The sequence below is a fragment of the Thermobia domestica genome, chromosome 5, assembly GCF_964235325.1.
Source record: "Thermobia domestica chromosome 5, izTheDome1.hap1.1, whole genome shotgun sequence".
Taxonomy (NCBI): Eukaryota; Metazoa; Arthropoda; class Insecta; order Zygentoma; family Lepismatidae; genus Thermobia; species Thermobia domestica.
Genome location: NC_137458.1, coordinates 265,627,573 through 265,771,751, shown reverse-complemented (window position 1 = coordinate 265,771,751; position 144,179 = coordinate 265,627,573). Strand labels below are relative to the sequence as shown.

Here is a 144,179-nt window from a genome sequence, read left to right as displayed (position 1 = left end):
AATGCGGTGTTGCCAGCTTGGTTACTCGTGGCTTGCTGTGCGCTGCGCAGTAAACGGTTTCAACTTTTCTCTTTTCCTTCCCATCTTATACACAGTGTTGAAAAAATTCAGATTCGACTGCTTAGTTTGGCACAGGGGCGGATCCAGGACCGACTTCTGGGGGGGGGGGGTTGTCATACTGCTACTTTTAAGGGCTCCAAACTTTGGGATGGCTTGTATTTATATATATAAAATAAGAAAGTTACCTCTCCTGGGGGGAGGGGGGGGGCGATCGCCCCGATCGCCCCCCCTCCTGGATCCGCCCCTGGTTTGGCATAATTACATTTGAAAGAGTACTCAACTTTTAATTATTGGTTCTTACTACAAATGTAACAAACAAGAAGAGAACAAAAATTAAAACACACACACACACATTATATCACGTCACCCTTATACGCACCACCGGAAACAAGCAGACATTGACACTTGAGAGTTGAGTTGACATTGTATGCGAAAATAGAAACTGAATGATCTTCCGATGAGTAATTTTGGCAAATCTCAAGGATAATGATTGGCTATCCTCTTACCACACCCCCAGTGACGAGCAGGTCCAAACACGGGAAGCCAACGACGTTATCCATCGACAACGACGACGAAGCCATCTTCTGGACTTTAATAAAACTTTTATCAAAATATATTGCTCGTTAAGCTATTTAAGTAAGTCTCGTATTAAGAGATTATAATATTGTCATCAATTTTATCAGTAGTATTACAAACAATTCAAATCCTTGACCTCTAAAGCATCAAACTTGCATTCATTTAATAATGTATTTATCTCTATTTCACCTAATTGATACTATTAATAAAATAAATATTATTCTTTCTAGCCAATAAAGTATCGACCAAGTAATACACTTTTAACTGAGTGATGTATCGAGTTTCAACCTCAATATTTCTCGATTTCTTGACATATAGCCTGGTATTTCTTAATACAAGTAATTCTTCAATTGTCAGCACCGATTAATCACAAGATTTCGTCGAGAATTAGGTTAGGAGCAACGCAACCTACTCAATTCAAATGAGTTGAGTTGAGTTGATTTTAGTTTAGCGTCCCTTTCAACAGCGAGGCTATGAGACGTGGACCTACTGATTAACGTGGAATCCGAACCACATGAGCTCCCGCCGGGAAATGAAAATTAAATGAAAATTTTCAGTTTAATATCCCACGATTATTCTCTAGGCTAAGGGAGACAGATGATTAAGGCAAGGGAATGATAATGGAAGAATACCCCGAGAAAACACACGGACACGATGTTGTCCACCACAAGCTTATTTAGCCGGGAATCGAACCTGGGACCCCACGCATCAGAGGCAAGTGCTCTACCACTGACCCACCGTGCCCCCCCCCCTGCTTAATTAATATCACATAAATGCAGTATGCCGATAAGTTGCAGATGCTATTTATGGTAAGTATTGCTCATGCAATCTCTAAATGAGTGGCTGCCTATCTGGAAGCCGCGGTTCCCTAGGGAGACATGAAAAGCGAGCACGGAGGTACTTGCTACTGACAGAAATAAACTACACTTGTAATTACAAATATTATGAATGAAGTTAAACACAGTAATTAAATTAAATAAAGTATAAACACAGAATAGTAACTACAGTGAGAAAAAAATTATATGTGGCGTACGTAAAATCGTATGTTACATTTGTAAATCTTGTGGTTTTTTGGACTTAACGTACAACAAATGTATAACTGAAAGCACATGTTTTACAATACTTTCTGCATAAGTGTTCCATCTGTACGTACTTTCCGTATGAAACAATACTGGGGTCAGGATCTCACATACAAATGGACCTATAAAACATATAACTGACGAAGGTGACATACATATATGTATGTAATATAAAGAAGACTGTTAGATATCAGACATCTTGCAACAGCATGATGCAACATCTAAGGGCAGTGCGTATGTAGCATATGGATAACTTATGCTGTGTACTGATTTCTGTAGCAAGCAAGAGGATCCCGCATATTTGTACAATATACGCTGTTCGGATAACGGATTTTTCTCAGTGAATTGAGTAAAACTGTGGCAGGGCCGGCGCTAGCAGTTTTGCCACCCCGGGTGGTAGTTTTACATGCCGCCCCTTTAATCCGTAAATTTTACTTTGATAGAAGACGTTCAAGTGTCACGAAAAAGTAAGATGTCTCATTTTAAAAACATGTATGAAATGAGATGGAAGTAAACAAAAAGATTGCTTCGTAATATTTAAACGACTCCATACATGACACAATATTCAGTATGCTCAATTTCGCTGTATATCTGTGATATACAGCAGCGCATACAAAAAAAAAAATGCTTTAGTCATGATTAAGGACTTTAATTTTTAAGTTTATTTTATTTTATATTATAAGGTGTTTCCAACAGAGTATGGAGCATCAAGATAATATAAGGGGCCGCGGTGGCTCAGTGGTAGAGCGTTCACCTCTGGTGCTTGGGTCCCGGGTTCGATCCCAGCCCCCGCCAAGTGAACTTTGTGGTGGACAAACACCTTGTGCATGGGTTTTCTCGGGGTTCTCCCGTTTCCTCCCACTTTCTTCATTCCACCATTTCATTCATTACTCATCATCACCGTCTCCTTTAGCCTAACCGGCACAACCGTGGGACGTAAAACTCAAATATTTCATTTCATTTCAAGATAATATAGTGAATCAGATATTGTGGCAAAACTAAGTGATTAGCCTAAGCCTTATAATGTATCAAAACATAATAGAGATACGTAAATTTAACATACCTTAATTGAAAGAATGTCGTGCTGAAATGTCGGTTTTTCGGATTTCAGTTTTTCTAGAAATCGGTTTCCATTTTTATAAAAACTGGTTTTGCCCATCCTTAGTTTGAATATAGTCTGAAACTGGGCCCAAAGTACAGAATCTTACAGTAGAGACATTTTCTTTCTTTCCGATAAGTACAAGAGTTAATGTGAAAACAAACTAAAATCCCACTACGGGAAGAAGAACTAAAACGTAAGATGTTTTCACAGTGTTATCGTAGAGCGTCCAGACTTGTTCCATCTGCTTTCATTTAACAATTGCTTTCAAACGATACGCTATTTGATCTCTCTTGCCATTTGAAAATTTTGAGTAGGACCCCGTCTGGGACTCTGTGGAGGACCCTGGGACAAATATTTTTACTTTCAATCATTGTACTTTTGAAGTGATGACACCCGTGTTTTCCTGTTTTGTCATCTGTCTCACCGTTTCAGATTTATGGGGGTGGCCATAGACTTTGCAATGACGTTTTGCTGACATTTTAACCGGCTGGTATTTTGCACAGGGAAATTTTAGAGAGTCGAGACTTTATCCGCCTTCTTTCATTTCCCAACGATATGCTATTTGACCCCCGTTACCACTTGCAATTTTTGAGTTGGACCCCGCCTGGAACCCTGCAGGTGGCCCTGGGACAATACTTTTTGCTTCGATACGTTGTAATTTTAAAATGACCGAACGCGTCTTTTCCTGTTTTGGCATGTGTCCTACCGTTTGGGATTTCTAAGGTTGACAAAGGAATTTCTGAACACCCTGTATATTTATATAACTCGCACAGTATATGCATTCTTAAAACTTTTATTACAGTTTCGTAATAAGTGTCATTACTGCTTTTGATTGGTGTATAAACCGTCTTCCACTTCGATATATAATCTCCCTATCTTCCCTTGTTAGCCTAACGAGCATAAATCTGGGATGTAAAACTGAAAGATTTCGTACATAATTGTTTTGTTCAGCTCGATGAGATATATCGATTGATATATGTCTTATTTTATTTCGTTAAACGCTCTTAAGAGGCCTCATCCCGGCGAAATTAAAATACCACTAATTTTACAGTAATTATGTGATATCTTCAAATAGATAAAAGATAATCGAAATGTGGAAGAAGAGCGCCCTAGACAATATCATTTTACATGAGATACCGTTATCACGACTCACTTATCTGCTTTCGATTTCGAGCCATTTTGAAATTCGGCATTTATTTTCGGGTTTCTAAACGGCTGAAAACGGAAAGCCACTAGGTGACTTGTGATAACGGTATCTCGCGCAAAATAATATTGTCTAGAGCGCTTTTGTTTCACATTTCAATTATCTTTTATCTATTTGAAGATATCACATAATTATTGTAAAATTAATTGGTATTTTAATTTCGCCGGGATGAGGCTTCTTAAGATTGTAGAATTTTATCTTGCAAATCAAATCTCACAAATAATGGAGCATTATACAAGTGCTGGGAGAGTGTACAAATATTACAGTCACACAATAGAATGCGTAGAAAGTATCTTAAGCTTCAATCGCACAATGAGTGAACGGAATCAGTTGAGTCTGGATAATCAGTCTATGTCGAAAGCTCTGGGACTGCAAGTTGATAATGATTTTCAACTTTCCAATCCAATTGCTTATATCAAAATTATATAAAATGAAATCACGAATAACAAGAAGTACCTGTACTTAATCCAGTAGTAGACAATTGTAAAAACAATTACAATATTAAAGCTCTTGGTATTGTACGTAGGAAACACAAATATCTAATGTTTTACTGTTGTTAGTAGCACTTTCATTTTGTCTAATGGTGTAGTAACAATATTATACTCGACCATATGTTCGAGTATAAGAAGCTTTCAGGAGGAAGAAAAGTTTATTTTGTGGGCCCTTGATAAAGAGTTGAGAAAGAAACTCACAAAATACTTCGTGTGGACAAAAATGATTAAAAATGACTGGAAGCTTTCGAAATGTAGGTGTGGAGATGAATCAAGAGAATTAGTTTGGTCGAGCGGAAAACGAATGAGAGATTGTTAGAAATGGTAGAGGAGAAAAGAACAATTTTAGATATTAATAAGAAGAGAAAGATAAACTAGTTGGGACATTGGCTAAGAAGGAACTGTATCATGAGGAGCAGGAAAGAGAGGGAGGCGGCAAAGAAGACTATAGTTGATGGACGATATCAAAACAGAAAAATCGTACGTGGAGACGAAGGGATTAGCAGAAGACCGTGGAGCATGGGAGTTTCTCAATTGCGGCAAGTAACTGATAATAATGGAAGAATACATATGATGATGATGATGATATGTTCGAGATACATTACAATGTCAGAGTGTAATTAATAATATACCATGCAACGATTTCTTAGAATGTTTCCAACAGGATGATTACAATGTGAGAATAAGCGCTGGCTTTATGAATGATATGTAGAGAAAACCAAGTATTGTTTGAGATACTGTTGCATGCAATATTTGGAACAAATAGAAAATGTTTGAAAAGCTATGGGCCTTTGTTCTTATTGCCGTTATTTAAGTAAACTTCTTTATTAAAGAACCCTTCTGCAATGGTATTTTGTTAGTAATTTCTACCAACTGGGTCACCTTTGTATATTCTTCGTACTCTCCATACAATCATATACATATGTATAATTCTAAGTATTTGGTTAATTGCTTGCTTATATGGTAATGTATTGCCATAAATCAAGTTCTTGAAATCATAAGTTTCCACTGGTAATGGATTCAGTAGCAAGTTTTATGAATTGGAATCTTGGTTATTTGTGGTTTCTTCCAAATGTCATTGAGATGTCCATTGCCTTCTTCCTATAGCATGAAGACCTACGCTCAAAGACAAACACCTGATCTACCCACAGGATATTTACCAATGAAACCTCCGAGGTCGAAAAGGAGCCAAATTTATTCAGCCAAAAAACTGTAGGAACATCGAATACGTAATTGCTTCTGGAAGTTGTCCAAATTCTTCAGATTGTCTTCCTTAGGTTAAGGTTTCTGTGTTTAATTCTTAGTTTTTTATTTTTTCGCTTTCAGAGCAAGGACAATTGGTTTTGCAAATGACCTCTTCCTTTTATAGGAACCAATCAACATTGTTTTCAATAATTCCATCACTGTTAGGAATACTACTTCAAAGAAAACAACACACAATGTTTCCCTTCCCTTATTTTTTTCTATACCCTTCAGCACCAATTAGCATCGCTGTCTTGGCTCATTTATTTATCCATGGGCTCACGGCAAAATAGCCAAATTCACTGGTCGACTTTGATGAACTTCTATCGGCTTAAAGATGTGCGTAACACAAGGAACAGGACACTAGTTGCTGATTGGATAACGTCGCCAATGCTGGGTGATGACATTCCTTATATCGAAGGCTACACGAAAATTGGTTCTTCGGCATTGGCTTATTTTGAATACATAATGATGCAATGATGAATGTGGACAGATAATGGGTTTTAATATTGAAAGTATTTATTAGTACACAAAAGACCAAATAAAAACTATGTAGGCTATAATATTATACATGGAACAAGTGGTTTATTTCAATCACTTCCAAAACTTCGCCAATAGAAGTTGTGTTAATACCAAGCACGAGCCAAAATTATAAAAAATCTAGTCCTTTTATTGGCTACTGATCAAGGACGTTCTTAATTAGGAAATTGTCATACTTTATTTCTGGTTTGAAAAAGAAGTTTCTTGTCTTCTTGTAATTTTCATTTAAAATATCTGCCAAATTTAATTAACGTAAAGAGATATTAGTAAAGTTATATGCTACAGGTTACTAATTCCTTAATCCTTTCGGACCCAAGTCATTTTTGGCGTTTATCTACATTTTCAGTTAGTGACTAATTGCTCAAAAACTATTTACCGATTGATATGGTTAAGGCCTTGTTTTTTTTTTAGAAGAGGGATGTGACTATTTTTGGTGTAAGTTACATTGCAATGTTGCCAACGGAAGATAAATTATTGAAGGAAATATAGTTGTAAAATTTACAAAAAATCTTTATCCGAATTTCAAAATTTGTATAGCTGGCATCACTGTTGCCATATGCGTAAAAGTCACCTGATAATTCTCTGGTGTGTTGACAAGGTACAGTGAAAACCTGAAGTCGCTGGCTGCTATACAAAGAAAGAAAGAAAAAAATCTCTGTCATCATACACATACAATTTTGACATTTTTTACGCTTTAGAAGCAAAAATCAACAGATATGCCGGGGATACACCTTCCCTAAATATCTTATTGAAACTTTTTATGGTGCGTTCTGTAGGCCAAAGAAGAGGCTTTCAGACAGTGGTACGTTTGTTCCAATGTAGCGAGCAAGAGGGAAAAAAAGGAAATTTTTCTAATTTTTTTTCACCTAAAATCGAGAATTATTTTGACTGGAAATACTGCCACCAGACAGACGCAAACTATCTGAAAATAAACCTTGGTACCCCATTAATATATCCTACTAGTATCATGGCGATATCTAACAAAATAAGCATGAAATTAAAAAGAATCTCATTCTAGCTCAGAAATTCGCCATTTTCTTACTATTTGCAGAACGTGGTTTATTATAAACCTCAACTGTACTTCCTCTAATTATCCTACAGAACTTTTTATAGTGCATTGTGTGGGCTAAGAACGAGTCTTTCAGACGGTGGTATGTTTGTTTGAATGTAGCCAACAAGAGGATAATAATAGAGACAAAAAGGGAATTTCTCAAAATTTCCCCCTAAAATCAGGAATTAAAATTCTGTAACTGGCAACACTGCTACCAGGCACACGCAAACTATCTTAAAATGAACCTTGATACCCCACCAATTTACACTACAAGTATCATGGCGATATCAGACAAACTAAGCTAGAAATTTAGGAAAATATCTCATTCTACCTAAAAAATTTACCATTTTCTTACCACTTACCACTTACAGAACAAGGTCTACTCTAAACTTCAACGGTACCTCTTCTAATTATCCAAGTGAAACTTTTTATGGTGCGTTGTGTAGGCCAAAGAGAAGTCTTTCAGATTGTGGTGAGTTTGTTCGAACAGAAGGGAAGTAATAGAGACAAAGCAGGGATTTTTCCAAAATTTCCCCTAAAATCGGGAATTAAAAATTTCTGTAATTGGCAACACTGCTACGAGACAGACGCAAACTATCTTAAAATAAATATTGTTACACCACTAATATATCCCACAAGTATGATGGCGATATTTAAGAAACAAAGTTTCTAATTACAAGAAATAGATTACGGTAAACAGAAAAGTAGGGAAAACTAGAAAAATAAAGGATTAGAATCTAAATACGAATTTTTCATGCGCGCCCTAATTATCCTATTGTAACGATCTGTACGTGCTTTTGTTCAGTAAGGACCAATGTTCGACTGGCGTAAATTGACTTGCGCTCGGAAATATAGATACGAATTTATAAACAAAAATTTCGAATTGTTTGACCAAATTTAGGGAAATTTTAATTTCCCTAGTTAGTAACACTGCGCACGGGCCTGTCCAATTGACATCAGCAATTAGGTATTCATTCTTCGTATCTACCTGACAAGTCTTAAGGAGATTTCTCTACAACGAAGGAAGCTACAGGAAACCAAAGAAGATAATTCGAAATTTGAAAATTCTCGAATTTTTTAGTTTGAGCTGAATTTGAGAAGGAAACTCGACACTCAGAAGGAAAAGAAACCAATATGATAAACTATGGTACAAATATATTTGGCCAAAATAAAATATCCCGATATCTTAATTAGTACCCACACAGGAGCGGATTAAAAAAGTGACACATCCGTGTGTGCCACTTCGTCCAACTGGGTCCGAAAGGGTTAATCGACTTTCTGTATTGCCGAGCAATATGATGTATTATACTATCGGTAATTTATAGCTTCATAGTTACCAAAAGCTTACTAGTTATTTAATAACCATTAATTCAACTTTAATAACCTTTAATATAACCATTGCAAGAATTCCAACCAAAGTAATCAACTTTCAATTAATCATAAACGTATTCCTTAACATGAAAAGAAAAAAAGTGTAAATGTATTTGGGAACGTTCTACACAATACATTTTAGAAGATAAGACAGTGTCAGAGTTTTCTTTGGTTATTCAACCTATTCTTCGAAAATTTGATGTATAGGTGATGTACGGTCTGTGAATATGTTTTTGAAACGAAATCTTTGAGTTTCACGTCCTACGATTATGCCGGATAGGCTAAAGGAGAGGTGATGATGAAAAATTAATGAAATGGTGGAATGAAGAAAGTGGGAGGAAACCACTGAGTTAGAACCCCCGAAATTCCGGCTTTCTATAAATTTAATAAAATTTTAGGAGGAATTTTACAAATTATAATGTATCATCGTGTTGGATTTGGGTCCCTCAAAAGCTTTAGACAACTCCCGAAATAAATTCCTAGATACGTGCCTGCGCACCCGCAGTTAATATGAACATCTTTTTTAATGCTAGCTTTGGAAAGGCCCTAGAAGTTGAGATGCTATCAAACAATTAAGAGATCGATATTGTGTCTTATAAACTAAACTCCATTGTTCATCGTGTGTTTCAATGTGGTGTAAAAATTGACTTTTTTGTTGCGCCGGAGCAGCGAAGAGCGGAGTTCAATTAACGATATCTTTGGTTTTGTTGAATTCATATATCCGTTTATCCATTTTATTCATCTTTTCCACTTTCTCTAAATGCCATGCGAGCCCAAATGGCCAACGTTGAGCTACTCCACAATCTTTTTTGTCGTATTCTGCTAATTTGATTTAGTAATTGGCTTCAAACCCATATTTTCAAAAGCAGAAACGATGTCCGTGATCTTCCTGTCCCATGTGGCTGAAGTTTCCACAATGGAATTTTAGAATTTTGCATTCACTGCCTTCACCACAATGTCGTCAATGTTTCGAGCGCTTTTGCTGGTCTGCAAATGAGTTTAACTCCTAGTCTTAGAAATAGGCTAGGCAAACCTATATTCTCATGTTTGAAGCTAGTTTCAATACCCTATTTCCTAGTGTATACAAAGCCAGGAAAAACATAGCACAAGCTTTTATGTTTTGCAATGTATGTATCAATTTATATATCGTTTATAATTTAAAAGCTGTATATATAATTTAAAAGCTGATCAATTTCCGGTAACATCTGTGAATCATGGAAATAATTTTTCCACCTGTAACATAAGGGGGATCTAGAAGGTGAAAACTGGGGGATCAGCCAGAATCCAGACTATGATAGTTATATCATGAGTTTACTATAAACTTTAAAAAATATAAATAATATATTATTTTGTCAATTCGGAAACTTGGGGGTACTAGTCCCACCCGACCCCGGGTTAGAACCGCCACTGCTGTAACAGTTTTCAAAGTTGCTACTCCCATTATTTAGAGAAATAATAAAGGGAGAACTAAAAGTTTCCTCTGGTACAGAACATTTTAAACTCTATTCAAAGTTCTAGCAAACGTAGTTGCGTTCGATAAATGGTTTGCAAATTTCTAACAGGAGCGTCATTTTAGACTTCGCTTGGGGGGAGGAGGAGTCAAGAGCACCACGGACGTAAGACTTTTACGTTTTGTACCAGTATATTAGTAGACAATCAATTAAAGTATAGGCCCATGTATCCCTCAAACCCTTGGGGGGCTATTGCCCCCTCCTAGCCTTCCTAAATGACGCCCTTGCTTTCTAATCATATCTTATATTCAAATTTAGAAGTAAAATGTAGTTGCTCTAGTTCACTGACTTACTTCCTTCTCTATGTCTTCTATGTATCAATCTCTGCTTTACTAAAGAAAACCTCTCACACTAATAAGATATTCTCGTTTTCTGTTAGTTTTTACATTTTCAGTATTTTTAACCCTCTCATAGCGATATTGATAATCTACTTGACTGTCAATCCTTGTGAAATCGAATGTCTTTACGCAGTACTTGGATGGAGATAGTTTTGGAACTATTCACGACACCCACTATTTACGTTTTAAAAAAGTCACTGAACTCTGAGATATTCCAAACTCCTTTTCAGTAACAAAATAAACATGACTAAATATGATAATTTATCACTTGACGAACATTCAGTTAATCGTTTCGTAGATTTATGGTGACTACTGCGAAAATGCCTAGTGTAAGATTTTGTTTTCGTTTTAAATTTTGTAAGGTGAGGGGTAGGCCTGCCAATTAAAATAACCGTACATTATTATAAAATTCAGGGAACCAAAACAACACAATTTCAGCTGATCTATAATACACTGGCTGGTTCACTTCTGTGCAAATGAAATTTCCGAATTCATGAATCTGGTACATTTGCCACTCACCTCTCCCGTTCTCATTCTATTTACACAAATTTATTTAGCAGTGTAGAAATTTAAGCATTCCCGATTTTTGTTAATTTTAAAAGGAGGCGATACAATATCATATACAACGTTATACAAAAGGATGAAGAAATTCCATTATTTCTTAGCAAATTAAAATTACATAAACAAACTAATGTGTATGATGCGCTAAATTCCACTAAGCCCAGTACACTGGTAGGAACAGGACAAACGCACAGCTTGCTCTGTTTCGTCACTATGTTCGTGCCTGCTCGGTTTCTCGGAAGAAAATATCTCTCTCACCACCGACAGCAATTGAATGTTAGCTTGAATGGCGTTGGATCCTTGTAGAGCAGACAACATGAAGCTTGCTTGCAGTAAGGGAGCGCATGGACCTTTTCCCTTCAAAAATGCAGCTTTAGAATATTTTAAATCTTACTTAGAGGGACACAAAAGGAAGGCAATAGGCCGTTCCATCCGATCCATGAGAAGTAGGGTCTTCGTAAAACCATCAATGTTGTTGTAGTTTGCCTGTCACAACTGTCTTTATCAATGTCAAATACGTCGATTGCTTCTTATTCTTTCTACGTGGTTTACTAAGAATAGGTGCAGCAGGTGTCAGAGAATATATATACCCTATAATCATGTTCTATGACCACATTCATGTATCAAAATAAAGGTACTCTAAATTAATTTTCCAATCATAATATTTCTATATAATTTCACGAAAAATTTCAGCTAGACCTATGATTTTCAACTCAAGGTTTTTCAAGAACTGACTTTTCAATGTTTCTGAAGCTTCCATCTCTAAAAGAATATTTTTTTCTCATGTTTATTAAATATTGAAATGTTATTCATGTTCATTTGAAAATTTTCAACATGGGCCACTTACAAGAATTGTCCAATATATTCTGAGCCTCATCCAGAAGGAGAAACACTGTGACCAAATATCTAGCTTTCTTCTCAACATACTGTTTCTTTAGGTAGCCTGCTGCGTGACTACATCGTTAATACAACAAGACTTGAGTTGAAACCATATAAGAACTAATGTGATTTGAATTCTACGTTTACGTTTTATATAGCCTTAGTCCTGACAAAAAATGTTTAAGTCCAACCAAACCAAGTATAAATATTTTGGCCAGTGCTCCTATAATGCTCTGATCCTATTGCCATGGATGTTTTTCATGCTTGCCAAAAGACTAATCGTCGTGGGCAAAATTCTCAATTTTTTACAGTGAGAAACAGAATATTTCTACAATGCAAGATCGTGCTGATGTTCCAGCGATTTGAAACCTCATTCGTGGATGGCAACCATTCAACTAGCTCTACCAATTAGCGTAAATTTCATTTTTGGACATTTTATTTTTGTACTGTGCTAATAATATAATTTTTTTTATTTATTCATTTTTAAGTTTTTCGTCTCACGATTCTGTACTTTAGGATAGAGATGATGATGAGAACTGAATGGTGAGAGAAAGGTTTTAACGATCATGTCCTGTGTGGTATAGAGCCGCTGATAACTCAATGCTACACAACTCTTACTATGCTAACCTCTTTGAATTTTGCAAGAAATAAAACAATATTTAATTTATATATTTTCTTCTACAGAACTATTTTTTTTTGAATTGTAAACTTCCTTTCTTTTTTCCGAAAAAAGGAAAAGAGATCTAAATGAGGCATTTACAAATTGCTCAAGCATTTTTGTCAATTCTTATAACAGCAGAAAACAAGTTTATTATGACCAAAATTTGCTTTCAAAAGAAAAAGAAATGAGTTTGTTCAGTCAATAACCCACAAATTGCTCCAAGACAATCCATTTAGAAGGGAAATAACTAAACATTATCTGTTATCATCCACAAACAATCAGCAATCATACATTTATGAACTCTGAATTCCAATTCAAAATAACATCATCATAAGAGAAGCCTTATAGCATTATGTGAATGAAGACATAGCAATGGAAGAAGCTATCCAATGGCGATGCTAATGTGATTCGCACAAGAAGATAACCTTCATTTGAATTTCCAATTGATTGGAAATGAGCAACCTCTGACAGCAGAGAACTTCCAAAATCAATCGAGGTGAATCGAACGTCACTCGCGCTAACCGATAGACTTGTTGTTCCAAACCAATTCAGACAGACAGACAATTTGATGTTACGGTAGGCGTCAAGAAAAAAAAAAAAGATTTTTTGTCCTTCGTAATATAATAAGTAGCCGAAGAAAATTAGTTTTACACTAATTTACTCCATAAACGTCCAAAGTGGCAATTAATATAGATAAATGTCCTTGATAAAACAACAAGCTGCCATGTTCGAACATGACGTTGGTGCTAATCCTCTTGTTGTCCTCAATACACAATCTCTTTGTAAAAACTTTGTGTGAAATATTTTTTTTTGCGAAGGTCATAGACATCAAACAACAAGAAGGCCGCTCTACCAAGAGATTTTTTTAAAAAATTTGCTTGCGGCCATATTGTTCCTCAAGTCGATCTAGTATTTCAGCATGATTATAGCAATATGCCTCTTCTATGAATCATTCGTCCTCTGTGATATATATAATTGGTTTTCAAAATACACCCTTGAAGTGAACTAAATGTTTAGAAGAAAAAAAAAGAAACACGATTATTTTGATTGGTTGATGTTATTAATTTTTGAAAAAAAAAATGTATCGTTGAGCAATTAGTTCTTCAGCCATTGATCAGGAAGGCAACAAAATGGCTGCCGGTAGGTGTGTGACAACGTTCTTTGTAGAACAATTTGGATCAACCTTTTTTTGATTTATGTATCCTTTCTTCTCTTCATATATTGGTCGGTGGTTGTTGTTTGGCATTGTTTGTAGTCACAAGGTATACACAAAAGTTGTCTTGGGCATGAAACAAGTTAGCCATCAATGTCGATTATAACCTCCGGTGGAGGGTAATTGATGTTAATTGTTAGCGCTCTGTCAAGATATACAAACACATATTCACCTGCATCATTATAAATTAAAAGGAAGTTATTCTCTGGTAAAGAAGGGGAGGGAAGAAGAAGAATGCCTTTTAATGAACTTGTAACATATGCTGCCACTTGTGTAAGCTTCACTGGTTTCTTCTACGTACAGTGAAATGACAAGTAGAATTTACAGTAATTAATTCATTGACGGGAATTTATAACATTTTCCTTTCTAAAGTGTACTTGGAATTCAATTGCAACAAAAGTGGTAAACTTGAAAACAAAAAGGGAAAAAATGGAGTTAAAAATTTTTTCATTGTTTAAAAAAGGCGTAAACATTGAAGGGGAACAAGTTTAAGAAATCAGGAAAAAGAATTTACTTTGACTGATTGAACACAGGCTCACTGATGCCCGGTGGGCAAAATCCCACGTTGACAATGATTTCTTGAAATAGGATAAAGGGAATTTTCGTATAAAAAAAAAAAGGCAGGATTAATGGGATTTTTGCATATATCTATCCCACTTTGACACCAACAAAATTGTCAATGGGCGAGAAATGGACAAATGAATCTTCAACAAACTTGAAATTAAGGCTAATTGTCAAATTTTGTTAGTGTAAAATGCATGTTAGCGTTAAAGTGAACTAAATAGTGATTTGTGAATAAAAAAGTAAAATAAAACAAGTGCCAAGGAAAGTTAATTGTGCTCTAGTATTAAGAAAAGAGAGAAATAAAAGAAAGAACAATTAACGGAAGAAAATAAAACGAGAAAAGTCCAACTTCCAAATCGTTCCATTTGTAATGACTTAAGTTTATCTACCTTTATTGCGTTCAATAGAAGATTATGGCACATAATGCGTGATGGAAATACTACACTCACAACAAAATGTAAGCCTGCTTATTTTCATCAAGATTTTCAATTGTTTCTTTCAATTAATGAAAAATACTTATTCATAAACTATTTGATAAATGTAGATGATCTGAATTTTCGAATAATTCACTTATATATTGAAGAAAATGATTGATGACTGATATACACTAATTTTTCACTGTTCACATTTCTTTTAAGATTAGAAAAAAATTTGTTATTAGTATCGCGTGGGAAATTCAAGATCAAAATGGGAATTTTTACCTCTCAAGATGGAATTTTATAATTTTTCAGGGTGGTATCACAGGCTTTCAAACAATTGATGAACTGGGACCCACTTTCCAAATTATTAGTCTTGTAATACTAATGTAAAATTTTTCAAAATAAAATATTTTACAATTATACCTGAATTTTTGAATAATTCACTCATATATTGAAGAAAATGACTGATGATTGATATACACTAATTTTTCACTGTTCACGTTTCTTTTAAGATTAGAAAACTTTTGTTATTAGTATAGCGTGGGAAATTCAAGATCAAAATGGGAATTTTTACCTCTCAAGATGGAATTTTATATTTTTTCAGGTTAGCATCACAGTTTTTCAAACAATTAATGAACTGGAACCCACTTTTGAAAACTATTAATCTTGCAATACTAATGTAAAACTTTTCAAAATAAAATATTTTACAATTATACCTATATACTATAAAAATGTAACAGATTAAAGGCATCATCGTTCGTATTATAACTTCTAATATTATTTTACTATTTCTGTTTTAAGATATTCTCCGATTTGTAAAAAACATATTACAACAATAGTTGTTTTGAAAAATAGGCCCCTGATCTATCTTTTGCGATATATATGATAGAGAAAATTCTAGATTAAACCAAATTTTTTAAAAAATAATTTCAACTATGATATTTAAATCATAAATTAGCGACTTTTGGAAAAATTAAATTCGTTCTGACTAGTACGGTAAAATGACACATTGTGACAGTTAGTAAATTTGCAAATGTCTTTTCTTTAATGGAAAAGTGACATAACTTAAAATAATCAACTGTTCAGACGAGGGGAATTGAAGATTGACATTGCTCCAAGTTAACATGGGCACACAAAATGACACATTTGCTTACTAAAGAGGAGGGGGAGAATTTATGTAACTTCACCTGCAATGTATTTTACACAAAACTCTTTTAACCTTTAGGACCATTTCAACATCATATGAAGTGTTTGAAGCGAGAATGAACTTTTTCTTTTGTGCTACGGAAGATTTACCTTTATGGAAACAGTGACAACTGGACACGAATTCCTCTCAATGAAAAGTGACTGATGTGTCAATTTTTATACTTACATTGTTAGTTTGTTGCAGCGTAGGATTCGGTGTAAAATACACGCAACTCGTTATTTCATGCTTAAACTCAGAAATTGGCGAAAATTTTATTAGTGCAATATATATTAGCCTATATAAAATATTATTATTTATTTATTTATATTTTGCAGGAGTTCGTGTCAAGTTGTCACTATTTCCATAAGGGCCAGGGGCGGATCCAGGAAAGACTTCTGGGGAGGGCGGTGGGTTTTAATACTGCTACTTAGAGCTATTTTTAAGAGCTGACTAACATTGGGATGTGTTTTATTTATATATAAAAATAAGAAAGTTTTCTCTTCTGGGGAGGGGGCAATTGCCCCGATGGCCTCCCGCTGGATTCGCCACTGATAAGGGTTAATTTCTTTCAGCATGAAATGTAGTTTTTGTCATGTCTTGAATTAGAAAATGTTCGGTCTGGCTTCAGACAGCTAATATATCAACAAGGGTCATTTTAAAATCAATTTATTGGGTATCACTGTGCATTATAATAAAAGTGGGGAAAGTTTTCGAGGCAATTTGAAGTTTGTTCAAAAATTTCTGTATCAGAGCCATATTCTCCAAAAATTTCTGTATCAGAGCCATATTCTCCAAAAATTTCTGTATCAGAGCCATATTCTCCAAAAATAAACATGCACCAAAGAACGTTGCTTGCATAAAATACGAAATTATAAAGGTACTAAGAGTCACTTTTATCGAAAAGAATGGTTGTATGTAATGTAATGTTCATTCTCTATTGGTAAACCTGTGTTAAAAAATCTGAACCCCACTCGTTCATACGACAAAAGCTTACATCGATCTTGAAAATCAAAGAACAAAACAAATGAGTGAACTCATTTTCCAACATGGCTTCAAGAGTACGCCTCTAATAATCATGAACAAAGCCAAGCAAACTGTTGACATTCCTAGGTGAAAAGTTCTAAAGTAAAACAACCTCAATAAATTTTCTCATTACATCCATTAATAATCTTGTACATTCTTTGGTTAACATTTTTACCAAAGATAATGAAACCTTCAGTTAATTACTTGGTGTCAACTGCTAATTCTATTTTTCTGTCTTCCTGACTTTTTCTCTTTTTCGGCTGGCAGGGCGGAAGAAAAAGCCCAAAAAAACAACCAAGTGAACGTGCTGGTGTCCAAAATCAAAGGAATATACGGCACGAAAAAAAAGAAAAAGAAAGAAAGAAAGAAACGTCAGCAACTACCATGCGTTTTAATTACCACTTTAATTACGTAAAGTTAGTAGTTATCATGTCTTTAATTAGAAAAAGGAAACTGTTATGTGTTACATCTTTATGAACTGAGCTTCTTTCGTCGCCGACTAATTTTGTTCATTATTGTAGTGCTAGGGAGCCAAATGTAGCTCTGTATACCTAGTAATATGCTGACCCCTCTTTTTACCTTTTACCAAAAAGGCGGGCACCAACAAATCATTTTTCGAAAGCTTCTATAATAACCGACCTTTATTGGGTTTTCAGTTTAGTTTTTTTCCTCTTCTTTTTATAAAAAAAAAAATCTTTTACGAAACATAGTTAATTCATTTTTATTAGCGAGAGGATAGCAATTTCGTAATTAGCTTAAGCTATTGTTTGAGATTGTGATTAGAAGGTAATCGACCTCTGTTCGTTTCTGAAATAGAATTGGAATTTTCGTCCACGCTTTAGTATTGTTTTGGCAATAACTTTTTTTTTTTTTTTTTTTTTTTTTTTTTTTTTTGCAAAGGTGAAATAAAAGCTTAACCTAATAGGCTAATCTATTTTATGGCTACTTTTCTTCTCATATAAACTTCCACGAGTCATGAATTATGTTTACACCAAGTTTAAAAGGGCGACCAGACAATTAAGAAAGGAACTTCAACCTTTACTAAATCTCACCTTTACTCTGTAAAAGTATGAGGCGCATTCAAATTATAACACTTCCAATTTTTTTTTCTCAGAACTGGTAACAAAGTTGCTGTTTGTTTTAAAACATGCGAGCACTCGTTGTCACTTGTTGTCAATGACAAAGATGGCAAAACATTACGATGGCACACAGAACTCCAGCAGGAGCGATGAGAGTGATGACTGCTTTTGATACTTAACGATACTCGTAAAGTGGCGACGTTTTCATTACAAGAACATCGTAGAATCATTCATTTTCTCCATTGTCGTGGTGTGACATTGCTTCAAATTCATCGCCAGTTGAGTGAGACATGTGATGATGGTGTCATGAATGAGTCATGGATGTGGCAGTATTCACAGATCCCACGGAAATACCAGTTTTGGAGGCGATGTGTTCCACACTCATTCGGTGATCCCCCCCAAACAACTTTCTCCACTTGTTCGATCATGTCGTCAGACCGGCTTGTGCGAGACTGGGATTATCTTGGTTCGTTGTCACACGATGTTCTGTCTTCTTTGAACTGTCACACCCATGAACCGCACATTAGACACATCCATGACACCATCATCACATGTCTCACTCAACTGGCGATGAATTTTAAGCGGTGTCACATCACAGAAATGAAGAAAACAACGAGTATCGTAAGTATCAAAAGCAGTCGTCACTTTCACTGCTGCAGCTAGAGTTCTGTGTGCTGTACGGCGTTGTCATTTCTATCACGCATTGACGAGTGCTCGTGTATTTTATAACAAACAACACATTTTTATATGTTTGCAGTCCTGAGAAACAAAATGGAGGTGCATGTGCAAACTTGAATGCAAGTTCGTGTCGCATCATTTCGCCTAACCAATTATCTCACACATTTGTGGCAGATGAATGATAAGATTTGTGTCATCAATTTTAGAGAAAATAAGGATGTCTCTTTAGCCTAATTCTTATTACGCCTAAAACAGGGAATGATTAAACAAAATGGAGACAAAACTGGAAAATTACAAGAGAAAATTCCCTATTAAGTACGTGAAATAAATGGAAATAATAAAGCTATTAAGTTGCATTTTTGTTCCCAAAATGCAGTACCATGCAGTGGAAAATTAGCGTCCGGGGCGACAATATACGACGGCGCCCCTGTACATACGAGTGAGTTTCACAGTCAAGCTGCGAAGCGCCACCATGGTTAGCGTAACAACATTTTCAAAAATAAACTCTGCTTTTCCTTGATTTTGTATACTTCTTATTATTTTTTCCCTTCTATTTTATATATGTGCACATGCATTTTCCTAACATGAGTAACATTATAGAAAAATATTGCTGTTGGTCTAAAATATTCCAAGTAATTTTTCCTCTCTCTTTTTTCTATCCTTCCCTTCTGTTTTCCTCCCGAATTTTGCGCCCTCGTACAGCACGGCACTGGCAAAATGCAGCCTATTTTTTATATCTCAGAACAATTATCTATAAACATTAACACAATTAATATTTCAAAATGATAATTTTAATATTGTAGATCCTCTTATCTATCTATCTACCTAGGAAACATTCTTTCTGATTGGACAAAAAGGGAATTAAAAATTATCTTTCCCATAAAACATGGGATAAACATAATTAAGAACTGCTCACTTCTGATTGTCTGAAAGGCCAATTAAAATTAAGCTTTGAGAATAAACAAAAATATAATTTGCAGAAACTTGTAATTTTTCCCAATTTCTGCCACTTGTTTTTTTTAATTACATATCTGCAATATTACACAGCATGAAGATTATGCAGAACAAGAATAGCTAGCCTATTTCGCCTAAAATGGGGAACACAAATCTTCTATTATTGATTATCAATGAAGATTATCTTTTACAAAAATGTATGAGATAATTGGTTAGGCGAAACTAGGATTGTGACAAACGATGCAAGATTGTTTAAATTCTTTTGACTTCACGTTGAAGAGCTCTTAATCAACACAACCATAACTACATCTCCAGCATGTTTTTTTTCTTTTAGTAAAATTACACTGAATTACTACTAAATATACTCCCATTTCATCATTATTAAATTATAGCGGTTGCTAATACGAAATATGTAGTTAACAATTAAATTATCACAATATTAACCAATTATTTTTTTTTTTAATTTCACTATCAACCATATTTGTCTCAGGTTTCAAAGCATCGATATGACACAATGATTGCGTTTATGAGATGTCCAAGCTATCTTCCAGGATGTGACGTCGGAATATCTCCGCAAAATATTTGTCAGGACAGAGTATAACGCATAATTCACTTGTGCTACCATAATGATGGCCTCCATACCGATGTCCTGGTCAAGTGAACTACCAGGTACGTACATATCACTACGACAACAACAGACACTGTAATATCGGAAACAATGGAGGATACAATAAACTTAAATGAATTATACATTATTTTATCTTATTTGCCTCTAGTATTCGACTGGTTAGTATATTTACCAGCCTTGTCAACCATACGATACTTTATCGTGATATACGATAATTTAAGCCTTAATGTTATTTACGATAATATCTTTGCAATAATAGGTGAATATATGATAATTTTAGAAGGTACACATTTTTGCAATTTTTGAATTGCAAGTAAATTGTAGATGTGCATTAAATATATAAAACGCACACACTGAGGCTTTTAACAGTTATTCTCGCTAAGATCAATCAATAGCGATTTGAGAATTGGGAAATGGCAACCCTGCACCTATTCTTTTAATTCAATTATGTTTATGAGGGGGTGGAAACTTGTTATTATTCAGAGCAATGTTAATAAGGATTTTAAAAAATGGTGAAGACAATGGAGTTCGAAACTGAAGATTACTAGATAAATTTATTATATATAATTACTATTATTAGTAGTATTATACTAGTTTCTACAATTATCACGTGCATAACGAACATACAATAATTATTTGTAATATACGATAATTTTAAAGACGAAAATCGATAATTTTGTTCTCTGAGGTTGGCAATTCTGCCTTTCACGGCCAGAGTTGTCTACGAGACAAGAATTGAGACTGTCTCGTTTCGAAAATTTGTCGTGAAAGTGATGTCTCGTCTCGGAAAGTGAATCTGCTTTCATTGAAAGAATTCTGAACGTCTCGTTCAAAATTTTATTGATGAGAATGTTTCTGAATCTGATCCTGATTAAATTTTCTTCATTTGCGTTTATGAAAGAAGATCCGATAAAAGACTTCAAGTGTATATTACTTGGAAACAATCACCTCTCCACAATTGGGTACGCATAATAATTGAAAGCATACGGCTTGATTTCTGGTATCTTGTCTTCTACTAACTTATATAAGCAGCTAGATACTGCCAACGTCATCTCACCTCCAGTGGAAACAAAAAATTTACAACTGCGCCGCCTTGTGTCGTTACTATAGATGTGACCATAACTGAAGAATATTTTGTCAATAATTTACTTATTTAATTGTTACCAGCATTGCAACTTAATATCTATAAAGTTTCGTATTAGTATTTCAACAACTGGGTGAGTTGAAAGGAGTTTAACAATATTAAATTAGTGATAATACTAGTTATTTTGCAGTTCATATTTTGTTCAGTGTTGCAAAGCTTTGAGCGTTTATCGTGTTATAATTGAATGAGTTGAACAAACTTTTCGAATTCTACAATGACGTTTGAATAATACATATTCATCATTCAAGTTAGAATTGATTACATATTTGAATGAGGATATGCAGTTTTGCATTCAATGAAGAATTCTATTTTTTAGAGAATCGCGGGCATTACTGGTTACTGGAGGAAACTGAAAGACGTTGGGGTTGTGCACAGAGAAAATTAATGTAAAGTTAACCCAAAACTATTTAATAGAATCTGTTGATAGCATTGAATATTTATGCCAAAATTTTAAAATTAGCATTCTGGTTTGGAGATTTTTAACGTTAAAATATTGATTATATATTTCCCTTTCTCTTAAGTTGGCAACAGTGATACCAGTGTCCGGTGTCGTGCTACTGAAAATTGTTAACACTAGAGATGTGATATGGCGCTTATTATTTTTTGACTTGTGTATGTGTGGTACTGAAAAAACTAGACAAAAAGAAAAAGAAGGCAAAAAGAAAGAAAGAGAACAGACACTATAATAATTTATCATAATACCGACATTATGACTTCCAGTACAGCACTTTTGTTTTTGCACCGGCCTTTGTTTATAGCCAAATTATTCGACTGCATGTCAATAAAAATACTCCTCGTAGCTACATACTTTTTTATTTCTTAAGATATTATAACTCTCTATTGTTCATATAGTAGAGCGACGAATGAAACATATTTTACCAGTCTATAGTACGCCATTGTGACCACGTGAAAGTTAAATATTTTATTCGTGTGCACTTGTAGTTATTTTAAAATAGAATGTGCATTGGAATTTGAAAGTAAAGTGGCGATAACAAAGAAAAAATATGGCTGCTTGCAAACAAGGTAAAGTTATTTAAGTATTCCAAGGATAATGTCTGCAAAATGTGCTCTTTTTGTTCTGTAGTCTACGATGCTTCTGATTCTTATAACGTATGAAACAGAGATAGATCATATAAACATGAGTTATGTTCAAATTATTTTGGATAATTGGTCATATTTGCGAGTAATGGTTTTAATGTGTATATAAAGTTGTATGTTGGTTCTCCGTAAGGTAGTGGTATAAAGTTTAGTACAAGTACTTTAACCTGGTGTAAGGAAATGCGGCTTTCACCCATTTTATAACCCATAAACCATTTCTACTGTTGAATATTTAGAAATCATGAGATAATAATACTAAGCTATTTTGTAAATATTTAATCTTAAGTGGGAAGAATACAATCTTTGAAATAATTTCGAAAAAAATGGTTATTCACAGGTTATACGGTACCAGTTAGAGGCTCCAAACATATACAGTACATAAACGTCTATACCGGTAAAACTACAAACTTATTCAAAAAGATCTCTATGTCAGTATATTTGTGAATTGTTTTTTCTTATTTGTTCAAAATATATTTGCGATGAGACAATACAAATTATGTCGTATCTGAAGGATTGAAATGCGCAGGTATTTTTATACATTCCTTCCTTGATTTTATAGGTCTCAATTTAACGGCCTTCAGAAGTAACGGAGAAAATCTGGAGCAGCTGACTCAGTTTGAGATTTCTAATTTTAAGCTAAAAATGTTCAATTTATTGTATTTACAGTGTACCAGATACTGTATACTGTGAGGTTAAATAGTGTGCTGTATATTAAAAATACAGTACTGTATTTTTCCTTGTTCTTTCGTCATGTACAAAGGATGTTCAATAAGTTTTGCATAGATGGGTATAATATTGTTATTACTTGCATTCAATATGATGATGACATTTTAGGTGTACACGCTTTGATTCTTTGGCTTCAAAATGGTAATCATTTTGGTTCTTTTTATTCCAAGGTAAACCACAATGGACACGGAAGTAGACATCAGAAACAGACAACGGTCGATAATGGAATTCCTGTTCAAAAAGGTGAATCAGCTTATAAGAAGTTGCTTCCGATTTATGAGGATCACACATTGGACCACGGCAGTAACCAACGTTGATTGTAACGGTTTTTAAAAAAATAGACTTTCAGGATCATGTCAGAAAATTATGGCCTCCTTTTTTTGGGATCAGTGTAGTGTCATTTTCATAGAGTACTTGGAGTGACATGGCTCCACAATTAACAAGGAGCGTTATTGTTTAACAGTAGATAAGATACGACGTACTCTCCAGAATACAAGACCGGAGCTGCAAGGTTAGGTCATCAGACTTCATCATGACAATGCAAATTCTTACACGGTCATGATGAAAATGGAATCATGAAAATGACATTGGAACTCGTTCCTCAGCCTCTCCATAGTCCGGACTTAGCTCCTTCGGATTTCTTTCTATTTGGTCGTCTGAAGGCCCACCTGCGACATTGACAAAGCCCTCATATCTTGTGTGAAATAATGGTGTAAAAGTCAACCACCTGAATTTTACCAAAGCGAATTCCAGGCATGGAAAGAACGTTGGACGATTGCATCACAGCGAATGGAGGCTGCATTGAGTGACATAGTCTTGTATCCAAAGGATCCAAATATTTTACCTAAAATTTCATCATCATATTGCAACTAATAATAATATTATAACCATTTATGCAAAACTTATCGAACGCCCTTTCTAATAATAAATATTAGGCATTGCAGACATAGAAATACATATTATAGATAATCGACAACATTGGACAGCAGTTAAACCATTTTTAGTTCGTTAAAACGACAAAACATGTACACATTTTCTAACAATAGTTTTTCTCTTGCTGTTTTCGGATCGTTATGAATGAACTGATGAAATATTTTTGTAAATAAATTGTAATATTGATTTCTCTATATATATATAAAAAAAGTGATCAAGTTTCTTTTCACGCAATACTAGTTACGCTACTGCCTGACACTCATAGAAAGGATCTACTATTACCGTGTGTGATGCCTTAAATCAACACACAATATTTCACGATGATGATCCCATATATTGTTAACAAGATAATATGTTCCATTAGCTTGGTTAAAAAGAAAAATAACCACAGACTCCAACAATAATGCGACGGAGAACACGTACACGTGTATGTCTGGAGTGCCGTTACGCGTAATACCATTACCAATATCATTACTCGCTATGTCTATCTGACCATCTGTCTACTTTCTCCATTTGTTACTTAGATTCTTCCTAATTTAATTGCCATACAATATTCTGTTTTATCATAGTGTAAATTCAAGATTGCTGTCATGATACATGAAAGAAGGCTATTTTCTAGTTATTTCCAAACGAACTTATGACAACATTATATTTAGCTAGTTTAAATTGCATTAAGCTCATTTTATTTTATCTAATCAAGATCGTAATTAACAAGGAGCCAAAGAAAATTACGATGGAGTTGCTGATATTGTATACATAAAGATTCCAATAGGCAAGCAGGCAGGAGAAGTAAGGAAATATAGCCTTAGTGACAAGTTCTCTCAACACTTCTACTAATTTAGGAGGTGACCGGAAACGCATTTCAGAGAACGGAGAAATAACACCTTACGTATTCATATTACATGTGTACAACAAGAAAAAAAAAAGAACTTGCTTCATTTAGCTCTGCAAGGACCTAATTGGTTCTATGTAACGTTCGCAAAATTTGCAATGAAAAGTGGTAGGAACCCGCTGAGATTTTTAAGTGTTAAGACCTAGTTTTTTTCTTTCTTTTCTGGATCACATTATCCACCTTTCATTTTTCTTTCCTTCATTTGATACAGAGACTAGTTTGAAGAATCATAAAATATTAATATCCATTTCATAAACTAGGCAATGTATTATGTATGTGTCTTTTATTACAGGGTATAAATCAACCAGTGACTTGTTTATTTATATCTATCTCAAACTCTGGCAAGTTTTTTTTTTTTTTAACCATTTTTGCGCGGGCAGTATGGAAACGTTGTTATCCGCATGGTGCCTAGTTTCAGTTTTCACACTACGATCCTATTTAGTGATTGGTTACAGAGGTTTATAACGTAACTAGTATGATGGGTTAATAATAGAGTTGCTACTCTCTGCTTGCATGTCATTTTGACTTTTTTAAAATTATTGTTTTCTTTCTTTGAAACAATTATTCTAATCAAGGTGGCAATTTGCAGTTTCTCTGATACCTTAATGAGTATAATTATTAAGAATCAGTAGGTTTTTCAACACGATGTTACAATAGATTATTTCCATATATATATACAACAAAGAAAATTAATGTTCTTGTTCTACTAAGATAAACTGCAATTACATTTTTAGTTATCATCCCATGATTGTTGTCTTAGGCTAAAGGAAATGGGAGACAGATGCAAATGATTGACGATAAGAGGCTGTGAAATGATGAGGAAGTATTGATTCTCGAGAAACACAATGTTCTACTACAAGCTCATATAACTTGTGATCAAACCAACGTTCCTTTAAGACCTGAGTAAAGGCTCTGCTATCACCAAAGGCCAGTGCCGGATCCACGGGAAGGGTTGTTGGGACGACCGATTTTCCAAAGGCTACCATTTTTCTTCAAAACTAATTTTTTTTTATATATATACAGTGAGTCACATATCCCCGTCCCTACTAATACTAGTTTAATAGGATTCCCTGCAAGTAGGACGGGCATTACAGTCTTTGTAAGACTTTAAACTGACTAGTAATGCACTACTTTGCTTTGTTTTGATGTAAAATTCTGTATTTCGAGCTTACATTTATCTTCTAGGAGGTGATCCGTCCCTTCCAAACAGCCCCTCTGGATGTGCTAGTGCCAACAGATAGGAGTATATATCTCAAATATCTTTTCAATGAATTTTGTAGGATGCAACAATATTCACAATAACTGAATACATTTTACGACATGAATATTTTTTGCAAATTTTGCCCTAAAACAAATTGAATCAACAGTTCAAAAAATAGTTCGTGCACTTTATTTTGATTCTTTTGTTTCAATCTCTATACAGAGCACTTAATTTCATAATCCAGAAACATGCTTGTAATAATGAAATTTTCTCAGCAATGAAAGAAACAAATTTCAGGGGAATATAAAGTTAATTACTTCAGTTTGCTTTTGGATAATGCTTGAATGAATATTTCATCTCTTAAAGGTGATTGAATTAGTTGTTGTCAAACTCTGCCAAAATTCATTGAAAAGATAAGGGATACGTACTGCCATCTGTTGGTACCCAACCGTTATCTGTTGGTGATAATTGAGCATTTACATTCATCTTAAACAGATATGCAATAAATGATACAACGCCGTATCAACGTTTCTTCATTTATTCGTTGTATAATCCTATCTGCACTGTTGGTTGTCCCAACGTAGTCTAATGATGAGCATGGTTTGTAATTGCAAATAGTTGAAGAATACGTTGGCCCAATGCAGTTTAAAGTGTAGACTGCGTTGGCCAACTAACAATTTGCGGTCATCTGTCGAACAGTTTTCGACCTTTCACTTAGTCGTGGATCTAGCTTGGGGCAGGGGATCTAGGCCTCCCAGTTTTTGAGTGACAAAAGTAATTGTTTATATATTTTTGAAAGTTTATAGTAAACTTTGTCTTTTATTCTTTACTGGAAATGTTTGAAATATTATATATAGTGTCAGTTGCAGTTTTTTTTTTTTATTGAAACATTAGATATAGTGTAACTATTAAACGCTGGATTCTGGCTGTCCCTCCAGTATTCACCTTCTAGATCCTCCACTGTTCCGGTTTAAGTACAAAACCTCGAGGCGACAACCTCGCGGACCAAAACCTCGCCACCCAAAACCTTGCGGCCCAAAATCTCGCCTGGTCAAAACCTCGCGGGACAAAATCTCGTCATACCCAAAATCTCGCCTGGTCAAAACTTCGTGGTCCTGATCTCGCAACACAGAATCTCGCCTGGTTTAAACTACGCGGGACATAATCTCGCCAGGGAAGAAATGTCAGTATAAAACCTCATCACGACGATTTCTTCGATGTAGAATGTTCTATATATTGTTATCTGTTTATATTTAGTAATAACACATAGTTGAATTAAAATGATGAGAAGAAAAATCTAACGCGTGCTTTGAAAATCTATATATACAAGGGGCATTGCAACTATTTTTCTCGAAAATAGGAAGGCATAAAAAAAATCTGACATATGCAAATGGAAGGTTAGTTCATGTGTAAACATTACATGTAGGGAGATGGATTAGCACACACGCAACATCATAAAGATATAGCATGAGAAAAAAGAGGAAAAAATTTGTCGTTTCAAACGTGTTTTACTGTAAAATGCAACGGTACACAATAGTACCTTACAAAATACGTGCATTCCATGGCATCAGGAGTCTCCCCAAGAGGTTTGGGTACAAAACCTCGCGGCCAGAACCTCGCGGCGACAACCTCGCGGACCAAAACCTCGCCTGGTCAAAACCTCGCATCCCAAAACCTCGCGGCCCAAAATCTCGCCAGGCCGAAACCTCGCCTGGCCAAAACCTCGCCGCCCAAAACCTCGCGGGCCAAAATCTCGCCGGGCCAAAACCCCGCCTGGCCAAAACCTCGCCGCCCAAAACGTCGCGGGCCAAAATCTCGCGGGGCGAAAACCTCGCCTGGCCAAAACCTCGCCACCCAAAACCTCGCGGGCCAAAATCTCGCCGGGCCAAAACCTCGCGCCCCAAAATATCGCCATACCCAAAATCTCGCCTGACCAAAATGTAAATGTTCCAACAGATGATAAGAATGACGGTATAAAAGACGCTGTTTCAGAAGAAGTATCACGGGTATTTGACCAAGTCCCGCGATACCATGTGAAAATTCTATTTCTGTATTAGAGGATTTCAATGTGAAGGTAGGGCGACAGGATATTTTTAAACTGGTTATAGGGAAAGGAAGTCTGCATAAGGAAAGTAATGACAACTAACGAGGTTAGTTTCGTGAACTTTGGAACATCCAAAAACTTAAAATTTCAACAAAAATCTAATAATATTTATGAAAATATGAAACAATATATGAGTTTTTACGACGTCCCTTGATTATGTCCTATAGGTTAAATGAGACGTAGATGACCAGGATGAAGGAAATGATCGAATAAAGAAAGTGGGAGGAAACGGGAATAACCCGAGAAAGCCCACGCACACGATGTTTTGTATATTATTATTATTATTATTATTATTATTATTATTATTATTATTATTATTATTATTATTATTATTATTTGTAACGTGGAATTGCATATTAGGAAACACATTGGGTAAATTTTAAAGAAAAGTTTCATTCGCGGCGAGGTTTTGGCACGGCGAGATTTTGGGCGGCGAGGTTTTGGCCCGGCGAGATTTTGTCCCGCGAGGTTTTGGGCGGCGAGGTTTTGGCTCGGCGAGATTTTGTCCCGCGAGGTTTTGGGCGGCGAGGTTTTGGCCACGCGAGGTTTTGGCCCGGCGAGATTTTGTCCCGCGAGGTTTTGGCCGGCGAGATTTTGGGCGGCGATGTTTCGGCCGCGAGATTTTGTCCGTATACCCCCCAAGAATCCACAAGATGGCAGGGGCTTTAAGATGTCACAGATATGTGTTCCTGCCCTGTACTATTGTGTACTGTGCAATTGACAGTAAAACACGTTTGAAACGACAGATTTTTTTTTCGCCTTTTTTCTCATGCTATATCTTTATTATGGTTTGTATGTTTATCCATTTCCCTACATGTAATGTTTACATATGAACTAACCTTCCATTTGCATATTTCAGATTTTTAAAAAATTCATTACCATTTTCGAGAAAAAATAGTTGTCATGACTTTTGCAATGCCCTCGTATAAACATGAAAATGACTATGTTTGCGACATATCTCTTGAGCCACCCGACCGATCTTGATCAAATTTTCAACAAAGATGAAGTTCGAACCTAGGATGTCACTTATAATTTCACATTGACGGTACAACTAAGGGAAGGGATATATATATAAATATCACTTTTGAACCACGAGAAGTATCTCGATCAACTTTGTCACACAGATCAGGTTAGGGCCTTAGATGTTTTTTTTTTTTTTATCATTTCACTTTAATATTCTAACTTAGGGGAGGGAAAAGGGGAGACATAGAGAAATACATAAAAATGAAAGTGGCTGCGTTTGTGACTTACTAACCCTTGAACCACCCGACTGATCTCGATCAAATTTCCGGGTTTTGAGCCTGTGATGGTTTGTTATTATTATTATTTGTAATATGGAATTGCATATTAAGATACTCATTGGGTAAATTTTAAGAAAAGGTTTCATTTTGCAAGGTTTTGGCCAAACGAGATTTTGGTCCGCGGGGTTTTGGTCAGGCGAGATTTTGGCCTGCGAAGCTTAGGACGGCGAGGTTTTGGCCACACGAGATTTTGGCGGCGAGATTTTGGGCGGTGAGATTTTGGCTACGCGAGGTTTTGGGTGGCGATGTTTTGGCCGCGCGATTTTGTTCGTATCCCCACTGTTCCCACTCCCAATCATAATTCTACTCCTTTCTACTCAATATCTCTCCAGTGAAACGACAAATGCTTAAATATAATGGGCCTTATGCAGAGACGTTTTGACGTATGATTAGCATCATACTAAAGGCCCGACTACTGCAGGAGACATATGTTAGTCGAACTATTTAGTATGACACTAATCATGCGTCAGAACGACTCTACATAAGGCCGAATGTGTTTTACTGTTTGTATTAAAACTATTGCTATGTGCTTAGCTTTAGATTAATATTACTCGATGTTCTATAATATCGCCTGCTTCCCTTACCTTCAGTTAACTCAATACCCAGTATATTGTGGAGTAGATAGACCAATGTGACGTGGCTGAAGCAGTATTGGCAGGCACACAGGAATTTCAATATTCAATTTCAATGTATTGCAAGTACACAATTCATAGACTCATAACTGCTTAAACATTTCGAACACTTCTTAAAGCTTACTAACCATTTTCCCCGCTTCCATCCCTGACCTTTACTGACTCGCCATGTGCTTGCTCAGAGCGAACTCATATATTGGGTAGTTGGAAGTACCTGCCTTACACAATCTAATTACATATAAAAAACGGAACATACCTTCTGCCAAACTTGATAGACCATATTTTGTATGATGGTCTTCAGAGCTAATGTTTGCACTGACGAGTATCTAAACTGACGAGCTCGTCTCGCAGACTCAATAAACGAGCACAAGTCCCTGGGAGACCGTTCTATAAGCGAAAGGAAGCCAGAGCTCGAGCCCAATGAGGCTAATGAACGCCAAATTAACTACCACGAGTGTCATTGAAAATAGCGCTCTCAAATTTGAGTGAGTGCGAGCCTTAGATAATGCGAGCCTCATTGAGACTAGTGAAAGCGATTCTCATTGAGAATAGTGAGCCTGAACCCAAGTGAACCCCGGTTATAAAATGGCCATCTCTATTCTGAAAATCTTGGAAGAGTAATAAGATTTTGGATACTCTTTATTGGGTCTTTCCGTTCATTAACACGAAAGAGGAAGCAGTTATGGCTTTCAGGCTCAAATAGCAAATAGATATTCATCGAACTATCGTACTAAATACCAAACATCAATGGATATAAAACTTTGAATTATTACATGTAACTAACAGAAGTCCTCCTTCTGCGCACGGGAAGATTAAGTTGTAATAAGTATAAAACTAGAATTAAAATATTGGAGAAATTGAATATCTTTCCCCCTTTTGAAGCGAAATTTCTAAAAACGATGAAACACAAGTTTGATAATTTTTTTAATGGACAGATTGTGTACAAAATTCCATATCTCCAACTTAAGTAAATCCCCACATCGACACTTTCTGAAGAAAGGAAGGGAAATTTGGATATTATAGAAACCTTTCTCTCTATGAGTAGAATATTTAAAAACGCTGAAACACATATTTCCATATTTGTCATGATCTCTATAGGCCGAATTTCCATCTCTCTAACTACAGGGTCTCGTGACATACTTCTCCCGGCGGGAGCTTCGGATTTCACGTGAATCAGTAGGTCCTGTCTCATATAGCATCGCTGCTGAAAGGGACGTTAAACTCAAAATCAACTCAGCTCAACTCGTGACATACTTAACTTTTGACAGAAGATTTAACCTCTTTCTACTGTTCTTGGAATTCGAGTTTCAAAACACTCCTTTCTTATCTCTTGCTTCCGTGACAAAATGAGTATTTTTTTCCAAAATTTACGTTTCCGCATACAGTAGTATGGCATGGAAAATGATGAGTGAGCCGTTTCTACTATTTTTAACCGACTTTAAAAAAAGTTCTCAGTTTGACCTGTATGTATAGTTATATGTCTGTATGTTTGTTTGTAGGGTTGCACTTGATTATAATGAGAACCGTTAGTCATATTTCGATGATTTTTTCATTATTCAAATAGATTATTTCCAAGGAAGGTTTCTAGGGATAAATTATTTGGAAAACAAAATAATTAATTATTTTGAAAAATCAAATAATTTCTGCGACGATTAAGAAAAATGTATCCTAAAATATGCTTCAACCAGAAATTTAAAGAACCAAAGGGGGTTGCATATAGCCAAGGGGTTCAAAACAATTTTTCTCCAAATGGTTTAACATTGTTTGTTGATGAATATTTAGGTCACTGGCGATTCCATGACTGTTTACATGTCACTCCATCATCCAATTTTTCTGAACATTTGCCAGATTATCAGTCACTTTTTCTGCGATTGGTCGTCCACTGCGAGGAGCATCTTGGACATCGAATAAATCATCTTCGGACTTTTGATTTGATAACGTATCTTGCTCATAAACACTACAAATTTCTTCACGGACTTGAACAACATTATGCGTTTATACCAACAAAATTGTAAAATGTAGCTCAATTTTGCGGAAAGTTTCACTCATCTTTACGACGCAATATCTTATGTCTGATTCTGAGAGTTCCAACCCTTTTTGCCCATCTATTTCTCTCAGCTATCAGCTGTGAAATGACGTTAGAACAAACCCTCTGCGACTGATATAACCCGTGATTTGGTACACTAACGCCACCTAGTGCGCAAGAAGCTTACTATTTCTTAGACTAAGTGATATTTTGATGTGGTTTTGACTATTGTAATGAGCTACTCTCAAAAAAGGTTCTTATCCACAATAATAAAAAAATCAATAATTTTCATAACAAATCATTAGGCATTTTTTTTACACATGTTTTGTAGGAAGACCTACCGTAAAACGGGGCTACTTTGACAGGTTTTGGACTAGTTTAGATGTGTACACGGGACACTTTCTGCAACCAATGAATGATACTATTCTCATCATAACAATAAGTATCTAGACTATCACATCCACTACTAAACCTAAGTTTCTACAAGTAAGTTTTGGCGGGAATAAATTAAGAAATACCGGTCAAAGTAGCCCCGGGAATGGGGCTACTTTGACATCTTATGTATTTGCTGCATAAGGTCAAAGTTACTCAACGTATGGAGTTATTTTGACATGGAATTTATGTAAAGTGTATAAAACACTGTTTTGGTCATGTGTAAAGTACGGTATGCTGTATACTTGATAAGCACGAAATCTATATTTTGTTGTGGTACATCATTATACACCACTATACAAGTTTTTCTAAAGCTTTACTTTTAACATCTTTTACTTTGAACATACACGGTGCTTTACCTTACATTGTTACTTTATTTTTTACTCTACTCTATTTTTTTTACTTTACTTTACTTTTAACATAATTACATATGTATCGGTATGTTATCTTTACATGTAACAATGGAAAGAAAAACCTTAGTCGTCAACATCACAGTCGTAACAAGCATGTTGAGGATTTTTTTATCCACCGTTACAAAACCCATACACCCATTTTTTTTTCCCCACAGGACACATTGAATCCACTCTCTATATCGTCAGAGTGCGAATTAGATTATTCATTTTGGGGAGGAATAAACAGTGGCGGATCTACAAGTCCTTATATTATATATTGGGGGACAGGAAGGATATTGAGAGGGGGTAGAAATACAATGGGAGAAATCCCCTCCGGCAATTCGCACCGTGGACACCATATCAGCCTTTATCTATGAAAGTATATGCAACAATTCTCTCAGGAAGCACGAATTGCTCATCTGTCAAAGTAGCCCCACTCTATGTCAAAGTAACCCTAAACGTCAAAGTAGCCCCGTTTTACGGTATTTTATAGGAAGCTAGTGTCCTAGCTTTAGTTTAGACATCTAATTAAACTACTAGGATAATGGAAGAATGATAAAATTAGAAAACTTAAACAGAAATATAACTTACTTCAAAAACACATTAAAAATAAAATAAATAAATACAATAAAATAAAATCTTTGTAAAATTGAACCGACTTCAAAAATGTTCCAAAAAGCAGAAAATAATAAAAGCGCTAAAAGCAGACAATAATCAAAACGATTAAAAGCAGAAAATATTTTTTATTATTGTCTGCTTTTAGCAGTTTTATTATTCCTCGTTTTGAAAACGGTTCATATTTTCTTTAAAACTTTTTTATACAACATAATACTGTATAAAATATATGTACATTGGGCACAAGACACAATTGTGGAATTACTTTTAATATGTGGAACATCTAAGAAGGATTATAATAAATCAATTTAGGTTGATCAGACTGCTAGTTTCACTCGTTGTTTCGATCACTGCTAAAACAGTATCTTATTTGCCATCATACTCTGTCGGTAGGATAAAAGAGTATTATTTCAATACAGATTTATTGTAAGAAAGCAATCGACAAGCTTAGTGTGCTCAAACTACACAAAGTAATAAGAAAATTTGTGCCTCTGGCTCCAATTGTAAAAAACACAATGGAACAAACACAGAACTTTCTATTCTCTTCCCTTTTGTTACAGTTCCTCATATCTTCACTCACAAACATGAAAGATACGCGAAACGTAAACAGGGTTGAAAAGAGTTCTATAATAATTGTTCCTCATTAAAAAAAATATATATACAGATCGCATTGGCATCTTTCTTTCTCTCTCCTTGTTAAGAGAACGTGTGTCTTGCGAGATGTGGACGGAGATAAACGTTTGAGATGCAGGAGACGAGTTGTGTAACAAGTTGGCTACTTACGAACGGGTTTTCTTTTCAATGGATGCTGGATTATGACTTCCAGCATTCAATCAGAGACAACTGACGGAAGACGTTTTTACTTTCTCAAATAGGTCTACTTGCAATGCCAATTCAACTGTATGATCAATTACGACTTAAAAAAGCAATTCAAAACTGTATGCTTGAACTAAAATGTTGATTTATTCGGTTGTACATTTAGATGAATGTTCCACAATTATCCCCTCTGAGCTAATGGAGACTAAATTACAACCTGGAATTGAACCTGTACGGAAGGCAAATATGTAGACTATTTGACAACTAATGAGATTTAGACAAATATTAGCATAGAACAAATTTGATATTGCACTTTGGAGTTCAATTAGATAATGCATTAGCCTTCTGTTAATTTATAAAAGTCAATATCGAAATCGCGACAGTATACAGCATTTTAAGAGGGATCAACAAAAAATGCAAGAATGTTTGACTTTTCCTCTGTGTCAAAAGAGCTTTAGATAACACTCACCTTGACTCTAAATGTGGATATTTCTAAAAAGAGATAAGTTGTCCTCGATTTGATTGTTCCAGTTGTTGGAGAACATTGTCAAGAAGTTTCCACCTAAAATGGAAAAAGATTAAAATTTGATTATGCACTGAAATGAATTTGAATATTACTTACTGATATAATATCATGATTGAATTATATGATAAACAGACTCATTAGAAACAAAACAATGAATAATATTAGAAAAAATATTTTATTCTTTTATTTAGATACTGCAGAAAAAAAATTCATGTATTTTAAAAATATTATGCTTATTTGTTATTAGCTAAATTTACGTGGTTGCATATTCTATACAATTACTTATTGTAAAACATTGTTCTTTCAAAACAGGCTACTTGAGATCCTATTATGGTATTATCGGCAGGACAGAGCTGGATTCATTTTCTTTCAAAATACATGTATGAATAGTACTTTTAAAAAAAATCTATGGGTAACATCGCAGTGTGCAATAAAATCCATTGAGTGTGGTTATTTTTTACAATGTTTTTATTAACTTACCTTTCTGTTTCAATAAAATTTTGGTACTTAAATTTCACGCACTTTTATATTTTCTAGATCTCGAAAACTTTGTTCAAACGTGAACTCGATGACAATATAACATTTTCATATAACTATTGCTTGCAGAAATTACTGGTGTATATCGAAGAAATACCTGGTGCGTATAAATGAATATTGCAGTTTGATTTCTTTATATTATCAATTAGATGAGGTGTACAATTTTGTTTTAGGTTCAAATTAAAGAGCAAGAAAGACAGTTGTAGTTGACGCATGCACACAGATAGCTTTTCACGATTTCTCAACAGAAGGCATGTTGTGCTTTAGAGTTTGCTAGTTGTAATTTCGTTATTATAGTTCAACTTGAGTTTCGTATGGAGTTTAATCGTGATCTCCCAAATGCCAAGATTCGTCAATGACATAACCAGTTTGAAATGATTGGCAGTTTGTGGAAGGGTAAAAGTACGGGACGACCAAGAATGTCTGAGGAGAACTTGAGCACATTAGAGAGTCTTTCTTACGAAGTTCTAAAAAGTCTGTTAGGAAGGCCAGCCGTAAACCTGCAATGCCAGTGATGGCAGATAGAAGGTCTTAAGAAGATACTTACATATGCCCCTCAACCTCTTTAAATCCTACTGACTATGTTGTATGCTGCAACTTCGTGTTGCAGCAGGAAAATAATGTTCTTGATCGTGTTGTGTTCAGTAATGGATCAACATTTAACTTTACTGGTAAGGTCAACACACACAATGTCAAATACTGGGGATCTGAAAATTTCCATGAACTCTTACAATGCGAACGAGACTTCTGAATAATTAATGTGTTCTGTGCTGCTTCCTGATGAAAAATTTATAGGCCGTTCTTTTTTGCTGAATATACTGTAACTGGAATGACTTAATTAAATACGTTCCGAGAATGGCTTTTTCCTCAACTGCAAGATGAAGCAAATAACTTTCTTCGGCAACAAGATGAAGTACCTGCACATTGACATCACTGTGTACACGATTGGTTGAATGATGTTTTCACTGATCGCTAGATTGGTTTCCATGGATCACATGACGGTTCTTATCTTCGGTGGCCTCCAGGATCATCGGATCTCACCCCATACGATTTTTGTCTTTAGAGTTTTGTAAAGGACCGAGTCTACGTGCCTCCAGTACTTCCTGTTTGAGTTGAGGGACAGGATTTGAGGAGCTGTTGCTGCCATCACTCTAAATATGCTGACTGAAGTATGAAGTAGCCTACAGGTTAGATGGGTGTCGTGTGACAAGTGGTGCTGACATTGAACACTTATAAGGTAAACTAGAGAGTTACTCTTTTATTTCACATGAGTTTTGTTATTGTTAGTTATTAAAGTGTAATTAAACATCTTTAAAACTGCCATATTCACTTATGTACAACTTGTAAATCATTACGGCTTACACTATTAAAATAAAGCAATAATTTAATCATTACACATTTATTTTTTGAACAATTAGAAACTTTCACATTATTCAAATTCTTTTTATGAAATTTACAATCATTAAACTAATTCTAACCTAAATTAACCTAAATTTGTAATCATAATCTTGGTTTTTAATTTCTATTAAATATGTTTATAAAGTACTCTGCTTCGTACTTTGAAATACATAGCATGTGAAATGAATATGAATGATATAAACATAAAATCAAACTTTTTACACGGTTTTATTCAACTTATAGTTTCATTCCGTAGGACACGTCACATTCAGCAGGACACCAAGCTTAGGTGAGGATCACCGAACACTGAGAATCATTATAAAGAATTGTTGAGCTAATGGAACACAACGTACTGTTGGAATTAGGTGAATGATGTGTCGATAGAACCATCTTAATATCGAATTGATATTGGAATATTGCGTCACGGGAATTTTAATATAATGGACCATACACCAAAGGCGCATCTCCGGGAGGAGGTGCATTGGGTTCGGATTCCCTTAAACTTCGTAATTTGACAGATATTTCTTCACTTTCTTAAGAAAATTATGGTTGTTGTAGAAGAGAAATGGTTGATGTACACTTATGTCCAAAATTATTGTCACATGTCTAGAAATACGTTGTTGTAGAAATATAATTTGATAACGAATTCGCCCGGTATTTCTTATAATGTTAGTGTGTGTATAATCGGCAAAGATATGTATGTGGCGAATTTCATGTCAAAAGAGCAGTAAACAAGAACAATAAAACGAAAATAAAACTCTCTTGTCCATTTCGCAATATTTTGTTTTACTCATTCTAATTTTCGTATTTATAATTCTTTTCTTATGAAATTTACCACAAATATAAATTTCCCGATTATACACATAATATTAGTATTAAAAGTACCCTGCAAAATCATTATCAAACTATATTCTTACAAGAAGACAGTTATAGATATGAAACAATCATTTTGGACATGAGTGTACCTTTAAAAAATTGATCTTACACCACATTTGTACTCTTTTTCTTATAAAAATAATTTAGTTCTATTATTTTTACTGAGAATAAAGGTAGTAGTATCTTAAAATTACTCATCGTCTCATCGAGTGTAGAATAATATCAATTCAATACTACCTAGACATAGTGCCTACTACTGGTGCTTCCCGCACAAACTTCGGACACCTCCCCAACATAAATTTCTGGGTGCGTGCCTGCCATACACATATTATTAATACGTTAAAAAATACTATTTCGTTATCGTATAAAAAGAAAACGCTCTAAGATGAGATATACGTTATATCAAACGATAGGTGTCCTCGAACTAACCATAAAGAATATAGGTGGGTGTAAATGATCATGAGTACTGGTAGCTTTTGACAACATTGAGAAATCTGAATTTTCTTTATATGAACCTAAATAAGTGATGTTGTACAATAACCACTTCACCTCACCGATTTCCCTGGTGAACCACTTACTATATAACTAATGGAAATTAATGTCTTCCCCCACAATGCAACGAAAGTGATTCTGCGACACTACCGGCTAGAGTTGTAACTAACTGCATCGTCTGCTACTGGCAGTAGCTAAGTGTATCATTGGCTAACTCAGGCGCTCTGAATGATTTGATTCGTTCTTGCTTTTAGTAGTCCGTGGTACCCAACTTCCTTGAGTGGTGGCGCCACGGTCTCCACAGTTTCAGCGGGAAGAGCAGATGAAACCTCTTATACTACATAATTACTAGCTTCACGTTTTGAGATAACGCTATTATAACGCTAGCAAGACGGCAGAGCGCAGTATATAGTTAACGAGATATAATACCAAATTATTATTAACTCTTATCACTATAATGTTGTCCACAAATGACAAATATATCAATCGACATCGAATTAAACAAACATACTTGAGGGTAAAATTTCATGCGTAATTTTCGAGAAAATCGGGGAAAGGAATTTATTTATTTATTTATCAACACAACAGGCATTACTGCCCATACAGTGTCTACATGTGATACCTGCATACATAATGTTAAATGATGATAATTCTAATACTTGAATACAATATATTAAATTATAATGATGCTAATACTTGTATATATAGTATTAAATAACAATAATACAATAATATAATAGGATAATACATTTAAATCCTCATATTAACAGTGGATCTGACAGTGGACAGTACGTCCCGTGGCCGCCCGCAGGGAGAAAGAAGGAAACTGCTGTCTTCTGGATTTTTGAAAGGGTTCAGTTCTTTCATTACGATTAGGATTAGAAATTAAATTGCTAGACTTTCGGTATCTATGGCCATGTTAGCCCATCACATGTGAGGAATCACTTCCCTCGGGAATCACACTATCCAAGAAAAGGGAAGGAAGAAAGGATTGCGGAGGGAAGGAAGAGGCTTGGGACCTGTATGTTAGGTTAAGAAAACCCAGCAAAACTTCACTTAGGATGGCTAGCCTGAAAAAGCTTTTAACTTTTTCGACCGAGTGTCCTCACCGAGAATTGAACCCGAGACCTCTTACACTTCAGTTCTTTGAAATACATGTCAAAATAAATTTGCTTAGTAACACATTATAGTTTTAAATATATTTACTGTAGTTAATAAAGTTATGCAGAGTGCACAAATAAATTTTTGCTTCATATGAAGTTCGAAGTATAAAGTATTAAATATATACAACATCTTCTGAATATTCGAGAGGTCCTTAGTGTGTCGGTCCTTGCCCTATCTTTCTGATTAAAAAAAAAAAATCCTACGAACGTTCCTGGCTGTCCCGTCCTTGATAACCACGATATTGACACAAAGACACAAAGCAAAACTCACAAATTTTATATTAATATAAAAGTTAAAAATTGACCAACCTGACTTCTGAATGGAATAGCCAAAATTAAAATTTCAAAATTCATATTAGTAAGCAAAAAAAGGAGGGGTTATTTTATGTGTAAATAAAAAATCAATCACAAACTGAAAAGCAAACTTGAGAAGCGAAAATTAAATTATTTTTTTAAATTTATTTTTTCTACATCCCCGCCTTTTTTTATTTTTTTAAAATATCTTTTTAATATTTTTATCGTCTACGTTAAGTTCGCGAAGAGAATACCGTACATCCAAAGCTGGCCTAATTCACGGTTTCACTAAACGGCGTTTTTAATTTGTGACTACAGATGTCTGTAGTGTTGCTCACGTCGGACCAGTTTCGAAGGCTATGATTTATGTATTAAGCTTCTTATTCTCTGTGGTTATACATATATTAAAAAGAAAAAAAAGAGGAATGAAGATGAGAGAGGGTGGGGTACATGAAGAGCTTGGATAAACTGGAAGTTGCTTTAAAAGTGAGGTCTACAGGGATCCCCAGCTTCAAATGTCTAACGCACTTGCCCACCACATCATTTTCGAAAACAAGACTTAGCACGCACACACGCAACGTAAAAGTGCGTGTAAGAGAGAAGTGTGTTTGGCAGCACGCATTTAATACTCGAGAAGTTCTTCAACTGTCATGTGTGAATAACATATTCAAATACCAGCTTCCTCTTTCTTCACATACTGATGTTGATTACTTTAAATAAAAAAAAAATCCTTTAGGATTTTTCCTCGAATCTCTTGCTTAATAACTTCGCTGAAAGCTACAGGAAAAAACCAAGTAGTTAATTCCAGTCGGCATTAGCAAAATGGAAAACGGCCAGAACTGATTATTAGGTGCTTCCGTTAACCTAAAACACTATGTTTAAATCCTAATAAAAATTACTTACACTATAGCAGGTGTAAGTAAGCGTCGAGATTCTCCAGGGATATAGTCAATGCTGATAATTTCATGGCATTTCATATAGATCTTTCCCTCGCTCCGGATCCGGAGTAACGTCACTGTTCGTGCTCAATACGGGCTACTATAAATAGAATATTTACATTACTATTGGTCACCCGCTCCCTCTGAATTGAAAGTTCCCACCGAGGAAAATCAACACTGGGTGGAAAACTCTGATTTCTTCAAAACAAGTTGTATCACCCCCGCCTCCGCTCCAGATGTTGCCAAACTCAAACTTGATATCTTGATAATGCTCGCATTTCAGCCAACAATAGAGTAAGAGCCAGTGCCGTATTTACGATTTTGTTTCGGGAGGGGCTTTGCTAACTTTCGGGGGGGGGGGGGGCTTTGCCTGAAAATGTGAAAATTCTGCAAGATATTTCATATACTTTACTCTAATAAGTAAGATTTCGGGGGGGCTTCTTAAGCCCGGAAGCCCGCCCTAAATACGCCACTGGTAAGAGCATAAAAAGTTTTAGGAACAATGAAAAGAAACATGAGGAGATAATTTTGCAAAACTATACAACGTTCAAAAAAGTTTCGAATTCTTGCTTGAAAAATATGGGACTTAGATAAATGATGTGAAAAACTTTAGCCGAGCAACTACAAGCTCTAACTAAATATCCAGCGTGGGAATCATACTACACAACTTTAGAAGACTATATTAAATACATGCTGAAAATTCTTCTGATAGTCTAACGCCATATCGCACTTTCGCAAAAATGTATACAGGGCGTTTCAAACAGGGTGTATACACAGACAACGTTTGGCAGGTAATTTCTGAAACCAAGCATAAGAGAAAAAGTATGTACCAACCTGGATGTACAAATGCTTCCTTTCGGGGTTATAGGCTGTCGGAAACATGAAAAAGTGAACTTTAAAGATCTATAGCTCCAAAACTATGGGGCTTACCATAGTCGGGTCAAGACTTTACTTAGGAACTAGCATGTGCCCTATCCAAATATCCATGTTTCAAAATCCTGCGGTACTTCCGCAACAATTTTTAATGATATAGTTGTTGAGTACTTCAAATTATATGCTCGTAGCCAATCTCCCTCTACAAAAATTGCTGCATGAGTACCTTAAGAATCTGAAACATGTATGTTTAGATAGCACACATATTAGTTCCTAAGTGAAGTCTTGACCCGACTACGGTAGGTACCATAATTTTGGAGCTATGGACCATTAAAGTTCATTTTTCATGTTTTCGACAGCCTATAACTCCGAAAGGAAGCATTTGTGCACCCAGGTTGGTCTATACTTTTAGTTCTATCTTGGTGTCAGGAATCACCTCCCAAACGTTGTCGATGTTGTTTTGAAACACCCTGTATATTTACATCGATCTTCTTTAAACCATATAAACAAGTTTCAAAAACGGGCACTTCAGAAGTTATTTCCAGCACCTTCTAGCACTAAAAGATAGCATTTCAGATCGGTATTTATAAGAATTCTTTTATAACACAAAAATTTCCCATGCTAGAAAGCCACGGAAAAAAACTTAGAAAAGACCTTTTCCGTGTCCTTACGTCTCTTTTTTAGTGGATTAAATTGGCTTTAAGGAAGAAGAGAGAAAGTAAAATTTTCTAAAACTGATGAGAAAACTTAAAAACCAAAAACAGATTTTTTTCTAAGAATCAACAACTAAAGCAAAAATAATTGAAACTTGGGGGTCCAATTTCCATTTGAAAAGTTGTTTCCTTGTGTTGGTGGTGACAGATATAATTAAAATAATATCAAGAAAACTCAAATTAACATAGGAGAAATAATCAAACAAAATTCGACTAAATTGAAAATTTGGTGAGAACTATGGAATTAGGTAATATCTGTTTATCTTTTCTTATTTCTATTTTCAGCTCGTGTCTTTTCAGGTCTTTGCTAAACTGTTTCCTACTAATGTGTGTATTTTAATTTTGTAATTATATATATAAATGAAATATGTAATAATATAATGTAATAACATATACAGTATATAAATGAAAGTGGCTATGTTTGTGACTTAATAATAACTCTTGAACTACCCGACCGCTTTCGATCAAATTTTCAACATAGATGAGGTACGGGCCTGGGAGTGTTTTTATCATTTTACTTTAACGGTGCAGCCAAGGGAAAGGGAAGGAGAGGAAATGTATAAAAATGATCGAAAATGACCAATATTAAGGCAGAATCAATAATTTTCAGGATCCCTGAGGTGAACAGTGACACTTCCGATGCCGTTTTAATCCACATTCAGCCCCGCAATTTAGGGGAGGGGATATATATATATATATATATATATATATATATATATATATATATATATGACCGAAAATGACCGATATTAGTGTCGAATTTCATAGTTTTCGGGGTCACTGAGACGATCAATGACACTTCTGATGCCGTTTAAATCGAAATTCACCCCTTTATATACAAGATGAAATGTATTCTCCCCGTGTGAAGAACAAGTATCCTGCTAGTAGAAGTATCATACATAAAACAGTAAGAAAAATAAAACAAGAAAGAAAAGGCAAAATTTAAAATATTTTAAGTATAATGCCAATAAAAACGTATGGCTTCCCCCACCCTAACTAAGGCTAATGATCCAAAAAATAGGAAAGAAAATCATATGAACTTTTCTCTAAAAGTTGTACAGAGATTATTTCTTGTAAGAAGCAGTGTGTCTGCCGTCTAATAATATATGAAATAGCAAAGGCAAGGGGAAGGGAAGCAGAAACAAAAAAGTTTCCGTTAGTTATAGCGACCATGAGTGCCGATCTTTTGGAATCGAATGTACTTGGCCTATAAAAATTGCTTTGGCCCCGTATGTTTATTAATATCCTCACAGATAACTTGTAGATATATTTACTAAGGAGCACATATCTGAATCCTCCCTGACCCGAAATCGGTGCCACTGATAACGGCCAATGTTTCGTAAATAGTGACCAAAACTTTCTGCTTGCCTCACAGAAGCAGGGTTTTACGGAGAATTAAAATATTAGTCCGGACCTGTTATCTTTTATGTAGGGCATTTGAGTTCGATTTCTCTCTTTATTACAAGACTATTTACTCCTACCATTCCTCAAGAATAGAAAAAAAAATCAATTTCCCTTGTATTCTAACCTCCTGCTTACTGTTTTACTGTTTATCTAGGTAATTACTACAAAGGTTTTTGTTCAAGTGTGAACACGTGTCACACTATTGGCCATTACGTTTTCAAAATTACATAGAACGTGGCGATAAAATGGACGATTAAGCTCAGTAACGATAAGTCATTAATATTTTTTAAAAGCTCTATTTTCATGATTATTATTGCGTTTGATATAGTTAACCGGAGGTCATATGAAGCACGTATTGCTTAATTTCGGCAAAACCTCTACAAATGGATGTAAACCAGTTTTCGTGCTTGAACGAACGATTACTGAATCATTGTCCTTGTTAATGTTCTGCGAGACTTGTAGTCTCATTTTAAATGGGAATTACGATAGCTAAGCTGCAATTAAACACACATATATAAAGGGGAAAAAACTTCGTAGTTTCTTGCCTCTATTTCCGCACGTACGATTCGCTCTTTTGGCGTCCATCAAAGTTAGAAGTATCAAAAGGTCGATTTGACTCATTTCTTGACAATTCACTCTGACTAGTAAGTAAATCAAGGAAAGTAAAGTCATGTATTGTAAGCTGTAATTCATTTTTTTTAGAAGTCATGGAGGATTAATCAGTCAGTTACCTACTTCTTTTCAGTTGCACCGTACGTTACTGAATTTTTCATTTTAAAAAAAGAAAATTACACAAGTTGTTTAAGTTCTTTGCATATTTATATAAATGTAAAGGTATCTGATATTACAAGGACATTACTACATATGTCTAATTTAAAAAAAAAATTCCAAGAGAATTGTATGCCCTACAAAAATTGTATTCTGAGCTCATAAAGAATTAAACAATCGAATGTTCTTGATTCAGGTCACCTTCAAGTGAAGCTTACACACCGCAATGGTCGACCTCACTAGTGTTACGAGACGAGACTTCAGTTTGTCTCGTCTCGTCTCGTGCAAGGCATGTCTCGTCTGGTGTCTCATCTCGTTTATGAGACGAGACGAGACACGAGAAATGTCTTGTCTTGTGGTAACACTAAAGCGGCTGAGGCCCACAAAAAAGATATGTTATAGCAAGTGGTTAAAATTACAATTTTTTAACCAAGTTTGGTTTGGTTAACAGAGCTCAACACACAACACGACTACGATCTTCCAACAACGACTGCTTAGTTTCGATTGAACCAGTAATGAACTACTACGGCAGGAATATTTGTCAATACCGTCGGTACAGTCAAAAGGAAGCCTTCTACACTTATTCTGAAATCCTTTTCTCAAAACCTCTGGCGCCGCTTCAACAAATAAGGAAGTCTATCCGATTTCTAAAATGGCTTAGGTTCGAATAACATAATAAAACAATTAATAAAACTAAATTTTATTGTCAAACCAGCATCCTTTCAAAACTCAGTACCGAAAAAGGCTGACACGTTTCTGTCTTTGTTCGGAACGAGAGAGACCATGAAACAAGGGTTAGTTACTGATAAAACTGCCATTAAGAGAACTTATACTTCTATAACAGGATTTTTATACATATATGTATCCCCACAGCTCCCAGAATGAAATCTTCGGAAACACTGATCTCGATGAATGCTGCTTTGACATTGTGCTTGAATCTGGAATACTATCACACAATCATAGACATAATCGATTGAAAAATGGAAATGAAAGCTGTTTGTAAGAATCATTTAAAAATGACATTTGATATTCCGTTTTTTGTAGAATAGTTTTCATATGAAATAATAAACGCTGGTATACATTTCGAAGGCAAACAATTTATCCCTAGTTAATAATTTTTTAAACAAATTCAGAAACTGTGTTTGCATTATCGAGACACGAAACGAAAGGAGCCATTGCACGAGACGTCTCGTCTGGTCTCGTGTATCGTCTAGCAAACGAGACGAGACAAGTAGTCTGTCTCGTCTCATGTCTTGTCTCAAAGGGTTCTGTCTCGTCTCGTTTACGAGACGAGACGAGTCAAGACACAACAAATGGCTGGTCTCGTGCAACACTAGACCTCACATATTTAATACAAAGCATGTCGGTTTATAATTATTATTTCTTTATTTTATTTTACAGTATTATACTCCACTGTTACACTGTTTAGGCTGAAGGAGATAACGATAAATAAGAGGTGATAGTGAAATTAAATAGGAAAGGACAACATACAGTATAATATGGGAGTTGGAGTCAAATCCCTCTGAGCGGTATTAGAACCCCCGCCAGACAAGTCTTGGCATTGTGAGCCTGATGCTCTGCTACAACGGTCAGCTCACGTTGTGCAAGTTTGAAATGGACAACACAACGAGAATAACATATAAAAAGAAATTCAACACTGAATATTAAGTTCCCTCGTGCCTATGTGGTTAGAGTACGCGCCTTTGACGCGGGAGACCCGAGTTCGATTATTAGTGGAAGCTTATGTGGTTCGAATTTCACATTAAGCAGTAGGTCCATGTCTCATATAGCCTCAATTCTGAAAGGCGTGTCATACACCAATTCAAACAAACAACTAATTGATTTTGGTATGCATTGTATCTAAACTTCAACCAGTATTCAAATGTTGCTATTTTTAAAACCAAACCAGAAAATATACAAAACTACAGTCAGAGATGGAGTGGGTCAGTGGGTCATGGTTAAGACTTGTGAGTGTTTCAGTGGGTCATGAGCCAACAGGACATGATCCACTGTGACCCACCACTCACCATGTCCCACCATGACCCAGTCCCACCCACTAACCAATCGACCCACTACGACCCACCGACCCACTCTGCTCAGTGCATTGTAAACAGCAACTTCTTTAAACTGGTGAATTTATCTACGTTTTACTTTCCAGACCTCCATTTTTGCTCTTTTTCATAAATTTCTATTTACTTACCAAAGAACTTGAGGCACTTTTGTATATTGATATTTGTAATTGTAATAATAGCAATAGACACAGTCGAATCTTACACCTTTTTCCTTTATATTGACCTACATTACCTTGATTTGAGACTTCCTCTTTTCTACTGAAAAGTATCTGTAATTCAACAAGGAAATAATCATATATGATAATTAAATTGAAATTCATTGTAACGTGGCCCATGACAAACTTTACTATTGTATATCGCAAAGGTCAGATCCACCGGTATTCTAACAGAACGGTGCTTGAGTGATTGTCCGTAGAAATTCAAACTTCGATTAGTGATAATTTTACAGCCTTGTTTTATTATTACAAATGAAAACTCTTTAGTCAGAGAAGAAGAGGGCGTATATCATGGGTCAGAGTTAATGACGATGGGTTTTTGGTGAGTGGTGGGTCAGAGTATGCCATGGTGGATCAGAGTGGATCACTGTTGGTCGTGGATCCAGTAAGTCGTGGGTCAAATTTTTATTGACCACACCATCTCTGATTACCGTAATATTCGAGCAATTTTTCGGTGTGGAGAGGCTCTATTTTTAACAGAAAACGTAGAACATGGCATAACGGAACGAAAATAGCCTCGAAGTTCACGGTAGAACGAAACGAAATAGACACCAACTATGTATCTACAACGACGTCAAATCCATCCAGGAAAATCTCAAGAGGTTAAATCTTCAATACACAATAAGACATCAAACTATTCAGGAAACCTCAAAGAACTAAATCTGGAATAATCTACAAAACCCACTTCATCATATGCCTCTTCCTATTGACAAAAATTAATTTTCAAACATTCAACAGGCTGCTGCCTTCCTACATTTATCTAATAAAACACACACGTATATTAATCTCTGTTAGAAAAGCACAGGTCTTTTACTGTGACTAAACCATTTTGCAGCTAAACGTCAATTTTAAACTTATATAACTAGGTAGATAGGATGATGATAAAGGACAAGATGATGGTTCTAGGGGATCTTTTTATTCTTTCCCTTTTTCTCATTTCACCAATTGTTTTATTATTGACTTTCATTAATCAACCAATATTTTTAGTCTGAACTCCCTGGCGCTTCAGTCCGCCAAAGATTATAATCTTGAAGTTGGTTGATGTTGAAGGAATAGGGAAAACAAATGACATAGTGTTTTTTAGGATCTCTAAATGGTTTATTAATTATCGATTAACCTAATATTGTGACAGAAAATGATACAATATAATAATAATATATAATACAATAATAAATATAATAATAATACAATATATTATTATTATTATTATTATTATTATTATTATTATTATTATTATTATTATTATTATTATTATTATTATTATTATTATTATTATTGCTACATCCAGTGAAGTTTTGACCCAGAGTTTCGATAAAATTCCTTGAAAAATTCACACATGTATATACTTTACGTTTTGCATACAAAAATGGTCTAATTACAAAGTCGCGTGATCATACTGGTAGCAGGCAGCTGTAGATGATTTTGTGGAGCGCTAAACAACTACAGAAAGTAGGTGAAAAATAATTAATTTTGTTCAGATGGAAAAAGGGAGAAGATGATTTTGGGATAGTCTCTAAAAGAAATTAGCACCTTTAGACACTGTTTTATAATATATGAGTGATAATACATAAAGATATATCAAAAGGTTTTTAATGTATGAATATGCTCGTATATTGCAGAAGGTGTTCTCAATTAAACTGTGGCTTTAAAAAGATGAAAAAAGTCCAAACTGGTTAACCCACAAAATGAACTTAACAAATAATAAGCAATTTGCATGCTTCACGAATAATAAATGAACAAACAACATAATTACTGTGTGAATACCAGAATCTCATGTTCATACATAACGTTGTGGTTTTTCGTGGTACACTGAGAAAAATCCATTATCCGGACAGCGGTATATTGTACAAATACAAGGATTCGTTATGTTTACTAAGGAAATCTGTACGGAGCGTACTTTATCCATATACTACATAGGTACTGCCTTTTACCCGCTTAGATATTACATCATGTCTCTGCAGGATGTCTGATATCTAACAATCTTCTGTATTTTACATACGTATACGTATGTTAAATACTTCAGCTATACGTTATATACGTCCATCTGTGTGTAAGATCCAGACCGCCTATAGACACTCTTTCTTTCGCCATGGCTGACGTCATTGAACTACCGTCTTTTGCTTGCGAAACGAGGTTGTTTACAAACGGAACAGAAGAGAGGAAGGAAACCTGGGAAGCCTGGGTAAGTACAATAGTTAACTATTACTTTAGTTAAATATTCCCATTAATTATATATTCTTTTAGTGTAACTTGCTTTAATATAGTACTAAGTAAGTAATGTAGTTTATGACTACAATTCTTACTATTGTAACTCGTAAATGATTGAGGAGAATGGAATGGGTGAATCTGAATTTTGAAAAAAACTTTGAATATTAATGTTTTGAAACATATTATGTTTCAAGGTAGCAAAATGAATGTTATGTGTTTATTCATTCCATTTTATATGTGACGATTTATTACTTGGTGCAGATTTACTACAGGACTGCTTAACATAATTGCTAATAAACCGTTTTCAGCGCGGAAATTTCCTTGTGTAGTGAAGATTTAGGATTTAGATTTCTGGGCTTTCGGCATCAATGGCCTTGTTACCCCATATGAGGGATGACTTTTCTCGGCGAGTACACTATCCGAGGAAAGGAAGGGAAGAAAGGATTGGGGAAGGAAGAAAACGGCCTGGGACCTATATGTTAGGTACCACTCCGGCATTTGCCTGCTGTGAATGAGGAAAACCCAAGGAAACCTCATTCAGGATGGCTGGACTTAAAATCTTTTGATACTTTTTCGACCGAGTTCTCCCCCGGGATCGAACCCGGAACCGTTCGCACCGAAGGCGAGAGCGCTACCGACTACCCTACGCGGGGCCACTTGTGTAGTCTAGAAAACTCATTTTTACTAGGATATTTGCAATTTTTTTTTTTTTTTTTTTTTTTTGCTTTTAGTTTAACGCCCCATGATTGTACATCAATGTAAGAGAGAAGGTGACAATGAGATACATGATAATGGTGGAATCAAGAAAATGTAAGGAAACTGGAAAGTCTTAAGAATAACCACACCTACAGTGTTCACCAAAAGGCTATTTGTCGGGAGCAGGAATCGAACCAGGGACCTAACGCGTCAGAGGTAAGCGCTCTACTACAAAGCTTTCTTTTGTTTAAAGAACTTGTTTACATTGAAATATATATATTTTACGAAGATACTAACATATTATACAGCCTCACTGAAATTAAAAAAAAAAAAGTAGTCAGGGAGAGTTTACTTGTCAGATTTTTATTTTCTAATTGAATTTATTTTTATTTTTATTTATTTTTGCTTTGTTATGTTCCCTAGTTAATTAATGTTTGGGTTACTGAAAATTAAAACCTTTTTAGTATTATTGTTATGTCATCACTTTGGAACCAAAAAAGTTAGATTTTTTTTCTTGTGTTTTCATATAGGAAGTTGGTAAGTTTGTGCCTTAGCATTGGTTTGGTTTCTAGAACGTAATTGAAGGTCATGTTGAGTTGAGTCTTGGCGGGTTTAGAGTTCGTGAAGTGTCAGGCACTGCTTGTGCCCCTGTCTTCTGTCTGTGATGTTTCCTGGCTTTGGGCTGTGAGGTATTTATGTTGAGGAGTACCAACGCAGGCCGCGTGATATACAGGTAGCTTCAACAGCTACGAGTGCCAGATGTTCATCTTTCGTTACGGCGTGACTAATGCAGTATAGTACTAGGTTCAAATTCTATGGGTGGTAAAAATGGTCGTGGTGTGGTAAGAAATACAACGTAATTGTTATTAGTTTATTAGTGTTTCTTCATAGTATAGTTTCACTATTTCTAGAAGGAATTAAGTATTAACGAAGTAATAAATAAGCAAAAGCACACTTTGATTGGCGTTAACTATTTCTCATACTCCATTGAGAATGTTTTGATCCTCAGTTGCGCAAACATCCAGTGTGCGTTTTTTTGTTTGCTTACACTGCCTTATAGATGAGCTCCCTCGTGGCTAAGTGGTTAGTGAACACGCCTTTGGCGTGGGACACCCGGGTTCGATTCCCGGCCGGGGGCCGCGGTGGCTCAGTGGTAGAAGGTTCACCTCTGGTGCTTGGGGTCCCGGGTTCGATCCCAGCCCCGCCAAGTGAACCTTGTGGTGGACAAACACCGTGTGCGTGGGTTTTCTCGGGGTTCTCCCGTTTCCTCCCACTTTCTTCATTCCACTATTTAATTCATTACTCATCACCGTCTCCATTAGCCTAACCATCATAACCGTAGGACATAAAACTCAAAGATTTCATTTCATTTTTTCGATTCCCGGCCGGAGCTTATGTGGTTCGGAGTCCACGTTAATCTGTAGGTCCACGTCTCATACAGCCTTGCTGCTGAAAGGAACGTTAAAATCAAATCAGCACTGTTTTACAGATGCAATTGTTCGATTCCGAGTTCGAATGAAGCTTTTTACGGGCAGGGGGCGACTTTTATATATACAATCCAAGGATTTTAGTTATTAGTCAGTGATGCAATATATAGACCTATATATATTACAAAATTGAAAGTGACTATGTTTGTGACTCTTAATCTCTTAAGAGCTGCGGTGGCTCAGTGGTAGAGCGTTCACCTCCGGTACTTGGGGTCCCGGGTTCGATCCCAGCCCCCGTCAAATGAACTTTGTGATGGACAAACACCTTGTGCGTGGGTTTCCTCGGGGTTCTCCCGTTTCCTTCCACTTTCTTCATTCCACCTTTCATTCATTGCTTATCATCAGCGTCTCCTTTAGCCTAACCGGCATAACTGTGGGACGTAAAACTCAAAGGTTTCATTTCATTTTTTCTTAATCTCTTTGGAATCTTGTACTTAGGTTCACAGCGGAAGCGACGAAATAACTCGACTCATCCATTGTAGCTCTCTTCGCAACCAGTTTCCAAAATGTTGGCAATAAGTTTGCGAAACGGGATATGACGACTCCAATTTTGGGTGAAAAGTCGCTATAAAAAATAATAGAGAAATTCATTGTCTATAAGCATTGTTTTAAAGTTGTAGATGTAAACTAAACAATATGTTCTACTCACTGGCGCAAATCCGTGGGGGGGGGGGATGACGGATACATGTCCCCTCCAATCTTGGAACTGAGGGGGACTTCTCCCCAATAATCCGATTTGAAATGTGTTTTTTGGGAGAAATTTGATTATTTTTGTCCGATTGCTACAAAGGAACGTGAGATAAAATAGATGTCCCCCAGAATAAGCCTCAAATCTGCAGCCTCCCAACGCTGAAAACAACTCTGATCCTCCACAACATTGTTTTTCAACTTCATAAGTATTTTGGACATCGTCAAAAAAAAGTATGGTAACGGTCTTACCCCCCCCCCTCCCAATGTTGAAGACAGATTTGCGCCGCTGGTTCTACTCACATCTTTGTAAATAGGGCGCAACCAATCCTTTAATTCAGGGATCATTTTTTTGTAAAAGAAAAAGTGCAGAATAATTAAAAGACCCCAAAGGACAAATATAACAAACATCTTCTTCGCCTTTATTCACGCAATCTATAGCTAATCTTGTTGCTATCGGTAATGATGTATTACGTGTGTTTCTCAACGGAAACTCTGCGAACTAAAGGACATCAAGTTTGTAGTTGTTCTTCGTTAGAGGGCAAGGGTAACATAACAATGCAGGATTGTGGGGCAGTGAGTATGCTGTATTTCCAAACTCTTCATCAGTTGCGCTGATTAAAACAAACAAACAGAAAAAAAGAACGTAAAAACTGTTTTGAACTAATAATGCTTCTCTACAGATGAACATTTTGTTTGGAGCAGAAAGTCGCTAAATGTGTAAGTAGGTAAATCGTCATTTAAAAATCACCCAAAAAAGTCTCCAATCGGAAAAAAATATTTTTGTCGCTATCGTAGGGCGACCATACGTCCCGTTTTGACCGGGACAGTCCCGTTTTAGTGGCGTGTCCCGGCCGTCCCGTCAGTAGATGGAAAAAGTAGTATTCGTCCCGTTCTATGTAAATGAAAGAAGTAAATAACAAACCCAGTATCTTTACTCCTTTTAAAAGTATTAATAATTAATAATAACAAAGAGGCAAAAATTGAACTGAAATTCCCTATATTAAACATACTCTATAGTTCGCAGTACTGCTCGAAAGGCAGCAGAGGTTTTAGCAGTTGGTTGTGTGTTGAACAAATTTCAACGTGTCTTTCCTTTTTCATAAGTACCCGTTCCGTAACAAAGAGAGAGAGGAGGAAATCTGATATCAAGGCACTGATAAGAACAAAGGTAGATCTAAAAGTCTAGGGTTGCAAGAACCTGTCCCGTTTTTAACTGAAAATTTTATGGTCAACCTACGCTATCGTTGAGGTCGAATTCCCCTTATTTAGCGACTTTACCCAAAATTGGCAACATTGACCCCCACCGAACAACCAGGGTTGAATTCAGGGGGTAGCCCGGGGGGAATCTCCCCCCCGAAGAAAATTCATTCCCCCCCGGAGAAACTCCCAAAATTTCAGTCACAAAATGTAGAAATTACTTCACCCAATTATTTGCTTTTCTGTCCGTGTACGTGCAGACGAAATCCGATCTCTCAATATACATATAAATGACGCAGACCCATTCTATATAAATGTTAACATGTAACATCTAAGATAGAATACCAAATAGTGAATAAAACTTGTATTTCTTAACGCTATGACTGAGTTTGGCAGAACATGAAATTGTTAACTGTTGAAGAAAGGTTTGTATTTTAGTAGGTACTATACTCTCGCCCTATATTATATATTAGTAGGTAGCACTAGCACAGGTTGAGATACGAAAGGAAAGATAGGGAAGATCTTTCGATCATTCCATATAATCTCTCATGTCAGCAGACTTCAGTTCTTGAAAATATACAGTTCCTACATTATTTGAAATAGGGCGCCTAAATCCCATTTCTCGCATCGGAAGTAACAGACGTAAATGTGTTTTACGATTGTTAAAGTAAACACATCTTTCTTTAATTAAAAATAATTCAGTTAAAGGGTGAGATTCAGTGGGCGTCATTTAGAGGGATCAGGGAGGAACAGTTATCCCTCCTTGATTAGAGACTTAAATAGAATTTATCAATATGATAATAGTATATAAGTGAAAGATTGCTATTGAAGGTGGCCAAGATCCTGCTCAGTGCCGTTCCATGGGGGAGGGGCAAGCGGGGCGACGGCCCCGGGCGCCGAAGTAAGGGGTGAAAAATTCGGGAGGGAAAAAGAAAAAAGAAGGAAAGAAAAACAGAGGAATGAAATACATGTGGACATATATAAAATGAAAGGAAAAAAGTAATGAAAAGTGCTCAAAATCAAGGAAAAGCAGGGTTTACTTTTTAAAATTTTCCCACCTTTGGCGGCTGGTCTGTCGACCTCACTCATATATACGGGGATGCCGTCGTATACTCTCGCGCCAAGCGCTGATTTTCCACGACACGGCACTAATCCTACTGAAGATTTCGTCAACTAAACTATTGATGTATATGCAGTGAAGAAACCAAGGCTAATATGTTTGATTTAGAATCAGAAGTGTGAGAAAGAATGATAACTTTTTATTAAGATATTCCTAAGTATGTTTGTTTTAGGAGAAAAAATATTTCAGTTAATTTAAATCTTTTTAAAAATTTTTACATTAGTAACAAACAGTAATTACTGAATATAGGAAATAATAAAAATAGTTACTGTAAATAGCAGTTAAAGTTTAGTCTAAACTATTTTTGCCAGTCTTTATTTAATGTTTTAGATGAAATCAAACGATTGTTTTCTTAAAATTATAATCTCATTGAATATTTATCAGCAATTAGTCTCAATATTAGGTAAGATGTGTATGTGAATGGAATTGTTAAATATGCTGCTTTCTTGAAAAAAATACAGAAAAATAACCCTCCCCCGAGCAGTTGACATTCCCCCCCGGGTGTAAATGTCTGAATTCAACACTGCGAACAACACCCCGTTATCTTTAGCCTAGCCAGCATAATAGTGGGACGTAAAACTTAAAGATTTCATTTCGAACAACACTCCCAGAAACCTATTGTTATACCATTCCCAAAACACCCTTTTGTACAGTTCTCCCTATTCGAAAAAAAAATTGTAAATAGCAGTGTTCATATATAAATATGGAACTCAATTTCCCTGAATTTTCCAGGTTTTCCAGGTATTAATTTTTCAATTTCCAGGTCTAGTGGAAGAAACTAATAGTACGAGAACACATAAATTTTAAGAATACTATATTTATATATTTGAGAATGGCCACCCTTCTCCCCAATGAACGATTGCAATTAAATATTGAGTCACAAGAAAATAAATAATTAAAATAAATAAAATTTAAGTTGAAAAATATGAAGTTGAGAAACCTACTAAGGGAATTATATAATACTTTTGTTCCATACTTGAATACATTCAAAATATACAAAAATATTGGCTTGGGGAAGAAAAAAGGGCCCGCGAGATTTTAACTGATTCTTATAGTACTCGACAACAGAAATAAATTACTGAAAGAATTTTCAAAATCGGCGCAGGTAAACATGCAGAAAATCGCATTTTCATGTACCGGTTCAAAATGGGGAAGAAAAGACGACCGCGAGATTTTAATTGATTCTTGTAGTACTCGTCGAGAGAAATCGATTAGTGAAGGAATTTTCAAAATCGGCGCAGGCAAACATAGAGAAAATCTCATTTTCATTTTCCGGTTCAAAGTGGGGAAGAAAAAAGGGCCGCAAGATTTTAACTGATTCTTGTAATACTCGACGAGAGAAATCGATTAGTGAAGGAATTTTCAAAATCGGCGCAGGCAAACATGGAGAAAATGGCATTTTCATGTACCCGTTCAAAATGGGGAAGGAAAAAGGTTCCGCGAGATTTTAACTGATTCTTGTAGTACTCGTCGAGAGAAATCGATTAGTGAAGGAATTTTCAAAATCGGCGCAGGCAAACATAAAGAAAATCTCATTTTCATTTTCCGGTTCAAAGTGGGGAAGAAAAAAGGGCCGCAAGATTTTAACTGATTCTTGTAATACTCGACGAGAGAAATCGACTAGTGAAGGAATTGTCAAAATCGGCGCAGGCAAGCATGAAGAAAATGGCATTTTCATGTATCAGTTCAAAATGGGGAAGAAAAAAGGGCCCGCGAGATTTTAACTGATTCTTGTAGTACTCGTCGAGAGAAATCGATTAGTGAAGGAATTTTCAAAATCGGCGCAGGCAAACATAGAGAAAATCTCATTTTCATTTTCCGGTTCAAAGTGGGGAAGAAAAAAGGGCCGCAAGATTTTAACTGATTCTTGTAATACTCGACGAGAGAAATCGACTAGTGAAGGAATTGTCAAAATCGGCGCAGGCAAGCATGAAGAAAATGGCATTTTCATGTATCAGTTCAAAATGGGGAAGAAAAAAGGGCCCGCGAGATTTTAACTGTTTCTTGTAGTACTCGACGAGAGAAATCGATTAGTGAAGGAATTTTCAAAATCGGCGCAGGCAAACATGGAGAAAATGGCATTTTCATGTACCGGTTCAAAATGGGGAAGGAAAAAGGTTCCGCGAGTTTGAACCGCTACGATGTATGTTCACGAATGTCCCCGTCTTCTCAAATTTAGTTAATTACTGTGACACTGAAACATGTGACACAGAGTCACATTGTGGATGACTGCAATCGGCAACCACTGCACATATACTCCTCCCGCCCCACAGTTTGATTATTTCGATCCATTTCTCACGTGCTAACGGCATGGTTCAACATCTGCAAGAAAGAGGTAAATGTAACGTTCAATTGGCAATAGCTTTTCACCAAATTAAGCTGCATGAAATCTGATTGCATATTTGACATACTGAGAAAATTCTAGTCCGTGGCCATATGTATCACATATCCCATCAATTCATAAAAATTTTGAACACAAAATTACGGTCGTCCGTGTGACGTACTCCCAAAAGGCCTAATGTGTATCACCCACCTCACATTCAATGAAACCACATCCGTGTAGAATTTAGAAAGGAACTTCTTATGATGTATACAGGATGTCTCAAACGTTCCCTGACATAGGATAACTCTGTTATTATCAGAGTTACAACAAAATGTAAGAGGAAAAACATCTCGAAATATGACGTTTTCAATCTAAAGTGAACACTTTTTAAAAAAAATCGGACGAGATGTTTGTGCTGTATACTCTTTATGCACCCAATTTTAAATGAAAATGCAACGTTGTCATTTACCTGGACCCACAACATAAGTGAATGAAGTTACTGTTTGAAACGGGGGCTGGCCATCGACATGTTAGCGTAAAAGACAGTAACTTCACTCACTTACGTTGTGGGTCCAGGTAAATGGCAATGTTGCATTTTCATTTCACATTGGACGCATAGCGAGTGTACAGCGCAAACGGGTCATCCGATTTTAAAAATTCCTTCACTTTAGAATGAAAACATTATATTTGGAGACGCTTTCCAAAGTAGTATAATTTAGTTTGTTTAAATTTACAATTTAATACAAGTAGATTCGGATTTATATGCGTAGGATTTTGTATGCATCTAACTAATGAATTCTTTATTTTCATGCTTAACTTAGTGACTTGGCTTTGGACTGCAACTGATTATTGTAACCCATTATTGCTTGAGAAGAAACAAGATATCCGAATCTTCATTTGGAGAAATCAAACGTCTATTGGAAAGCTGGGGATTACAATCATTAATTTCTACATTTCAAGGTGCGTAAATTATATATTCTGTGTTTGTTGTTAAATTACTATTACTATTATTGGGTTTAGAATCAATCAAGCACTTCATGATATTTTATGGGGATCAAGATGGGTGCCGGATAGATAAGTATTTGAGCGTCAGGCTCTTATTTCTTTTCAATTTAATATTTAATCAATGATTATTTTTCTCCCTCATTATTCCACCAAATCGTATTCCAAGATCATATATCCATTTTTGATCGATATATCCATATTTTTGATCTCTTTCATATTTCTATATTTTCGATTTTTGATATTGTTTATATTTCGATATTGCTGTATTTTTCGATATTTCGAACAAGTTTCGATAGTTTGTCAATATCGATTATCTATATCTAAATTCGGATATCCCAAAGCCCTATCGAACCCCCTCCGAAATGAAGTTTTTGGCTATGGACCTGATTAGGGATGCGCACGAGACAAGACGAGACAGAATTTTTGTTACGAAATTCGAGACGAGATAGAGCTCTTCCAATAGAAACGGATCCAGTTTTCGAGACGAGACATAACTTTCGCGGCACCTTTTCGAGAGGAGACAATCTCAAATCTTTTCTCTTGCGCATCCCTACACTTGATCATGAGGTATCAAAAAAAAAAAAAAAAAAAGTTAATGAGAAATACCGGTAACATGTAAATACAATATAGGTAGCTAAAACATTTTTGTTTTCATTCTTCAGTAATGCATTATTATTAATCTCAGGGGGGCGCGGTGGCTCAGTGGTAGAGTGTTAACCTCCGGTGTTTGGGGTCCCTGGTTCGATCCCAACTCGCGCCGTGTGGACTTTGTAGTGGACAAACACCGTGCTCGTGGGTTTTCTCGGGGTTCTCCCGTTTCCTCCCACTTTCTTCATTCCACCATTTCACTCATTTCTCATTATCTCCGTCTCCTGTAGCCTAACCGGCATAATCGTGGGACGTTAAACTTAAAGATTTCATTTTTTATTAATCTCTGTATTTTATAGTGTATTCTCAAGCTTAAGGTGATGTATAATTAAATTTTGAATTCAGTTAACTTATTTTGTTTCTCAGATTGTTTTTAAAATGTATGTACAAACGTTTATTTTCATTCTTGAGAGTTTAAAGTGACGTATAGTTATTAAACATAGTATTTAATATTGTACTCTTAACGTGGAAGTGATATACAGTTAACTTTTGAATTCAGTTAACATTTTTCTCTCTGAAATTGCTTTAAAAAGTATGTAAAAACGTTTTTATTTTATTTCTTGAGTGCTAAAAGTGATGCAAAGTTATTAAGCTTACTACTTTATATTGTATTCTTAACCCTAAACTGATACACAGTGCGTTTTTGAATAAATTATGTCAAGTTATTTGAGTGACGAACACTGGTAGAAAATCCTGACTACTACTGGAACATTTTGATTTTAAGGTGACGACTACTGGTGCAAGGATTTTAAAATATTGTTTTACCTCCAACGGCTACTCCTTTTTTAATTCTAACTACATGGTCATTATAGGAAGGATCAGTGAGTCTTTCCAACTATGGTACAGCTCCGACAGATTCACGATGCTCAGAGAAGAGACAAAATAGTATGTTTTCAACCTTAAAGTGAGAACCACTGGCGTTTTTACCCTGCTATGCAAAAGTAAGTGAGTACTCCAATGGAGTTCCAATGCGGTACTTAATTTCTGCGTTTTAGATATATGGAAATACATGTCTCTAAAATGTAAAGAACTGATTTTTTTTTTTTTTTACTGAAAACTGCAACTCGGTAAGCCTTATGGATACCGAGGTATGGGAAAATAAACTATAGGTATGTGGGGCTTGCATACTTGACGCTACAATTCGGAAATTGAATTAAAATATGACTAACGGCTATCAAGATGTTGTCAAATAAAGGGAGGACCAACACAGTTAAGGGGTTTTCGTGTTAGATGCTAAAATTTCCGAAATCGGTCATGGAAAGTTAATAAACACCAGTAGCAATTTCATCTTAAAGTAATTAGATATCTTCATGGGGTGTTAGAACATCATGGAGTCTACCAAAATTAAATTTTAAAAGCTTTTGAAAATATAATCTGACATTTGTAAACAGTATTTGAAATATGTATTTACCCAAAACTTCCAGCTAGTACATCTAACATCTGGAGAAACACTGTGAAATAAAAGCTTGAAATTTCGGAAACAATTATTGGTCGCAACAAAATTAAATAAGATGGTACTTCTATGGGTTAAATCAGTACCTCAGTACAATTTCGATCGAAAGATTAGTTCAGTCCTAGGTTTTCTTCAGGCAATTCCAAGGGTTCATCGAGCTGTGCAAAAGAATGAAAATTCGCTGTCAATATCTAAGATAGTAAATAAGATATAAGGAATTATATATTTTATGACGTGAAAATAGAGATCTTTATGGATTTGTACTTTTGGGTCTTTCCTAAAAGAAAAAAATTCAGAAAACTACTGTATATACCTTAATAGACAATTCAGTGGGCGGGGACACAGTAGCTTAGTGGTAGGGTATTTAACTAATCTTTTTTTTTTTTTTTTTTTGCAGAAACTATTGGAGTATTCACTTAACCCATAGAAATACGATCATACTTAACTCCCTATTTAATTTTAAAATTAAATAAAAGGAAATATTTCAGTGTAGCGACCCACGATTATGCATTTTAGTCTCAGGGAGATTATGATTAAAGCAAGTGAATGTTGTTGACAGAATTGATGGAATGCAAAGGTGGGAGGAGAGTACCCCGAGAAAACCCACGAATACGATGTCCACTACAAACTGACTTGGCCGTGGATCGAACCAAGAACCCAATACACCAGAGGTAAGCACTCTACCACTAAGCCACTGTGCCCCCGCCCATTTAATTGTCTATTAAGGTATATACGGTTGTTTTCTGAAATTTCTTCTTCTTACAGCAAATACTCAAAAGTACAAATCCATGTGGGTCTCTATTTTTACGACGTCATAAAATACATAATTCCTTATATCTCGCTTGCTATATTAGATATTGACAAAAAATGTTCACTTTATTTCAGAGCCCGATGAACGCTTGGAATTGTCCAAAGAAAATTTAGAGCTGAATTAATCTTTCGATCGAAATTGTACTGACGAGTCTGAGGTTCTCACTTAACCCATATAAGTACCATCTTATTTAACTTTTGTTAGGATCAATAATTGTTTTCTGAAATTTCAAGATCTAATACGCTTTTATTGCATGGTGTCTCTCTAGCTGCTAGATGTACTAGCTGGAACTTTTAGGTAAATACATATTTCTAATACTCTTTACAAATGTCAAAATATATTTTACAAAACTTTTAAAATTTAATCTTGGTAGACCCCATGATGTTCTTAAACTCCATGGAAATACCTAATTATTTTAAGATGAAATTGCTACTGATGCTTATTAACTTTACATGACCGGTTTCGGAAATTTTACCACCTAACACGAAAACCCCATAACTATATGGATCCTCCCTTTATTTGACAATATCTTGATAGTCATATTTTAATTAATTTTCTAAATTGTACTGTCTAATATGCAAGCTCCACGTACCTATGGTGTCGCTTCTTATTTCACCATATTTCGGTAACTGTTAGGCGTACCGACTTGCGGTTTCGGTAAACACACACCTCTAACGTTCTTTAAAACGTTATTAAGACATATTTTAGAATATTTAGAAATGAGAGTTCTGGGAATATCATGGTACCCGAAAACCCCCATCAGGGCGTGTGTGTAGTGTATTTAATTGAAACTACTTTTGAGGTTGTTGTAAGCCCTCGTAATTACGTTTCCGAAACTGCACCATCTAGTACGCAAACTCCACAGTTCTGTAGTGTCGCTCTTTATTTTCCCATATCTCGATATCCATAAGGCTTACCGAGTTGAGGTTTTCGGTAAACAGATGTCAGTTCCTTACATTTTAGAGACATATATTTTCATATATCTAAAAAATACAGACATTAGGTACCCCATGGTAGCCCGAACACCATTGAGGTACCCACTTACTTTTGAATGGTAATACATTTTGAGTTGTTGTTCAGCATCAATAAACACTTCATAGTTTTTCTACGTGCAACCCAAAAGTCCATACCTGACCTAACAGATTTTGTCCATTTAATCTCAAAAATGTTAAGATACTTTGTATTGTTAAGTACAACCAAATTAAGCACACTGAATATAACATTTTAAATATTTTCTGATTTTTGTTGCAGGTATTTCGTGCATCAAACCAGGATTCTGCTTGAAAGACAGTCAAAAGAAGCAGTGTAGGTTGTGGCTAAAAGTACGCCCTTTCTGAAGACAGACTCAGTTGTACTTACATTATTTTGTACGAATATATAACCCTAATAAAGATACTGTACTACAAATTATTTCTTTCTTCCATAAATTATAATAAAATATTATCTCTGTTTAAAGAAAATGATTGTTAATGTTAAGTCATTTTAATTCTTTTTCTCTGTAATAAGAACATTATCCCTAGCAATATTTTTTATCTTTGTGCTATTGCGATTGGATGAAGTAAAATTCTATACGAAGCACTATTATTTCAGACATGCATTAATAACTAATGTATTGTTCTGTATGTAAGACAATGTGTATACTGAACATGTCTAGCGAAGGTGTTGTTTTAATACAGAATCTATAACTCAGCTTTTCAGTAGTCAACTTTATTGGGAATCCGAAGAAAGAAGTTAAAAAAAAAAAATGTTGGACTTACCAGCGTGTGTGTGTTCGAATTCTGGACTAATCCAAATTATCCAGAGAAATCATTATATATTTCTTTGTTGCTATTTCAGATGTATCCTTTATCCAAGTCGTATGAAACGGAGACTTCATACATCGCTATACTTTGTATGAACTATGTTCCGTATTTACTTAATCACTTTGTAACTTTCTCTAGTGTTGACAAGGCCGCAGGTGTCAATCGAATAGTTTAGTGTTTCACTCATGTCACCTTGTGACTAAGGTACGTCCTGTCGGTATATATATGGTACTGGGTTCAATTAGCGATAAAATACATTTTTAGCGTTAAACAAATGCAAAAATCTATACGAAATGAGATACCGTGATCTCTGACTTACGGATAACACCAAGCAACTAATGGTACTGAGTGTGATTGAGTTTACTAATTACTATTTGGCTAAAATCAGTGTTCCTTTATCTATAGTTCTTTTCGTGCTTTGAATTGCAAAGTTTGAAATAACCGTTTTAAATTATTGTGTATATATATCTTCCGAGTAATTCTGAGAATCATTGCTCTTTCTTTAAGCAATGTATGAGACTGTTAAATTGCTCTTTCCTTAAAATGTTGCACTAAGAAGGATGCATCCAGGAAAGTCCAAATTTGCAGAATGTCTATAGCAGGGAAGAATAAATATGTTTAGTCGATGGCTGCACAACGCCTCCGCTGTCACCACGTTGTCACACAGCGAATACAGCGAACGTTTAAGAGTATTCTGCACTTACTATTAGGTATCGGCCTGGGAACTTTGGCGCATCTACCCAGTCTCCTTCTTGGTGTTTCATTTTTAATGGCGAGTACTGAGTAGGAATAATATTGTAAGCGAATGCGTTTCCGGCTGACACCACACTTTTAATTATTGCGACATTTAAAAAAAAAAAAAAACCTGTTAATTAAAATGTACAGAGAAGTTATTTCTGGAAAATTCTATTCAGGCCTCTTGTGGTAACAACTGCACTTTAGTAGAAGATACTATTAAGGAAAAGAATGAGGTAAAATAATCTTTATATCGTACAAGCAATGGATGATAACAGCTTAATAAATGATTGTACGTAAATCTTGTTTGAGTTTGAATATAGGATTGTATAAGGCTGTGCATTTTGCATTATTATTGAGGTGCTGCAACTAACTAACTGCAAACCATATGATAAATTCTTACAGTAATATATCACATATTGATTTACTCTGTATGGAAACGAAAATAGTTTAATACATGGTTAACCTCCTTTGTGCCAGGGGCGGATCCAGAGGGGGGCGATCGGGGCGATCGCCCCCCCCCCACAAGAGGAAACTTTCTTATTTTATATATAAATAAACCCATCCATAACAAGTTTGGAGCTCTTAAAAGTAGCAGTATTACCGCCGACCGCCCCCCCCCAGAAGTCCGTCCTGGATCCGCCCCTGCTTTGTGCCCATAATTTTAAAATTAACGCTTGTGTCACTTTTCAACACTTGACTTTGCAGTAGCTTTCCAACGAATTAGCAGGAAGCCCTAACTTATAGGACACCCTGCAGGTAAATACATTTCTTTGGACAGTTTCACTGCTCCAAACTAAGATTTGAAAAGTGTAGTATTGTTAATTTTATTATTATTGGCACAAAGGAGATCAACCATATTTTAAGCTATTTTTGTTTTCATACAGAGTAAAACAATATTTGACAACATTACAGTAAGAATGTATCATGCACTTTGCAGTATGTTGCAGCACTTTAATAATGGTGCACTATACGTACACTCTAGATCCTGCATATGTCCGATCCATACATTACAAGAAGGCAATACGTATTCGATACAGGTAAAATCTGTATATTTCATATGGACAACCTATTAGCTATATACATCCAATCTATACATTACATATGGCCAACCTGTACGCGACATACGTATAATCTATATGCTGCATGCAGACAGTCTGTAAGCTACATATATGCACTCTGTATGGTGCATACGGATACTCTGTATGCTGTATCTGGACAAGCTGTGTGCGACATAAGGAAAATCTGTATAATACATACGTACAATACGTATACTGTATCTAGTCGTACGTATGGGGCACAAGTACAATATAGATGCTGTCTCGGGGTTGAACGCAAGAAACATACGTACAGAACGTATATTGCATACTTCTTGAAATCATGCTCCGTCCTGATAGTCAGTGTATGTCGTCATTATTAACCCACATGCTACATACGACCCTGACGTCACAAAGCTAGATATTACCTCCGTATATACTTGTTACTGCAGATAACGTCACACGAATGACGTCATTGCACTTGTGCAGACAGTACGTATAATACATACTTTTTCAGCTATACGTTTGCTGCAGGATGTTATATACGGTTGTACGTTAAGTCCAGAAACTACAGGAATTACGAATGTAACCTACGTTTTTAAGTATGCCACCTACATTTTTTTTTCTCAGTGTAGCTTGTTGAAAAGGGTTAGAAAAAGAAGTCCTTAACAGGAAAACACAATATATTATTTACTAATCTTTTTGATTTTTCATTTTCATTGAGAAATAAAAAAAATGTATCATTAATATGCCAATGATAACTAAGATGTAGGGAATAATATTATTATATTTCGTGTATTATGGCAATTTATCTTCGGGTATTAGGAAACAACTTATATAATCATATGCCTATGAAAATGGAGGTTATGGTACTGCTAAGATGGAAGTCCAAAAGAAGTCTCCGTCTATATAATGAACTCACGTACGTTAAAGAAGAGATTATTAGGTCTACACGAAATTACAAATTGAGTTTTGCTTCTGGACACAAGAGATATATAATAAATATTCATTAGACGGTCTCACTGGTCCGTGTGCTATACAAAGTAGATATACATGGAGGAATCACCATTTACTATACTCAGAATGTGCGATGATGACTGTAGGGTGTTAAGTTATAATAGTTGCCGGTTTCCCTTAACGAACATAAAATTAAAATGAGATATTCTTGATTTTTTTCGAATAGTCTAGTATAAATTTTCATATGATTTACACTTATTTGTAACTACACTATAAGTACTTGCAAAGTATAGTTATGAAATACATACAAAGCACAGTATTATGGTCCACTAAATAAAGATAACTACGAAAGGATATTAGAATTTAGACAGTAGTTTCGAAACTGCATTGTAATACAATAATAATAGGGATGAAATAGATGCAGTGCAAAAGAAATATTGGAGCAAAATTATTCATAGAATTATTTAAACGTTTTACTTTCCTCCGCTATTTGTCTCCTTTCTTAGTTATAATATGTTAGACTGCCTTATATAAGAAGAATACTAATTGATATTCGCAAGTGAATATTTTAGTCATCGGAGGAAACGGATTTACCAAGCATTGTTAGGTACTTTTCTCCAGATATAGTACCGTCAAAAGGGATATGCATCTACTGCACGGGGATGGTTTCTTTGCCCGACGGCCATTACGTTTATTCCGTTGACAACCATATATTGCCCGTACCGTTTGTGGTGATGGCAAGAACGTCAGGATGAACAGAGGAGAAGTGTGGGTGCTAACTCTTCTCGAATGAGAGAGATTAGGTCTGAGTAGTTATTCTGGACGTACACTCATCTGATGAGAGGTGGGAACATGCAATGAACCGAGAAACATTGTCAAGCGTAATGACTTGGCACCGTCTGACTACCACTTGTTCCTGCATCTGAAGCGCGAGCTCGGTAGTAGGCACTTGTAGGTAGCTCGGTAGTAAATAATGTGACGACAACGAAAAAAAGTTGTGGAGTTATGGTTGTCTTCACTGGCAGGATATTTCTTCGAGGCAGGTTTGGAGAAGTTGGTCACCCGCTCTGACAAATGTTTGAACATTGGTGGAAACTGTTGAAAAATAGTTTAAAGTGAGCTCTTGCAAGTAAAAGTAAATTTGGCTTAAACAAACCTGTTTTAGTATATTTTTTTTCAAAATGGTACTTACTTTCCGGACACGCCTCGCATATTACTGGTGTGCAAAACTTAAGGATGAAAGTAAGTTTCGCATGCTGTGTCACTCTCAAGTGCCATAGATTAGTGAAACTTGAACCATATTTAGAAAATAGTGCTACAGTATGATATGGAAACAACAGAAACACGCGATTGGAAGAACAAAAGCGACACTTTTATGGAGAGGTAAAACGTGCAACGAAAGCACTACGACTTATGATGATTCCTCCTGACATTAAAGGAGTGAAATTGTCCTTAAAAGGGTGTATGATAACCACGGATATTTGTCCAAGCTTTGCAATGTGTTCCTATGCTGCTCAGGAACTCGGTAATGAGTTGTGGTATGGAGTTCCATTCCTCCATCAGCGATGTTGACAATTACTGGATAGTTCTTAGTGCATCTAGACGTGATGCAACACGTTTCGTCATAGCATCCTAAACGTGATCGATGAGATCCAAGTCAGGGGAACAATCAGATCAGTTCATTCACCAAATATCCTTCAGTTCCAAGAGCTCCGCAACCTGTGTTGTTGGATGGGGTCGCACATTATCGTGTATAAATAAGCTAGGACCGACTGCACCTCTGAAAAGACGCACGTGGAGAAAGCTTGTAGTGTAACAATAACGTTTACGGTGACTGCACCGCTTTCAAAAACTGGGTGGTCATTATGCCCATGTACCATTATGCCTCCCCACACATGAACATTGGACCACCAAAATCATTATGTTTGACAATGTTCATAGGTTCATTGCATGTTCTCACCTCTCGCCAGATGAGTGTACTCCAGAATGACTACTTAGATTGGAACATTCTCATTGGAGAAGAGTTCGAGATCCCACTCCTCCTCTGTGCTATCTTGAGTCCTTGGCATCACCACAAACGGTCCGCCAATACAATCAATGACCATCAGTCAAAGAAAACACCCCCATGCAGTCGATGCTACTGTAGAGTGTGAGGTTGTGCGACTTGTAGTCCTAGATATGTTTGGAATTGTACTCGCTGTTGAACGTCTGTCCGTTCTTGAATGTTTTAGAATGTAGACGTCGTCCTCTACTGTAGTTCCTCGCGCAGTGTTGCTTATAGTTCAGAATGCTCCTGATGTACGTGAAACAATGCTTTTGGCAAATACCAAACTCCTGGGCCGCACTAATCACACCTCATCCTTCTTCCAGTTTGCCGATGATTCTTCCCAGTTTGAAGTCACCCAAATCTTATCTCCGGTCTATGTTGTTATACATCACAACTCTGCTCTCAATACTATCAATATACTTTTTGATGGCTGTAGTTCTCTCTTTCTATCAAGTACCTACTTTACTTGTTATCATAGTTTCCTAATCTTTTCACTTCTAGCATTTATTAATCCACTTCTTTCATGCACTTTTATAAACGGGAATATTGGGCACGTCCCCAGGGGCAGAATGTCCATGCAAGACAAAAAATGCAGGAGGACGAGGAGAAAATGAGGAAATGTCTTTGATCTACAAAAATTTAAAAAAAAAAATTAAAAGAATAAATAAAGTTACAATGGACGATAAATATGAAAGATTCCGAGTCGCGCCCCTTATTCATGAATTACATTTGTCTGTGTGGGGAAGGAGAGATAGTTCCTATTAGGCCCCTACGGGTGATCATATTTAAGTTCCTAATTACCATAAAGTACTATGAACCGTAAAGTCAAAACAGGAATTGCGACCGATATCAAAGGACATATCTGTAACCTTTTGCAACTTACAACGATTAATTAATCATTTTGCAAAGCAAACTGTGCGTGCACCGGGAACTAAAAAAAAAGTAAGCTTTACTACACTTATCGCAAATACTATAATAATCAATAAGATGTTTGTTTGAAAACAACGGAAAAGATTTGTAAAGAGTAAAATCTATACTACTTCAGTGTACTTAAGAAGTGCTTCTGGGCACACTCATTTTGTCGGGGGTAATGTTTCGATAAAAATTCTTTCAAAACGAAGGCACTGTGATTAGGCAGACCCAAGACTGTAATTTTTTTCTCAATATGATATCCTTTAAATCTACCCTAGTTCATTACCTGTTCTGTCCAAGCTTACTAGTTTTTTTGTTCGCATGCTTTGTTGAACTAAAATCAACTTAATAGCTACGTTTCAACCTACTGATTAGATTGTTTAAGCAATAATCGAAAAAAGTAAATTAATATTATTGACAGGCTATTGCTGTGTGATCAAGAGGAAGGTATTCAGCTGACATTGGAACACTTGTTGTTGAGAGGAAGACAGACCATGTTACAAAAATCTTTTTAGCAATTTAATGTTAGGTTTTAGGTAAGCATTTATGGATCATAAATCCTAAAACTCAATACAACAAAATTGCTGGAAAAGCATACGAATTGCGCTTTATGGCGCAGTGACAGAAGTTCTTTCTTATTAATTAGGGATAGAATTAAGGAATCGTAGTGTTGGAACGTAACTATGAAGAACTTTTGATTTTTAAGAAACTTGGGGCATGTTCTCAGCTTCACCCATGCGATGTTTCCATTGCCTTTTCTATTATGTGTCATAACAATAATTAGGTTCAAAATAATCTGAAATAATAACAGAGGCTGTTTAGTATGAGTTGAAGGATAATAAGAAGACACCGCCATTGTCATCTTGAATAACTAGACTCTTGTTTATCACGTTTCCGTTCTAAATTAAGTATAAGAGCTCAAGGTTAGTCACAGGAATTTCTGAAATTTCTTACGGAGTTAAAAAATGGAGTCTTCTGTTTGATCTATATGTAAGTATGTATGTATGTAAGGTTATTTGGATTTTTATCGAGAACCATCGACCACATTTTGATGCAGTTTTCACTGGTCTAATGAGCTATTTCCAAAGAAGGTTCTTACCTATAAAAAAAATATTTCAATAATTTTGATAATTAATTATAACAGACTTTAAAACGGAGGAGGTTTTCAATTCGACCGTGTTTTGCGTGTATGTTCATCATGCACAACTTCGACATAAATGCGCCTATTTTGATTATTATTTTCATTTTATTCTTCTCTCTCTTTTTTGTACACATGTTGAATACAATTATTTTATTCGAATCATCAATTCGGATGAAATTTGAAGAATGTTAAACCAAGACAAAATTATACTTGATTTTTGGACAGCATTTGACAAATCTATTTGGTCGATAAGATTGAAATGTCCAGTAGGAAACCACCTTCTGTAACGCAACCAATGGATGACTGATTTTACGTGTACGATGACACTAACTCTGAATGTTCAGAAAACAGAATGGGGTGCCAAACCAGTCAGAACAAGGTCGTTGAATAAGATCGTGTGAAAGTAGACTGTGGAGAGCACACGGCTGCGAAGCCATCAACATATAGCTGCGAAGAAATCAACAGTGCGTTTAAGCCAAGAGTAGTGAGGATGCACTATATGACGTTGGTTTGTAAAATTTCATGTCGGTAGTATAACATTTACATCAAAACCGAGCCCCGTGGTTAATGATCAACAACATATTCTGATCAGCTCTTCAGGAACACCGTAGAAGCGTATTCTTAGAAACGTGCCCATCCAATTACAGAGAAGTTATGCAAACATTATACTAGTGTCATTCGGCGTAGAACATTACACTCCAAATCAACCACTACGAGTACTAGGCTTTTTCTATACTGACTGACATGATATTCTTCCTTTAATAATATTTTTTGTTTGTTGAAGTTTAACGTCCACTTTAGCACTGAGACTATATGAGACGTGGACCCACAGTTTAAGTTTGAAAACGAACAATCATGATGAGTTCATATTTTAACTCTCTCCCACAGAAAATCGAATCCGGGAACAATGTGTCAAGGGCGTACGGTAACTCTCCAGTTGTTTTAAAATTCACCCCAATCGGGACACTTCCCTATTTTAATTAATCTGATTCCATATTCTACTTAATCCACTACAACAGAGGTTTGGACTCCCAATGGGTTTCGCCTCACGATCGTCAACCTAAGGCTTCTTTTATGCACAGGTTTGCGGTAGCGTTTGCTCAATCGTCGAGTTTTCCAACAACATTAATTCAAATGACCCTTTTTATACACAGCGGCGCGGATCTCCAACCGCCGCGGAGGTAGTTGGGCGATTTCTATTTAGATTGTATCATATGGAACTTTTCATTCACAATGATTCTGTTCACCGACCGCCCTCAGCACTATCTACCCTCACGGTTACAGCCACATTTTCAGTTATTTATTGTTTGAAGTGGACCAGTCTGAACAATAATGTCTGACTTCAATACAGAACGTGTCATTGATGAAATCAAAACAGCAATATCGTGCATTTGGAATACGACTTCGGAGAGTTACAAAAAATGGGCAATTGAAGATGCAACAGTACATAGAGGTGTGCAATGTTCCTATTTTGTCCAAATTTTGATGATTTATCACGACACGAAAGACAGAAATAAGTAAATACTTCTAAAATTTTCTTGACGTTTGTTTTAATTTTGGTTAAAAAAACAACAACACAACGAAAAAAAACTAGAACTGTAATTTACGTATTGTCCCCCATCTTACTACAGCCAATAATGTGTCCAGACACAACCTAGAGGTCTGTACGGGCCGTAAATTTTCAAATATAAAACCATATTTCTCGGGCCTTTTTGGGCCTAACTTTATAAATATACTGTACAGAGATATTTATTAAACGGTTCTTTCTGGAGAACTTTCAAAGCACAATTGTAAAATTAAACCTCTAATTGCTGTAAATAAAAATACAATTTTGCATTAATTATTAAGTTTCTATAGTTCGGGCTTATTTCGGGCTTATTTGATCATTACACGAGCTCGGGCCGGGCTCGGGCCTAAATGCTAAATCATATTTTGAACTTGGGTCGAGCCTCACACTATAAATTCACGGGCCGGACCGGGCTCAGGCTAAAAAAAATTCGGCCCGTGCAGACCTCTAACACAACCGTAATTGAAAAGGGACTAGCTGATTCGCGGTGGTCCGACATCATATGCTATTATGCAACCGCAACCGCAACCACCTGCATAAAAGAGGCCTGATGCTTCAGAGCGCTAGACTATACCATCTATACCATATCGACAGCTACTAGGCTAGTGAGCAAAGCAATAATAATAATAATAATAATAATAATAATAATAATAATAATAATAATAATAATAATAATAATAATAATAATAATAATAATAATGTACAGCTAAGTTTGAATTTCATTAAACTATATGTGATATCATAAGGATCATACCGTAATCGAAGTTTTGAGTTTACAAACAACGAAGGTAGAAAGATATATCAAAACGGATCATTTTAAATTACCATTTCTTTTCCTTTTGCCCTAGTTTGCAATGCAAAACTGAAGGTTATCACAAACTGAACCCATTGCATTTAAGTAGCGCGGTTCTTTGCAGTGTAAAATGCATTATCCAAGAAGGCCCATGTAAAAGTGAATTTAAAAATAGAAGGACTGAAATACAGTCGTCGTGAAATCTAAACATATAATTTAGTCTACAACCTAGTAATTTTCTTTCTGCTCGGTGCTTGGCACACACGTTCGCCTTCTGTCCGCTCTGTGTGACCAGAGGGAGAGAGCAAGCAAGCAGCCTGAACTGGAGCTAAAAAATTAATGGTACTTTCGCAGGTCGTGACTGTATCATTGTTAAAAACCTTTTAGAGTTTCCTTCAACTAGTATTGCCAGTTGTCAATCGCTTCTATTTTGCCTTCCAGTTAAAGAAGGCATTCTTTTTAATAGTGGAGCTTTGACTCGCAAAGTCACAAAGGCGGTCGTTCTCCAGATTAGAATCTCAATAATATACAGACTGAAAACCAAAGGCTACGACACCAATATAGAATTATTTTCATAACAAGAGTTGCCATCTTTACAAAATAAAAAGTCGGATTTGAGTACTGCGTTTTACGTCCTTAAGCCACATAAAGGTTGTGAAGGATGGGTCCTACCATTAATGTGGGATCCGAACCACGGACTGCGGCTTGGATCCAGTGTAGTTAGCTTATGCACAGACCATCATACAAGGTCAGCCATCACTATTAAGTCGTTCCCCACTAAACTGTTCCGCCTCCGAGGAAGATGAATGACAGGCGCCTGCGGAGGGAAGACTTTTACAACAAATGTGTCAGAAATTGAAGAGAATCTTTCAGATTAACATCCCGTGATTATGCCCTTTAGGCTAATGGAGACGATGATTAAAAGCAAGTGGTTGATAATGGAAGAATTGGTGGAATGAGAAAGTACGAGGAAAAGGGAATACCCCGAGAAAACTTACGAACACGATGTTGTCCACTACAATTTATTTGGTCGGGGATGGGACCAGGAATAGGAATGTGCACGAGACGAGTCGAGACAGGATTTTCCTGATAAAATTCGAGTCGAGACAGGATTTTCCTGATAAAATTCGAGTCGAGACACGGCTCTTACAATAGAAAAATATATGTTTTTCGAGTCGAGACATCACTTTTACGGCACATTTTCGAGACGAGACAGGCAAAAATCTTGTCTCCTGCGCATCCCTAACCAGGAACCCCACGCACCAAAGGAAAAGTGAATTTTTTTAGTTTTACGTTCCACGATTATGCTAAAGGAGACGGTGATGATGAGAGATGAAATGAAATGGTGGAATGAAGAAAATGGGGGAAACGGAAGAACCCCAAGAAGACCCACGCACACGATGTCCACCACAAAGTTCATTGGCGGGAGCGGGGTTTGAACCCGGGACCACAAACACCAGAGGTGAACGCTCTACCACTGAGCCACCGTGCCCTCCCGAAACTGAAGAAGAGATGGAAGAAGTGTTGCGAATTCAGGTAAAGCTTTATTATTGGACCAAGCGCAGACAGAAATAGTTTTAGTGATATGTGTCAGACAATTTTGTTAGAACTGGCTCCCGAAGTTTGAAAGTGCATTACCGGTATTATTATTATTATATTCTCTAACGCCATTTCCGCATTCTGCAACTCCAACCTCAGACTAAGGCACTTTGGAGTCAGTGGCGGATCTAGCCCGGGACCGGGGGCCTAAGTCCCCAGATTTTTGGGTGACAAAAATAATTTTATCTATTATTATATATTTTTGAAAGTTTATAGTAAACTTATGATATACTTATCGTACCATAGTCTGGGTTCTGGTTGATCCCCCAGTTTTGACCTTCTAGATCAACCACCACTTGTATCCTACTTTCATTTCAACTCATGGTTGTTAAATTATATACTTCTTCATAATAGCTTAATTCGATTTTTTTAAAAAATCTTTCTTTTTGTTTTCATTTTAAATACATTTTTTTAAAATTCTATAACATTAACATTCTATAACTATTAAAATAAAAGTTACTCGATTGCTAGCAGGGTTACTGATCTTTTTACCTCGCTTGTGACACCCACACCTCGACAAAATCAGATCAAGACGCAGAACTTTTTTTTCTTGGATTAGAAAGAACAAAAGACGGGTGGTAACCCCACTGATCTGATAACCCATAATGAAGAGTAAAAATTCAATAAGCAACCCACAGATAATCTTAACAAATATACCAATCATCTTATCATTCTGTGATCATCGTTTTTTCTTCTCTCTTTCTCCATATTTATTTTATGGAAGATGCTATGGAATCAAGCAGCCCCTCCTATTGTAGTGAATAAGTCAAACAGATTAATCAGAAAATTTTAGTAATTGAGAAGATGTCAAGCTATCAAAATGATATAATCTCTTTCTCATGAACTGTTATTTGTTAAAACAAATCTTTAACCTTATTGATCCTATACCACGCATGAATGACTGGTTTTTCTTTCTATTGCCGTCGTCGTAACATCGATCTCAGCTTGTCTTTTTTTTTTTTTTTGTCACTCCATGTCGTTAAAAGCGCAATTAACTTCCCTTTTTTGTTATATTATTAGTTATATCTGCCTACGTGACTTGATCGCTATGTCAACATATTTCACAAGCTATAATTTTTTTGTCAATTTACTTACCTTAAAATTTTATAAGTAGTATATGTGTAACAGTTGGAAATATGTGTATCACTATTGGGAGTATGTATGTATGTCACTGTTACAAAAATCAAATAACAAGAGATACAACTTTCTACGAGGACAATTCGGAAAGAAACCTCCGTTTGCGCATGTGCGAAAAATGGCCAGGAAGAGCGACGTTAGTCCTGTGGCGCTGTGTGTAGTAGTTCAGTAGACAGTGAGCAGTGGTAGGATAAGATTGTGTTGCAGTTCCCTCGTCCCTTATAACAATTGAAAATTAACGCTTTAATCAAGGATGTTATAAAGTATAGGATCTGCTCATACAACAAAATAGTGAAGCCATACGTCACAGCTTCGCCACACCTACTCCGCGCCAGTAACATCGCAATGTTTCGAGCCAACAATCATAACGGAAACGATAGTAGCCAATCAGACGAGCAGGCTCGGACGATGCTCGGTTGTTTCTTGGCTTCATTGAGTTCATATGATGAAGATATGTATGGGCAGATCATCTATTTTATAACATCCTTGGCTTTAATAGAAGAACCCGCCAAATGTGAAGTGTGTGCGTTAATACGACTTCTAAGTACGAAAAAACTTTCGGCAGCTGCGATTCATCGCGAATTGTGTGGTGTTTACGGACCAAACATAATGACTGAAGGTGTCGTACCTGAATGGTGTCACATATATATAAAATGGACAAACTGACGTGCGTCAGGTGGGAAGAAGTGGGCTCCCGTCTGTCAACTCGGCTGCAACTCTTCGGGCACATAAAACAGTGGCTTGCGTTACATCGTTTCTACAATGACAATGCGCTTTGCAATGTTGTTAGCGGGTGACTTCATTCCCAGGCTGGAAATGTTTATACAGAAGATATTTCAAAGCTTGTAAAACGTTGTGACAAGTACCTCAATTTGAATGGTGAATATGTTGAAAAGTAACGTAATGTTGTTCTTTTCTAATATGTAAAATAAAAGTTTTGTATCTATGAGTGTATGTCATTGGTAACCTAATGGCAATATTTTCTTCGAATTGCCCTCGTACTTAAGCATGTATAGTTTTCATATAGCTGCAGTACATAAATAAATAAATAAATAAATAATCTATTCCATAGAACGAATACCATCAACTGCATTAGATTGGAACAAACAATATAATTTTTAACGCCATAAAAATTCATGTCTTACTGATTTTCTCGAAAGCCACACATCAGAATTTACTCTCAAGTATATAATTTTGTTCAACTTGATATGGTCTATCGTTATATATATAATCTTTGGACACCAAGCAAGATGATTGGACCCTCTCTACAGCTGTTCCTGACCAATACAGGAGTTGTGAAACTCAATCTCCAACCCTACTCCCCAGACTTGTCTTCCCCGAATTTTTGCTTGTTCCATAACCAATCAGTTCTGAAGGGCCAGAGGCTTTCGGACATTTCGGATATCCAACGTTATCTTAATACTCAGCTGAACGCCGTCCGTAAAGACGAGTACGCCAGCCCAGAAGTTTCCATGTCTTGCACACCAGTTCCCACAAGTGCATTACCTTCAATGGGGACTACTTTGAAGGACATTAATTGCTGTTTCAGGTAAGACAATCATCCTTTCGAAATATAAATACATTTACCGAACTTTCTGGACAGAGGTTATATAAACAAAATCACCTCAGTAGGTTTTGAGAAAATTATTCGAAATTACCCATTTACAAGAGTAAACTTACTCCGTATGAATTTTTCAGAAGAAATTAACTTTTGGAATATTGTGGGAATGCTTTTATATTATGGATAGAAAGTGAAAATACTTCTCTTTCTTTTTTTATTCATTATCTAATATTGGCATACTAGAACTGTTCTAAAATTAAAAATACCTCATACAGTAGATAGATCACAATTTTCAAACAGATATTGTATTTTAATTGGTTGATTGATTGGTGAAGCATTTAATGTCCCAGGCTACGAGAACTGGATGTATAATCTAAGGTTATTGAGTTTTGCTTGTTTGTTTTTTTTTTTTGTTTTTTTTTGTTTCACGACCTATTTATTTATACGACAAAATTTTATTTCTTTTTCTTTTTCTTTCTTGTCAAAATGAACGGCATTTCTAATAATTTTATCTTAGTACCCGGCTATTTGAAGCGATCGCAACGCGTTTTTATTGCTCATGGGTACGCTTGGAATACGCTGACCATGTATTCAAATGTGGATGGCTAATCACAAACGCGAAAACAATAAAAACGCGGAGAAAACGTCAACTCGAGCGTATTTGGTGCGTTTCGGAACAATAGACCGCCTACTGTATAAAAGATGTCAAAAGGAAGGAAAGAGAAGGAAAGACGTGTTGCCAGCAGCTGCTTTGAAGATGCTTTGTGCAGAGTACTGGAACTCTACTCTTATAGACCTGGACTTGGCAGAAAAGACCCGGAAACCCTTACTGGCTCACAATATGATTTATAACTCTGGGAAAAGTAAAGTTACCAAATAGCCACCTTGGTCGCGTTCGCTCTAGAGGGTAGCGCTTCGAAAACGCATTCTGAAATAGCCATACGCTCAACGCTTAGATTGTAGCCCTCCCTGACTTGCAGGTAGTGAAGAGTTCAGGCGGTGGCCCGATGGAAATCCCCTCTTCTCCGCCACTAGAAATACCTTCAGGTATGCTAAATATGGGTTATCGATATTTTCAAAGCACTACTTTCACCATCCCTCAGTTGCTTCCAAGGGGGTTCAGCAGTTGGTCAGACTCTTTCGGGTTGTAGGCGTAGTATATGATTCGATACCTTGCGGTGACAGACGCCATCTGAAGCCAAAACAAGGAGGCAAACATTACCTTAACGCTCCGGGGCCTACGCTGGAGTTGCCGGTAGATTCCTACTTGTCTTGGGGAGTACCGTTTAAAATTTTAATACAAAAAAAAAAAAAAAAAACTCTGATAAAAACAGTAGAAAGGTTCATGCGAAACAAAATGAATGACCGAGCTTGCGTTTATAATAAGGATTAAGAATATAGATATAAATATTTTTGCCTAGTTGTTTATGCAACCCGAAAGTCTGCAATGTTTTGAAGGTTGCATATTAGTGTTACGCGAAACGTACATTTTTATAAATATATGGGATATAGATAGCCACTGTTAAAGTCATCGTTACTCTTAAAGAAAAAATGAAATCTTTTAAGTTTTACGTCCCACGGTTATGCCGGTTAGGCTAAAGGAGACGGTGATGATGAGAGATGAGTGAAATGATGGAATGAAGAAAATGGCAGAACCCCGAGAAAACCCACGAGCACAGTGTTTGTCCACCACAAAGTCCACACTGCGCGTGCTGGGATCGAACCAGGGACCCCAAGCACCGGAGGTGAACGCTCTACCACTGAACCACCGCGCCCCCTACTCTTAAAGATGTTAACAGATTGACTCCGTTAATTAACCTGGCCGAGATAACCGTTCTAGCTATCTATTGCGAAAGCAGAATTCAATAGTTAGTTCTTGTTAAAGAGTTATCGCGTGGGCCAACGTACTAATATTTCAATCTTACATAAAGCCCAGTAGCGTGATCCTAATTTTAAGCTTATTTTATGTACTCTTTTGCTTAAACTTTTGATATATTTTTTAAAAATGAATTTGGTATCGTGAGTGGGTGTTGTAAGTCGCACATGTGCAGCAGCGCTTCCTGGAGGCGTGCTGTGCACCAGTACAACAGTATTATTTATTAAGTTTTCGTCGAACTTGCGCACTTTAGGCCAGTATCTAGTGTAACTAGTGGTAAATTCAGCCCTGGTTGTAAGGGACTTGCAGGACCAAGTTTTACATTTACGGGTTGAGTTAAAGTGTAAAGTACTGGCCTTTAAGGACAGCGATCACTCATCTCGTAACGGGGAAAGAAGTCAGGCACACTTCCTTAAAGTTCCTCTTCAAAGTATTTAAATGTCCTTTACTTTATGAAAATGAATTAAAACTTTCAGTTGAATGTGCCACGATTTTGCCCGTTAGGTTAAAGAAGACGGATCATTCAGGCAAGCGAATGATGATGAAAGAATTGATAGAATGAGAATGTGGAAGGAAACAGGAGAAAACCTACGGACACGATGTTGTCCACCACAAACCGACTTGGCCAGGGATCAAACCAGACGCCTCACACACGAGAGGTAAGCGCTCCACCGCTGAGTCATCGTAATCCTCCCTTGAAAATGAATTAAGTCTTCATCCCGGCGAAATTAAAATACCGCTAATTTTACAGTAATTTTGTGATATCTTCAAATAGATAAAAATAATCGAAATGTGGAACAAGAGCACCCTAGACAATATTATTTTACATAAGAAACCGTTATCACGACTCACTTATCTGCTTTCGATTTCCAGCCATTTTGAAAATCGGCATTTATTTTCGCGTTTCTAAACAGCTGAAAACGGAAAGCCACTAGGTGACTTGTGATAACGGTACCTCACGCAAAATAATATTGTCTAGGGCGCTCTTGTTGCATATTTCAATTATATTTTATCTATTTGAAGATATCACATAATTACTGTAAAATTAGCGGTATTGTTGAATTTACAAACGATACTAAAATTATATAGCCCATCTAGGTATAATACAATTCATTCTCAGGAAATAAGAAACGAGTAAATAGATTCTTAAAGAAAAAAATGAGCCAATTAAAACAAGCTTTAATTTCGAAGAAAATAAGTTTTGAAGCTTCAGTGTTTTGTAAACTGGAGCAACATTAAACTTATGAAAGATAAATTCTGTTATAAAAATGGGCTCCAAAATGCGACCGAGGTTTGAATCTGGTGCAGTTAGCGGGATCATCATTCAAGATTAACTTTTATAACAAGGGTCATTCCCCAGCATTCTATCACACCTTCAAAAGTACTGAATTACAAGATTATGCATTCGGCATTTAACAGAAAATTGAAAGATGGCACTTTTTCCGTTTTACATGTGCCGAAAATCAATATGGCGAAAGCATTTAACAGGCTTAATCTTGAGTCTAAACGACATAAGCTTCCACTGGGAATCAAACCCAGGTCTTCCACATTAAAGGACTTCTATTTGAATAACTGTAGATCAGGTCAGTACGAAGAGTCATGGTCGTAGCTCGAAACTAAAATCTTCACGATAATTTCTTGATATTACAATGGGTCTGATTCCGTGCAACTTTGCTTCAATGTAACGAAAAATGTGTTTTGTACTCTGCAATAATCTAGCACTTACAATTGCTTGTTCCAGCTTTTGTGGTGGTGTGTTGCGCTCTAGAAAATGTTGCGAAAACTGATGCGGAATCCACCCCCAACATCATTTAATTTATTTGACTTCAGTTGTTCTTTTTTCAGTCTTAAATTAATATGAGAAAATCTATTTGATACAAAAATTACTCTTTTGATCTTACTATGTGAATTCTTTCCTGCAACTAATTAGAGAGTATATAATGTTTATACCTCGCATTCGTGTGTGACACTGACGTAACTAAGCTTTCTTAAAAAAAAAAAAAAAAAAAAAAAAAAAAAAAGACATTCTTGTTCTTCTCAGCTGCTTTTATGACTAGGCTTCGTAGGTACGGCACTAATTCCTCGTTGCTCTCACATATACACACCACACCAAGAACACAGGTGGTGTTTTCATCTTATGTAATGTAGCCTCATTCCTTATGCTTCTTCTCTGCACTGTTTCTTGTTCAATTTTTTTTTTTATTTATCACTGTTCAATGGGCGTGGTGCAATAACTTTACTTGGAATTAATTGCTCAAATGGTAGAATCTGGGACATGAACCAGCGTTCCTTACGAACGCGGAAGAAAAATGACAACCCTATTAAAACATTTTCGAATGAAGCTTGCAATACAAATATAGAAAGCATAGCCCGCTGGAGGGAGAGGCAGATGGTTTGGCCTATTGGATTTTTGATAGACATATACAAAATTGAATTTCTGAGCGTTCACCTTAAAAGCAAGTTCTAACCCACTTATCTCACGAAATTAAGCGGAGCCACGAAGCTAGTAGAACAGGAGTATAGTACTCAGTTTGTTTCCAATGTATTTCAAAACGATGTGCGAAATCCTTTGTTTTATCCTCATTTCGTCATCTAATATCGTTCTCCACTGGTAGCTTAACGGACTGACTGTTTAATTAGATTTTAGCGTCCCTTTTAGTAGGGAGGCTATATGGGACATGAACCTACTGATTAACGTGGAATCCGAACCACATGAATTGAAATGAAATGAAATCTTTGAGTTTTACGTCCCACGGTTATGCCGGTTAGGCTAAAGAAGACGGTGATGATGAATGAAATGGTGGAATGAAGAAAGTGGAAGGAAACGGGAGAACCCCGAGGAAACACACGCACACGGTGTTTGTCCACCACAAAGTTCACTTGGGACCCCAAGCACCAGAGGTGAACGTTCTACCACTGAGCCACCGCGGCCCCAAGAACCACATGAATTCTCGACGGAAATCAAACCCGGATCTTTCACGCCAAAGTCGCATACGCTAACTGCTTAGCCACGAGGGAGCTCGGAGGTTGAAACAATAGCCTAGAGGCACGGTGGCTCAGTGGTAGAATGCTTCCACTGGTGCGTGGGGTTTCTGTTCAATCCCCGACCAAGTAAATTTGTGGTGGACAACATCGTTATCATATGTTTTCTCGTTGTACTTCCGTTTCTTCACATTTTCTCATTCTACAAGTTATTCTATCATCATTCACTTCCCGTAATCATCGTCTCTTTTAGCCTGAAAGGACATAATCGTTGGACTTTAAACTGAAACAATAGTCCTCGTACTTAAAATTTTCATTTTATATATTAATAGCACATTGTTAGTTTTTCAATCCATTTACAGTATGTATATGCAAAATTCAACAGAAAACCTCATAATGGAAATATATAAAACACAATCCCATTCTTGCTAGTATTAGTGGATTTAAGATGACATTCACTGCTTCTTTACAAATACCATACATATATATCAACATTCATTTAGAATAATACTAGGTAGATAGATAATATCACGAACGGTTTCTGAAATGGAACGCACAAAAGAACGTAATTAGTTAGTATTATAATCTAAACAACCATGTTTTTTTTTTTTTAAGTGAATGAATCAGTTTTTTTCATTAAGGAAAGGTAATACATTAGGTCTGTGTTGCTCTTGTCTGGGGTGATGAATACGGTATTTCCTAGAACACAATAGAAGCTTTCTGCTGCCGTAAGAGTATAATATTAACAGACAAGGAAGATTGATAATGATTAGCTTGAATAGCTTCATTAATGGGCAACTTCTGCTCTTCAAAGTTACCTGACTTCATAGTTAAAATATTTCCATGTAATAACTATACATTAACTAATAGCTACTGGTGGATTTTAAGTGTCTAGGGACACGCAAATAAAAGTAAATCTTTGAATGAACAGTAATACAATTGTGGAACTAAAATTAGTGATTAGCTAAATTTTTGCATTTAATAAAATATTAATAAGGTTCAGTTAAACTTAAAAGTTAGTTACATTTACTAATTTATATCTTCAATTATTTCAATGTTAGAGCCGCGGTAATGCAATGAGTGAGTCACTTATCTCCCAACTGGATTATCTACTTTGGAAGTGAGAAAGAAAGGTGTAACACTTTCCATACGATTATATGGTAATACGCGCTTTCCGAAAGGCAGACCCAAGTTCGATTCCAGCCTGGAGTGACCCCATTGGATTTGGATTCAACATTAAGCTGTAGTTCACGTCTCATATAGCCTTGGTGCTGGAAGGAAAGATACATTCCAAATCAACCGATCAAACTTCTAAAATGGATTATTCAGTGTAAAGATCTTCGAGTGATTGTATTGTTAAACAAGTTTCAAAATGGAACATTTTAATGTTAGAAAGTTTTAAAGGATCAATGTGCGTAATGGCTATATTGCTCGCACTGCTCTGAACAACCCCTGCAATGACAGTCTGTGCTGAACTTCCCTCTGTGTTCGATACGTTAATGCTATAGACATAGTTCGAAGTGTGAATGATCACTGAATCGTGTGTATCAGTTACGTAAAGAGTATGTGTATACGGTAATGAATGCGTATTACCGTATGTGTGTTACCTAAGAAAAGTATTAATAACAAAATATATATAATCTTCTAGTTAACAGCATATTTTACTATAGAAAAAATGAAATGAAATCTTGGGGTTTTACGTCCCACGGTTATGCTAAAGGAGACGGTGATTATGAGAAATGAATGAAACGGTAGAATGAAGAAAGTGGGAGGAAACGGGAGAACCCCAAAAGAACCCACACACACGGTGTTTGTTCACCACAAAGTTCACTTGGTGGGAGCAGGGTTTGAACCCGGAACCCCATTCACCAGAGGTGAACGCTCTACCACTGAGCCACCGCGGCCCGACTACTATATAATAGGGTACGGTGCATAACAAAACAATTTCTTTCACAAAAATAAAAAGAACTCTCAATTAATATTTTTAACGAACTATGCATCTTTAGGGGCTAAAAAATCAAAAACTGCACATGAGAATTCACCCTCAACCATATTATCTTGTTCAGCCTAATGTGCTCTATCGCCAGATATTCGATGCCTTACATTTGGGTAATATTTTAGTTAGAGAGAAATTAAAATTAAAGTACTAATAATAATCATTTTAGACTGTTAACTCATTAACTATACGACGTACACTCATGTCCAAAATTATTGGCGTATGTCTATAAATATGTTGTTGTAGGAATATAATTTGATAAAGAATTCGCCCGGTATTTCTTATAATGTTAGTATGTGTATACTCGGCAAAGACATGTATGTGGCAAATTTCATGTCAAAAGAGCAGCAAATAAGAACAATAAAACGAAAATAGAACTTTCTTTGTCCATTTAGCAACATTTTGTTTTATTCATTCTAACTTTCGTATTTATAATTCTTTTCCTATGAAATTTACCAAAAATATACATTTCCCGATTATACACATAGTATCAGTATTAAAAGTACCCTGCAAAATTATTATCAAATTATATTCTTACAAGTATACAGTTAAAGATATGCGACAGTTATTTTGGACGTAAGTGTACCATCGTCTTGGCAGTGTTATAATGAAGAGCTTGGTAAAGGTATGTTTCAATGGAAAGTGTCAGTTCCACGTCAATAAGTGGCCTAATTCTTGTAGAACATCAATTTTTAGGTTTACAAAATAAATTATTTTTCTCCATTATTTTTCGAAAACTATGCATGAGGTTTCACACTGTTTTATGTTATTTTGATTGGCTGGGATCTGTCTCATCTTTTGACATTTTTTTACCTATTAAATGCTAACAATATTGCAGAATTCAATCTATTGGTAAAGAATGTAGGACTTTGAATGATAAGTGGGGTTGCCAGTTTTTATGAACAAGACTGTACATTCGATGTGAAATATTTCAACTCTCCGTAGTGACGTAAATGTTGTAAAATTCGGAATAAAATCGTATGTAACTAATGATTAACCCAGGAACACTAAGTGTTATGGAATGGTCCAGGCACGCACACAGAAATTTTTGTACGGGGGGGTCCAAACTTTGGAAAGGAAGGTCCAATACTACAAGCCAATTAGGGATGCGCACGAGACAAGATATATGGCTGTCTCGACTCGAAAATGTGCTGTAAAAGTGATGTCTCGACTCGAAATATATATATCTTTCTATTGGAAGAGCCGTGTCTCGACTCGAATTTTGTCAGGAAAATCCTGTCTCGACTCGTCTCGTGCGCATCCCTAAAGCCAATGTTTATGTTGTTTTGAACGGGCATTATTCTGCACCCGAAAAGACGATAAGTAATTGTAAAACACTTTCACCTATATTATCAGAAAAAAATGATAGAACTAGATGTTTTTTATAAGAAAAAGAACACAAATGAAGTGTACGTTTAAATTTTCAGGCTACATAAATTATTTCCCTGTTAAACAAGTAGATTACAGTTTTGTTGAGAAAAGTGCACACATGTATGTTGAGTTAGGAAGTTTTAGGGAGGTCCGGACTCGAAGGACCCGTCGTGAGTGCGCCCCTGAAATTCCGATATTTTGGGTTGTTGAGATACCGTATTGTTCTGTTTTCCTTGAAGTGACCCTACAACGGTACATTGTATATTTGGACCATAAGATATTCTAAATACGTACTAGGCTGGCTGATTTTAATATCAGAAGAAGAGAAAGAAAAAGAATAGTATGTAGATATAATGTTAATATATAATAAGATATTAAAATGTTTTAAAATAATAAGATTTTGGTATTTTGTTGTCAGGACAACGATATATAAAAGAAATGGAATTAACACAAAAAACGGAGCGTGTGTTATTTAATGGCTCAATTTATATAAAAAGAACCAGTGATTATCGTCATAACACCCAGGTCTAGTAATGCGAATCAAATAGGCAACAAAAAATTAACAGGTGATCGTATACTAGTACTAAGCAAAAAAAAAAAAAAAAAAAAAAGACTCAATAATAATTTAAGAAAGGAGAACATAACAAAAAATGGAAAAATAGAAGATAAAACGAGACAAAAAAAAAAAAAAAAGCAAAATTACTTTTGCTTGTTCAATAGTTAAAATATATATCTGCGTGTATTGTCCTTTAAGTATGTGTTAAAGAGTACACAGTAGTTGAAAATCTTTTCATAAGCCTTCGAGCACTTGGGTTAATGACAGCATGGACACACACACACACGCGCGTCTATGCACAAATCACATAAATATAAGGAGAGGGGGGGGTGCCTTTTAACGCTCTCTAAATAAGGGTTAATTATCTTTTGACTCATGCTTTTCTTGTGACACAGTTTCGTTTCATCGACGCCGCTGATCTTGCAGCTTGGACAGCTTGATTGATGAGATTTTCTGCAGCTTGTTTCAGATTCCAGCGTTTGTAATGTAAAACACTTTCATCATTAACCTTCCCTTCTGATTGCATTTGGTGATAATAACTGAAATATTTGCTCAACTTCCTTAAATCATGTCAACTCCTTCCTTCCATACCTTGAGCCAAAATCATTAAAAGAGTGCTGATTCGAATTAAAATTCTGCGGAGATACACAATATTGAGTCTATTACATAAAGATGTCACTGGTGATTTGCGTCGCTGTGTTTCTGTTTTAAAAACACTAAACAAACTGTTCATATTTTATGAGCCTGTATCAGTTTTACCTCAAATACTTTCAGCAGTAATATGTGGTGAAGATCACGACAGCTTTCATTCTGCAGCTACCTTGTTAGTAAAGTACTGTTTTATGCCAGACATATTCATCCGATAATCCTTACAAAATTGTCTTAAAACATAAACATCGCTGGCTAGATATATCGTCTTGAACAACTCTTTTGAAATGAAATTCTTTGTAGTAAATAAACAGATATAATAATGAATAAAAGTTTTTTTTTTTTTTAAATCACCAAAATACCCATTCAAATATAAGATTCATGAAATATTCTGACACTTTACATACGAGGGTTATTTTCTTAATAAGTTGAGTTTTGGAATAAAAACAAAGCAAGTAAATATAGTTCAGAAAACATTCATTTTCTGAATTTACTACGTAATTTTCATGTCAATTTAAAAATTAATTTTAACAAATGATAAGTTGTCAGACACCCTCCTCGTAGATCTTTGCTGACCGTGATAATAGTCAGATATTCATGATCGTTTTCACGTTTTCGCCAACTTCTAAACGCTTGACGCCCAAGAGGCCTTCACATGGGGAAAGAGGTAGCTGTTGAAGTGTGTTTTTAGAGTAGTCTGGATTGTGTGACGGATGATCGAATTCCTCCAAGCCAAAAGATTTAAACATATCTTGAGTTTGAGCTGCAGCCTATCTTCCTTGCACAATCTGACTCATTTTCGTACTTTGAGGTCAAAAGTGTTTAATTTTGGTGCGTGCGGTCCCTGGTTCGATCCCAGTTCGCGCCAAGTGAGCTCTGTGGTGAACAAATACCGTGAGCGTGGGTTTTCTCGGGATTCTCCCGTTTCCTCCCACTTTTCATTATACCATTTCATTAATTTCTTATCATCACCGTCTTCTTTAGCCTCGCCGTCATAATCGTTGGACGTAAAACTAAATATTTCATTTTTTCGTACTTTACATTAGTCATTGCATTGTTACCAAGCCCTTCACTTATACAGTGATGAATATTCGGAGCTGTCATATTTCTTCCTATTAGGAGCTGAATGACTGATCTATTTCATAGTCGGCTGGCCGTTAGACATTCTCTTGAACATGTTAACCTCACACTATGAAGCGTACAGATTGACGTCGTGAATGGAATTGGCGTCCAATCGTACGCGTAAGATGCCGGAAGCCTGCTTTTGCTCTCATTTCCAAGAGCATACGAACGAGCCTTACTTAAAAGATAATCCTTCTACATCCCACTGGAGAGATAGTGTAACTATCTAGGATAGCCATCCTCAACCTATGGATCGCTACCCTTGGCAAGTTGTTACGTGGGACTATTTTCTTTTACTCAATTTAACGCTATTTTAGACATCGTTGTTAGTTAGATATTCTGAAATTTTGGATCAACGGACCATGTCACTATTCATGTTTTTAAGCCATGCTTCGAGTCCTTGTACAATTAAACCAAATGTAAGAAAACGCGTGCACGTTAGACTTAGCCTTCAGAGATTTTGATCAATTTAAAGGAATTTTAAGACAATCCTTATATGACGTATTATTGGCAAGTCTGAAGCAAGTTTACTCGAGCAATAACCAAGGCAATAGTAATCGAGGAAGTTGGAAGTTTGCTATTGCCTTGGTTAGGTCTGAAGCTGTGTAAATGCAAGTTTGTCTAAGCCTACAGACTTAGCCTATAGTTATTAAAAGTCTGGAATGCTATTAGGGGTACGTCTAGTCTATATATAATCACAGCTCATAAACAAAGCAAATACAAATAAATATTGTCAATTATGATGTAAACTTGTCAATCATAGTTATTTATTCTTATTCAAGCTTGATTCAATCTATAAACTACTCGTATGTGATAAGCTTGTATTGACGATGCCGGAGCCGTGGTGTGGTTCTGTAATCCAGATTCCTTCAAGACGGGATAGTGTGGTGGAGAATGGCCTATAATGGGAGAATTGCTCTTGCATGATGATCTCTTTCTGGATTTAACTACACCGAATTCAAGCCCCGGCAGAAGTTTGGAGCCATGTTAATAGTATATTACATTCTTTATAACCTTGGTGTCACATAAGCTCGCAAAACACCAAAACTCTAACCTGTTATGACAATATAGAAATTTACAGTAAGTTTTATTGTAATTAGTGACCAAAACATATTGGTCCTTATGCAGAGTCGTTGTTTAGCATTATATTAAGAGCTTGACTAACGCGTGATGCTAACTTTCACATTTAGTAACACGTAAGTGAAATTAACAACTATTTATATCGAAAAAGGGCAACCACGACTTTCCACAAGGTTGTCCAAATACAATAGGATAAATTAATATAAGAGAGAATAGAACTTGGACAATCCTGCGAAAATGTCGTGGCTGGTCTTTTACCATATAAATCGTTGTTAACTTTACTTACGAGTTACTAAATAGCGAAGTTAGCATCAGACGTTAGTCAAGCTCTTAATACAACGATAGAAACGACCCTGCATTGGGCTCAAGTTTTTAATCACAAATTTCAAATATACACATTTGTTAGAAGCTAAATATTTCCAACATGGTAGACCTTATCATGACCATTAGCGTTTTCCGTCACGAGAAACGAGACGAGACATTCCCCAATCCTGTAGGCATCATTAGTTCACCTAAATCTTTGATTTATTTTGGTGTTACATGATTCATAGTATAAAAACCATAAATTGATAAAGTCATTGTATGACACTAATGAAGAAAATTTAAATATAATGAACGTTTAAAGAAACGCTCATCATTACACAATATACTTCAATAATAAATTTAGTTTAAATGTTGTTATATCACACTTTTCGTGTGACCTTTCGCGACGAGGAAGGATTCAGATAACTTTTAGACGAAATTAAGAAAAGAAGTCAGGGCATAATTTTTGCATATAAATTTGCAAAAGACACGGGAGCATCTTTCTTTTCCGAGAATCAAGTCGAGACTTAGATACAAAATTTACAAGAGAGACGATAAAATCTAATTTCTCGTCTTGTTTTGTTTTTTGAGCAACATCATTGACAGCACGATTACTTATTATTAGAGAGACAATTTTTTGGTGACACACGAAAACGCGAAATGTATCAGTTTTGTATGAAAATGTTGTGTATTTAAAACATATAATTTTTTACTATTTGTTAGGCCATATAACGCTCGCGATTAAACGCGAAATTTTGTCAAACAAGCGAAATTTGCAACAAGTCTCGATATTCCACGAAATTTACGCAAAAGTGACAATTTTTCGACGCTTTTACGATGAATTCATTACCATTATTTGGCAGGTATTGGCAATGTAACACCAGAAAACATTAAAACAATGCTTACGTATTATTTGCATAAGTAAACTGTGAACACAGAAGTTATTTTTTCCCATTAATGTTGTCTCTCTGTGTGTTTTTTCTTTAAATGATACTTTTATTCAATGATGATACTTAGTGTTATTTTTTCAAAACTCAAATATTGTTTAATATAGTCATGCATGAGCTCATGTCATGATGATTGATGAGTGTAAATTGGGGTGAAATAAAAGGTAACTAATTGTACCATAATTGCCAGCGAAATTAGTGTTCTTACATTGAATATTTATTCACCGATTTTTATCCCGCTTTACGCATATTTTTATGACGAAATTACGAACTTCTTATTTACCACAAAATCGTGTCTCTACTTATTATGCAAAATAGGGAATTTAATTCTCAACTTCCTTGGTTTCGAGTGCAATTAATTTTGTATACAGTTTTGCTGATACCTAATGTTTGCAAGTAAATTGATGTATTATCCACAAAAATTAGCAAGAAATTATCAGAAACCTTTTATTTATGTTTAACATGCAGTGTGTTTAGATTTACTTGTAACGCTCAGACACACCTAGCCCTATTATATCAATGGCTTCAATATATCTTCCAAACGGCAACAGAAGAAAAGAACGAAATTGGAAACCGATAAGCAATGCAGGTGCACAAGTAAGCCTAGAAGAAAATATCATTGATACGCGTTAGATGTGACACGTTTGTTTTTATTTGTTCATTTTTAAGTCGCTGCAAACTTGGACACTCAAGTTACAACTAAATTAAAATTAAAATTCCCGAGCACGCATACTGCATTCTCTCGTGGTTGACTCCTTGACATTCAAATAGCTACTGCATTACGCTATTCCAACTGATTTAAATGCATTGCAAGACGAAGGCTGCACGAGGGATTAACTCACACCATAAATCATTACGCAACTGTCTTTGCTTTACTTAGTTCAATCACCGAGCTGGCTATTCATTAACAGCTAGTTTGCGTCTCTTTCCCTTCTTCCTCTGTATTTAAATGAATAAAATCACATTGGAAGTCCATGCAGTGTGTGAGCTATCTCGATCGCCTTGATTTACACATAATTAACGTAGACATTCCGCATTGCGATCTATGTTTAATTAAAACATACCGTAAGGTCTTTATATTTACATATTCTTGCAGTAACTACATTGTAAATTCCAGTGTACAATGTTATTAACGTTTAACGGGAAAAAATGTCGTCCGAAGATGAGTCATACCAATTGATAAATCTTATTGTGCTTAATCAAAGTGATATGTGTGAGTATAAAAGCTGAAGCGTAGTTTTCGAGGAAATAATAATAAAAACAAGTGAATTTCGTTTCACAGTGTTAAACTATCATAGACTTCCAAACTATGGAAAAGGTAACGAAAAAAGGTTTTATCGTTCTAAAGCAGTGATAAACAAAGAACAGTACAATAGACGTTACATACCTTTAGGTTTTGAAGTTCTCCGTCAGCACTCAACATCTTTTGCCAACGTTTCTGCAGCTTCACGATATCCTGTTGATAAAACTCGGCGGTTGTGGATGCAAAGAAGTCCGTGAGTGCGTTTCGCAGATCTCACTCATTTGTGAAGTATTTCCCATGGAGTTGGTTGTCAAAGGAATGAAACACGTGGTAATATGTTGGCGCAAGGCCCCGTGGATAGGTACAAGACACAGTATCTTCCAGCCAACTACCATATGTGGCTTGGCATTGTCGTGCAGGAACAGCACATCCTTGCGATTCACCAATGCCGGCTCCTTCTTTCGCAATGCACGGTGCACCCTTTGTAACTGCTGAGAGCAGTGGCGGCGATTGGACGTTAAAAGTGGGGGGGCAAGATCTGATCTGAATATTTGTATATCAACATTAGTTTTCCTAGTTGTTTCTAATGCTTTGTTTGCCGAAAGGTTGCATAACTAATAGGATACTATCTTTTTTTAAATTAAAATAACGTAATATTGTATTTCATATTTTATTAAGTAAATTGGCAAGGGCAACCCAAATAGGTACTAGCCCTTTGTAGTCTAAACAACGAAGGTGTAAGAAGAGATTTGATTCCTTCCTCATGGACATCTTAAAATCCTGTTTGGAAAAGTGTGTGATCAGATTATTTAATAACAAATTTGCAAAACAAATAAATGAAAAGGATAATATTAATCATAGTAATGAAGAATGACACTTTAGGCACTGTCGATTTTTGTGCAATTTAAGAATAACTTGTGAAATACATTTTTTCTTTTGCGAAATGTTCTCTGAATTAGTTTCAAAGTTGCTGACTAACATATCAAGTTCTTGTAAGAAGGAATTGTTGCTACGGTAGAATTGCTGCGCTCCAATAGGTTAAATTTTGGGCAGGGCCGTAACTTGTGGGGGGTAGGGGGCAACTGCTTCCCCAGAAAAGCTCTCCGCCGTTCGATGCGAGCCCATTTTAAGACAAAATTTTCTTACTCCATATACGGTACGAACATGGAAAATATAAATGAAGCATCAAACAGTTTCACTACATTACATAAACTAATCAGCACACAAAAGGTAAATAAAACAAAAAAAAAAAAAAAAAACAAGTTGTGGGCCCATTTCAGTATAAACTGTCTACTATTAGGGTCCCTAGAAATAATATTTATTCATATGGCTTTGAGGTTTGTCAATATTGTCCCATTACTTAATTTGTCATGTATGGAACGGGCCCAGGGGAATAACTAACGGCCCCGCAGACCATGTCGTGAGGGAGGGCCCACAGGCTCTGGGGTCCCATGAAGAGTAAGAGAAAGATGGAAAGAGTAGACCCAAGAATTAGAAAAACAACTTTTTCTAGGGGGCCCAAATACGCGTATTAATGCTTGCCTCCCCGCCAAAAAAATCTAAGTTATGGCGTTGTTTTTGGGCCATTTTCCGTGGCAATTGAAACAGAATTCCTGTAGCTTTCTTAACTCGACGGGAAGACAAATAACCCATACGTACTCACGCAACGGCAAATATTATATTGCGCCATTTTCTCTATGAAGCAGTAATATACACAAACTTTACATTTCCAAATGAAATTATGTACTTTAAGGGTCACTTCAAAAAAGTGAGGGGGCAACTGCCCCCTCTTGCCCCCCCTAATCGCCGCCCATGGCTGAGAGTAGAGGTTAACAGTGATGGTCTGACCAGGTGAAAGGAGCCCGTAATGCACTACTTGCCGACAATTCCACCATACAAAGAGCATAACCTTTCATAGGTGCAGAAGTGGTTTTGAGGTGTGAGGAAAAGGGTTACGTGGCTACAACTAAGTCTGGTACGCTTGCGATTGTCATAGAGGACCTTGCTCACTTTTCGTCCCCAGTGAGCAAGCGATCAAATCCCATGCAGGTGCAATCTAACTGTTTCAGCGGTAACATGGAACCTTTCTGCAAGTTCATCACACGTTAAACCACTGTCCTCCTCGATATCTGCTTTCAAGACCTATTCATCTAACACATGTGGTCGTCCACTGCGAGGTTCATCCGAAAGGCTCACATCTCCCGAACGTAATTTCTGGAACCAATGCCTGGTGGTGCGTTCGTTCACACTATTCTCCCCAAATGCCTGGCATATGCGTCGACTTGAGGTGGCAGCGACAGGCCTACTTTAAAGTCATACAACAAACACACGCGAACAAACTGCTTCGATACACCTATTCTCTTCTACACTGGACGAGCTATGACTACTGTGTCTGCGCCACTTTCCAGTATTACTGAAGATCGGTGGTCAGCCTAACTCCTGATGGCTTGGCAAGCACGAGTGCCATTTCATTTCGTCTCTGTGATTGCAAGATTAATGGGCCGTCAAAAACAGCAAGAAGTTTTTTTTTGTTACCTTCTCATACATTGATTGATTGATTGATTTTTTAGTTTAGCGTCCCTTTCAGCAGCGAGGCTATATGAGACGTGGACCTACTGATTAACGTGGAATCCGAACCACATGAGCTCCAGCCGGGAATCGAACCCGGGTCTCCCACGCCATAGGCGCGTATGCTAACCGCTTAGCCACGGAGGAGCTCTTCTCATACATCTATAACTACTGGTTGAAATAAATTGATAAGATCAAAAGTATAACCTGTTCATCCGACGCTGAATGCATATCAAAATGCAATTACTCGCAATGCCTTACTGTTTTTTGTTCTATGGGGATAAAGGTTAACATTGGAAATCGTTAATTTGGGCCATATCCGTATTGAATAGATGGTTAAAGGAGGAAATAAAACCTTCTCTGGGAAAGCTGAATCGATTGCAAACCTGCATCTCGATATATCTTATCGTTTTTTCCTCTAGGAAATCAACATTGAAACCGGAAGTAGTAAATCTAAACCACTCCGGTTTTTGGTAGAGTGTTCAGGGTTGTCAAGATATGTTAATTACCTCGAATCGATTGAAAAACAACAAACACTTGTCGCTATATATTACCATTTTTGTTCTATGTCGATAAATATTGAAACAGGAAATCATTAATTGAAACCATTTCCAGATTGAATAGAGGGTTAATAGAGAAAGTAGAACCTATTCTTGGGACGCTGAATCATTAAAAAAAAAAAAAAAAAAAAACTGCAGCTCGGTATCTCTTGCCGCTTTTGCTCTATGAAAATCATTATTAAAACCGGAAGTAGTAGTAAATTTCAATCAATTCCGGTTTGAATAGAGAGTTAACGGAAGAGATAATACTTTCTCTTAGGAAGCTGAGTCTATTGCAAAAAAACTGCATCTCGATATTTGTTACCGTTTTTTCTCTACGGAAATCAGTATTGAAAAGTAAATTTTAACCCCTTCCGGCTTCGGTAGAATGTTCTGGAGTTTCACTATACGCTCTTTTGAAACGGTGAGACAATTGCAGAAAACCATTTGCCGCTATCTTATTATCATTTTTGTTATATGGCGATAAGTGTTGAAACCGGGTATGGCTCACTTGAACCTCTTCTGTTAAGAATAGTGTGTTAATGAAAGAGCTAAAACCTAATCTTGGGACAGTGAATCGATTGCAGAAAGCCACATCTCTATAACTCTTACCGTTCTTGCACTGTGGAAATCAGTATTGAAACAGGAAGGAATATTAAATTTGATTCACTTCCGTTTTTGGTAGAATGTAACGGATAGTCATAGTACGTTGCTTTGAGACGATGAATCGTTTGCAAAATACTGCTTCTGGCTTTCTGTTATCATTTTTGATCTATGGCGATAAACGTTGAAACCGAAAATAACTAATTTGAAACGCCTGCAGTTTGAATAGAAAGTTAACGGGAGAGATAGAACCTATTCTTCGGATACTGAATCGATTGCGGAAACCCGCATCCCAATATCTCTTACCGTTTTTGCTCTGATACCTGTTCGATAGATAGACGGACAAAGCCAGTTCATTACGACTTCCGACACTTACGCGTAACATAGTTTGGAAGTCTAATAATTTATGAGCTAAAAAAAAAAAAAAAAAATGATGGTATACAAGTACCAGTCACTTACTGAGGTGGAACTAATACTGAATATACCCTCATTAAGCTCTTCATTACAACAAAATTAGAAAATGACAGCACATAATACGGAGAGTGAGATATAGTATCGCTAAATCTTAAATTTTAACTTTTGTTTAACCAAAATATTGTCCAGCAGCTATAAGACATACATCAGGCGAAAGGTATCAAACTGACCAAAATAACATGATTGAAATACATTTCATAAGTAGTTATCGAGAATTTTGTTTTAGAAAATGAACTTTTCAAGCGCTAAAAACGTACGTATATCCTTCATTGGCAAGCATAATTGACAGTTCTTATTAGGCTTTCTAACTATGCTATGCGGAAGTATCGGAAGTCATGGAACGGCTTTGTCCGTCCGTCGAGAGGTATCAGAGCAAAAAACGTTCAGAAATATAGATGCTTTTTTTTTTCTGGCAATCGATAAAGCGTCTCATTGATAGGTGTGATCTCCTCCGTTAACTCTCTATTCAAACCGGAAATGTTAAAATTAGTCATTTCCAGGTTACCAGGTTTTGTTTAACACCATAAAATAAAAAGGTTACAGATAGAGAGAAGCTTTTTTTTTTTTTTTTTCAAACAATTCAGTCATCAAACATGGTCATCAGGTGGTAGGTGGTAGGACAAACTACATGGTCATCAGCTAACCACTTCGTCTTCTCATTTTTTTCTGTTTTGATATCGTCCATCAATTGTAGCCTCCTTCATCTCCTCCCTTTCTTTCCTGCTGCCATACCCTCTAGCACGTCCTTCGTGGTACAGTTTCTTCTTAGCCAATGTCCCAAACAGTTTCTCTTCTTCCCTTCAATAATATCTAAAATTGTTCTTTTCTCTCTCACCAACACCCACATTTCGATAGCTTCCAGTTGCTTTTTTTTTTTTTTTTTTTTTACTTTTTGCGTAATGTCCATGTTTCTGTCCTCATTCAGTACATGAGTTATACATAGAATAAAGAAAATAATGTCCTTTTGTCCTGTATTGCTGTTTATAAACCTTACATGTTTGGGAGGAGGCTTCAATTTGCGATATATATATAAAAGGACGATATTAAGCATCATATAAATCACGTTTGTCTTGAAAGCATATGAGGTTGTGTGATTTAATCCCTCTTGACGAAATCTGCGTACACCACTGGTAGTAATATATGTATTTGCCTCTTAAATGTACCATAATAAACATGCTTCGTTGCTATAAACAGTGTCTTAATGCACTTTCTATTGCTCTTAAAGATTAGTTGATCCTGGGTTACGTTAATCCGGTCAACTGATCCACCAATTAGTTCGGATTAACGAGATTTTATTGTACAACAAAGACGTCAATGGAATTCTATAATTTTTCGTTCATAAAATATTCTTCAGCAAAATAGTCATTGTTGGTGAGAGAATGTTTATTGTTGAGTATGTCGTTGTCAAAGCGATGATGTCATAATTGATTTGAAGATATACTTCTAGGCAACATGGAATATGTCGATAAATCTATGTAAGTAACTAGCAGTCACATTTTTATTGTACGTGCTTGATGTACTATTTTACACAGGGGTTGACTTTCAGAAAACAAGGTAAAATTTCAGGGGAATTTTCAGTTTTTTGTTAAAAAAAAAAGTTTGCCATAAGCTTTCCAGCTACAATACTCGAATTCAAAGGAAGTTTTTACCACAATATGTTTGCTGTACTGTAAGCAAAATTTAGACATTGCTTGTCATTTAAAATACTAATAAGAATGGAAGTTTCCATAGATAGTAAACAGTCCATTAACTTTTTCCATAATAGTAACAGAACTAGATCTGAAACAAATTCTAAAGGTGATAAAGAAATAATGTGTGATGACATGGACTAGAATGTGCCGGATGAAAACGAAAAAAGAAGAAAATCGGTTAAGTCTACAGGACAATGTAAGGCGTACTTGTCAGTGTTAATAGTTTGTCATTGAGCACACTGAGAAATAAGATAGCATGGAAATTCGATTGTGTACGTCGTGTCTATGTTGATAAGTGAACTAAGCACAGTTCTAGAGATTAATCCCTTATTTGATTTTTTTTTCTGTCCAAGACTAATCTTTAATTGATATTTAAACAGTATTTATTTTTTTGGTTCAAGACTGACTTTTAATTACAATTATTTTAACAGTGTTTATTATATCTGTACGCTATTATGACTAACGTATTGGTTTGGAGCTGTTTGCATAACTTGCTCAAGATCCACCTCCATGTCAAGCTTGCTCCCAATCGCATGAGTTAGATGTATGACTTTTGTTTTCAAAAATAAGATTTAAAATTTGATCGTCCATAACTCGGAAACAGAAATCCTGCACAATATGTTTCACATTCTTATATAGTTATAGTTATAAGTAGGTTAAGGTCCCACACGATGCCATGCTTGATCCCATCGGATGATTTACGTTAAACTCGTGTCATATACTGTATAAAATCCTTGATATTTTAGGGGATAAATGTAATTTGGGATGCAAATAACCAAAATCAGCTAATTAGGATTTGATTTTATTGACGTGTCTATCTAGTGGATTAGGAACTCAACTAAATCAAACTAATTATCTGTTTTTATATAATATACGATTGCTTTACATATTTTTCAACAGAAAATTTTTGACTTGGGTATTTCGAATTGAAAAGCATTCGAATTTTTGATAGATTGATGCTGTCCTTATACTACATCAAGGTTATAGAGGACGTGAGCTGCTAGTTTCAATGGGTTACGAATAAGTCGTGATTTGAGTTCATTGTAGCTGGCGAGTGTGTGTGCAGATCATTATACAAAATAACTCACATACAAAATAGTTCATTCTCCACCACATATAAAAAGGTGGAAGAGCATGAACGGAACGCATTTATTGTTAAACACAATTTCCCGTTTTAACTTGAAAGTAAGCATCTTTTACGCAACAACCAACACAACAACCACAGAATTTCCTTTAACAAATTCGTGATGGAGGTTTTTTGAGATTAGACTATATCGGAATGTTTTTGGTAAGTTCAGTTTTAGTTAGAGTTTATTCTAGTTTGAATATAAATTGTCAAACCACTTACATTTAAACCTATAGTTTTCGATCTTGTTTACTTTAAAAATTACTGGTTGTTGCACTCAAGCCTTTGGCTCGCTATACACTATGAGCTAAATTCATTCTAAATTAAAAGCACTAATTATTTACAGTTAAGAGTTTTATTTATTTTCGAGTTGCCCACTGATCACTCGAAATCTCAAACTACATTTTTAATATAATCATTCAAAATTCTTCCTTAAACACAACCATCTCGCAGGTAGCAACATCTTTTAGTGTCAGGCAGACAAGTGGTAGCGCACGTAGCGACATCTATTAGTGTAGCTGTTTAGTATTAAGAATTAGGGATACACAGTCATTTGCCATTTATTAAAAGGATTCTCATTATCCCCCTTTTCTGTCTACAACCAAATTTACACACTTCTTAAGCAAGATTGTATAATATTCTAGGATAGCGTGATGCAGAGACTGACGTATGCGTTCTTGCCTTTCGTGATATAATTAAAATTTTCACATACCGTCATAAATAAACATTTGTTTAAGGAGACATCATTCCACCTATATTTATTAATTTTTTATTCCTTTTGAATGAATAATTGATGGTGCAAGTTTCGGTATGGTTTATATATAATATACACAGTAGATCTACGGGGAGATTGCTAAGCTAGGCTTCTATTTTAAGTGACAGCACGTGCGTTCGGATCTCACACTAAAAACTATATTTCCAGGCCTTATGCAATTGTCCCATTGCTGGAAAGAGACGTTTAAGTTAAACTTTGTGTGTGTGTATATATATATGTACACAACATAATTATTTTGCATTCATGGTAACTATTAATACAATAATGCAAACCTCTAAAGAGCAATAAACTTTAGACGCGTTCATTAAAGGAGTACAGAGTACAGGATCAACACACGAGACCACGCTCACGTATCAGCTTAAGTCATTAAGAAAAGATTATGTTTGTATTAGAGATAACATCAGGAATTGAAGGTATTTTATAGTCAGTAGTATATTTTCTTGAGGACACAGTGAATATGCAGTTGTATATCTGTCAACTACAAACTTTTAGTCCAGACACTTAATAATGACCGGTGACATGAGGTTTAAATAACATTGTCTGTTGTTGGATGTTTATGTAGCTATATGTAAATGAAAGAAATGAATGTGTATCGTAAAGATTAAGTTTAATGGTACATAAACCATAATGTTAATTATATAATTCATACATCTTTTAGATGATGTAAATATCTCAAGTGGAAAGTGAATGGACTTGATTACAAAAGCGCTCTGTTCATTCACAAAATCCTTTATACTCAAATTTGTAATAAAGATTCGTTTTAGTTATATACAAGAATTGAGTTTTTTCTTCTTTTAATGACTTCTGCATCCGTCCCATAAATTACGTCAGTTTTTGTTGTAAGTACTGTTAAAATTAACTTAAATAAACGGCGCCGGTTGAGAATAATCCAGCAGAATATGACAATTTTACGGGTAAAGTCTATTAGCAACGTCTAAGGAACTTATTTATGCAAACGACACACCTCTAACTGAAGTAATATGGTGGAAGTAACACAATATAAACGTCATTCTATGCAAAGTTTCCATAAAAGAAGTACTACGCACTTCTTCAAAATAGCACATCACTTTCTCACTCTGACCTTAAGTAGCATCTTCCTCTGCGCCTTTGGTGCTCTAACATCTATGCTATTCGTCTAGATGTCAGTAAACATGTATTTAAAATAAAATAAAAATGCAAATTTCACGGGTTTTTATTTATTATCTATTACATTGCTCTTTGAGTATTGTCTTCACCACTAGTTTATAAAGGTTATAATGCATTATATTTGTGCCTAACAATATGAATAGTTCCAACTTGGCCTATGTTTTCATGTTTGCAGTGGGAAAAAAAAGTGAAACTGCCAATATTCTAGTTCAGGTGAGAATAATCTGCCATTTAATTGAAATGAAGAACACTTGTTGACTCTTTAAGTTACGTGAAGCAGGCTTCCAAACAATTACGGATCCTCTATCAACAAAGATGGTTCTTACTTCTCCCTCAGCAAAACAGTTTTCTCATTATACTGTTGAAGATATTGATGATGATGATGATGATGATGATAATGATTATTATTATTATTATTATTATTATTATTATTATTATTATTATTATTATTATTATTATTATTATTATTATTATTATAAGTGCATTTTTTATTCTGACAAGAGTGAAAACATCAAAGCGTTGCGATTCCTTATAGAAGTAAGATTTCTCAACAGTTGTCAAGCAAATTTCAAGATTAAATCTAAAAATAAGAATTAAAAACATTTGAATGTAATTATAGGTCTAAATGCAGAACTTTCCGTGTTAATTCAATTCTTTGACTGAGACATACAACATTTATTGTAGAAATTCTTATTCATTTAAGTTAATTTATCAGAAACAGATGCTTAAACTGTCGCTTTTACAGTGTTAGATAAGTTATTTATAAAAATGTAAAGTGTTACTTGTCCCAGAAAAGTAACTGTTACCCTATTTCGAAAGTAACACAAATAACGCATTACTTTTAGGTCCGAAACTTTGAATAGGTAAAAAAAAAAAAAAAAAAAAAAAAAAGAGCTATTTCGATTTTTCCTACTACTCCTACCACTATTATTATTATTATTATTATTATTATTATTATTATTATTATTATTATTATTATTATTATTATTATTATTGTACATTCTGATTTTCTTTAATCATCACAAATGTTCAGAACTATAGGTTGATAATATTAGGGGCGTTATATCCTTTCATGAGGACAGTTACTCGCTTGTACTAAAATAGGCCTGCTTATCAGTCACAGTTTATTCATACTAACTCCCTACTGTATATCGTTAATTATGGCACCATCAAACATATCCACAATAATATGTATAGCAACTATAAACAATGCACTATTATTGAAATGCTATACTGCACTGCAAAAAAAATATTCACTTTTTTATACGCGTAAACTGCAACGAATTTTGATCACTTCTTTTACATGTACAGGGTTTGTCCGGGAAGTAATAGGACTGATTTTATTCCGCCATGACTGTACTTCGGAGCGTGCGCGCCCCGACTGGATCCGGTAGAGGGTGTTCCTAGCTAACGAACGAACGGCTGGTCAGTTGTCTCCGAGCACACGGAGAGTGAGGACAGGCTTTTTCGCGCGACGTGTTTATGTGAGTGGTGCAAGCCGAAAATGTAGCGTTCGTTAGAGCAGAGGTACGCGATTAAATTCTGTGTTAAACTCGATAAATCTGCGACAGAGACGTTTGATATGATCAAGCGGGCTTACCCAGATGATGCTTTAGCAAGAAGTGGTGTGTTTCGGTGGCACAAGGCCGGGAAGAGGTCGCCGATGAAGACCGTGCTGGAAGACCTTCGACTTCGACAAACACCGACAATGTGACTCGTGTGCGCGAAGTTTTGAACTCAGACCGTCGACTAAGTATTCGTTTAATTGCCCAGATGTTAAATTTACCAAAAACTGTGGTTCATGAAATTGTGACGGAGCATTTGAACATGCGCAAGGTGTGCGCGAAGATTGTCCCAAAAGTGCTCACTGACGACCAGAAATTGCGGCGAGTGGAATTGTGCCAAGAAAATTTGAACATGTGTGAAAGTGGCCCCCAATTTTTGAATAACGTAATCACAGGTGACGAATCATGGATCTTTGAGTATGATCCCGAGACAAAGAGGCAATCTTCCGAGTGGCACACGCCGGCGTCTCCTCGCCCAAAAAAGGGAAGAATGAGCAAATCCAAAGTGAAAACGATGCTCATTGTCTTTTTTGACATCAAAGGCATCGTCCACCATGAATTTGTTCCTCCTGGACAAACCGTCAACGCCAAGTTTTACGTGGAAGTGTTCAAGAGACTCAAACGAAGGGTCAATCGGTTTCGACCAGACATCGGAGCTGACTGGAAGTCCGGCTTAGACCATGACAACGCCCCGGCTCAGACCGCCTTTCTTGTGAACAGCTACATGACCAAGGCCGGCATCCCAACGCTTCCGCAGCCGCCCTACAGCCCAGATGTGGCCCCCCGGACTTCTTTTTGTTTCCTCGCCTGAAACGCCCGATGAAAGGCAAGCATTTTGAGACGACAAAGGGGATCCAAGCAACTTGCACCGCGGCTCTCAAGGCTATTCCGGAGAATGACTTCCGTGACGCCTTCAATGCTTGGAAATCGCGCTCGCAGCGCTGCATCGACGCAGAAGAAGCTTATTTTGAAAGTTTTTAAAGAATTGTAACGATTGGCTCAATAATTTTTTCTTAAATCGACTCAGTCCTATTACTTTCCGGACAAACCCTGTATGTATGTGTATGCAACAGTATGAGCGCGAAGAGTATACAAAACGTGTGAGAAATGTGCACGACATGCACCTTTGGAAGTTTCTGCACATTTCTCACATATTTAGTACGCAATTTGCACTCCTGTTACACATATACATGTAAAAGAAGTGATCAAAAGTTGTTGCAGTTTACCCGTACCTAAAGTAGGATTTTTTTTACAGTGTGTGTTGTATTATTTGTAGTTGTTGTAGCATAATGTAAACATGTTTGTTGACAAATAAAAAAATATTTTGAAAAGTAAAAATATGTACATTAACCGTGTTTCTTAATTATTAATTTATAAGAATAATCATATCCTGTAAAAACAGTTTATAATATTTTTTACATCGAAGTTTTGACGTTTCGCTGACTAATTTAAAACCTACTTATCTTGAAAGAGCATATCATAGAAAATCACTGCATCATTGTCACGATAAACAATCAACACATTACACCTCCTACTTCATCTACACTTAATATATATTTCTTTTAATCTCTTAAGAAAATGAAATCCTATCTTTTTTCTTACTTTGTTGCAATTGAAACATTTCTTTCCCGAAGAAATTGCAACTTCTGAAAGTCTTATAAGTATAAACAGAATAGCACTATACAAGAATAAAGTATTAAAGAGAGCATTGATATAATATTAATAAGAGCAAGCGTAAACAAGTTATTAACATTTGGACAATGGTTTCATCTCAAATGTTTGTGTGTATGCTGCTCTTTCATCTTACCTTTTAAGAAAAAGTATGTTTTCAAATGTTCGAACGATAAAATATTTTCGTTCTCCATCTTTATGAAAACAGCACCAACCAAAGTAAATTAAAGTACTATTGCACTTGCAGTTCACTCACTGAGTGTATTGATTTCGAGTTGTCAAAATCTGACAAAATCTTCCAGGTGCTTGCAGTGAGTACACGTGATTTCCCTGAAGTTATAGACTACTCATCTTCCAAAACCAGCAAATGGCAATAAGAAGGGAATAGTCCCAATCTGGCAAGTCCGAGCTGGACGAAATTTCGTATAGATACAAATTGGAGGTTGGTGAATAACGTGGGGATAGTCATTTGATTCGCTTTTGCGACGCTTACGAGATATATAGGGTGACACAAAACAGAATGCAACATAAGACAACTATGTAATCCGAATCCGAGTGTGACTAAATTTTGCATAGATACCAATCGGAGGTCAGTAAATAACGTGCAAATAGTCATTCGACTCACTTTTGCGACGCTTACGAGATATACAGAGTCATGCAAAACAGAATGCAACATTAATCCGAGTCTGAGTTGGACGATCGTATATGCCGAATTACAGCCTGACATGCACAGCACGCGACATTGACAATCAGGGCACGATCTGCCGCACACGAACAACTGAGTTAGGCTGTTTGTTTTCTTAACTTTCTCCATTACTGTTTAATTTACAGTCGCTGGAACCTAGTCTCGTTTTTAATGTTGATCCTCAACTGTGCTACTGCAACTGGTAAATGGCGAATTTCTCAACGACTCATGATTTTTTCCAGGATCTCAAAATCGACCACTGTTTCCCCTTTCATCTTCATGTGGAACCCCCTTTCTCAAAGGGAAATTTTTCTGCTACGCCACTGCATTCCTCATTATCGCCATGAGATTCCGCATATTCATTTTGGTATCCAGTTTTGGGCTTTCATCGTTCAATACTGGTGTATTACAGAATGCTTCTATGTTATCTTACTTTATCATCACCCTGTATATCTCGTAAACTACGGAAAAGCGAATCGAATGACTATTCCCAAGTTATTTACCGACCTCCAATCAGTACCTATACGAAATTTCATCCAACACGTACTCGGATTACATAGCTGTCTTATGTTGTATTCTGTTTTACATTACTCTGTATATCTCGTGAAGTACGCAAAAGCGAATCGAGTGAGTATTTGCACGTTATTCACCGACCCCCAATTAGTGTTTATACGAAATTTCATCCAACTCGGACTCGGTTTACATAGTTGTCTTATGTTGCGTTATGTTTTGCATGATCCTGTATATCTTGCAAAGTACGCAAAAGCAAATCGGATGACTATTCTCAAGTTACTCACCGTCCTCCAATTAGTATCTATACGAAATTTCATCCAACTCGGACTCGGATTACACAGTTGTCTTATGTTGTATTCTGTTTTACATTACCCTGTATATCTCGTAAAGTACGCAAAAGCGAATCGAATGACTATTTGCACGTTATTCACCGACCCCCAATTAGTGTTTATACGAAATTTCGTCTAACACGGACTCGTTAGGTTGGGATCATTCCCTTGTAAGGTCTTATCTTTTTCTCTGTGTGTCTGTGACTGACTATCGGTCACTGACATAATTCATGCTCCATTCCTTCATTCTGAGGAATTTACTTACAGGAAAGAAACATTTACTTCCGAAAAAAATATATACATATATTATAGTACTCCGAAATGTAACGCAAACTAGGTACGTTACTTAAAAATTTGAAACGTGTTACCATTACAGTTACTTTGGAAGGCATGTAGCGCATTACTAGGAATAGCTACTTTCGTTACGTTACTTCCCGAGACTGCATTTTTATTCTTAAACTTTAAGATCTTTCAGTTTTCCAGTCTTGCGTGGTTGATACCAAATAATGTATCTTAATCAATATCAAACTACAATTCTTCTTCTTATGTAATATAAGTGTCAAGAACTGTTATCAAAACTTAACCTAGAAATGTAGATCAAACATTTTTACCGACAAAATATTAACGCTATTTTGCTCATAATGCAATGGAACTTCTTTTTTTTAAAAAAAATATTAGCTAAGCTACGTTCTACTACGAGTTGAGCTTTACCTTTGCTTTATGAGCTCGTAAATTTATTTTGAAATTTGTCCACATCATGGAATGGTATGCAATCTGATAAGAGTAAATGTATTGCAATGGTGCAACAGTCCTTGCATTTGTTAATTAGAAAAACAGTAAAATAAATATGTTGCCGCTCTACTTGCGGCAATTTTAAAGAGAAATTATATATATATATATAAAGTTGTCGGCATTTATGTTGAGAAAAATATGTAAATATTACCAGACGAAGGCATACCTTTTACCATTGACAGTACACTGTCAAAAGTGTACACCCGTTCTTTCCCGCTGCCACTGTACTGACAGAGGCGAAAGGTCTACTTTGACCAGCGACACACCGGTTGAGAACCAACGTTTTTGTTTCCTTTCGCTATGGACTATCTCCTCATACAATAAGGCACATCATTTTAAAAAATAAGTGTGCTATTCCTACTTTTATCTAGTTTTAATAGCGATAAGAATTTAGGTTTGTGATTTTTAAAAAGAATGGCTTTTAAATTTTAAAAAAATCTGCGTTTCACAAGATTTTATAAATGTTTCGGAGGAAATATTATCATGGTAGTTCAATGTATACTGACTTCTTATTGTACGAAGGAAAAGAACACTCTTCTTTTTTTCTTACCACAGCTAGGGGTGGTGGCAAGAGGGTAGCGGGGAAGAGGGAATCAGGGAATCATGTTTTCCTGCTAGAGTAGACTAAACAAACGTCACGATAGAAGGTAATTTATGACCCCGAATAGGAAGTTGATTGTGTTATCGTCATTTTGTTTTAACAAGTGGGCGATATACACAATTGCCCTCGTACCCTCCACCCCTCAAAACCACGAGCCCAAACTGGGTTGTTTGTTTTCTTGTGTGAGTCATGTTCCGTTCTGTGATGTTAGCTGGAATGAAAAGTGTTCATTTACCTTTTGAGCAGATGACATCAGCAAGCTTTGCGAAGAAGCAATTCTTACAAGCAAGCAGTGTGGCACGAGAGTCACAGAAGATGTAGATGATTTGGACGCTGTTGACAATGCCGAATCAGAGATCGAACCCGAGACATTTTTTGATCTTTGGCGCCATTTGGCGCCCCTTGAGTTTGTACAAAGTATGTCAAAGGACCCTAAATTTTAACCAGGGACTTTCCTTAAGAATATAAAAGTGATTTCATAACTTAGTCGCATTTCGTAACGTCAGAAAAAAATGTTTTCTGATACACTGCAATGACATAAATTTTACACATTTTTTTGGAATTTGCAAGGTGTCAGAAAATAATTTCATTGTAAGACCTCAACCAAAAAGATTTCCCATTCGGAAGGATGTATGTACATTTTCAATAAAATTCTTTACAAACAAAATTGAAAAGAAGGGGGTTGGGGGATGTTTTCACCCCAAATTTAGCATTTTTCTAGATTTTTTTATTCTTGGCGCCTTGTGGCGCCCCCCTCGGTTTGTACGAAGTATGTCAAAAGACCCAAAAATTATACCAGGGACTTTCCTTAAGAATATAAAAGTGATTTCATAACTTATTCGCATTTCGTAACGTCAGAAAAAAGTGTTTTCTGATACACTGCAATGACATAAATTTTACACATTTTTTTGGAATTTGCAAGGTGTCAGAAAATAATTTCATTGTAAGACCTCAACCAAAAAGATTTCCCATTCGGAAGGATGTATGTACATTTTCAATAAAATTCTTTACAAACAAAATTGAAAAGAAGGGGGTTGGGGGGTGTTTTTACCCCAAATTTAGCATTTTTCTAGATTTTTTTATTCTTGGCGCCTTGTGGCGCCCCCCTCGGTTTGTACGAAGTATGTCAAAAGACCCAAAAATTATACCAGGGACTTTCCTTAAGAATATAAAAGTGATTTCATAACTTATTCGCATTTCGTAACGTCAGAAAAAAGTGTTTTCTGATACATTGCAATGACATAAATTTTACACATTTTTTTGGAATTTGCAAGGTGTCAGAAAATAATTTCATTGTAAGACCTCAACCAAAAAGATTTCCCATTCGGAAGGATGTATGTACATTTTCAATAAAATTCTTTACAAACAAAATTGAAAAGAAGGGGGTTGGGGGGTGTTTTCACCCCAAATTTAGCATTTTTTCTAGATTTTTTTTATTCTTGGCGCCTTGTGGCGCCCCCCTCGGTTTGTATGAAGTATGTCAAAAGACCCAAAAATTATACCAGGGACTTTCCTTAAGAATATAAAAGTGATTTCATAACTTATTCGCATTTCGTAACGTCAGAAAAAAATGTTTTCTGATACACTGCAATGACATAAATTTTACACATTTTTTTCGCATTTGCAAGGTCTCAGAAAATAATTTATAGAAACATTACTATTTCATTCTAAGATCTCAACCAAAAAGATTTCGCATTCGGAAGGATGTACGTACATTTTCAATACAATTCTTTACAAAGAAAATTGAAACGAAGGGGGTTGGGGGTGTTTTCACCCCAAATTTAGCATTTTTTCTAGATTTTTTGATCTTTGGCGCCCCGTGGCGCTGCTCGGTTTGTACCAAGTATCTCAAATGACCCCCAAAATTATAGCAGAGACCTTTGGCAACAAAATGCTTTTTACTTTATGTCTCTATACGCAATAGTAGTTATTTTAGAAGCTTTTCTTTCATACACTACAAACTATTAAAAATCATTTAAATTTCCCGCGGTACGGAGAAGCGTACACCCTGCTGGCCGGCGGTAAAGTAAAGGTTAAAATTTATGTGTTCTCTCTTCATTACACAAATCAAGGAAATGCACCCTCTAGACACAAAGTAAGAGATTTTTTTAAAAAAATTAATTTACCCTACCAACATTTGCCGTATTTTTCTGCAAAATTCACAATTAGGTATCCTAGATGACGCGAAAGACAAGGCCACCACCGCTGGTCTAGTGGTTAGCATGCAAATCTATGTGCACCTGATTACGAGTTCGATTTAGTGAGAGACCATCACATGGTTCGAATTCGACCTTAAACTGTAGGTCCATATCTCACATAGCCACGATACTGCAAAGTGACGCTAAACTTAAACAAATAAGCAAACGAAATTGAAAGATTTAAATATAAAAATAACACTATTTATTATCTTGTCGGAGTGTTACACCCAAAATCAAGTATTGTAGCTGAAACAGTACACTTTTTCTGAAGGATTTGGCTTCTTAATACTTTAAATAAGATGTCAGATCGGTAGAATGACAATTGATCTATACAACTGAATATATTAATAATGAAGGTATTATTACTTAAGTTCTGTATATAGTTTTCCTGTATTATTACTCCATTCATGTATGTATGTAGTTTTCCTAAATCCTAATCTTCACTCTTTCTCTCCACTCTGATGTCTTGCCGTTCTGCTTAAAGGCCCTCTAGCACTTTGTACACTATATTTTCAATGATCTTATCTTTAGGCAGAACGGGAATTCCCGTTCTGCCTAATCTTTCGAGACAGGGAATTTTATGCAGGCAGGGATTTTTTATAGAGAAATATAGCTCCGAATTGCACGCACTCTAGCGTGTTGTTATACAGATTACGTTTTACTCAGTTTAACGTACCGCCTGGTTCGACTTAGACCTAGATAGAAAATATAATCTGCAGAAAAATTACTCCGGTTTCTTATTACGTAGTGCATAGATTGATTCACACTGATTCGATTGTACCAAGCTACATCGAGGCTACACGAGATGGTATCTGCTATTCTTAAAGTGAGATTCAAATCGCTAATGGGGTTTGCATTCGCGACAATCACCCTCACCAAGAATCGAACCTGCAATCACTTGCATTGAAAGCCCACGCCCTAGCAACTTGCCAACAAGGAGCACTTCATTGACTTTATTTTAACTTTTTTTTTTTAAAGCACCGGTACTATACGAGACTACACCAACTGGTAACAGTAGAATCTGAAGTTCTGACGGAGTCTGTGCTCACAGCGAGATTTAAACCTGGAACCACTCTAGGGATGAAATGCAGGAATAAAATAAGAACAAAGTAGAGTTTAATATGAGAGTACAATACCTTGGGTTTCGCTACATAACTGCAGTTTAAGCTTAATTTGATCTCTGCTCTGCAGTAACAGCATAGTGGTAGTATATAATAGAATAAAAGAGAATAGGCTAGATTAAGGTAGATAAGTTTCCTATTAGCTGAATAGGAAACTGGAGCTAGTGCTCCCTGGATCCATATTTATAGGCGCCAACACCCAAGACTTCGTTTAGTTTTGCTTAAATTATTCCTTTCGGAGTAGTACCAAACAAAGCCTGTAACTTGAGGCTTACTTTCCTCTTGTATACATAATAGTAAGAGCATGAAACTCGGTGAAATAGGCCATACCAATTGGCTATATTAAAAAAAAAAATAGACTTAACTTTTTAACCAAGTACATATTTACTACTTCTGCGTCAAACACGTAATACATAAGATCTTTGAATGTAAAGCGATACAACTTTGAGAAGACTTTTCTTACGCAAATGAGCAATTAAATTAGCAAATCAACCTTTTGGGAGGCAACGCCGAATAATCTTAATCATCCTTTAAAAATTCGTGGCACCTGTTTTGTGGTCAGGAACTGGATGAAGGGAGAGAGAGATGAAGGAGAGGCAGTGATATCCTTCAGATAACATGACCATCGAACAAGGTCATTTGTTCCATTTTCTCAAGAAACATCCTTTCCTTGTTCTTCGGATGTTACACAGAAGTTAAAGAATATCCATCACGAATAAGAACGAGTTCCTTCATCCAACTGTCCTCCAGCTGTGGTCGCTGGAATAGTACTCCAGAATGAGACAGCTGCAAAAGAAGAAATAAAAAAGACCCCCTATGTACGTTCTCCGATTGGACAACAACGGTAACACATCGTAACCAATCAAACAGAAGGACGTTGGCTTTCTCCGCCAATTAAAGACCCCAATACGTCACCATGAACATGACGGATTTGACTTCTAGAGTACTCCAGGCTGCTTTTTGGCGGCTTTGGCACCTACCAGGTTACCAAACCCAGCGGCTGAAGTCGGGGAGAAAGTGCAAGAGTTTTTTTCCTGAACTGTTGGATAGTTTATTATCTATTCTCAGCACAACCACGCAACATTATCACAAGCACAGTTTATTAATTCAACTTTTCTTGCTTTTATTCTTCTTTGTATACACATACATGAATGCACCACATATTTTACGCTTGTCTCATAGTTTCCATATATTCCCTCCTCTTCGTCAATGAACTCAAATCCAAATTACATAACAAGGGATTAACAACACCTAACAGGACTCTTGTCTTGGCAATCTCAGACTTAGCCAAAAACTTGATTAATGTTCTTTATAAGTTACGGCAATATTTGTATCCTGAGTTGGCCAGTGATTTCAACTCCTCCCCCTCTCTTCTTCTTTGACAGTTCTTTCGATGACCTCTTTTGATCCCCCAATATCAAGATAAGAGTTTGTTGTTGATGGCTACAACACACACACACACACACAAACACAAACATATATAATGAATTTAAGAACTCGGTCGCCCATGTTAGTTTGCGTCAATACTTTTTTGGAACTTATGCCAAGATTTAAAGAATACGTTAAAGTGCGTTTCAACATAATGTGCTACAAATAGCTTTTTAAGAATTTATTTTGGGTCAGTTTACCTTGATCTGCCTTACTTGTTTTTGTTTGCCCATAACTACGTCTAACGCACCAAATTGCAAGAATTGCTTAGACTGATTTAATGCGCCGTTTATTTAATTTGTCAGTAAAGGAATATTTATTATTTTCTTCTATATATGTGACCTACATTTTATAAAGTATAGTTGTGACCTTGCTAACCATAGTATTTCAATTATATTATTAACAATAAATTACGTAGATTAACAGTTAACACTAAAAGGCTAAACCCTCTTGCACTTCTAGAACATCCTGGAGCCTCATTACTGGTATCGCGCATGAGACGAGAAATAAGGTCTCCTTCCCTTGTCTTGTATGTTTTTTCTTCAGAATTCTCGTCTCATCTCAATTCCCAAAGAATTCTTGCACATTTCGTCTCGAAGAATTCTTTTACGTCTCATCTCGATTCTTGAAGAATTCACTCGTGTCTCGCCTAGACTCTCAAAGATTTCTTTCGTGTTACATCTCGATTTTCGAAGAATTCTTTCACGTCTGATCTCGATTCTCGAAGTATTCTTTCACGTCTCATCTCAATTCTTGAAGAATTCTTTCACGTCTTATCTTAATTCTCGAAGAATTCTTTCACGTCTCATATCAATTCTCGAAGAATTCTTTCACGTCTCATCTTAATTCTCGAAGAATTCTTTCACGTCTCATCTCAATTCTCGAAGTATTCTTTCACGTCTCATATTGATTCTCAAAGTATTCTTTCACGTCTCATCTCAATTCTCAAAGAATTCTTTCACGTCTCATATTGATTCTCGAAGTATTCTTTCGTCTCATCTCAATTCTCGAATAAATCTTTCACGTCTAATCTCAATTCTCGAAGAATTCTTTCACGTCTCATCTCAATTCTCGAAGAATTCTTTCACCTCCCATCTCAATTCTCGAAGTATTCTTTCACGTCTCATATTGATTCTCGAAGTATTCTTTCACGTCTCATCTCAATTCTCGAAGAATTCTTTCACGTCTCATCTCAATTCTCGAAGAATTCTTTCACGTCCCATCTCAATTCTCGAAGTACTTTCACATCTCATATTGATTCTCGAAGAATTCTTTCACGTCTCATCTCAATTCTCGAAGTATTCTTTCACGTCTCATATTGATTCTCGAAGTATTCTTTCACGTCTCATCTCAATTCTCGAAGAATTCCTTCACGTCTCATATTGATTCGCGAAGTATTCTTTCACGTCTCATCTCAATTCTCGAAGAATTCTTTCACGTCTCATCTTAATTCTCGAAGAATTCTTTCACGTCTCATCTCAATTCTCGAAGAATTCTTTCACGTCTCATATTGATTCTCGAAGTATTCTTTCACGTCTCATCTCAATTCTCGAAGAATTCTTTCACGTCTCATATTGATTCTCGAAGTATTCTTTCACGTCTCATCTCAATTCTCGAAGAATTCTTTCGTCTCATCTCAATTCTCAAAGAATTCTTTCACGTCTCATATTGATTCTCGAAGTATTATTTCGTCTCATCTCAATTCTCGAATAAATCTTTCACGTCTAATCTCAATTCTCGAAGAATTCTTTCACGTCTCATCTCAATTCTCGAAGAATTCTTTCACCTCTCATCTCAATTCTCGAAGTATTCTTTCACGTCTCATATTGATTCTCGAAGTATTCTTTCACGTCTCATCTCAATTCTCGAAGAATTCTTTCACGTCCCATCTCAATTCTCGAAGTACTTTCACATCTCATATTGATTCTCGAAGAATTCTTTCACGTCTCATCTCAATTCTCGAAGTATTCTTTCACGTCTCATATTGATTCTCGAAGTATTCTTTCACGTCTCATCTCAATTCTCGAAGAATTCCTTCACGTCTCATATTGATTCGCGAAGTATTCTTTCACGTCTCATCTCAATTCTCGAAGAATTCTTTCACGTCTCATCTTAATTCTCGAAGAATTCTTTCACGTCTCATCTCAATTCTCGAAGAATTCTTTCACGTCTCATATTGATTCTCGAAGTATTCTTTCACGTCTCATCTCAATTCTCGAAGTATTCTTCTTCGCGTCTCGTTCCGAATCTCGGAAATCTTTTCTTGTCTCGTCCTGAAATTTTTTTCTCTCATGTAAATTCATACTCTGATTTTTTCTTAATTTTATCTAGAACTTACCAGAATACTTCCTCATAACAAGAGATCCACGAAAGGTGTGATATAACAATTGGGTATCGTTAAACGTTGATAAATGCTGTTCACAATGTTCGTATTGTCACTTTATCGATTTATAGTTTTTTTCTTTTTTTATACTGTGAATGATGTAACATTAAATGTTTGAGATCTAAGACTTGGGTAAATTTGAATTGTCCATGAAACACGAGAAATGTCTCGTCTTAACTCAAATTTGAAAATACACTTTTCATTTCGACTCTTTTCTCCTTTTGAAGACAATAATCAAGACGAGATGAGAAATTTTGTGTTTCGTTGGCAACAATAGTGTTTATGTACACAGAGAAAAATCTGTTCTCCGGACAGCGAAATATTGTACAAATATACGGTATCCTCTTGCTTACTATAGAAATCAGTACGGAGCATACATTGTCCGTATGCTACATAGGCACTGCTCTTAGATGTTACATCATGCCGTTGCAGGATGTCTGACATCTAACAGTTTTCCGTGTATCACATGCATATACTTATGTTGCCTTCGTCAGCTGTATGTTACATACGTCCATTTGTATGTGAGATCCTGACCGCCTATATTGTTTCATACGGAAAGTACGTATAGATGGAGCACTTATACAGAAAGTATTATAAAACATGCGTTTTCAGTTATATGTCTGCTGTACGTTGTCAAAAAACTACAGTAATTATGCATGTAACCTATCTTTTTAAGTACGCCACCTACATTTTTTTCTCAGTGTATCGCTTTACGTCAATACAACGCAAAACTTACGGTTTAATTTGCGATAGTCGTTGCCGCAATTATACGAACGATTACGATTCACAAATTTTGCAAAGACTGGTATATACATAATGAGACCTCTGGTTAAAACGAAAGCGCAACACTTGCTGTATCGACATTTGCGATACTTCGAGTATCGACATTTTTGGTACTGGGACATTTGCGGTACTATTCAAAGTGACTTCTCATTCTCCAAGCTGAGAGTGGATATTTTCGGGTGTTTAGTTAGAGGATAAGCACACAGTATCAACTGATACACAAAGACCAAGTTTTATTACATCGGTGTATTCAGGAAGTTGTTCTAGGGGGCAAATAACATAACATTTTCTGAAAACACGGGCTTTCTGCACACTAAAAGCAGATTAAAAATCTTCTCTCAGCATATAAAACCATTATTAACTCACCATACATACATACAAACCTTTCTCACACTGCCTAAGAACATGTAAATGCAAATATAAGGATCAATCATACAGAAAAATGAAAGAAAAATTACTAGAATACGTAGTAAACATATCTAAAAAAATGTAAACAAATGCTTGTTTGTTGTTGGTCAAAACTGGAAAATGTAAACAAATTCATATCTCTGATTCATTGAACGCCTGATCATGATATTTAAAGGAAACTTCTAGAAATATTTATATTTTTTGGTTTCTTTTATAACTTTCCTTAATAGTTTTCCAATAACGTAGCGATTTGTCAGCAGTCACTCATTTGAGACACAGTTATCCATTGTTATGAGCTTATTTAGGGATTTTGAGTGAGATCTAACTTTGAATAAGTATAATGAATAAAGTCAAAATTAACGTTTAATGAATTAGCAATTTATTTTCATGATTTTACATTAGTGCATTAGTGGATATCTTCTCTTTTGGAGCAAACAAAATTACTCCAACTTTTTAATATGTGGCATTTTCCTCAAAAATTTCTTAATATCTTTTGGAGCCAGGGGCGGGTCCACGGGGACGATCGGATCCCCAGAAAAGGATACTTTCTTGTTTTATATAGAAATAAAACCCATTCCAGAGTTTGGAGCTCTTAGAAGTAGCTCTAAATAGTAGTATTACAACCCACCGCCCCCTAGAAGTCCGTCCTGGATTCGCCCCTGTTTGGGGCCTCATATTTCAGTTAATGTTTTTTTTTTTTTCGTAAATTCCTTTGTACTGACGTCGTCTACGTTTCCCTTCAATGTTAAAAGTACTTCTTTCATATAGGTAGTCATTGTACACAGCCTCACTTTTTAGATACTTTACCATACAGTATACATTAGAAGCTAACTTAACTATCAATGATTTGTGTCAGTCTTTCCACCTTTAAAAACATTATTTGTTTTGTGCTGTTTATTCGAGCAGTTCCATATGGAGATGTTAATTTCGGGATTGTTTAACCACTGTTCTACAAAATAACCTAAAACCTCTCAAGCCTTTCGTGATGTGGAGCATCTTCCATAATGAAAAGCCACCCAACGTTAACATTATCTACAGAGAGAAATACTAGAGCAGAACCATTCTGAGGAGAGCTTCACCTCTGAAACTGATTTAAAGTCAGATGTAAGTCCTATTCCTGAACCTTCCTCCACAAGCACTCGTTAATGAAAATTACACCCACTAATGTGCGTTTCCGGGAACAGTGTTCTTAGAAGTGTTATTGCTATTTGCTCGAAATGTAATTTGTTTAATTTCGGATTCCAATCATAATATTAGCCTTCACCAAACTGAAAAACTGAAGATGATACGGTTCATTCCCGTTTGGCCTACGGACCTTCGAGCAATATATATCATTACCTAAATCTCATCTTAGATGTAGGCCCAAATAGGTATTCCGGTTTGGCCTATTCCCGTTTTACCTAAAATCACTCGACGAGGGATATTTAGTGTCTGAAGGATTTTTTTTTTTTTTTAACAAAGATTTATGAATAAGTTTACTTTTCAACGTCAGCAACAGCTCTGACGTGATTGACTGTGATTCTAGCCAGTATGTGCCGTGCCACTAGTAGTTCCAAATGCCAGCATTTCAAAATCAATATATGTTCTTTTTTTTTAAAGGGTACACAGAACAATTTAAAAAGGCGAGTAACTAGCTATTTAAGATCAGTTTCTCGAACTTTACAAGGCTGGTCAGAATTCCCGTGATTCTGAGAGATGAATCATTATATTCTCCAACTGTCCTGCTAGGAAAATTTCTTAATGTAATGTTTCAGCCTTAGTGGTTGGTGGAAGTAACTATAGTTTTTCTGTCTAAATGCAGAAATACTTGTAATGTTGCAAGTAGAGTAAAATTGAGGCCCGGAAAGAAGGCTCAGGATAGAATGAATGCTGGCTATTAAATTCAATTTTGAATGCTTCATTCATGTCCAGAGTGGTGAAGGAGTATCGATCCAAAGGTAACCGGAGACAGTTCTCTTTTTCGTTCTTCCTGTTTGAATAGATTGAGTACGAGTTTTTCTGAATGAAGATATATAGAAGTAGTTTTGCTTTCATAGTATTTAACCCGGTTCTCGACGGAATATCTCGAATGGGAGGTAATTACCTTCCAAATCTGAATTTCCTTAAACTTATTTTATCTAAATTATTAATTTTAATACGAAATTTCTCATAATGAAGGAATTAATTTTAAAGGGTTGAAGGCCGGGATAAGCCTTGAATCAAGGCATAATGTTTACAGTGAATATGGTGATAGTAGACAACGAAGGATTTGAACGTTGCTGAATCACTTTTAGAAATATTATGGGACCTAACACACTCAAATTATCTTAATCGTAACCTTAAAAAATAAATTTAAAAAATAAAGTTGAGAAATTTAAGCATAGAAACTTAGAAACACTATAGAGAAGCCAAACTTACTACAGCATTTATTAATTAGTATGAGAACTTTAGGCAATAAAAGGATTACTATGCAGTGTTAATTCTGGAATTTTCTTTTCTGTAAAATTCAACTTAATTGGTTTAATTTATTATTCCCTAGACTGATTCATTTCCATAGATTTAGCATGATTGAAAATGGTATGGCTACATTTAGTCGGTATGTTAATATTTACGTTATCTTTGTATTGCATTCCCATCTCAAACACTCAAAAATTCCCTCAAACAGTAAATATCCCTCGTCGTGTGAGTGTAGACGAAACGGGAACAGACAAACTGGAATACCCATTTTACTTACAGATAAGATGAGATTGAGATAATGATAGAAGTTGCTGGAAGGTCTGTGGGCGAAAGGCCAAATGGGAAGACACCGATGATACTGGTGATAATTTTTAAAACTGTAAGAACAAAGGAAATCTGCACTTACCCTAAAATTTGGGTGTCTCGCCGCATTTCATGTATCTGTAAAGTAAAGAAACATAATTAACACATCACAAAGATAATGCATGAAGAAATAGCGAAGGGTGGACGTCCTAATATTTTCGTACATGTAACATTCTCGAACTATCTATGCTTGATGTACAACTTGAATTCTCCTCCTAGATATTAATACAGCATAATAATATTGACATAATTATTTTTTTAAATAAAAAGTTCATATTTATACATACTAATTATGTGTGCAATTCCAACAGTTTACGCCGAATACGATATAAATACTCAAAGATATAGGATTTTTCATTCGAAGATTGTGCTTGCTTATTAGCAAAATGTTAGCAAATTTTCACTACTTCTTTTAATTCGCAGGGCCGGATCTTGGATCCTGCGAACTACGTGTTCGCAGGAGGCGCCAGGTGAAGAGGGCGCCAAACTGGAAAATGAAACGTGTGTTTTAAACGTGAATATTCATTAGGGAAAATGTTACGATGAAAAGAATTTCCAAATACAAAGGATGTTCAAAAAGTTTTGCACAGTGGTCTCTAATTTTTTTATTTGTTGCAGAAGGAGAATGAAATTTTTTGTGAACATACTTGGAACATTTAGCTATAAGTTGGTATATAAAAGTATTTTCTTTTATTTACAGGTGAGCCATAATAGACCGTGAAGTAGATGTCAGCTTGCGACAACGGTCGGTGATAGAGTTCCTCTTCAAGACCGGCGATGACTCTGCCACATCGCTTCACAGGAAGTTTCTCCCTGTTTATGGGGAGGACACATTGGATCGCAGAAGTATCCAGCGGTAGTTGCAGAGTTTTAAGGAAGGTGATTTCTCTCTACTGGACAATCCACAATGTGATAGACCATCGACGGTAGTGAGTGATGTGAATAAGGAGACCATTAATCAAATAATGCAAAATGACAGATGTGTGACGACACGACAGCTTACTGAAATGACTGGTTTGTCATTAAGTAGTGTGGTATCAGTGATACAGCCACTAGGGTACAGAAAAATCTGTGCACGTTGGGTGCCTTGATTATTGACAAGAGAAATGAAAAAGATGAGGAAGGATGTGTGCGAGGGTCTCATGACGACCTTTACTGAAGAGTGAAAATAGTGTTTTGACGGCGTCATTACCCAGGATGAAACATGGTTGTTTTTGCCGAACCTGAGAGCAAAACACGTCTGAAGGCCCACCTGCGCGGTAAAACATTTGACACTGAGAAAGACCTTATTTCCTGTGTCAAGCGATGGTGTAAAAGTCAATCCCCAGAATTTTACCAAAGTGCATTTACAGCATCGAAAAAATGTTGGACCAGATGCGTCACAGCTGATGGAGGCTACATTGAGTAGGCTCAGTGTATAGCTAAATGTTCCAAGTATGTTCACAAAAAAAATCATTCTCCTCCTGCAACAAATAAAAAAATAGAGACCACTGTACAAAACTTTTTGAACACCCTTTGTAGCTTTAAATAAATATTGTACAGACAAAACACATCAAAAGTACTATAAAGTCGAATCTTTCCGTGGTTGGCTATAAAACAGTCTTTTATAATTGAAGTGGACTCTCACATCAATTGGTGGCAACACCACACTCACAAGTGAGGCTTAATTTGAGGAAAATATCCCATGGCGCAAGGAGATTTAGGAAAGATTTTTCAAAGAGAGAGAAAAGGAAGATTTTATGAATATGAGATAAAAAGCAGAGAAATTTTGCTTTTCAGTAGATGTTGTATGAAACACTTCGGGGCATTCTTCTCACAATCCCATCATATGCACAGAAAACAAATATAACAGACTCTTCATTCCTCTCCCCCCCCCCCTTCTCCACGACCTTATTAGAGAATATTATTGCCAAGTATGTCTGAAATGGGAGTGGATCAACAAACAAAAGGAACTCAACTGCGCGTGTTGCTTATGGATTGGGTGGCATCATCACAGTAGAAAGAAATGTCTTCAAGGGTGGTCCGGCTTTTCATAAATAGTCTCCGCATAGTGCTTCTGTTCAATGACCACAGTTAAGGATTGAGAAAGATCAGCGTAAATGAAATTCACATTATTGAAGTTCAAACGACTAGGCTTTCGTTGTCCATTGGTCCAGGAAGGGGGGCGAATACTGAGAAAAGACGGGCAGTACAAATGGAATTTTTGATCATTTCTGTGGGAAATTTTAAGTTTCAGTGGCTCACAATCGCTGCCCAATGCTTAATAGTCACTTTGTTAATGTCTATTAGTCCATCTGTCATTCCTCAACATTTTCGTTTCTATTCTGAGTTGTTTTGTTCTTTTTATTTATTTATAATGATGTGTATTTTCACTTTTCAATAGTGCTTTGTTTTTTGTGTAATAATAATGGCCAACGATAAAAATAACAAGTGAGCATTTTATCGGAAAAAAGCTAAGAAACTTGAAAGAAGGTGAGAGGCAAGGGAAGGCACCGAAAAAATTTCTTCGGCTCCTGAATAAAATTTCGAAAGTGATAAACATACAAAAGTGGGAGAATTGTAAATACCAGTTACTGTTAATGAAACATTTGCAAGTAGACAAACTTTTGAAACTCTAAGTTCATTTTACTTGATTGCAGTAATTTACTTGTAAAATTAAAATTGAATGGATACGGCCTCTTCGGTTACGGGTCCGAGTTAAATTTAATGTATTTCAAAATTTATTTGAATACGATTAGTTTTCATGCAGTATATGCGTATTTAACTCGAAAGGGTAACTGCAATGGAAATCGAATCTGTAACCGAAAAGTCATTAGGGATATAAGTAACACATTTTTTTAGACCTCTCACTGTCAGTCACAGCAGCGTATACATATGGTCGTTGTATTATAACAGTGTAACAATCATTATCAATTCATTCTCTCGTATTAAATTTAGATGATGCGATATTTTTAAACATTTGGTAATAGTCCTAATGCGAAATAGAGTTTTGATTATTAGTTACTTGTGTTCAGGCATGCACCGGTGGAGGCGGTCCGAGAGTGTGGTTCCCTTAGAACTTTTAAGATAATTTGCACAATTTCAGGGGGTAAGTACAAAAAGTTGTTAGCATTTTGTAGACTACTCCGAAACATCTTCGGACCCAAAAGGGAAATCTTGGGTGTACCACTGCTTGTGTATACATTTTGTCACTCTGCCTGATTTCGAACGTCTATGTTGGAAAGAGACATGGAAGGACTAAATGGTTTTATAGGCCTAAGAGGCCCTGAAAAGAATTTTTGCGATAGAGACCTGATTTTGAAGTTCCCCATTGGATCTAACATGTATAAGACAAATTAAATATCGATTAAGGCACACACTTTTGTCATTTTGTGTGTGTGTGTATTAAACACGTTCAGTTAAAATAACCAGAGAATTATTTGAGATTAACTCTATTTCAAGAACGATTAAATGGACTAACTTTGGAAACGGAAATGACAGGAACCATTGGAAATGACAGTCTTTGAGATGGATACGGATGCAATAATAAGAGATTTTGGCAAATTGAAAGCCAAAGTGTCTTTATAACATGCATTTTTCAGTAACATATAAAACGAGATATCAAGCTAATTACCATAATCGTATCAGTAGAAACTACTATTGAAATATGTTTTAATGAAGCACAAGAGTGTCTCTCTTCCTCAAAATCAAACCCGTGTTAATGTTAGACTTGAAGCTCATGAGTTTTATTCTGTTTCGACTTTTATGTTTCAATTGCAACTTGTCAAAATAATCTTAGGTATGTGTTTTAATTGTGTCTTGTGTTTATTTAATAAAAAAACTATTAATTATTAAAACTGAAACTTTGTTCAGTATTCACCGACAGTCAATTAGTTTATAATTTAGCCAGTTTTCGTTACTATTTATATTGAGACTTTGCAATTGTAACAATTATTTGAAGAAGTTCTTCTATTTCAACTTCCTACTCTTTTATTATCATTTAAGTGGGGGCGCCTAAATATTGTTTGTTTAGTCATAAGAAATGTCTAGAACCGGCTCTGTTAATTTGTATTATATTTGTTTCAAATTCGCCTGTAATACTGTATAGAGAGGTGCTAAGGCCAGTGGCGGCCGGTGGATTGTGGTTTCGGGTGTTGCAGTGCGAGCGATAAGAGACAGAAGATATAAAGTGGACTCATTGACTAATCAGCATAACTTTAGATGCAAATGCTATGTGACATGTGAAATTAAATAAAATTCTGTTTTTAAAAAATAAAAAATGCAGAACATTTTATCCAATTAATCACCTTAATTAATTAGTAAGTTCATTCTCCTCTCTTTGATTGGAGCAAATCTGTCTTATACATGCTGGTTGAACTCTGGTATTCTTATTGTAAGGTCTTTTTCGATGAAAAGCATAACCAATGGTGATAACCTTTCTTGGGACATTTAATTCCTTGAAAGTGTCAATTCTTTCTTATGTGGAAAAAAACTTTTCGTCTTTTGCTGACGCCAGAGGTACTGTTAATATTAATTTCAAAGCTTTGTAGATTCACTAAATATTTTTTCTAGATTATTGCGAACGATTCATTCTAGCAAACTCAGTCCTTGACAGTGATCCGAATTCCTCTTCAGCGTTGACTGAAGAGAGTTCGTAGCAGAGATTAGTGTTATAAAAAATGTACATTGAACACATTTTATTCACAGTTTATCCAGGAAAATTTAAAATAAATTGAGGAAATGTATCTGGTGCAAACAACACTACTGCATAAGATATCCTGTAAATTTAAACTGGATTTTTTTTTCGAACACTCTCCTGAATTGCCCTTTGCTTGTTTTGTCTAAGATTTAATTGCAAATTTTTCCTCAGTTGAAAGCTGGTCAATGTTTTTTGTAAGTTATTTACAGAAGTCATGGTATACAATTCATTCAGAATTTGTAGGTTATTTACAGAATTAAAGCACACACAATAAAATTAAACCTAATAATTAAAAACCAAAACAGCTGATACAAAATAGGTACTGGTATATGAATTCCGAATGTCACATATTCATACATCAACACACACACACACACACATGTGCGTAAAAGAAAAAAAAACTACATTTCAAATCATCCGTCTTGGTTGTTACGCAATGCACGATGAACACAATATACTTCCACATGAGTCGAAACAATGCCTACCAATGTGATATGTTCTGGAAAGGAAACTTCGAAACCCGCCAGATGAAGGATCAGCATGTAACAGAAGCCAAAAAAATCAAAGAACATCAAAACAAACAGTACTGCCAGTTCTACACCCAGAAATATTAACTGGGAGGGGTCCAAAGTATTTGAGGGAGGTCCAATACGTCTACATAATATGGAACCTGAATTATACTGCACCCGAAAAGACGATAAGTAATTCTTACTTACTATCACCTATATTTTTAGAAAAAAAATGATAGAACGATTATTTTTATAAGAAAAGAAGAGTACATGATGAGGCGTAAAATAAAATATTTAGCCTACATCAATCGTTTCTGTGTTAGGAAAGTATAGTTTATTAAGAAAGTCTACAAATGTTAGTCAAGTTTCGAAATTTTTGGGAGGTCCGGACCCGGTGGACCCCCTCGTGGCTACGCCCCTGAGCATTGCTAATTAGTCCCAAATTCAATGTGGCGTTCCCCATCATACAGTTTTATGTGGAAATTACCAAGAGTATAAAATATACTTATTTTATAAAAGAAATATGTTTATACTAAAATACTATCCACAGGGGGGGGGGAAAGGGCGATTCTACATACTGACTTATTAATATTTGATTCACAAATTACTGTAGAAGAAGCCTTCATTATCAATATAAGCTAAGAATTAACTTGTAAATGTGGGTCTACTTTCATTTGTTTTCTCCTCTACTAGATATTTTCTTTCTTATTTTGTAATTTTGCAATTACTTTTTTTAATTGCCATTATATTGATTTACCTCAGTATGGTCCCGTAATTTAAAAATATGAATTCATAAAAACAAATTCCATTTGTTAATTGCTAGTGAAAGAAAATTCAGAAATCTTATTTAGCGTGAAAAACCTTCTCGTTCACTGGAAATCGTGCTGTGTTGCAGAAGCACTGCAACGACCAGTCCCTTTAACTTCTGAGATAGGGGAAAAGAGACTTAACATTTGCTCCAATCCCCGCGCTGAAGCAATCTGGTCGTTGCATGCTCGCTGCAACACAATGTAAATTAGAGACTCTGTGACGGATTATTTTTCGCTTTTTAAAATGGATTAACGGAACGGAGAGTTACAGAAGTAAAAAATATGTTATTTAAAGTGTATATATGCAAGTATTAAAAAGTATTTTTTTCTGTTCTTTACTACTATTGATAATAATATTTTTTTCTTGAAATACTTTGGTCGTTGCGCAACGCTGCAACACTTACATTAGCCGCCACTGGCTAAGGCCATGGAACAATTAATTTTTTTTTCGCGAAAATGATTCTTAATTTTATTTTTTATGGTTAGAAAATTGATACGTAGGTAATAGTTTGCTTCATAAACTCAGAATTTGACATCTCCCTGGACAGCATTAATTGAGACCAGGTGAATTCTAAACCGTTAAACATTGTATCACGCTTCCATTAGCTCAGGGATGCAAATAACCACTCGCCCTCTCGCCCGGGGCGAGTGGTTCATCGGTGCGGGCGAGTATTTAATATTACTATTATTTATTTCAAAGGTAAGTAAATGATTTCTATTGTGGAATGTGGGCTAGTAGCTTTTTTCTTGGGCGAGTAAAATTTTGTTGCTTATTTGCATCCCTGCATTAGCTACTTACTCTTTGTTATCCCTAAAGAAAATTTAAATTTTGAAAACGAAAACCATATGGGTAACTGATAAAATTCATGATCTTACGAAAATTGGATTTTATGACATTTAGTTATATTGTATGCTGTTTAAAATAATGTTGATTAAAAAAAATTCAATCCTTCGCCAAACTCACCTCCCAGACAGAGGTCTTATGTATCCTCATTTAATTAACTGAAAGCAACTTGTACCGGTATTTTGAAAACATTTTTTTTTAAATTCATGACCAACTATAAAATTTTTAAAATAAGAAAAAATACTTATCTTAATTTTAATGAGCAAAGAATTGGAATTTATTTTTAAGAAATGATTATTCAAAAGATTCTGTACAATATACTTCTAACATTTATTCATATGTAAGCGAATACATCAATTTATAACTAGGTATGCCTTAATTGCAAATTTGGAGCGAAGCGATCGACTTTTATTGATTACTCATAGAATTTTCTAATGCATCAATTGATTTCGTAGAAGAACACGACATGCAAATAGAACACGACGGCATATCAGCAAAAAGCATAATAGCTTTGAAAAATTATGTTGGCAGAACAAAACGAAAAGGAATTTGCCCTATTTCTAATGCTGAAAATTGTATTTTCTATTGTTTACAATAAGAATGCTTTTACAATGTTAAGTCTATAAGCATCAATAGTTTTTCGGAGATTAATCCTCAATGATGTGTTCGATCTGGACATGCGACCCCTTAAGAAATTCAGAGCGCGCTCTCGAATAATTATGTTAAATTTGATGAATCTCAGAGATCCAGGTTTTTGGCGATTATTTCTCAGTGGTATGTCCGATCAAGCACTCTGCACACTTACGTAGCAACTTGATATATTTGGACAAAAACCTAACAAGCGGCTCAGGTTAGATAATAGACGAAAATTTTATAATTTATTCGAAATATATTGAATATTTACTCTTGATTTAAAATACTGTCCACTCTCATCCATCATCGTAATAGTATCGAAGTTCTTCCCGATTCTTTACTACTGTTGAAATCCTGGAATTCTAGTACAGCAGAAGCAGAAATTGGCATTTGTTTAATTATTTTTTAATATTTATTTTCTATATTAGCTTACTACAAATTATTCTGAAATTTAGGTCAGACTTCTGTCAAGTCTTACCAGTAGGTAGAACACTAAGACATAGGGGACCGAGATTTTTCTTTTTTTTGGGAGAGAGGAGGAGAGAGTGGTTAGTTTGATTTTGCTGCATGCTTTCTTAGTCTACGTAAATGCTATTATGATTTTCCTTAAGGATCTACCTAGGGACAAAATTATTCGGAACAATTAGCACAATTTACGTAATATTATTTTAACTGAATTTGGACGTTTATAGAATAAATGCGTAATTATACCGAAGCGAATATAAAAGCATTTAATATAAAAGAAGACAAAAGCATTTAAAAGTTTCATGGAAAGAAAGAAAGAAGGGGAAAAAAGGACATGCAGGAACAGGCAGATTAGTGCAATACATGAAATGCTACTTCCGACAAAACACTCGAATTTCTAGGGCGAGACTACAACCATCTTTTTTCCAGCGATGCAAGGAATCGTTGTCAAGTCAATGCGTACAGTAGTACCCTCCACAATAGCAGAATGGTCAAGTTTCTCTTTTCTCAGAGAAACAGTAGAAAGGAAGTAATACTAAAATTTTACATTGGATTATTTATTTCACCTGAGAACCAAATCGGAACTTTGTTTCTTTTGTTTTAAACGAACTGACACAAGAACTTCTTGCTTTTCTTTTTTGAACATATACTATATTTACCGAAACAAACAACTGAGTTTCAGGGGGTGCTAACAAGGACGCTGATTTCTCTGTAACTTTGAGGGGCCCATTCAGATGTGTGTTTGGTTGCAGCCAAGGGTCTAAGAAGGCAAATATGAGGATTTTAAGACAAATTGAATTCAAATTATGCCAAATATTGTATATTCATAAAAATACATATAGCAATAAAAATACATATTCATAAAAATACATGGGACCTCATAAGCATTGGGGGGCCGGGTTCCCGCACCCCAGGATCGGCGCCCTTCGGTGCTAAAGATAGTCGCAGTGGAACTTAGTAGTGGCGTCGATTCCTATATAACTTTGGGAGGCATTCAGGTATTTGAATTTTGTTGTCAATCATCCAATTAAAGACATCAATATTAATTGTAATATAAAATATAAACTTGTTTTTTTCCAATAATAATATAGTTAAAGAAAAAAATAAAACGCCAATTTTCGTTCACAACAATTAAGTTGTTTAAAAGGCATTACATAACTTAAACATATTTTGGATAACGTAAAATAAGTTTAAACTAAGGTGGTCCAAACAATTTTGGGGTGGCTTGAGACCTCAGGGACCTCCGGATCGACGGGCCTGAGTTCAGCCCACCTTGCCTCTCCTGCCTGTGGGCCTATATCCAGCAAGGTAAAATATACCTAGGTAGATACCTCAAGGTATATTACAACCCCGGAAGTCTTTGGTATCTGTTGAAACTGGCACTCACAGCACGAGACATAAGTTGTGCATTACACAAGAAATCTAGTTGTTGCAGTGAGTATAAAACCAACAATGCAGAAGCGACACATAAAATTGAGACCGGTCCCTTTGATTCATTTGTATGAAGTATGACAGTTAAACACAGTACATAACGCATACATTCATATGCAACCTATTTTGTACTTACAAGATGTTTTTGGAGCGTTGAAAGGGACTTTTCGTTGTTATCTACGGTATTCTATCTCCTTTAGACATTGTATTTTATGTCCCACAGGCTGGTGAAAAGTGTGTTATTACATGTTACATAAAAACTATTACTGTACACGGTTGGCTGCACACAGATTATCCAATCCAATACACTATTCTATCTACACTGACCTCCTACAAACAGCTAAATAGAGAACATGCTATGTAGAACCTCTCTTAACTCACCTGACGCCGTAGCAGGTTGCTAGAGGTAGTGTCTAATTACGTATTCATGAGCACTGCATTTTATTTATACATATATATTTAAAAAAAAAAAAAAAACTAGCTTCCATTTGTATGATAGCATTTTGCCTTTCCTGTCTTTATCTTTATTCCCGTTTTCCTTCATTCGTTTTCTTTGCTCTTCTTTTTCTTCTTCTTTATAACTTCTTGTGTTGTCTTCTTCGGTGATTACCCGGTTGGACGAGTGCTCTTAAAACTCTTTGTAGCACGGCGTGCTTGTTGCTCTTCGCTTGTTCGCGAAGGCCCTCCTGTGGAGTGCTTTGATTTGACAACGACCACGTTATCTCTTCTTTTTTTATGTTTTTTTGTTCATTTTTTCTTTCGTCCCCGTTAAATTCCATCTTTGTTTCGTCAAGATTCGTATCTCAGCAACGGCTCCTAGTTACTTTTCTTTTCTTCTGTATTCACGACAACATGTTAACTATCAATACGATATACAGTGTGCAATTTGTCGCAAATTAAAGCACGTGTAGGCATAATCAAAATCAATTGGAATTATAATTTGTTTTAGATACGAGAACTATGAAGCCTGAAGTCAACGGGAAAGTTTAATGAATATTACTATCGTAGTTATTGCTGCCGCGAAAAATTTCGCAACAATCAAATCTAAAATAATCGGGATAAATAGTGTTTGTAAATGAGTGTTTGTAAAATGAGTAATCATTCCCAAGGATTTTCCAAACAATTATCGCTCATGCCAATAATGGTAAAAATGTGACTACGTCTGGATAAATTTTTAATTGCGTTTTTTTTTTTTTTTTTAACATTAAGTCGACCTCAAAGTTGAGGTATTTATGCATCATCTTTACTCGTGGATATGTTTACAAATCGGATTCAGCGTTCTCAAATTAGTATAAAAAGCACAATTAGAAATTTATCCAAGTGTGGTTACTGTTAAGATTGGCATGATAGATTCTAGATGAAAATAATCGTTTCTAGAGGAAAAACTCTTCAAAAGTTTTCAAAATTTGTCAATATTTAGAAGTCGCTCATTGAATATAAATTATGCCAGACTTGAGTACTGTATTGCATTTTCACAAAACTTTTCAGATAACTGTGATAAACTTTTATCAATGAAGTTTCTTCAATCTTGACACCGAGTTTTGAGTTATTACGTACGTATGTTATATTTAGTAACTTCTACTTTTAGTGCGGCTGGCAGCAGTGCTGAATAAGTAAGTATGCAAGGAATAAGACAGTAGAAGAGCAATGTATGTAAAAAATTAGAGACTTATCCGATACACTAACGGAAAACTTACCGTATATTACGGGACGCACTTTTTTCTTCGAAAAATTGCCTCCAAACTTCAGGTGCATTTTATCCTCGAAATTAATGAAAAATGTCCAATGTTTGATTTAAAATTCCCGGCAGTCTTAAAAATGGACATACGAGGGTTGTACCCAGTGGCGTATTTACGATTTTGTTTCGGGAGGGGCTTTGCTAACTTTCGGGGGGCTTTGCCTGAAAATGTGAAAATTCTGCAAGATATTTTATATACTTTACTATAGTAAGCAAGATTTCGGGGGGGGGGGCTTAAGCCCGGAAGCCCACCCCCTAAATACGCCACTGGTTGTACCAAAAGTAAGGTTCCCATATTTTTTACCAATAGAAATCATTGTTTATTGTTATTAATTTATACATCGTTCGAAAGCTTACACTGTTGTCTATCTTTTAACATCAAGAAAGAAGAAAGAAGAGAAAGAGGAAAACCAAGAGGAGCTGATGGAAAGAAGAGAAGTGGTTTATAAGATAAGGTGTGCTGATTGCAATAGCTGTTATATAGGTGAAACGGGGAAAAAACTAAAAGAACGATTAAAGCAACACCAAGATGATGTTATATTGGAAAGAGAAAGAAATGCTATTTTTAAACATGTAAGGGACACGGGGCACAATATTAATTGGTGTGAGGTGTTAGCAAGGGAACAAAGGATGTTAATAAGAAAGTGGAAGGTGGCCAGTTTCATTGAAAAAAGAGGAAAGCTGTGTTATGAATTGGAATACAGGACTTAAAATTGACGAATAGTGGAGCAAGTTAATGGAAAGTCTTAATTTGTAGCTTAGTTTGCCACTGGACCAGGAAGAATCTTGGTGTTTAGTTTCAATTTTAATCAACTTCTATTATGATTAGCTGGTTCTTAATTGATCAGTCAATCAGCGTTCAGAATTTTCCGTGTTTCTGTTATATGTCTGTTAAAAGAATTTTAAAAGAATTTCTTAACAATGAATATGTCTGCTAAATAATTTTAAAATTTGTCTTTTCTGTTTGTCATGAATTTGTTCCAAATGGGCGATGAATCACAGCTAAGCCATGATGTGAACAAATCCAGCGAATATACACTGACTTGTTTTCAGGAACACCAAACTTTGATCTACCGTAAAGACTTCTGCTGTTCTCCTCCACGTCTTTCGAAAAACAGGAATCGATTGGTGTGAAACTTTGACTGCACTCAGTTTATGTTTCTGATCTTGCCCCCAGTGGCTACAATCTTTTCAGGACCATAGCACTTCCTACGTGAAAGTACTTCCAGAAATCAAGAGGAGAGAAAACTGGAGTCCAGGAGTTCTTTTCCTCCAAGTCAAAAGGCTGGTATCATGCAGAGCCAGATTCAAAGCTTGGCTCGGCGTATGCTAAATGCCGTTGGAAACGATGGACTTTATTTCGGAGATTGATTAGCTTTATCTTTTTTATAGATACTTTGCAATAAAGTGTGTACTACAAAGGGTATCAATATTCATAACTCATCTTTTGTATGTACACATTTCATTTACTGCTACAACGTCTTAATTTTTAATACCCTCCACCACCCTCAAAACACATTTCATCAATTCTGACCCATGATCCACGCTCTCCTCTCCACTGACTTTGCTGAGTTTACACTTGTAATACGAGGTGCATCCAGAAAGTAAGTTTCCCACGCGTTCCATACCTAGGAAGCCGTATGTTGCGCGAAGCGACTGCGTGTATGTGAGAGAGTAAGGTCCTAACATGGCGCATGCGCCAGCAGAAATTCCCAAATTCTCTTAATAGTGTCCTGGCAGTGATTGAAGATTAGCGTTCCTATTCCAGCTCCCGCCGCGTGTGAAGTGCGAGCAGTGATAAAGTTTTTGAATGTACAGGGCATAGCACCGATTGAAATCACCACCACTCTGTTCATCGTTCAAACACCACTCTGTTACAATATGGATGGACATTACTTTTACGATATAAAATAGTATGTTTGACAATACGATGAACTTTAATTATCATATATAATTATTTCCTTGGTGATTTACAGATACTTTTCAGTGGGAAAAAAAGATGAAATTTGAAAGTCTCAAATCATGGTAAAGTAGGCCAACGTAGGGAAAGAAAAAAAAAAAAAACGTGAAATTTACCATATAATTAAGCATACTCTACAATATAATCTAGCATACCCTATAAACTTAAATTTTCTTGTAATTAAGCTTACAGGACAAATTTTATGTCTATTTCTCTTACAATTTTATAGTTTGATTGCCTTGTGCTCTGAACATTCCATACAATAAACACACGCTTCAGAAATTGTTACAATAGCAATGCATATAAAATGCAAAGCACTATATTTTTTGTTTCTCAACTAATATCGATAGCTTTCGAATGTAACATATCAACCTACTACCAATTTCCCATACTAATTCTTTTGCAAAAAAGAATCTGACTCCCTTACGATGTGTATTAAAATGAAAGCGATATGATACTATCCCAGATGGGATGGGGACCTAACTATATATCGAAAGCCATTTTATTTGGCTTTGTCATTTTGCCGCACACAGCTATATTCAAATTTTTGTATAATAATTCATACATTATAGGCACTTTAAAAATATATTTCTTGCAGTAGTCAGCTCCTATAAAAACGCATAGGTTGTGTCTCGAAAGTCAAGTAATAAGTTCTATTACTATTATTATGATTACAAATTTCAACATCCAAAAGTGTATGAAGTTCTTTTTTCACATACGAGATATACTCATCTCAAGTAATAAACAGAAACAAATGAAAAAAGAAGGAAAATGGAGCCCTTGAAACTAAGACGTAGACAAATTCATCAGTGTTCAGAAGATGCTGTCTTATGCATTGAGCAGAGTGGATTGGTGGGTCCCAGTGGATCGGTACGTCAGAGTGGGTCATGATGGCTTGGTGGGTTAGAGTGGGTTACGGTAGTAGCTTGTTGCAGTGAGTCACGTCCTGTTGACCCATTATCCACTTACTCACTCACAAATGTTGACCCACTTGACCCACGACCAACTGACCCACTCCATCTCCAGCTCAAGACACTCTTCCTGGCTCAAAGCAGATGTTGAACTGTTCGTCTTTTCCAGAAACTCGTCACAGCTTTTTTACAGCATATAATTTATGGTACGTATGGTATCCACAATTTTTAATTTATTCATTCACTTGTGTTCCTTAATTTTAAGTTTTCATGTATGTTCTTTCAACCATAGAAGAAAGAAACTGGGCATTTTACTCCTACCTCCTCTATTAGGTTAGTATTCTCACTAGTTAGTTAGTATTAGTTACGTAAATAGACTAAATCTTATCACCTGTTAGAGCCTACAGTTCACCAGTTTTTTTTTTTTTTTTTAAGTTTACACTTATTCTCCGAGACTAAGGAAGACGGTGTTGATAAAAATGAATGAAATGGTGTGAATGAAGAAAATGGGAGCAAGCAGAAGAATCCCGAGAAAAGTACACACATCGTGTTTGTCCACTACAAAACCCAGTTGGCGCGAGCCGGGATCGGACAAGGGATTTTACACACAAGGTGAATACTCTACCACTGAGCCACCATATAAAAAAGTCAACTGTTAAATTATACTGCTTTACTCGTCTGCAAGAATTTACACTATGTTTACTTACAATATAAAAATGAAAACCACGGCGGTGAAAGATTTCATATAATTTCAATTCGTTAATAGTTACACCTTTCTGGAGAATGTGTGTGAAGTTTATATTCATCTTTTTTCAGTCTCTATTTTCGAAGGAAGCAGCGCTTATTATTATTATTATTATTATTATTATTATTATTATTATTATTATTATTATTATTATTATTATTATTATTATTATTATTATTATTATTATTTCGCGTTAAAAATGAATTTGTAAGCATAGCAGTATCTTCTGAAATTAGTGCATAATACGTGATATAACGCTTCCTATCTGAAATGCTATTTATAAGAGTGAAAAAAAATTGGCTTACATATTTGTTGCACGTATTGTGCATGTATCTGACAGAGCAACAAGATTTATTCTCGCTAAATACCACTCAACATATTATTTGCATGCATATGAAGTGCATGCTTTGAAGTCGTGAGAGTATGATCTCTGTCCAGCAAGAAGGCTTTGACTTGTGAGGTCCACCTTTGTTTAGCATATGCATTATAGGCATGTACTGTTTATATGTATTATTTTACCAGTTCTAATTTTCAACTAACATTTACTATACATACGCTTGCTTCGAATTATAAGCAGCGAAATTTAAGCTTACACCTCACAATGGAAAAATGCTTCTGCACCTTACAACTATCGATAAGTGAAAAGAAGCTTGAGTCAGTACGGGCATTAACACCTCAAAAACTAATCGATGCAGTTGCCAGCTATCGTTTTCACAGAGATATCGGGTTAAAACCGCCCCGTACGCATCGACGACTCGTTCATGAGTGTGTTCTGTAATTAAACGTATTGTAATCTTCGTCACAGCCATTTTTGACAACATTGCCATCCTTAACAGGAATATGATTAGAGCTCCTCCGTGGCTAAGTGGTTAGCGTACGCGCCTTTGGCGTGGGACACCCGGGTTCGATTCCCGGCGGGAGCTCACGTGGTTCGGATTCCACGTTAATCAGTAGGTCCACGTCTCATATAGCCTCGCTGCTGAACGGGATGTAAAATTCAAAATCAATCAATCAAAGGAATATGATTAAAAAATAACTATAACACTACCTTACAAAATAAAACTTATTGAAACTTTTTAGGTAGTGATAAATGATATGATACGAGGGGAGATCGATAAGTTTTTGGTCTCGCACGGAGAGAGTGGAGCTGGAAGTTTGAAACTGGCACTTGTTATTCGTTCTTTCCACATAGTCACTGGGAAAAATAATCCACTACTCCAAATCGTCTTTCAAATTCCACAGCCCTTCTTTTTTAGAAAATGTCGCATTGACTAGAAAACCTGTGCTCAACAGTAGAAATAAACTCAGAATCCGATGAGAAACACATTCTTTTCGACAACTGCTTCATTTTTTAGAAAAGGAGCCTGGAGGCGCGAAGTCAGGGGAATATGACAGATAGGAAAGTCTTCGTACAATGTTCAATCTTTCCTTGACTTTCTGAGCGGGAGAACCGTCGACTAATCTTTGTATATCTTCAGTGAATACGCCATGGCTCTTTACCTTGAGAGCATTACGAAGTCTTTGCAGCAGATCTCTGTAATATGTCCCAATTGTACTATAACCTTAGGTTAGGTAATCAGTGTCGATTACGCCCATGGAATTTCAGAAAAAAAATATTGGAAGAAGGTCCACGTAAGCCCTTTTCGGTGGTAGGGAGTTGTAATATTTCAAGTGTTTACTCATAACTTTAGTTGCTGGATCATGGCGATATACCCAACATGGTCGTAAAATGATCGTAAAAATCGTGTTCGTTGAGTGCACAGAAGGAAAACATTTTATATGCACAATCTACTAACCACTGTTTTCGAAAAATCATTCTGAAAAGGAATGAGGTCAGTTTAACACTTGAACTCGCCCCAGACTTCAAATCTTTTGTACCTAGAAACATAAAAGTTACACATTAGTACCTTAAGACAAAGCTATGTAAGTTTTATACATAAAGCACAATGTTTTCCATAAAATAATTGACCGCCCCTCGTATAATTCGATTATGCTGATCACAAATAGATCAGCGGTGTAGCGTGGTTTTATATTGAGGGGAAAGGGGTTTTCTACATAGGCTATCTGAATATTTAATATTATTGGCGGCGAGGGTAAATATTTTCCAAAGGTCCCTTTTAAACCGAATTGTCAGTAGGCTTAATTATAATCAGTTACCAGAAACTGTAGACGTTTGTTCAAATGAGTATACTTTCAGATCTTCTATAAATAAGCTACTTTTGTAATATCGCTGTTGGCTGTACCATCTTAGTTCAAATTGTTATTCAATTGTTATGTTGTCAAAATGTTAAAATGTTTCAGTTTAAAATGGCCTAGTGCTGTATCTGAAACCTATTACAAATAAACAAATAAATAAATTATTCCAAATAATTCTGCATTTTTCAAATTATTTATATTAATGCACTTTTTTCTTTACTCAGGGAATGTGGCACTTTCATAGCTTCCATATATGTTACGCCCCTGGAACATACTTATACAACAATGATGCTTCAGAGTTCTGTAAGAGGGAAGCCACACCGACAATTGAAGTGAAACAGAATTTACATCCCCTCTACAACATCCCCAGCCTTAGGACTTCTACAGTGTGGTCCGGAAGTGGGTGCACCCCTAATTGGTGTTTTCTGACGGTTTTAGGTTTTACCCACATTTGTTTGATAATATTGCTTGGCATTATCTGGCAACATTGCTCTTCATGTTCATTTGTTTTCTGCTGTGTTCTGCTTGGTAACAGTTATTTGCAGTGAAGTTGGAGTAATCAACAATGTGTAATCAAAGTCCATATAGCATTGAACAAAGATTAGTTGTTGCGGTTTTTCTTCACGAAAGACACTATACAGGCGACATCATGGAAAGTGTTAAAGCAAAATTTAGAGACCGCTTTGGTATTAATCTACCAAGAAAAGCAACAATGTTGTGGTGGGGAAAATGTACATTTGCTACGGGCAGTGTGAAAGACCTTTCCCGAGGCGGTCGACGGATAAAACGGAGGGAACGCGCCGTGAAATGGAAGCATGAATGCAGCAGTCGCTTTCAAAATAAACAAGTAAAAGGTCTTCGGAGCTTGGTATTCCTAGGACCGCCATGATGAGGCACATGAAAGAAGATCTAAAATTGAATTTTTACCGTCCAATGCATGCGAATGAACTGAGTGACGCCGACATGGATGCGCGGAAAGAGACATGCAGAACTCTCCTTAAGGCGTTCCGTTCCAAACCATCCCATAGTGTAGTCCTCTTCACAGACGAATGTGCTATCTACCGGAGTATGCATTCTCGGAACGCTGTAATGTGGTGTAAGGAAAAACCCCGGTTCTACAAAGAGATGAAAAAACACACCACACGTGATGGTGCGGGTTGGAATGAGTGCAACACATATTTTTGGGCCTTATTTCTTCGAAGACAATGTTAATGGACATTCTTACCTGGAGATGCTTAATGAGTAGTTGGTGTCTCAACTGGAAGAAAATTGTATCAAATACACTATTGTGATACAGCAGGATGGAGCACCAGCGCACTTCGCCATTCACGTGCGCAATTACCTGAATCAGACGTTTCCTGGCCGCTGGATTGGAAGAGGTTGTGCATCTTCACCAGCTCCCTTTGCCTGGCCTCCAAGAAGTCCCGATCAGACGACACCAGGCAATGCTCTCTGGGGTTTCATAAAGCAACAAGTAAGAAACACTCGATATCACACAACACAGGAATTACGAGCAGTTGTAGAACATACCTTCACCCTCGTGACTCCGGAGTATCTCCGTAAAACATCTGCGAGAACTTGGCGCAGAATTCAGTTGTGTTACGACATGGATGGTAATCATACCAATGTTTATGACTCTTAAGACTTCAAGGTAACTGTGTATAGATATTCTACCATAACGAACACTATACTGTTGAAACTAAATGGAGGGTACGCTCACTTCCGGACCACCGGGTAGTGATTTTTCACTTTGAAGATACTCTTCAAATTCTGATGTTAAGTACAAACATTACAGAAAAAAATAGCAGTGAATTTGATATAGCATAATCATGTATCCAGTATGTATGTGTCTTATAAACAGAATTACAGAACTTAATTTTAGACGTAATTTTAAATGTATTTACTCAGTACAAATGATTCAACCAACTCAAGAAGTGGAAAACAATTGATGCTACTAGTACTGCTTAACCTGTTCTTCAGTTTGAATTTCTTAATCGATTCTGTAAAAAATCATTTGATTACGAACTCATTAATAAACATGCTTATTAACAGCGTAATTTGAAATGGATACAAAAAGATAAATTATGAAAAGTTAACTAGCTTCATTTATAGTATTTTCATTTATTTATTAACTTGTAAATTACGAACATGATAATTTCGTTCGTTTCTAAATCAAACGAGTAGATCATTTAATAATTTCCTTTCAGCTCTAAGACGTAGACCTACTGTTTCACGTAGAATCTGAATCACGTATGCTCTTATTGCGAATTATATATTCGATGTCGAGAATACGTTTGCTAATTATATAACTAGGAGGAAGCTCAAAAATATACGTGAAGTTCTATTAGTGAGCGGGCACCAACTGAACCTCTGCAAACGTTCTCCCGCCTTAACGCATCATAATTACATGACTTGACAATTGACTCAAAACCAGGATAATTGTGATCCTTAGGCTAGTAAAGTGAAGAGAAATTCGTATTTGTGTAGCCTATTTCTTTATAAAATTAAAATTTTATTTTTCGACATTTTGCTAGTCTTAACTTACTTGTATTTTGTAACTATTTATTTGAAGTACAAGTGTAATATTTATATTTTATCCGTGGCTCCGCATGCCTGCATCCACAGTAACGTTTTAGAAGTAAATAAGCTAGAAGTATAGTTCAAGAATATTCCTTCCTTCCCTATATGCTTAAAATAAGTACACATAAATTCAAGTAGGTGGGGGGAAGATGCCATAGTTTTTAATCATAAAACAATACCAAACAGGAGAATAAGAGTTGAGGATTGAAACTTACAGGATAAGTAGACCCTGGATGACGGTCTTGAAAGAACGAGATACGATAAGTGATACAAGGGCGGATATGTAAACATCTCCAATTAGGCATCTTTCTCGCACTGTAGGTGGAAGATGCATATTTCTTGTGGGTAAGATGCCACACCTTTTCGGCGTGGCTATTAACGTAACGTTGGGAAATAAAACGATTTTTGTTTATTGTGAGGTCTAATATATTATGTATCCATACACTACTGACTGCGGCTTAGTATAATGTACACAAACTATATGGAATGCGTGCAAATTAGATAACAGTCTACATACTTCAAGAAAAACACCGAACATGAAGAAAATTGTACCTTTATGACGAAAACAAAATAATTTTGATACAGTTATAATAAATGAAGTAAACATTAAAGCAATACCAGAAAGTATAATAACCTTTGCATAATGAATATAATATCAGGAATGTTAAACCATTAGTTACTAAAAATGTTTAGAAGACTATAGCGTACAAACAGGCATTTGCAAACGTAACGTGGTGCATTATTTTGGAATATAATGACCCGAGAAAGACCTTATCTCCTCGTTAACATGAAGCAAAAACAAGTAGGGTCTAAGATTTCCTTAGCCTGTACAATTACAAACAACTAGGGCACTTTGTAGGATCTTTAGAACATGTAGCATGAAACCATTTCTGACAGTCAATGCACCTTATCCAATTCACTTTAGGACCATCTGGATCAAAATAATACAACCCACAAGTACTGCAATAGTTATCCGATTGTGCAGCACAAGTACTTTTCCTTCTTCCTCTGGTGTTGGTGGTTTTGGTGGAAGATTGATTCGCAGACGTGTTTCGGAACATCATAATTCAACACAGACCCCTGTCGTTTACGTCGGATCTTTCTTGGTACGAGAACTGCTGCAGGACAAAAATCATTGAAAGATACTTGCGGAGCCGTTAGAATTGCAGTGGTCAACTCTACAATGATCGAAGACTGGTCAGAAGAAGCATAGCTTGTTGGCGTGTATTGATGTGAAAGCTGGTCAGACGATGTCTTTGTAGACCTAAGTGTGTTTGTAGTTCTTCGTCCGTGCTGAGGAAGGTGAGAAGGTCCCGGCTGCGGCTCCACTTCACCATGAGTAAAGGAGGAGTTAGTTTCTTCTGCGTCTGAACCGTTACAGCCAATTCTGTCAGATATCGAGAAGGCAACATCAGGAAGCATAAAGGATTAAAAGGAAAAATTCCACAGGCTTCAAATTCTGATGTTGCGTTCCCAATTGTTGCAGATTTCTGCCAAGCCTCCTATAGAAACAGTACAAGTTGATTGCGTCTCAACTTTTGTCCCGGGTGACTTTACATCCAATTTCTCACTGCCTTGTAAAAATAATGTTTCAGCAGTTTAAAGAAAGCTCGATCAGGAGGCTGAAGGCAATGCGTTGAGTGGCTTAGCAGACAGAGTACTATCATGTTCTGATGCTATACAGAGCATATATGGATTTGTACAGTGGGAAGCGTGACCGTCAACCATATGTAATCCAAATGTTGCGTGTATTTACCTGCGGGCCCAAGTCCGTGTTTTGTTATGTCTTCTTTCTCGATGCGGCTTCGAGTAGTCCTGTACGGTACTTGGTAGAATTGTGATGCCTGGAATGTATTCATCTATCTTGTTCGTATTTGTTTTAGTGCCAATTGCAAACCTTCTTCCGACCACTCCGCTCGATGAGATGTTCTTTGATATATTCGAGACATTGTCTGCAAAGACAAAAAACTGGGCATTTCAGTCACTATGACAGCAGTACAATCCTGTGTATCGAACGAGAAACACAACTGCTATTTTAGCTTCTATATTTGTATCAATCTGCAGATGTCCTCATATTTCTCTTGCATTTTCTACTGTTCTGGGAGTCTTGTACTACAACATGCAACTCAGAATCATTATAAGCATCTTGCACCTCACTCTTCTAGGCATCTATCCCATTCAGCGGTTCAAGATGCCTAATCCCTTATCTACACACCATGTGCTTCCAATCACTTGACTCATGTCAGTTCATGGCATAACTTGTTTTCATGTTTCCTGCTCGCTTTCAGAACAATAACTTTAATAGCTACTTATTAACCACGACTTATGTGCACTTCATCAAATATTTTTAGCTATAACAAAGGGCAATTACCGCACTTTTTTTCTTCTCTTCGTTCACACACTACTTCAATCACCTTGTGGTTTTGGCGCCGTAACAGACATACAATTCTCTCTCTGCTGCCCGCGTTTCCCTGCCTCTCCCGGCGTAAGTTCCAAGCAGTGCATTTGTAGGTATCTTCGACGCAAAGGCATCTCACCCACTCTAAGTGTTATTAAATTCCGAAATCGTGAAGTATATACGAAAGTATTTAATTTTTTCTTTCGTAGTAATTTGTTATATGAGTACCACAGAGCAACTAACCATTCTTTGAAATCCTACCGTGGAGCTCTCTCGCCTCTGAAACAATGAGTCAGTCTTTCCCACAAGAAGCAGAAAGTTAGTCTTTCTCTTCTATTCTGTCCCTTCCTTCCATTCAGCACTCGACGAACACAGAGCATACAGGCTGGTTCCACCCTATTTCCTCGTCTCCATTTTGCCGCAAGCGCATAGAAAAGCAAATACTTTACAATCACAAAGAGAGTGTGGTTACATTGTACGTAAAGGCATGTGTTTTAAAGGGATATTCTATGAGAGCAGCGGACGCTAAAAGGAACAAGCCGGAACACGGAAACAGAGGATAGCATTAATCATTGTGACTTACGCTATGTTGTCTTCTTTCATGCACATAGAACAGCATTGTAGGGTCAATATTAAAATAACTAAAATTTGTGTTGGGTCGTTCCTCATTCGTATACAGGAATAAATGTTCACAATTGTTTGTTTGTTTTTTAAAATATTTTGCTTTGTGTTAATTGGAAAGACGCGTGACTTTCTGAATACATTACAGAGCTGACCCTAATAAAATTATACTTAACCTTTTTCCAATACATCAGATTTCTCTTTCCCAAATCCGGTTTTCTTTTAAATATTGCTATGTACAAATAAATACATATAATATAAAGTAAGCATATTGCTAGGTATTTTTATCTAAATAACTTGAAGCTACATGTATTATATTTCCTTTTGTGTTAGGTTTGTGTTTCTTTATGTACCAACTACAACTTTAATCAGTCATCATAGGTACTCTCCAGATCTGTGCTAGAAGGGATGTTAAACCTTAAATGGATCAATCAATTTGCCTTGATGTTGGTGCTTCACTATATTGATGTGATGAAAGCTTTCACCGTGTTCTTCACTTAATTCACCCAAATTAGAAAGGAAACGATTTGCATGTAAATACAATAAATTAATCGTCAGAATCATAGTACGCCTTAATGTTCTGAGCTTTCACAGTATATTAGAAACAACACCTTTGTAAATTTCACGCTTGTTTTTCAGAAAAGTGTGATAAACATCTCTGATTGCTCTCCAAATTTTGATTTCAACATTTGCCGTATGATGTTCAAATTCCATGTGTTTAAATCATTTCCTTTTCTTTTGAACGATAAATTTGCTTTCTTTTAAAAAGGTAGACCTAAAACTTTTGTATTGAGATACTGCATGTAATGCCATCCTTGTTCAAATCTTAGACAGATTATTTCATTAGATTTAAGTATATGAGAATGCAGCAATATTATTTTTGTGTGATATTGGGGACCGAATACTTTGCTCATTTTCATTTTCTAGAATGAGGGCATTCCTGGAGAGTATTATTAAAGTTTAAATAAAACAAGACCGCTTGTACGTTTCTGCTCCCATACCTGCAAGAAGTGTCCTTATATTTGCTTTGGTAAGGTGGCAACTCTATTAGGCCCGAAGCATAATCGTTGGACGTTAAACTAAAAAGAAAAGCACTTCAGTCGTTATATCAAAAAGGTCAGAAAGTCAATTCTTTAGGTTACACCAAATATTACTGTACAGAAGTGCACACAAATTATTCAAGAATTCTGTAAATAGGTCTTTAGTCAACATCGGAAGTTCTGTACTTGCTTATTGTAGTTTAGTGTGTTCTTTTTTCACCGAGACCATATGAGACTTGACTTACAGTTTAAAGTGGGATCCTCATCATGTAATGCGTTAAAATTCCAATGCTCACCTCTCGGAAATCGAACCCGCAACCAGTTGCATTAAGGGGAAGCGTGCTAAAAACCAGACCAGCGGAGAGAGCTGTGATTCTACCAGTGTATTGCAATAAGACTTAATACTGAAAGCTGAAATAATAATAATAATAATAATAATAATAATAATAATAATAATAATAATAATAATAATAATAATAATAATAATAATAATAATAATAAAGTGTGAAACATAGATGGGCGGTCGTGTATTACTTAATGATACAAATTAGAGAAATTAGCAATCAGTGTCACGGTCACTTCAGCATTATTTCACACACTAACAAGATATAAATTACATAAGTTGTAGACTTTTCTAGCTAACATACAAGTTCTCTCACGATTAGAACAAACAAACAAACAAACAAAAAAGAAAAAAAGAAATGTTCTCCGAGAGTGCAAATAAAGTATTTATGACATTCTTAACGTTTGTTTTTTTTTTCATTCAATCTCGTGTTTTTTTCTATATATATTAATGCCTCAATTTAACAGTGATATTTTGTTATACATCGAGCTGTTACACTTAATCAAACTCGTGTATATAACGTAACGTAATACAACGCTTGCACAAAAATATCAACTTTCTCGGTTTTGTTCGTGACTTGGTTGAACAAACAAATCACTGTTGCCAACTAGGATCTCGCGAACAACGCCCCCTTGAATGTTATTTTACAATAATACTAAAACTCTCTGACAACAAAACGAATGCCGCTCATTAATTACTTTCAGGCTATATGTGCAAATATATATACGGGCATACAGTACTTTCACAATTCCATAGGAAGTTGTGTTATATGCAACAAGGTAATTAAATATCTTTGCATAGAAAGTGATACTCGTAGCTCGTGTAAGCCATACTGATAAAAAAGGTAGCTCAATATTTACCTCATTCCAAGAAAAATTCTACAATTTTATTAGCATATAGCAGGAAAAAATGTAAGATGAAACGTATATCAATCGATAAAATCATCGAGTTTAACAAAATAATGTGCGTGATTTTTCTTTATCATTTGATTTTCTTTATCATACAGCATCAATTTTTAGGCTTTTTAGAAAATCGAAGAAAATAATTTCGTGTAAACCTAAAAATTGATGCTGTACGATAAAGAAAACCAAAGAAAATAATTTTTATTTAAACCTAAAAATTGATGCTGCACGATAAAGAAAACTAACGAAAACAACTTTTATCTAAACGTAAAAAAATTGATACTATACGATAATCTAAGAAAATAATTTTCATTTAAACGTAAAAAAGTGATGCTCTACGATAGAGCAAATAAAAAAATAATTTTCGTCTAAACCTAAAATTGATACTGTACGATAAAAAAATCAAACAAAATCATTTTCATCTAAACCTAAAAATTAATGCTGTAAGACAAACAAAATCGAAGAAAATAATTTTCACCTAAATCCCAAAAATTGATGATGTACGATAAAGAAAATACGAGAAAATAATTTTCGACTAAATCTAAAAATTGATTACGACATAGGAAATCAAAGAAAATAATTTTAATCTAAACCTAAAAATTGATGCTGTACAATAAAGAAAATCGAAGAAAATAATTTTCATCTAAGCCTAAAAATTGGTGCTGTATGATAAAATCAAAGAAAATAATTTTCATTTAAACCTAAAAATTGATGCTGTACGATAAAGAAAATCAAAGAAAATAATTTTCATCAAAACTTAAAAATAGATGTTGTATGAAAAAGAAAACCGAAGAAAATAATTTTCATCTAAACCTAAAAATTGATGCTGTATGATAAAGAAAATCGAAGAAAATTTTCATTTAAACCCAAAATATTAATGCTGTACAAAAAAATGGAAGAGAATAAATTTCGTCTAAACCTAAAAATTGATGCTGTACGATAAAGAAAACCGAAGAAAATAATTTTCATGTAAACCTAAAAGTTGATGTATGAAAAAGAAAATAATTTTCGTTTAAACCTAAATGTTGATGCTGTATGATAACTATGCTACAAATTAGGATGGTAACAAAGTATACACTCATTATGCTTTCCATTCAAGACACACGCAAGACGACAGTGCGCAGTGTGGTTAATGAAACGTAGCTCAAATTATGATCAACTCTTCAATTTTAATTTTTGTTTAAGTATAATATTACGTAAGGATGAGACAGATGGATAAGATTGTGAAAAGTGTCAATCGATAAAAGACATCCATTGGTTGGTTTGGAGCTTATCGCCCCTTTTAGCGGTGAGTCTATATGACACGTAGAAATACAACTAAACAAACCATGTGTTGCTCCCACTAAGTCTCTGGCACTGTAGGTGCACACACTAACCATACAGCTAGGAGAGAGGACATATGTTCAGTCAGTATCTTTGCATTTCATATATACCTACTCCGAAAAAATGCCTTTCTAAAATTACTATTAGTTTTGTGCTATCAACGTGTTTAATGTTCCTTTAGATGTAAACATTACGAAATCTGGGTGATATGTATCCTTCTTCTTCTTCTTCTTTTCATTATTATTATTATTATTATTATTATTATTATTATTATTATTATTATTATTATTATTATTATTAATAATAATAATAATACAATATCTTCATTAAGTTGCTTTTCTCTTCGAGTCAAAACATGCAATTCCACGTACTTTCACTCTAACTAGAGCTGTAAAAATTTAAGCAAATACTTAAATATGATGACAATACAATATTTTCAAAATAATTATCTCTGTAGAATAATTATGTAAAAATAATAAATATATATATATATATATATATATATATATATATATATATATATATATATATATATATATATATATATATATATATCCTTTGAGGAACGGGGATGGAGAATGGCAGAAACTTCATAACGAGGAACTACATAATTTATATGGTTTACCCAACATTGTTAGGGTCGTCAAGTTTAGGAGGCTTAGGTGGGCAGGTCATGTAGCTAGAATGGAAGAAAGTAGAAACGCTTTCAAAGTCTTAACTGGAAGACCAATCGGAAAACGACCATTAGGAAGACCTAGGCGCAGATGGGAGGACAATATTAAGATGGATCTTGCAGAGATAGGAATACCGGTACAAAGTAGAAACTGGATGCAGTTAGCTAAGAACAGAAGTCAGTGGAGAGCTTTTGTGAACGCGGCGTTGAACCTCCGGGTTCCATAGGCCATAGAGTTAGTTAGTTAGTTAGTTATATATCCTTTTGCTGAAAACTTTATTAGTTAGAAATGGTTATCCAACGCCTGCTCCTTATACAACCCAAACTCGCTGGAAATTTTAGCGGGTTGGAGACTACAAGGAGATCAGTTAAATTTATAATAATAAGTTTGAGGATTTCACAACAAACTTTCCAGATTAGTTTATTAAGCACTAGGAGAAGTGCCCGTTCTTAGCAAAGACTGAACAGTATGCAACACACATCACACTGAGTAATTTGGGTCGTCTAACTCGATGCGTTCCTGAGATACTATCTTTTTTATTAATCTCAAGTACGTGTGATCCTTCCAGTCCCTTCTTGAGTTGAAAATCGAAAAACGGATTTGTGCATGATTAGATCTATTGAAGATTTATATGTGTACAAAATTTGGTAGTTGTAAGTGACTTTTACCAGGGTCGTTCCGAAATTAACGCCTCTTATTTTTTTGTGTTGACTTTGTATTTTCGTGCCAAATGTCGTTGGTATAGTGCTAATGCTTGAACCTTCCTCTTTTATTTGCAGCTGGTCCCGTTGTTCTGCGGTAGTTGGGGCCAGCATTGAAGCGTTCCAAAATGGAGCCTGATATGGACGTGCGTATAAAACAACGATATGTGATTGAATTCCTCACTACTGAAGAAATTGCGCCGATTGAAATCCATCGACGCTTGGTAAAGGTTTATGAAGACGATACAATAGACGTGAGCAATGTGAAGCGATGGGTACGGCATTTTCAAGGTAGTGAAAAGGATGTTCATGACAAGCCACGACCCGGTCGACCCTGCACAGCTGTCATCCCTCGCAATGAAGAGCGTCTTGATCAACTCATCCGTGCTGATCGTCGGATAACGACTAGAGAATTGTGTACAAAGCTGAATGTGGCGAA

At 35.8% G+C, this 144,179-nt stretch overlaps 1 long non-coding RNA gene across 2 annotated transcripts; it reads right to left on the bottom strand.

Moving 5' to 3' along the window:
- Positions 1-35,190: 35,190 nt before the first annotated feature.
- On the bottom strand, positions 35,191-126,335 carry LOC145686576 (uncharacterized). 2 transcript variants are annotated; one of them, XR_014131625.1, is made up of 3 exons: positions 125,990-126,335; positions 116,283-116,317; positions 35,191-35,284 (listed from the first exon to the last, which is right to left on the bottom strand). It is a non-coding gene; the product is annotated as an uncharacterized LOC145686576 (long non-coding RNA). The 2 variants fall into 2 exon arrangements; XR_014131624.1 differs by lacking the exon at positions 125,990-126,335 and adding an exon at positions 125,745-125,924.
- Positions 126,336-144,179: the final 17,844 nt, after the last annotated feature.